This window comes from Candoia aspera, chromosome 5, assembly GCF_035149785.1.
Source record: "Candoia aspera isolate rCanAsp1 chromosome 5, rCanAsp1.hap2, whole genome shotgun sequence".
NCBI classification, from domain to species: Eukaryota; Metazoa; Chordata; class Lepidosauria; order Squamata; family Boidae; genus Candoia; species Candoia aspera.
In genome coordinates this window covers 63,476,364-63,581,995 of record NC_086157.1, presented here as the reverse complement: position 1 = coordinate 63,581,995, position 105,632 = coordinate 63,476,364, and the positions used below count along the sequence as shown (strand labels likewise).

General features: G+C 39.2%; 1 protein-coding gene across 3 annotated transcripts; it reads left to right on the top strand.

Moving 5' to 3' along the window:
• The first annotated feature begins 27,744 nt into the window (after positions 1-27,744).
• Positions 27,745-78,651, top strand: HUNK (hormonally up-regulated Neu-associated kinase). Of its 3 annotated transcripts, none has more exons than XM_063305438.1 (10): positions 27,745-28,502; positions 48,998-49,290; positions 52,255-52,310; positions 53,709-53,844; positions 55,403-55,530; positions 60,622-60,751; positions 68,890-69,058; positions 73,510-73,590; positions 76,415-76,592; positions 77,029-78,651. In XM_063305438.1, exons 1-10 carry the CDS (start codon positions 28,248-28,250, stop codon positions 77,655-77,657), a joined length of 2,055 nt encoding a protein of 684 aa, XP_063161508.1. In that variant the 5' UTR covers positions 27,745-28,247; the 3' UTR covers positions 77,658-78,651. The 3 variants fall into 3 exon arrangements, with proteins under 3 accessions (XP_063161508.1, XP_063161507.1, XP_063161506.1); XM_063305437.1 differs by having other exon boundaries at positions 77,026-78,651; XM_063305436.1 differs by having other exon boundaries at positions 76,993-78,651.
• Positions 78,652-105,632: the final 26,981 nt, after the last annotated feature.

Here is a 105,632-nt window from a genome sequence, read left to right as displayed (position 1 = left end):
GAACGAATGTTGTACAGTAATCCTGTGCACGCTTGGAAATGAGTGCATGGCTAGTGGGACCTAAGGTGCATCAGGGCTGAGGCTTTCTGGATCTGCCAGTCGGAAAAATTACACAGCTGCTCAATCACAGCCTCCTTAACCGGAGGTGTTTCCAGGTGGAGGGTTTTTAGTTCCACTATCAGACAAAACGGTGAGAAACTGATTTGTCTTTTCCTCGTTTCCGGGCTTTCTGTGGAGGAATACATGTGGAAGTACTAGCCGGTTGGCAATTACAAGTTAGTTAGGCCTGGAATTTTGTCCAAACATTGGTAATTGATTTATATACAGCCATTAGATTCAAACTGGAAATTTAAGAAGCCACTGTACAGTTTAATAGTACAAAATGTGAAAGATAGAAACAAACCAAATTGTAAAATCTGTCTTTAAAAGATACAGCTAAAAACGGTTTTATGGTTTTACTCTCTGCTTTTAAGAGGTTTATGACTTTATAAACCTTTTAAAAGCAGAAAGAGTAGGGACTAAACCATAACTCACAAGGGAATGCATCCTATATTTTTGGAATTGATGTAAGAGAAAACATTGCTTCATAAATGAGTCCCTAAAAGCAGGAACATTTTCAGGCCCTGTTCTGCACTTTTTAATATCCAGACAGCTTCATAACAGGTGAGGTAGTTCTTTAAATAGGCAAATTTAAGCATTTAAACATCAACATCAACACCTTCAATTGTGTATGAAAAATATGTTGCAATCAATGCAAAGCAGTATTGCACATGAGAAATTTTTTTTATGAGAAATTCCTTTTTTAAGCCAATGAATACAAATCTGTAAGTAAAAAAGGAATATATAGCCTAACTAAACTAGTTGGTTAATACTTGCTTATATCAAAGTCCAGCACATTTAGATTGCCAAAAGATTAGTTGAAAAGAGAGAATGAAAGCAACTAGGCTTCCTTTGAATTTTCCCAGGCAAACTTTTCTTTTTCCTTTTGAGCACAATCCTCACAGTTTTATATAATACTGAGGATAAGAGAAAGCTGCTCTGAGATATTATTCTTTGTTGTCATGCATGTAGCCAAGCAAATCAGAAAATTATCTACAAGCTGAACCACCTTTCTAACCATCCTGACTGGATGATATACACACTTTAGTTTCATCAGTTATGCCATTGTCCACAGAGAATTATATGGGAGATGCTTAACTGAAAATGAAAGATGTGTTATTTCTATTCAAGCCTCTCAGTTTGGTACCAATTTATTAGATGCTTTAGGGAGCATTGTTATGCTACACCCAAAACTAGGGGGTTGCTTGGTAGCATTTGGAGCCTTCGTTCTGGAAGCAACTCAGTGGCCTTTGCAGCAAAATCTTACATGTAGATACTCAGAAATTAGAGTACTTCCAGATAATGCTTTCATTATGCTACCATCCTTCCTTATTCATTAATTTTTACGAGGAGACTACATAGTAGTCTCCATTTACCATTATTCCCTCATTTTTCTTTCTAGAGAAAATTGAGGTGCTTCCAGACTAGAATTATAATGTCAAATCATCTTGTAATAAAAGGCAAATATCTTTATACAGTATACCTTGTTGTCTTCCATCTTGTCTCAGACAGCAGGCTCTTTATACTTTTGTTCATAAAAACAAGAAAAGTATAAGCCCTAGGAATATAGATTCTTCAGTACTGTTATTCTAATACAGTATAATATTACACATTATTTTAAATATCCTCTTTTCTTAAAAAAGAGACTGCTATGTGGGTGTAGCACTGAATTCCATGGTTCAAAATACATTCTGATGGCTCATCCACATAGCCTCTTTGTCCCAGCTCAAAGATGCCCCACTAGCCTTTTCCTGAGGAGGGTCCTCCATCTTGTAGCCAGCCTACTACTAAGGCAAGGTGAAGCTAGTTCCAGCTGTTCTGGCTTGAAAGTAGTTTTTCTCTGGACGAATGGAAGAAAATCTCCCATGTAGATATTCTAGGTTGCATGGTGGCATCATTTTTAAAGGTTGATGACCTGCTGGGCTCCAAATGATCTGCTGCAAGACTGGCCCCTCCCATGCAGCTGCTGAGGTCTGTGCCTCAATGGTCATTGTACTTAGCTGCCAGAGAGAACAAAACGTTGCCCAGCACCAATCTACATGTTTACTTTTAACCAGAGGAATATCAACCACAGGGAGGACCAGATGTAGGTCTCCCCCAGGTTAATATTTCCTTTGGTAAGTGGAAAATAAGAACTATGGGCAATTTGCTTGAAAGCTCCTCTTCCATCCTGTTTGTGACTAACAAACAAGACAACTGTAGCAGCCTTAGTTTCATTTGAGTTATTTATTCTCGGTAACAGAGGAAGATCTTCCATGTTCCTTCGTCAATTTCATTTTTTCCTCCTTCCAAGGAAAGAAATTGAACAGGAAGAACAGCAAAACTCACCAGGCTGGAAGGAGGAAGAAATCGCTCTTTGCCAACAGCAGCACTGATCACCTCATTGCTGGTGCACAGCATAGGTAGGCCATGGAGGCAGCAACTTTTGCACTGACACACTTTCCTCCCATCTCAAGGACAGGAGGAAAGTGCATGTGGAGGATCCCTAAATCTGTCAACTAGTTGGTTCAGCCTGCCATTAAATATATATTTCCTGGTTATCAAAGAGTTTAAAGTAAATTTTAAGCATAACTTTTCTTGTTTTCCTATTTTACAGTGTACTTACTTTGCTATATCAAATAATCTTTTACATTTTTTAAGCCTGGATCTGCTGTCCATTTAGTATTCTTCTGAGATATACTGACAGTATCCAATACTGTTGAGTCCAAGGATGGCCTCTTGAGAAAGGAGCGTAACTCTACCTCCTTCAAGGCAGGTGGCACTGCTCCCTCCCACAATGAGGCATTAATCACCACATTGACACAACCACATGCTACCTCCCAGGAGGCCTTCACCTACCAGGACAGACATGGGTCCAGAACACAGGTGGCAGAGCTCACAGCAGCAAGGACACTGTCCACCTCATCAGGATCAATCACTTCAAACATGATTTGGGTCCCATAACTTGAAGAAGTCATTTCTGCTATTATTGGAAATGTTCTTTAGTCTCTTCATGAGACCAGTCCCTTGCAGTATAAGTGTCTTGCAACAAGTTTCCAATTGTTTCTAGTCTGAATTCAGTGACCTCCCAAATGCTGCCTTGAACCTTTCTTCAGTGGTGGATTTCATGCCACAGCTATCTGATCTAGAGGTTGAGTTTGATGTGTTGGGGGTGGGAAGTAGTTTCATGCCTTCAATAGTTTTAAAGAAGCTATCCAATTTCTGTCATCTGAGTGGTTGTGTAACTTCATAAATCCAGATATCACAAGTTATTTCAGCTAGTTACATGACTAGATCAATTGTGTTTGTGTGGTCCTTTTCCTCAAGTTGAGAACTTTGATCTGTGAGGTGCTGGATACGGCTCAATATGCATTAAGTGGGTTGGTCTTCAGGATGCATTGTTGCCAAACTCATTCACTGAATGTGTGGGATATGCTAGAACCCCTATAGGGCATTCTCATCAATTGCACCAATGTCATACACAGGGCTAGAATCTAATGGTCTATTAACATGTATTCTGCTACCCTCTAGGTATGGTCCACCTTGCTCAGCTCCTTGAGTTGAAAATCTTGTTTTGTCTTATGGTTCTCTCTAGTTTCTCAGCAATCATTGTGGCATGGGCAGCCTCTTTGTCTTTCATCTCAGCTGGGGAAGTTTGCAGAGTTGTTTATATAACTCTCTCTGGAATTTCTATCAGTCTGAGAGCCAGCTCTTACATTATCCAAAGACTTGAGTGCTTGTTGGTTTTAGGTCATACACTTCTCTGGGTTAATTCAGCACCATTTCAGGTTGTTTGGTTAGACAAAGGAACTAGCTCGGCTATCTTTACACTTCATTAACATAGGAATAGTGGAGGTGGACAAATTGTTTCAGTTGGAAAAATTGCGTGTGACTCTTTACTGTCCTGTTCTCATGACACTGTAACTGATTCCCATTTAACAGGCAACTCAATTTAGTAGTGTTTCTCACAGTTCAAAGTAAGTTTATTGCTTCAATACAAGGTCAAGATGAAGGGAATTAACTGACATAACAGTAGAAATACAAATGAAGATTCTTTCTTTCATAACAAGTGTTGATTAAAAGGCATGAAGATGAATAATGAGAGGTAGTCAAAGCAGAAATGCAGAAAGAGTTGTGGTTTTCAACTGTTGATGCTCAGAGGTCACTTTTTTTTAATGGAGAATTTCTGGGATGGTTGGGATGTCCTCAGATCAGGTTGCTTCCAGGCTTGGCTAAGCAGCAGAGAATTTTAGGATTTAAACAGGTCTGAAGTATAGCCATTAAAATGAATGGAATAATTAATGCTTGGCATAGCACAATAGGTTAAAAACAAGCCAATTCTCAAATATTTCACAATATGTCAGATGTGCATTGCAGATACACTTCAGTGGTAATGTTTGTTGTAAGAATGTAAAAATATTTGAAGTAGTTAAATTGTGATTCTTAGCATATTTACTTTAAAATACTTTGCACAGAATCAAAGGGTTTTCTCTGAAATAAATCCATTTAGTATTAGAATGTAAAGTTCCAGTCCTGAGACCAATTTGTGTATATTTGGATAAAGATCTAGTTCATGCATTATTCTAAGCTGTAGTGTGGCTTGTTTGGCTTTGGCTTCATTAATTTTGCAAGTCCAGCCACTGCGATTGTATATGGTTTATGAGTTAGCAAGATGGGGAAACTAATCTGTGACTTCAGGACATCAAGTCTTTTAAGCCCAAGAAATCAAATATAGTTTTCCTTAGAAGCAACAAATTATTATCTCAGTTGCAGAGCCATCTAGAGCCAGTCTTGGCTAAATCAGTCATCACCTTTCAGAAACTGATTTCTCTTGCTGACCCTTTATTATATTTTAAATGGATTATAAACTGTTATAATGTTATAATGAAGTATTTGGAATGGCACAGAATAACAGTAGCAATAACATCAGTCAGCAAAAAAGAAATATGTGTTTGTTACCCGTAGCGTGTTCCGGCCCTCCGGTTTCAGACCCAGGCCCTGGTCAGCGGATTCTTGAGGGCCCTGGTCTCTGGCTGCTGTTCCTTAATGCCAGGTCAGTTAACAACAAGGCCCCCCTCATATGTGATTTAATCACAGAGGATGGGGCAGACCTGGCATGTATCACCGAGACCTGGCTGGGCCCAGAAGGGGGGGTAGCCCTTTCGGAAATGTGCCCGGCTGGGTTTCAGGTGTGGCACCAACCGAGACAACACGGCAGGGGAGGAGGGGTGGTGGTTGTCATCTGACAGTCTCTGGTAGCCTTCAGGGGCCCTGCTCCACAAGTGGCCAGTTGTGAGACCCTGTTCTTCAAGTTGGGCTCCGGAGAACAGTTGGGAGTGTTGCTGCTGTACCAACCTCCCTGCTGCATAGCAACCTCCCTGCCTGAGCTGCTGGAGACTGTCTCAGGGTTGGCAGTGGAGTTCCCCAGACTTATGGTTTTGGGGGACTTCAATCTGCGTTCCCTGGGGCAGACCTTGGAGGCAGCTCGGGAGTTCATGGCAGCCACGGGCCTGTCCCAGATTATTCGGGACCCAACTTGAGACAGTGGCCTCACTCTGGACTTGGTTTTCTTGTCAGAGCAGTGGCAATGTAATCAGAGGGGAGAACTGCATCTGTCCCCATTGTCATGGTCAGATCATGCCCTGGTGACCCTGAGATTCTCCTATGCTGCCCCCCTCCACAGGGAGGTAGGACCTATTCGGCTGGTCAGCCCCTGGCAACTGATGGACCCAGTGAGGTTTCAGAGGGAGCTGGTGGTTATACCTGAGGATCTGCTGCATGGTCCAGCGGAGGCCCTGGCCGCTAACTGGAATAGGGAGGCGGCCGGGGCCTTGGACAGGATTGAGCCTGTGTGGCCTCTCTTATCCCACCGAACCCAACACTCCCCGTGGTTCACGGAGGAGCTGAGGGTTCTGAAGAGGATTAAGAGATGCCTGGACGCCGCTGGAGGAAGACAAAGACCGAACCCAACCGGACACAAGCTAGAGCCGCTATTAAGGCCTACCTTGTGGCGGTAAGAGCAGAGAAATGCCAATATTTCTCCGCTCTTATTGCATCCTCAGAATGCCACCCTACGGCTCTGTTTAAGATCACACGTACCCTTTTGGGGAAGATGGGCCCAGTGACCCACCTACAGGGCCGTGCGGAAGAGTTTTCTGAGCATCTGCGGGATAAAATCGCCCGCATTCGCTCCAAGCTGGACTCCAAGTGTGAAGCAGGGTCTGTGGAGATGCCAAAGGAACGTTCTTGCCCAGTTATCTGGGAACAGTTTGATCCTGTTGGACCTGAGGAAGTGGACAGGATCCTCCGGATTGTGAATGCCACCACCTGTCATTTAGATCCATGCCCCTCCTGGCTGATGAAGGCAGCCCGGGAGGTAACATGTGGTTGGGTCCATGCAATGGTTAATACATCTTTGGGAGAGGGGGTGTTTCTGGCTGCCTATAAGGAGGCGCTGGTGCACCCCCTCCTCAAGAAGCCATCTCTGGACCCAACTGTGCTGGACAATTTTCGTCCAGTCTCCCACCTCCCCTTTTTAGGGAAGGTGGTTGAGAAGGTGGTGGCGTTGCAACTCCAGAGGATTCTGGATGAAACAGATTATCTGCACCCCTTTCAGTCAGGTTTCAGGCCAGGATATGGGACAGAAACTGCATTGGTCGCACTTATGGATGATCTCTGGCGGGAGCGGGATGGAAGTAGTGCATCCATCCTGGCTCTTCTTGACCTCTCAGCGGCTTTCGATACCATTGACCATGGTATCCTTTTGGGACAGCTCAGGGAGTTGGGGGTGGGTGGCATGGTTTTGCGTTGGTTCACCTCTTTCCTCCAGGGCCATTCCCAATTGGTGGTGATTGGGATTGAGAGATCCGACCCTCGGCCCCTCCACTGTGGGGTGCTGCAGGGTTCAGTTCTCTCCCCTCTCTTATTTAACATCTACATGAAACCACTGGTAAGATCATCCATCACCATGGGATGAGGTATCATCAGTATGCTGATGATACTCAACTGTATATCTCAATCCCGGGTGAGGTAAGTGATGCCGTGACTGCCCTGTGTCAGTGCCTGGGGGCTGTGGGGGCCTGGATGGGGAACAACAGGCTTCAGCTGGACCCTGGTAAGACGGAGTGGCTGTGGGTTGATGGCTCCTCGGTTTCCGGGAAATTGTCATCTTTAGTTCTGGATGGGGTGGCACTGCCCCAGACAGACCCGGTGCGTAATCTGGGGGTTCTTCTGGACTCACGACTCCTGCTCGCGGAGCAGGTGGCAGTCGTGGCGAGGAGGGCCTTTGCTCACCTTCAGGTTGTGCGCCAGTTACACCCGTTTCTGGAGCAAGCGGCCCTCCGAACAGTCACTCATGCCCTTGTCATCTCCCATATGGACTACTGCAATGCACTCTACATGGGGCTACCCTTGAAGAGTATCCAGAAGCTTCAGCTGGTCCAGAATGCAGCCATGCGGGTTATTTTTGGTGCCCCTAGATCGGCACATATAACACCTTTACTGCGTGAGCTGCACTGGGTGCCAGTTTGCTTCCGGGTCCAATTCAAGGTGTTGGTTATGACCTTTAAAGCCCTACATGGCATGGGGCCAGGTTACCTGAGGGACCGTCTCATCCCCATAATATCGACCCACCCCACTCGGTCAGGCAGAGAGGAATGTTGCGGACCATGTCGATAAGAGAATTCCATCTGGCAGGGTCCAGGAAGCGGGCCTTCTCTGCAGTTGCCCCCGCCCTTTGGAACATCTTACCCTCAGAGGTGAGGCAGGTGCCTTCACTTCTGACCTTCAGGAGGGCCCTGAAAACCTGATTTTGCCATCTTGCATGGGGCAGGCAGGTGGGCAACCATCCATGGGGTTGGCTTGCACCTTAGAGCCCCTCCCACCTGATCAGAATTTTTAACCTCTTGGATTGTATACTTACTTATATTGCATTTTATATTTGTCATTGTTTTTATAGATTTTAATTGTTATTATTATAATTTTAATTTTATTGTAAACCACCCAGACTCCCCCTTTTGGGGGAGATGGGCGGTAGCAAAATCTGAATAATAAATAAATAATAAATAAAATATGACTAATGTTTCTGTTTTAGTGATAAAACATTACTGAGCTTTTCTATTTTGGAAAAAAAATACAAAAGCTAATGTTAATAGGAAAACTTTATATCTGTATCCATAACGCTAAAAGAGAAGTAGATATTTTTTATAGGAGTACATGTTTTTCAGAGATCTTTACGCTGATTCCACTAAGCAGTTGTAACAATGCACACAAAGTCATATCTCTGAGGATCAGATCTAAATTGTTGCAGGTTTCACAATATTTTATCACCTTATTTACAAATATTTATCAGCAATTGTTATTTATTCTGCATTTTTAAAGTACAGGTTTGCCCAATCTGGCACTCCATCTGGCACCTCGTACTAGTACTGTTTTGCCATACAGCACCTGCTCTAAACTTGCACATTTTAGATACCCAGTAATTTTTTCCAACTAGTTACCTCATTTAACCTTCCTTTGTCCTTTACCCTATCTCAATATACCTCCTACTTTCAAAATCTGATGTGGGATATTCTTGCAAGCAAGTAGACTAGATGAGCAACATTAGTATCACAAAAAAAAAATTTTTTTCTAGTTGTTATGCATTATTTTTTCCTGAACCTGATATTTAAATTGCAACTTTAAAGAAGATGATTAGGATAGTTCTACAGATAATAAGACAGCTATTCTGATGGTTTGTCACTGACGCTATGACTTGTTGAAATGGTTTTATCAGAAAAAGTGAGATAAATTTGACTACTAGTTGTGATAGGATCGTCAGGTTGTCTCAGGATTAAACAATGTGGCCCACATTAAAACATTACGGCTTAATACATACGTTTTCATAAACGTACGTAGATGTCGACAACATTTTCTCAGTTGGGCATGCCAATACGTATCTATTTTTAAAATATTCTTTTTTTTTACAAATTTCTATTGTTGACGACCGACAGGAAGCTCTAGCGTGGGCTGGTCCATGAAGTCACGAAGAGTCGGAAGCGACTAAACGAATAAACAACAAAATATTAACATTATCTGCTTCTTTATTTTTAAGGTCATCATTCATCATATTTGAGAGCATTTTGGGCATTTACAGGCTAGATTGGGAAGTTGAAAGAAGCATTCCAAAAGAAAGCAATGACAAACCATTTCCATACTGTTGCCAGAAAAACCTGCATGGATGTGCCATGATATTACCAGGAGCTGAGCTTGACTCGAATCAGAATTTTAATTTTTGATACCTCTCTGAATTTTTTCATTGTTGCTGCAACAAAACAATGCTCGTGGCTATCTTGCCAAATCGATTTTTTAGAAAGGCCATGTATACTGGAGCCTTAGTGTACCACTAGATGGCACTTAACTACAGAATGACTGACTCATTGGAACCGCAATCAAGGACTCCACAGTCACTGTAACCTCTTTGTACAGTAATGATCTGTATGTGGGTGAGAGAATGCAGCATGTGTGGCCAGCATGTATCCTTGCAGAGCAATCCAGGGCTGACAAATTCTGCAACTGACTATTCATGTCACGGGCAGAATTGGAAGAATCATATTCATTGATCTGTTTTAAATACAAGGTTTATTTTTCATGTTGTTTCCTGAGCATCGTCCTGAGAATTTTTTGTTTACTTCTCAACTGTAAATAGAAAACCCAAAGCAAGGAAAGTCAAAGCAAACATTTTGAATCAGGACAAATTAAAAAAATAAGGGAATATGAATTCTACCTAAGCGCCATCTCCTCTTTTGAGGAACTTTGACCATTTTAGATTGGATGCTCTTATTTTTTCCTCAGAGTTTCTGGTTGCCTACAGATTCAAACTGAGGATAGATTATAACCATGGAAATAAACAGGAGTGCTTTTGCAGAGAGTGGTTTCTTCTCTCCAAACTTTCCAAAGGTTAAGGGACAATTAAACATTTTAAGTCAGCCACCAGATTTAGAGTGAAAGCAGCTAAAAACATAAGTTGGTCTTGATTTTATGTATTCTATATACTTTTCTATACAAACAGCTGAGGAAAAGTTCTAAAACAAAAAAATATTGAGTTACTTGTAAATTTTCTGTAAGCAGCATGGGCAGCCACAAAATGGAACATAGATCAGGAGGTTATCTCTTTCCTGCCAGCACTAATTGGCTTCAGCTCTCAGTTAAAAGAATCTGTAGAGAAATTCATGTCTGCACGGCCTAATAAGGGAAGAACTAGCTCTAGTTAAATATCTGAAGAGTATAGTAAAAATTAGTCATGCATCCAAAGTTAATCATAAAGTTCTGACAATTTTTACAAAAACAAATGTAGCTATTGGGAAACAGTTAGATATCAAACCCTGGGGATCAAGAATGTTTTCCTCAAATTCTAGGTGCCAAGCATCATCTATGCCTCTTTATTCGATGGTCAGAATTCCTAAACATACTTTTACTTCAGATATCCTATAGCTCCTATTCTAGGAGGAACTCAGAATGGGTTGTTCCTTCTCCAGAAGACACAAATCTGCTTTCCTGGCAAATCATATTCTGTAGTAAACATGCTATTTGTCCTCAGGAAATATGTTTGACAATTTATCAAAGAAAGGGGTGTAGTACAGTAGCTGAGCTCCTAGGGTAGAATGCTGGAGGTCAACACTCAGCTAGAAACCCTCAGGGCACTACCCCCTGCTTTGACATAAACAAATTGATAGTTCTGAATGCCACCACTATCTATCAATTCTCCTGGTGTTCTCCTTCTAATCCCAGTGTGTGAGAGAGACAAGGCAATCACATACCATGGTGACTTTCTGGAAATTAAAAGGAGGAAAAAAAGGGGGGAGAGAAATAATTTCTCTATCTGTGTGGCTTAGAGGTTTGTGGCTAGAGGATTTAGCCATTTGGAGGTAGACAAACCTCACAAAAAATAAACAAAACTTTATTAAAACAGAGGGATGCGGTGGCGCTGCGGGTTAAACCGCTGAGCTGCCGATTGGAAGGTCGGCGGTTCGAAACCGCGCGGCGGGGTGAGCTCCCGTTACTAGTCCCAGCTCCTGCTCACCTAGCAGTTCGAAAACATGCAAATGTGAGTAGATCAATAGGTACCGCTTCGGCGGGAAGGTAACGGCGTTCCGTGTCGTCATGCTGGCCACATGACCCGGAAGTGTCTCCGGACAACGCCGGCTCTAAGGCTTAGAAACGGAGATGAGCACCGCCCCCTACAGTTGGACACGACTGGATTTTACGTCAAGGGAAACCTTTACCTTTACCTTATTAAAACAAGAAACTATGAAATACAAAAATATGTTCAATTTTAAATATAAAAATGCAATACTCCAAAAGGACCACAAGATTCATTTATTATTATTTAATCAAATTTATCACCGCCCATCTCCCCCCAAGGAGGGACTCTGGGTGGTGATGGTCTGCCACAAAGTCTCCTGTAAGGTGTTTAGAATGGGATTCAGATTATCACACATATAATAAGAAGTTTCTAAACATAATTAATATCCTTGTACAAGTTTAAGGTTGAAAGTGGGTTGATTGAAAGTGGATTCAAAAGCCACATTCATAATTTGTACAGGAAAATAGAGACAATACATGTCATGTTCCCCGTTGCAAGGCATAAGTGCATCACAACGGGGAACATGCCCATCAGGAAAGAGGAAGGGATAACCATTATCCTTTAAACACACACATCATCCCTTAAGCACCCAAACTCCTAAAACAATCACCAGGACAATAGAAGCGCACCTCGGACAGGACATGGAAACCATTAACAGATCAGGGGAACTCCCACACATTACCCCGGGGGATGCACCTGCACCGGACGAAGGCAAAGAGACAAAGGAAACCATCGGAGATCACCCGAATCGCCCATCGTCAGACCCATACCAATTCAAATCACCCATCCGGACCCGGCTTGGGGAACAATGGGGGGTGGAGGAGGACAAGGTCTGCCACCAGGGTATAAACGGGGTACCCTGCTACCACACCCGCATTCCCGTCTTTTTCTCCGTATGCATTCTGCTTCAATAAACCCGGAAATCCTTAGACCCTCTAAGTGAGTCCGTGTCTTATTCAAAGTAAGGCTACCCTGACATAAAGACGGGAATCCAAAAAAATTTTTTTCCACTAGCACCAGTCCAGATCCAATCTGTGAGGGAACCAAGCTAGTGATGGAAGATTTCATCTCACGGCGAGGCGGCTACCCGGCGACCGGCAACAGAACTCCCATCCCCAAGAACGGCAGATGCCCGAGGCCCTGACGGCACGAGGTCCAGGAGAGCTCGGGATCGAGTTCGGAGGGGGAAGCAATGACAAACACCACCTGTGAGTCCCAAGGCACATGGGCCACCATCGACAAGACGGAGGGATCCTCACCCAGATCGCCCGGAACCCCGGAGGAACCGCGGGACATCCCATCATCCACGGCATCAGGAACCGAAGGAGAGAGAAGGGGCAACCGCACCAAGAAGGGCTCGCGAACGGCGGCAAGGGTGAACGCGGTTGAGGACAAGCTGGAGGCGATGCAGCAGCTGCTCCAGAGGTTAGCAGAGACGTATGAATCCCACAGCTGGGGCGTGGAGGGGCCAGGCACCAGAAGCCCGACACCCCTTACCCCCCCCCTCAGAGACGCACCAGCTGGAGAGACGGAGGAGAGGTCCAGAGGACGACACAGCGCCAGGCAGAGTCCACTTCCAAGAACCCGCCAGATGGGCTGCACCCCCCCTCCCACCCCGATGGCGAGACAGCTGGAACGAAGTGGGAGCCGGCAAGAGATGGTACCAATGCCAACCGAAGCCCGACGGAGGGAATCCCCACGTCTAGACCAAGGAGCCCCGACTGCCCGAAGCACACCTAGACACCCAGATGCAGCTTGGAGCCCACCGAGCGTGGCGATAAAGGACTTCGGCATTAAGTTCGATGGGGACCCCACAAAACTCTCCTTTTTCCTCACAAACGCGAGGAACTATATGGAGGAATGGGGTCCCTACTTCCGAATGGAAAAGGGCAAAGTAAATGCCATAGCAATAAAATTAAAAGGACGGGCCACTGACTGGCATGTCCAGTTATGCCAGGCAGGCGCCCCGGAACTGGAGGACTGCAATGAGTTCCTCTGGGCAGTAGAACTGCACTTCAGGGACCTCCTGGAAAGGGAGAGGGCGAAAAGAGCCCTGAAAACCCTCAAACAAGAACAGTGCTCCATGGCAGATTATGCCATGGAGTTCCAAGCCCTGGCCGGTAAGGTCGAAGTATGGTCCCAGTCCACCCTCATTGAGCGGTTCAAGGAGGGTTTAAACCTGAATGTACTCAGGTGGGCACTGTGCAGGAATAACCCCAACACTCTGGTGGAGTGGATCCGGCTGGCAGGAGAGGCAGAGGACGCCCAGGACACTTTCCTCCAAGCAAAGAGGGAAGCGCAGCATGCAGAGGCGGTGAGAGGACCCCGGACAGCAGCAGGACCAGCGAGGTCAAGACCCCAGCCCTGGAAGGAAGAAAGAGACCGACGGTTCACCAAGGGTCAGTGCCTTAGGTGCGGGAAGGAGGACCACAAGGCGGCAGCCTGCCCGAAAGCGAAGGCGAGGGACAGCTCGTGGAAGGCACCAACCAAGCCAACCCCAGCACCCAGGAAAATGCCAGTCACGACGGGTGAAACCGCAGCAAAGGACTTCCCTTACTTCACCGAAGAGGAAAGCGACAAAGACGAACCGGCAGGAAATGCCAGCCACCTGCCCTAAGGAGTGCCAGAGGACAGGTGGAAGAAAACAAGAGGCGTGACAACTTTGGGGTGAGTGAAAATTGTCCCACCCTATATGTGAAAGTCACCCTAACCCACAGTGGAGAGACGGAAAAAGTTTGGGCACTAATTGACTCTGGCTGCTCGAAGTGCCTTATGCACCCGGACCTGGCGGCCGCACTAAACCTCCACTGCTATCCACTTCAGCACCATATTGTTTTTACACAGTTGGATGGATCAGCAGCGGGAGGGGGCCCAGTCACCCAATACATGGACAAAGTTGCGCTGCAGCTCGGCAGCCACAAGGAAAGACTGCCGTTCATTGTGGCACTGGTGGGCCAACCCCTAATCATCCTAGGAATCCCGTGGCTAGTGCAACACAACCCACAAATAAACTGGACAACCAGGGAAATCACGTTTTCGGATGGGCGCTATCAAGCACCCACAGGGGATCGGGTTCCCCGTGCTGCAATGGGGAGGGCGGCGACTACCTCGATGCATCTGGAGGCAGCGACCCTGGAGGGCCTGCCAGCCAGATATGCAGAGTTTGCCGATGTGTTTGGCGAAAAGGAGGCTGACAAACTCCCACCCCATAGAAAAACAGACTGCACCATAGAACTGGTCCCTGGCGCACCCTTACCAAAGCCCAAAATCTATGTGATGACCCAGAAGGAGCTGGCAGCATTAAGGGAGTTCGTCGATAAAAATTTAGTGCGGGGCTTTATTGAGCCCGCAAACTCTCCAGTCGGAGCCCCAGTCCTCTTTCGGGAAAAAAAGAACGGGTCTCTTAGGTTATGTACCGACTACCACGGTTTGAATGCCGCATCCATCTCAAATAAATACCCCTTACCCATCATCAAGGACATTCTTGCCCACCTGGCAAAGGGCAAGATATTCTCAAAACTGGACCTGAGGGAAGCCTACTTCCGAATACGAATACGGGAGGGGGATGAATGGAAGACGGCTTTCAACTGCCCACTGGGGTCATTTCAATATAAAGTTTTACCATTTGGACGGGGGCACCAGGAGTGTTTATGCAGTTAATTAATGAGGTCTTGCACAACCACTTATTTAAGGGGGTGCTTGTCTATCTCGATGATGTTTTAATATATTCAGAGACTGAAGAAGAGCATGAACACTTAGTGAAGCAAGTACTCAGGAAACTCCGCAAGGCAGAGCTATTTGCCAAGCTCTCCAAGTGCGAGTTTCATAAAGAACAAATTGACTACCTGGGCTATAGGATCTCGGCGAGGGGAATCAAGATGGACCCAAGTAAGGTCCAAGCCATACTGGCGTGGGAGCACCCACGCACAAGGAGGCAACTCCAAAGTTTCCTCGGTTTCACGAATTTCTACAGGGGTTTTATCCAGGGGCTGGCGGAAATTGTGCTGCCTCTAACTAACCTACTCCGGACAAAGGGCCTGGGAGACACACGAAAATCATGGAACCTGGGGGCGCTCCTGAACTGGACTGCTGATTGTCAAAGGGCTTTTGATCACCTCAAAAGCCTCTTTACAGCAGAGCCAGTGCTGCAACACCCCGACCCCGCCAGACCCTTCATCGTACAAGTCGACGCATCCGACTTCTCCATTGGGGCACTCCTGCTTCAGTGGGATTTTGACAATCAGCTGAAGCCCTGCGCGTACCTTTCCCGCAAGTTCTCCAAAACGGAACGGAGATGGCACACGTGGGAAAAGGAGGCGTTCGCAGTCAAGGCAGCCCTAGAGACATGGAGGCACCTCCTGGAAGGGGCCTCCTGCCCCTTCGAGGTCTGGACAGACCACAAAAACCTAGAGGCTCTCAGCACTCCAAAACGCCTCAGCCCCAAGCAAGTACGCTGGGCGCAGTTCTTCAGCCGATTTAACTTTAAATTAAAGTTCATACCCGGGAGGAAGAACTTCCTAGCAGATGCTCTTTCCCGACGGCCTCAGGATGCCAGCCAGGCATCGGACATTGTGGGTACTGTGTGGACCAACACACAGCTGGGCTGCCCTGCTGTCATGCGCAGCCAAACAAGAACCCAACGTACCCCAGCACAAACACCCGTGAACGGAGGGAGACGCAGGTCAATTTCACCAAACTGGCAACAACGGCTCGTTCAAGCCCTCAAAACAGATACATGGTTGCAAACCAACCAACACAATGTATCTTTCACGAACGGTCTAGCCTGGAGACAAAAGAACCTGTACGTGCCAGAGACATTGCGAGCGGAAGTTTTAAACCGCTCCCACGATGACAAGACGGCCGGGCACTTTGGGTTTGTCAAAACACTACATTTAATCAGGCGACAATTCTGGTGGCCTACTCTCAGGAAGGACGTTAAAGAATATGTCGCTGCTTGCTCCACATGTGCCATGTCAAAACAAAAGGTGGGGAAGCCCCAAGGACTGTTGCAGCAAGTAGCAAGCCCCTCCCATCCCTGGGAGGAAATCTCCATGGACTTCATTGTAGACCTACCACCCAGCCAAAGAAAAACGGTCATCTGGGTGGTAAAAGACTATTTTTCCAAGCAGGCACACTTCATACCCTGCGCGTCCATCCCCTCCGCGCAACAGCTGGCACGCCTATTCCTTAATCAAATCTATAAACTCCACGGCGCCCCCTCCCGTTTGGTGACTGATAGGGGCACACAATTTACCTCCAGGTTCTGGAAAGAATTTTTAAAACTTATTGGTACCAAGCAGGCACTGTCCACGGCTTGGCACCCCCACACAGATGGCTCTACGGAGATTCTTAACTCCACCCTGGAGCAATTCCTATGATCATTCATAAACTATCAACAGGACAATTGGGTGGACCTGCTACCTTTTGCAGAGGTAGCCTACAACAATGCAGTGCACCAGAGCACAGGTCACATCCGATTCAAAGTGGTTTATGGCAGAGACTTTGTTCCAATCCCGGAACTGCCCCAACCAGACACCCCGCCCTGTTCCCCAGATGACTGGGCGGCACAACTGGCCACGGTTTGGCCCGTCATCCAGCTGGCTCTCATAGATGTGCAAGCTACATACAAAAAGTTCGCAGACAACCACAGGGCAGCGCAACCGAACTACAAAGTGGGAGATAGGGTCTACCTCTCCACTAAGTTCATAAAGTCCCCACAGCGCTCAAAGAAACTGGCACACAAATTCATTGGACCGTTCCCAATCATAGAAATTATCAACCCAGTGACTTTCAAGTTGGAGCTACCCCACAATTTGAGGCGCATACACCCAGTGTTCCACTGTGCCCTACTAAAACTGGCCACCCATTCAAAATGGCACAATGAAACCCCACCCCCCCACCCATCATGATAGATGGGCAATTAAGGAGGTACTAGACTCCAGGAGGCTAAGGGGCACCCTACAGTACCTCATCAAATGGAGACATTTTCCCCACCCGGAGTGGGTCCAAGCACAAAATGTTTCAGCAAAACAGCTGGTCAAAAGCTTCTACGAAGCATACCCAGACAAACCGGCACCTTAGAATTCTCTTAGGGGGGCAGCATGTCATGTTCCCCGTTGCAAGGCATAAGTGCATCACAACGGGGAACATGCCCATCAGGAAAGAGGAAGGGATAACCATTATCCTTTAAACACACACATCATCCCTTAAGCACCCAAACTCCTAAAACAATCACCAGGACAATAGAAGTGCACCTTGGACAGGACATGGAAACCATTAACAGATCAGGGGAACTCCCACACATTACCCCGGGGGATGCACCTGCACCAGATGAAGGCAAGAGACAAAGGAAACCATCGGAGATCACCCGAATCGCCCATCATCAGACCCATACCAATTCAAATCACCCATCCGGACCCGGCTTGGGGAACAATGGGGGGTGGAGGAGGACAAGGTCCGCCACCAGGATATAAACGGGGTACCCTGCCACCATGCCCGCATTCCCGTCTTTTTCTCCCTATGCATTCTGCTTCAATAAACCCGGAAATCCTTAGACCCTCTAAGTGAGTCCGTGTCTTATTCGAAGTAAGGCTACCCTGACAATACATCACACAGATAAAATGAAAGAAAAGAAAGAAAGAAACACAAACCTTTGGCTAGACTGGTAACCTATTCAAACATAAAGCTACTTGGAGCATCTGTTCCTCTGCTCCACATTCACTACAGAGAGCCAGAACAAACTGTATCTTTCAGGACAAAATATGTGCAAGTGGATACCTTAAAAGATATTCCTTACATATATGGACATCTAGTACTAGAAGATGCAGTTAAATCAACGTGTGGGTTATTGCCAAGTCAGAAGGCTACAGGAATTGATGGAATATCTACAGAAATATGGCAACCAACAGAAGAGTAATCATTAAAGGTTCTAACCAAGCTATGCCAACGAATCTGAGAGCAACACAGTGGCAAATAGATGGAAGAGTCAATCTGCATACTAATACCAAAGAAAGGAGAGAGTGTTCAAACTATCATACAATATCCTTAATTTCACACACAAGCAAAATGATAATCCAATGCAGATTAAAGTCCTACATGAAAAAGAGATACCAACGTTCAAACTGGCTTTAGAAAAAGCCAAGGAATACAAGACATTATTGCTGATGCATGCTAGATCATTGAGAAAGCCAAAAAACAAGAAAAAGTCAGTATGTGTTTTGTTGATTATAGAAAGGTTGTTGATTGTGTCAATCATTCAAGTTGTGGAATGTGTTTAGAAAAATGGGGATCCCAGAACATCTTATTATCCTCATGTGAAATCAATACACAGATAAGAAAGCCACAATATGGACAGAACATGGCAAAAGTACTGGCTCCAGGTTGATAAAGGAGTAAGATGAGGCTGTATACTCTCCCCTTGTTTATTCAACCTTCATGTTGAATACATACTTGGGGAAGCCAGATTCAAAGAAGATGGGTGTAGTTTTAAATTTGGAGGAAGAAACTTCAACAACCTGTGTTATGTTGATGACACTATTCTAATAACTGAAAATGCAAACAATTTGGAAGCTTTAGTAATGAAAGTCAAGGAACACACTGAAAAAAATGGACTAAGTTTAAATATAAAGAAGACCAAACTAATGATGACAGGCACGGCAACCAACCATGGAATTGACAATGAAGACATTGAAGTGGTAGATAACTTCTGCCTTTTAGGATCAACTATCAACAGTAAAGGAACCAGCAGTCAATAAATACGCCTCAGACTAGCACTTGGCAGAATAGCAGTGAAGGTCTTGGAGAAGATATTCAGATGCCATGATGTGTCTATATCTACAAAGATCAGAATTGTGCAGACAATGGTTTTCCTTGTCACACTCTATGGAAGCAAAAGTTGGGCTTCGAAGAAGCAGGATAGGAAGAACATTGATACTTTTGAACATTGGTGCTGAAGAAGACTCCTTAGAATATTATGGATAGCCAAGAAAACAAACAGATAGATCATCAAACAAATCAACACAGAGTTCTCACTTGAAGCAGAAATGACCAGACTCACATTATCCTACTTTGTACACATTTTGTGAAGACCTAGCTCTCTGGAGAAGTCTATAATGCTAGGAAAGGTGGAAGGAAAGAGAAGAAGAGGATGACCAGCAGCAAGGTGGACAGATTCAATTACACTGGCAATCGATGTACCTTTGGAAGACCTCAAGGACCAGGTTGGGGAGAGATCATCTTGGAGAAATCTATGTGGTTGCTAAGAGTCGACACCAGCTTGATGGCATACAGACAATAAAAAAGTAGGTACATTAATCCAGTTAACTTGCAGCCTGAGACAGGAGCAACATGTGTGGGAGTCATATGAATAAGTCTCTCTGATAAGTTTATTATAGCATGATTTGTAAGTACACTCCCATTGGGGGAAAAATAGCATCAAAAGACTCTCACAGTATTTTTTTGTTTTTTTCTTTCTTTCTGATCAACACCTTAAAATCATTTAGATCTAATATACAGTATTTCACCAATCACACTGTATAGGTTTTATTTCAGATTCAACATGTTAACTGTTGTATGGCAATATTTTGTTTTCAGTACTCACTGTATGGTTGCTAAGTAACTGCGCAGCAGCAGCAATCTGCACGGCTCTTTGTTTGGATTAACATACAGGCATTTGAGGTATCTGATGCTAGCAGCATAACCAGTGACAAACACATTTCTCTCGCACAGTGTGTGTATGTGTGTATCAATCAGCTTGTGAGCAAATGTTACATTAGTGCTGCTTACTTAGTGTTATATCTTTTTTGAAAAAGGTACTATATTCATAAACAAATGCTAATAAATTGTTTAAGGTATGATATGTGATATTAAGGCATATATTCACAAAATGGACATATACAAGCTTTGTTTGTAACATTCAAATAAATCTCAAGAAGGCAATTTAAAAGGTTTACTAAAGATATAGAATAAAGGAGAATCTATAATTTAGAGAATAAGAATAAGAATAGTAAGTTACAGTTTAATCTTGAACATCATATAAAAGAAGTTTTAAATTCTCAGTATCATGTATTTTTCAAAAAACAAATTAAAAAGAAATTCTGAAGTTTCCACTTTAGAGAAATAACCCTGCTTAAAAATCAGCCAGAGGAACCAAGATCATACTGTGCTCTGGTTTAAACATATTTGCAATCTCATAGCTTTCTAAACCACAGTATGTAAATTTAATAACATGTATTAAAAAGTTAAGATGAAGGTAAACCAAGAGCTGTGACTAAAATAGAACTATCAGGGAAGTATATATGTTGTCTGAAATGGGTATTAAGAATATAAAAGATGAGTAGTTGAATATGTGAAATGCCTGTTGAAATTTCAGAAGATCATAAATCAATAAATACTATATGTATATATTTATACACACACACACACACACACAGAGAGAAAATTTCCTATCATAGAAAATTATCAGATATAATAATACCATTGGAAAAATTCCAGAGGATAACAATTTTCATATGTTGCTGGTAAAAGAACAAAGGAAGCTAAAGCACTTTAAAAGCAAACAGATTTAATGTGACACAGCTTTCCACAGACTAGAGCTCTCTTCATTCTATGCTTGAATTATTATCCTCAGTGACAGATATACATGTGGTTAGGATGGCCATGTGTTTTCCTTTACAGAAAAGAGTCTTTTACTGGAAAATGTCCTTTAGTCAAAGTTTATATCACCCATATCCAGTCTAAATATCAGGAAATGTAAGAATGGAGAGCAGGAGCATTAAACCTGTCCATTAAGACCATTTGGACATCAGATAGAAGAAGCAGATGGACACCTAGATAAAAACTTCCATACTACAGTGTGATATACTGCATTGACATATAAATGGAAGGAGATAGGCAGTGACAAATTTGGTAAATAAATAAAATAAAATATATTAATTATTTCTAAAGTTGTCATCAGTATTTATAAATCAAAAGAGTAAAGTTCAGCTAGAGTTTTGGTGACCATGTGGACATATCCAGGCAGCTTGCTTAGTGAATAGCATTGAAGCAGTTTGCAGTTCCATTCTTCTGGGTGTGTGGGTGGGTGTATTACCCAGTTCTGTTTACAGTCCTAGGATTCTCTGACAGCCTCCTATCCAAATATTAACCAGGACTGATCCTGCTTACCTTCCAAGTCCTGACAACACTGGCCTGGCATTGTTAATTTAATGCAAATTTGCCTCCTTTTTTGTCCTCTTGTTTTTGTGATGCATTTCCACTGTTTTGGTAGTGTAAGTGGCCACACCAAAAGTAAAGTGTGATCTGTGGAGCTAAAACACTCTGAAACAGCAAGGCTGGCAGCGGTTCTGTGACTTTCAGTCCAAAAAATAAATATATTTAGTGGAGCCCAAGTCATGTCCCACCTCAGGTGAGGGAAGCAGCTGCTACCTCTTCCAGCTTTATACTTTGTGCCTTGTTCAGAGGGGCTCTTTCTCAGAGCAAGACATTGTGGGCGAAGTGTCCATGGAGACTGCTGGTACTGCCACAGCACAGATGGTCTCCATGGACACCATGCTCACAATGCTTCCCTCTAAGGAAGGACTCCTCAGAGCAAGCCATTGGGACTTGACAAGCACTGTGGAAAAGAGTAGTTGCTGTTTTCCTACGCTGTGGGTGAGCAAGCTTTGCTGATCATGGCTGTTATTTGTTTGTATATGAGTGTGCCAATGAGAGTTTGACATGGTTAATAGCTGAGGTTGCCATAGCCATTGATTTTCTGTATCAGAAAGGATATCAGATCTGGGCTGCAAAAATCCAGATGACCACAGGATAGCAGCACATTAACATTTTCTGTAACTTAGAGATTGTCTAGATTTGTGCAACCCAGATCTGGTAGCCTTACCGTCAATTATTCATCACTGCCTTTATATGGCCATTTTGGACTGAAAACAAAGTTATTCCAAGCTAAATAGCAATAATTATAAGACCCTTAGTATTCTCAGATTCTTCTTTGGCTTCTCACTGGCTTTTCACAATGCATAAATACCATTTGTTGGCAAAAAACCAAAATAATGAACAAACAAGTTTCTAAAAAAAAATCCTGGGAGGGATAATGCCCTTTAATTAATTGATTAATTAAATTTCTATGCACGATAATTAAGACTCAGCAGTAAAAGATAAACAAAAATAAAAAAACAACCAATACACAATCTAAAAATAGAGCAGTAGAGAAAAACATTCACAAAATGGCATAATCTTATCTAAGTTTAAAAAGCCATCTGGAGGAGCTTTATCTTAATCTTGTTCTGAAAGTCCATCAATGTTGGGACAAGTTTTAAACTTCAAGGGGAAGACTTTTCCAGAGCATGGAGGCCATGGCAGACAACATCAGGCAAAATAATAAAGTATATATGGATGAAACTAGTGTAATAATTAAGATGAAGACTAGGATTAGGGAGATCTGGATTCAAGTCACCTTCAGCTATGATAGGCTGACTTTGTCTCAGTCACTGTTATCCAACCTGCTTCACAGGGCTGTTATTGTGAAGAAAAACTTTAAAAAGTGTTTAGAGCTACTGGAGCAAAATGCAGTTATTAATAGTTCTTTCCCCATTTTGACTCAAAAACATTTATTTATTCATTCATTCATTCATTCATTCATTCATTCATTCTATTTATGTAGCCACTCATCTCACTTGCAGTGTATTTAGTCAGCAAACAGAGGGCTAAAACCAACACAAACACAATATAAAATAAATATCCAGTATAACATATGCATCTCATTTCTAATCCAAAGACTGGAACTGAAAAAAATCAGAGAACAGTATTTGCTTAACCTCCTGGCTCAAAGGCCAACAGAGTCAGAATCTCTTGGAGGATGCTGTTCTGTAGGACAGGCACTGCGACAGAGAAGGATGCTAGGTCCAACAAGACAACACTGTCAAATACATTGGCACCTGGAGCATGCCCACCCTGCCAGTTCGAGAGGGATATGCACAGACCGGTGGAGACAGGCCAGTCCTGCAAATAGGCCTTGTGCTTATATTGTCACCAACATAAGCCTTCTGTATGGATTTGTTCTTGGTTTATTTATTTATTTAATTTTTATCCCACCTTTATTATTTTTATAAATAACTCAAGGTGGCAAACATACCAAATATTCCTTTCTCCTTCTATTTTCCCCACAACAGCAACCCTGTGAGGTGAGTTGGGCTGAGAGAGAGTGACTGGCCCAAGGTCACCCAGCCGGCTTTCATGCCTAAGGCGGGACTAGAACTCTCGGTCTCCTGGTTTCTAGCCTGGTACCTTAACCACTAGACCACCATATCTTGAAAAATTATAGCAGTAGATGTAATGCTACAGATAGAATGAACCTGTCCACCAAAATTTCATCATTCATCTTCATAAATGTATGAACGTCAAGATATTTTGATACATATTTATTTTAGGATTCATTAACCTTTTGTCAAATTTTGTGTTCTAAATGCAAACTTTTTGACTCAAAGCTTCTCCAATTCTACCTGCATCCATTATGAAGGAAGTGTGAGAAGGAACAGGAGTACAAGTAAGCTGAGAAAATATAAGGAAGCCAGTGCCCTGTGGCTAAACCCAAGTTTGCTCATGATGTCTGAACTAGGCCTTTCTGAGATTTTACAGATTCTTAGCACAAAGATTAATGCTCTGGTTCTCTCCATTTACTACTGATAATGTTACCCCAGTAACAAATGCTCTATTTCTGAGTGGCCCTTTCTGCTACATAAGTGATTCTTGCCAGTTTCTGCTTAGCTTGCTAACTGCAACGTTGTTACATAAATGAAATATACTAAATGAACATGTATACAGTATAGTTAAATGAATCCATGCTCATTTGCATTGGATTCCATATATTAAATCTTCCTTTATAATGTTATTTAATTAACTAGCTTCAGTAAGATACTTTAAAGTATGCTAATTTCCTAGTACATGTAGCAATCTTGTGAAACACATTCTCCATAACTGAATTCTTCAACAGCTGATTTCTCTCATGTCTTCATTAGTGACAAGCACTGCACAGAAACACAACTGGAGCAAGTTAATTGTGTGAATTGTCACACAACTATTGCTAAATCTCATTTGCAAGTGTTGTCCTATACTAAAATCAGAAAAAAGTAATGTTTGCTATTTTAGGACACTAATTTCTTAGAAAAAGATGGTTTTAATGTCAAATGTTTTAATTTACTCAACATTTACTGTAGCTTCTACAACTTCTTAATTATTGCAACATAAATCTGTGAAAAACAAGCTAGGCAATTGCAATTCTAAGGGCATTATTTATTTGATTACTGTATTTGGTATGTTTATATTTTTTTTCTTTTTTCCAGAAGTTTTAAATGAAGGGGAGATTGTAAAATTTTGGATTATTTCCCAATCAGAAAAAAAAGATGTTAGATGAGATGAAGAAATGTGGAAAGTTACAAGTGAAATAAGACAACAACTCTACTCATCTGTAAAATGTTCCAAATGAAGCACAACATTGCAAAATGAAAGTCTCACTGAGAAATATCCAATTATTAGGACATTGACCACTGGGAAGGCACCACATGGCTGGGACTCCTTGTTGGGACTCAGATGTGGGTAAACAGCTGTTACTCTACAAGGTTCAGACTGGGAATTGAACTCATGGACTTCACACTTTAAATGACTACATACAGTGCATTAGCTTTAGGAGCTGTCCAGGTCCTAGTGGCCAGTGATGGCAGGCAGGTGGGCAGGGCAAGGCAGGGCAGGGCAGCACCAGAATGGTATATACAGTTCACCTTCCTGTAAGTTCTCCAAGCAGAGATACAGCTGTCATGTTGTGTCCCGTGTACAAGGTTTATACGACTTCCACCCCACTTGGTTGGAAGGGGGTTAGAAGCCATGTATATTTTAAATAGAGAAAGGAGGTTGGAATGCATGTAAACCCCTGTACATGGGGGTACAACATAATGTAACATCTGTATCTCTCTGCTCTGAGGCCTTAAAGGAACATGGACTGTATCATTTTGATAAAGCTTCCAATTATTAGGGAGTAAATCCTATTGAGTTCAGAGGAATATATTCTTCAGTGGATATACATAGTGTTCTGCTGTTAAAACATTTTCAGAAAGAATGTTTATTTTTGAAATATTTTACATTTGCTGAATGCTTCTGGTTTTATTTTAACAAGTGGCCTTTTCTTCAGTTATCTGACATTTGGCAGGCTTTGTATTCCAAAGGTCAAACTATTCCACCTTTTTCTCAGTGAACCAAAACTGTTTTAAGTTATTTCTTGATCTCCCCATTCTACACAGAAAAATGATTTATTCATATAACAGCCATCTTTAATCATGCCCTCTTAATTTTTCGGCACTTTGTTCCTTCTGAATCTCCAAAAAGTCTGTTGTAGATGAGATGGTGGGAACTACCCGATTTCTTCAAACTAATGTCTCAGCTGCTATTTCAAGAATACTGTATATAGTGAAGAAGTAATCCATAAATGTCAAAGCACACTAAGTATCATTTGCCCTAACATATAGCCTGCCTCCCTTCTGCATTTGCATCAACCATTAACTAGGATCAAATATGATTTCAGTGCATTTAGCCCAAGCAGAATTTCTTCTCACTTGAACCAAATGGCTACTGGGGCAAAGAAAATGGAAGAAGGAAGTTTTCAGCTGTAGGATAATGGCTTTTTCTGTAGAAAACTAGTATAACTCCAGTCCAGATCAGTTACACCTTCTGTTATTGAGCCAATTATACCTTCTACATTAGCTTTTCCTGACAATGAAAGTGGCTAAATAAAGGACATCTACAGCTTTCCTCAAAACCTGAAATTCCATATCCTAGATTAATGATTCTGAAGTCAAAACCCATATTCATTCAGCCAGAATTAATAACATTTTTCCAGTCAAATTACAAACCATGTTTTAGCAGTAAATTTCCTCTGCAAAACCTTGATGATCTTACCAAATTTTTGAAAATTTGAATCTTCCTTGGCATTCAACAGAATATAGTGATAGTTTTTTTTCAATATTCAAGAGTAAAATGAAATCAAGCATATGAAAACATCAGACCCCAACCAAGATATTCTCATCGGTAGAATGAATTTAAAGAGATTGATTCCATGCTATAAATTAGCTTATCATGAACTTTTTGAAACTGGATACTTTAGGAATATAGGAATGCTCATACTGAAATATTGTTGCTATCAGTTCAATCCATTCATTTGAACTTAGTTTAAATATTTAAAGGATTTGTAATTTTGTTGACTTTGAAATTATCATGAAATATAGTTATTACACATTCTTTCACCAAAGTCAATACTGAAGATCTTGAATGGTCCCATACTTAGAATGGACTCCCATTGAAATATACAGTATTTAATAACTCTTCCTTTTAAGATGATTAATTTCCTTATTCTAGTTACTATTTCAAAGGCTATATTTGTGGTAGCTTTTTCATGTTTCTACAGATTCTACTTGTTAACTCCAAAAAATCTTTTTTTCTTCTGGTTTGGCTCATGCTGAAAAAACGTTTACAAGCCCTCTTATAGGAGCTACCACATGTGAAAGTATTTCTAGCAGTCTGTGTGTGGCAGCTGTAATGTTTGATTCAATCTTTGGGATCACCCAACTGGGTGCAAATTTGTTGGACCCATGGATGTTCTTTATCAATTTGTCTGATATTAAATTGTTCTGACAGTTCCACATTTATCCATATTCCCTAGTTTTATTTCTATAGAAATATGATAGAACAGTGTACTCTAGAATGTTATACTTGCTATATCCACAATTTATAAAGCTGAGTTTGAGATAAAACAAGATGTTGATAATGGAGACTATTGCTCTAAATAAAAATAATATACTAGAAAAGGTGGAGCTTTTCTTTCAGCTGCCAGGGAAACTGCCATTTCAGCTCCAAATCTTTATCAACGGAAAGGCAGGTAGGAAGCATTATGCTTTTATTGGCAGAGATGTCACGATCTGAGCTCTGAAGCTCATTTCACCCTCAGAGAGTGCAAATGAAGTGAAGCGCTTTTGAGCCCAAAGGTGCCAAAAAGCAGCATAACAATATTGTCAGGGTAAGAATAAAAGGTCTTGAGAAAATAAACTCTTTGCTCAGAAAGGAGTCATACAGAGCGCCTAGGATACAGCTCGAGTGTCCTAATTATAGCAATATGCAGCATCTTCGTGCACTTAAGGTAGCTCGTGTTAACATTGTCTAGAAACGGAGCTTCCTCGTGATGTGGCGTGGCTTTAGTACTGGAGACAAACTGCACTAAATAAAGCGGGGGGGGGCAGGGAATAACGGGGAGGAGTCACTCGAACTTCAAGATCCCGGTCGTTGTCGAATTTCATTATTTCTAATCCTGCATCTGTCCCCAGCTGAGCGATCGGGTTACATTACAGCAAATTCAGCCTGAATGAAGTATTTTCTCCCCATTCCCCCTCCCCACCAGCTGGAGGGGAAAGGAGCCCCAGGCAGCGGTACCGGGGAGAGGGAGAGAGAGGCAGAGACCCAGGCACGGTACAAGAGGGAGGGGACAAGTGATCGACAGATCCAATGAGGAGAAGGCAGCCAACTGGCTTCCAAGGAGGCTGGAGACAATTGATCTGCGGGAGCTGGCTCGGCTCCCTCTTCAACGTGAGGAGGTATAGACTCAGCGTTGTAGCAGTGCTACTCGCCCCAGCTGAACCCGGAGCTTCGTCGTCGTCGCAGCTACCCTGGAATCTCGGCTAGCTCTCGGCAAAGCCAGACTGGCCGCCTGGGGAAGCGGGTTCCTTGCCGTTCTTTTTCGTCCTGCCTTTATTTTATTGACAAGAAGCAAGGTGCCCCAGTCCGTCATTCAGCCGCCGGCAGCTCCCCACGTGGACTCCCGGGTGCTGATCACATTGGCGAGCGGGTGCTGCAGACTTGAGGTCGGGAAGTAGCAGCAGCAGCGAGACCGCTTTGCAGAGGAGTTCCTCGTGGCCGCCGCGGTTTAGCGAGGGTGCAAGTTGCGGGAACGGGCCAAGGGGAGGGACGCAGCCCGCGCTTTGCACCGGGACGCAGCGGTTGCAGCAAGAGCAGGATGCCGGCAGCTGCTGGCGACGGGCTTTTAGGTGAGCCTACGGCGGCGAACTTCGGCGACGACGAACCTTCGACGCCCCCCCTCAGCCCGGAGGGGACCTTCCTGGCCGCCTGGGTCAACGCTTCGGCCTCCCGGGAGCGCCTCCGAGAATTCCAGCACACCAAGCGGGTCGGGAACTACCTGATCGGCAGGAAGTTGGGAGAAGGCTCCTTCGCCAAAGTGCGGGAAGGGTTGCATGTGGTGACCGGAGAAAAGGTAGCTCTGCCGCAGCATTTTCCATTCTTCGCCTGAGCAGTTTCCCGCCAGAGGACTCGAGGAAGGCTTTATTAGGCGCCCCCTCAACACATACATGATTAGCCTCTAGCGCGGCCGCCTCTACTCCTCCCATCTTGGGAGAGAGCTGGACCGGCCGTTGCGACTGCCTAGTTGGCTACCGCCCGGCTCCGGGGGTTTTGTAGCGCCGCCCCTCCCACGAACGAAGTTGGGTCTTTTTTTCAAAATAGCCCCCGTGAAGAGGCCCGTTTTCCTCGCCTTCTACACCGTTGCTTTCAGCCACCGCTGCCCAAATCCCGTTCCTAATCCGCCTGCAAGGGCCGCTGTTCGCTGCTCTCTCTCCCCAGAGGTCCCTGCTTTTAGTTTACAATTGTTTAGGTGCTTCCAGACGGAGGGTGCCTAGCGCTTCCAATCGAAAGACATTGCGCAGCTAGCTGTTCTGCCCATTGCTTCTTAACAAGGCTTTGGGGCAATCCCCAATTATGGAGTTATTGCCGTGCTCACACGATGTTTTCTAGTTTTAACCCTTGTGTCTTTTGCCATTCCTTCTTGACCTTTTTTTTTCAGTTAAGAAAGAAGAATAGTTGCTGCACAATGGTCGTTGATTTGTAGTATTGGAGATGCAATTCCGTGGGTCAGAGGAAGCCGTGGGAACAGGGACTGGTTGCAAGTGGAAGGCTATGTTTTCACACAGTACTTGCATTGTTCACGATATTTTACAGAAGGTCCAGATGCCATAATCTTTCGTTTGTAACCTCCCATGTTTCCCTACTACTTCTTTTTCTTTTTGGATTAAAAAATACATTTTTAAAAGTCTACATTTTAATTGGAAGAGCTAGAAACCTTCTGTCTTGAAGCACTTAAATTTCCCCATCACCACCAAGGAGTTGTCTGTTTGAGGCTGGGTAATTGCACAATCAAAGCTTTATTTGTAAACATCATCTGAAAAGGGAAAGGGCAACTTTTCCAGATCCCTGTAGCCAAATAGACAGTACCTCTCTTCACCCCCACCCGGCTCCCATGAAAGGAGATTCAACATTTTGAATGAAATAAGGACGTAAAGAGGGAGTGGATAAGTCAATATTAGGGAATAGTAAGAAGACAAAGGATGCCTCCACATATTTTCCACTGGTCCCAAGGAATAGGTACAGGGTAACTGTCCCATCTACTGATCCTTCTCCCATCCCTGCCTCATCATCTCCTCTTGCACCCCACCCCTAAATCTGGCAAATGAAGCAGTCTGAATTAACAAAAAACCTTGTCTTGGAAGCACCCAAAGTCATGCAAGATATATGTGGTATAATTCTAGGCCTGTGTACGTGGCAGTAAGACTTTGTGAATTTACTTGTGTTTATTGATAAAAAAAAAACGTGGAATAACCTAAGTTGTGCTAGGCTATTACAGCCTTCCTCAACTTGTTTCTTTGAGATTTATTGGATGGCAATATACATAACTTCCATCCTGTAGTAGTTGATGGGATTATTGTCCAATGCATTTCCAGAATACCTTGTTTGGGAAATCTAGTTTACTACAAATAGATTAATTAGGGGTGGTCCCAGAGAAGCTTTTATTTTGCTGTCTTCCTGCCCCATTCATATAATTTTTTGGCAGGGCAAAGTCGCTTATTTGTGATTGCTCCTGTGTTTTCCTGTTCTTTTAATTTTTAGGTACGGGGGGAGGGGGATGTCAGATAGAATAGTAGCACAGTGCATTTTCATTGGCAGCGTAAGGAGCCATTCACCTGAAAACATCCTCCTCTTCCTGTTCTAGATCACTGGAATAGTCACCCTAAGTCTGCAATTCAGAATAATAAAAATGTAATATTTAATAGTCTGAAACTATTCATTCTTTGCCTTTTGGCTATTGGAAACTCACTTGTGGTTTTACAACTTTTTGATCTTGTTAAATATGCAGATTACTGTGTAAATGAGGTTATTGAAGACACTCTTGATATAATAATGTGTCATTAGGACTATTCCAGACATCTCTGGGATAAGTGATTTGGTGATAACAACTGCAATACATTTTGTAAATTATTTGTGTTAGCTAATGTTGGCTAATTAGCTAATGCTAATATTAAACATTAATTAGCTAATGTTAGTTAATGTTGCCAGTTTGGTGTAGTGGTTAAGCCATCAGTCTAGAAACCGGGAAATCATGAGTTCTAGTACTGCCTTAGGCACGAAACCAGCTGGGTGACCTTGGGCCAGTCACTTTCTGTCAGCCCTAGGAAGGCAGCAATGCCAAACCACTTCTGAAAAACCTTGCCAAGAAAAATGCAGGAACTTGTCCAGGCAGTCTCTGAGAATCAGACACGATTGGACAGATTTTTAAAAAAGTTGGACGAGTAATAACTACTCTTAGAAGCTAATTACAATACTAAGGAATTGTGATGCATTATTCAGTATAGGTTTTTTGGCAGTAATCTGGAAGTGGTTTGCCACTGTCTTATTCTGCATGATTTTCAGCTTCTTGGTCTTGTTTGCAATTCTGGGATTAGGCTTAAGGGGGAAGTTGAAGAAAAAGTCAATAGCAAATAACTTTCTTGTCAGGTTAAATTTGAAGGGGACTTTTTTTTTTTTTACTCCCAAGTACCTATTTTAAGAATTCATTGCTAATGTTTTTCATAATTAATCCACTTTCTTTGAATTAACATTTAGGCCACAATCAATTGCATTATTAAGCCCAGGCTTTACATACAAGTACTTCCAATCTATGTCTGGAGAAAGTGGACAAGGCCTGCTTACATCCAATCAGGTTACTATAAAGCTGTAAACATTGCTTTGAACATCCATAGTGGGGGCCAGGTACTTTGATTATGTTATATCTGTTTTGTGCCACTTGCTTTAAGTGTTTACTTTTAGGCTCTAAAGTAGCAGTCTTGAACACTGAAACCTTAAATCAGGATGGTGTAGTTCTGATATATTCCTGAAGTAATAAAAAGTCTGTCTGCATATATTTTGGCACAACAATGGTTTGATGATTCTAGAAGACAGTATTAGTGCGGAAATTACCTAAGTCACGCCTACCGAGTAAATCTGCAGAATCTGCTATTTTTCTATTTTCTATTTAATATGGATATAATAATAGTTACTTGGTGGATACTGTTTTTCTTACAGCTGCTCTAAAGAAACCTGATCCTGTGCATATTTTCCAAAAAGTCCACTGTGATCAATGGAGCTTATTCTAAACTAACTGCATAAGATTATAGAGTTGGAAGGGGCCATTTGGGGCATTCAGTTCCGTGCTCAGTGTGAGAATTCAAAGTAAAGGATCCCCAACAGCTGCTTAGCATCTGTTTGAATAGATCCAGTGAAGAGAAGCCTACTATTGATTGCAATGTTGAACCGATCTTACAGAAAGGTTTTTCAGTTGGAATTTTGCTTTTGTATAACTTATACATTATTCCACGTTGTTACTCAGGTATCATAGCAAGCTGGTCTTGTTCTTCTGCTTGAATTTCTTTGAGGTATTTGAAGGGTATTATATTCTCTCTCTGTCTTCTGTGGGCTAAGCACCTTCATCTCTTTCTGTCTCTTTTTATAAGAACTTAGTTTCTAGCCCCTGTTCATCCTTATTACTCTTTTTGAACCTATTCAAATCCTTCATAGAGTCTAGTGCCCAGAACTGGACAAAATCCTTGGGGTCTGACTAAAAAATGATAAAGTGGACTGACTTCTTTCCATGATTTGGTAAAGTACCTCTCTTGATACTGTCTACAATTGCATTTCCATATCACACTGCTGGCTTACGCTCAGTTTTTATCAACTGCTATTCCAAGATAATTTTGTTTTTGTTTTCTGGAGTATTTGTTATTCCACCTAATTTTGTGTCATCTGCAGATTAGAGAAACATTGTATCTCTTCTTCATCCACCAACATTGGTTTTGTGCTTCCAAAATACTGGATCATGACATTTGTTATCAGGAGTGTTGTGAAAAGTAAATTAAACAAACGGATGAAAGCAATGTCTTGGGCATTAGAAAGGAATACAGATATAACTGAACATTGTTAAACTTAGTTGTTGCCATTAATGTTTGATACTTGTGCTGTAGTGTTACCTGAGATTTCTTTAGATTAATCAGTTTAAAACATTGATTAAAAAGATGTTCCAATTAATTATTAGGAAATATCTTTATAGCATGATATGGAAATAGAATGCTGGTTAGAACTTCTCTAATTGATGCTACCATTGTGCAAAGTATGCCATCCAGTGGTTGTTCAGATTTGTGCAGCCAGGTCTGGTAGCCCTAGTTCTGTCATGCTTCACTTATACAGGTATCCAAACCTAACATGTATATGTTGGGACCAAGATAAGCTGCCCACTACTCTTTATTTTTTCTTAGTTCTTCAGGGACCAGTTCACATTTGTAATTGTGCAAAAGGAATTATGCAAAATCTGGACAGCAGCAAAGAGATTCAGAGGCTGAATTTTTGTAACCCTAATGTACTAGCGCTAATTATATTTGAGATAATTAACTGAGGGCTAGGTTTGTAAACTTTTCCAGATTCAGTCCTGTATCATGAACTTCTTCCTGTTATGCAGCTGATAAAGACATTTTAGTTTCTGCCAGTACAGAGATGCAGTGAATGGAAACTAAACCTGTTGAATTATTGTTATATAGCTGCTAACGAGTTGGGAAAAGTATGCAGAGGATGGCTTCTGGATTTTTTCCACAATCCTAGGACCAGCAGTTGCTGTGGAAAGAATCTACATTTTCTTTTGTGTATTGAAATAATGTGTTATATCTCTGCATTATTGCTCTCCTCATCTTGCATCCATATTTTATGTCTCTATTCCCCACTAGTGTTGCACTTTTGTGTTTGTGTGTACCAAGAAGCACAGGATGGGTTGTATGCATTTCTCTCTGGGGCCCATGACCAAGATGGAGGAGGGCTTAGAATGGAATTGTCAGCAGTGTTTCAAGCTGCTGCCCCACTGTCTCTCCCATAGGGATCCACTGAGGTGACTTTTTCCTGGATTTCTTTCTCCACAGCCCCCAGCTTGATGTGGTCAATTTTCAATTCATATTTCTTCTGCCATCTTCTCCTACACCAAATTTAGTCCTGTTCTCTTCTGTTTTCAGAGAAGTATCCTGCTGCCAGACAGACTGATGGACAGAGTCCAAAGCCCCTTTACACAATTTCTTTCCAAATTATACTGAGTTGGAAAAAAAAACAAGCTAGAGAAACCTTATAAAACATAGCTTCTAGAATTCTTCCCCTCCCCCCTTACAATAGGTCTACTCTAGATACATGACTGGGGAGGAGAAGAAAGGGGTGCTTAGAATGGAACAGTTGGCAGTATTCCAAACTGCCCCTCTCCTAAGGATTCACTGGATTTTTTTCTGGAATTTTTCCTTCTCTGCAGCCCTTGTCTGGATCTGGCCTTTTTTTTTTTTTTTTGTGCGTTCTCTGACAAAGTTTGGTCCTGTTGTGTTGTGTTTTGGGAGAGTTATTCTGCTGCCAGAGAGACAGATGGATGAGTTCCAAGCATTTTCACATAGTTTTTTTCTAATATCCCAGGGGCTGAAAATAACAAAAACGGGTGTTAGTCCTACTTTAGAATCTGAGAAAAGTCAAGGTAGATTTAATTGGGCTTTTCAAAGGCTACTAGATAATCCAAAGTGGAATGGATGGAACTTCTGAATGAGTGTTCAGCATCTTTGTTTTGTGCATATGGATTAGTGGCTAATCATAAATTAATGTGACTGCCAAACTTAGTACTTAACTAAATATTGTTAATATTTTAATTTGTGTCCCTGAAATATATCAGATCCTTCATTCATCTTCCTGCAAATCTTAACAATGAATTTTACAATTAAGATTAGTAGTATTTCAATTTAGTAATTGTAAATAAAAGTTTAACTAAAATCATCTAGTTTTTTAATCTTTTCCAACTGTATGTCTAGTTTTTTCTAAAACAACTCTTTCACATTTCTTTAATATTGTCACATATATAATTGTTTCCCTTGACTAAGGTGAAAAGATTTCTTTAACAACTATTTTAAAATAATGTAAGTTTAAAAAAAACAATTTTCCTTCCCAGGACTGTCTGTGGAGGGTGTTGAAAAAGTCAAGATGGTGGCCATGATTGTGCAGTCAAAGCCCTCCCTCTTTTCATGTGAGTTGCATATGTAATGCACATCAAGAGACGCAAGGCTTCAGTCCCAGCCGTCATTTTGACTTTTTTGATATAGGTATTATTTATGAAATTTGTATACCACCTGAATCCAGTAGTTGAAGGACAATGACAAAATCCCATTGTTGCATGACAAAATGAGTAGAATGGCTTGCTGTTTGTAGGATTAGATCCTGAAATTAAAGGATGTTTTTGCCAAACCTATACATTTCAGCCAAAACTTTGGATACCTTGATTTCAGCTATTGAAAGATATATTTATACATTTCATTAATGCTACTGCAAATTTTAAAAAATTCAATTTTTGCTCTTTTGGATGAAATCAGCTTTTGTATTTCCCTACTTGGTAGCTGCTAAAGATAGCCAAGTTATGTGAATAACTAATATGAGAAGGATCTTTTTATAGAAAGGTTTTTTTTAGATTATTAGAAAAATAATCTAACAAAAGACCTTTCTAGAAAAAGATCCTTCTAATGTTAGTTATTCCGTCTTTATGGCTTAACACAAATTGTTGCTATGCTCTGTATTTTAGAATCTTTGAAATGCAGGGGTGGCTTATGTAGGAATAACAAGCACTGCTGAAAGCTGGAAATTCTTGTTAATCTTCATTAACAAAATTCATAATGAAAGAAGCAACAGCTTTCTAAAAACAGCTGGGTGGTAGATCTCTTTGAATTTGTCAGTGTTAGATCATTTTCCATAGACGTTTTAAAAACTGCATACTACCATAACAGGTATATTTCTTTCGAACATTAATGTCTTGCTTTATCTTTTGACTATTTATGAATGTTGTATGCAAAGAGTAATACAGTTCCAGGTCTTCTTTGCATGTGTAGAGTTATCAGCTATGTTTATGTCTTTCAGCGGACTTCATACATTTCAGTCCTATAAATTATTTTAGATTAAATTGTATGGTTTAAGTATAGGATTAACAACTATTTACATTTACATAGTGTTTACAAGAAATGTTGCAAGATTGCATATGCAGGAAAATGAACTTAATCTTTTCTCATTTGCTTGAAGTTACCATGGTAAAAAGGCAGCCAAAAATGTAATCTTCACCACATCTGCTACTACATTCTGCTACATTTATCATTTCAGAGGTATTTATAATGTGTTTTACTTAATGTGTGGCTTGTTTCTATGACAATGTAATATCATGTGTAACCAAGTTAAAGTAGTTGCAATAAATTACCATATTACTGATAATCTCTTTACTAGCTAACACAAATTGGGTCTAAATTTCCTGTTAGGTCCCCATTCAGAAATAGTGGCTATACTTTAAAATGCTTCAAGTCAATAGCAGAGACTGCAGCTTTTGCACTTTTTACCCCAGTAATCCCTTTACTGGTTAATAGGGCTGTAGTTTGCAAAACAGCAAATGGGAGAAGAAAACAGGTCAAGAACAAATGGAGAAGCAGAAGCTGTATTTACATATACGCATTCGGTATATAAATGGAGACCTGGCAACCCTATTTTATACTCGATTTTTCTCTTGCTCAATTAGTACACTGTCCAACCTTACTGGGGATAATTAAGCCAAACAGAAATATTGGGTTCATGTTTGTGCTAAGCTATGGTTTGTTGAACAAGATATAGAAGCCTGATTTACATATCATGCTAATCCAAAACCAAACAGACTACAGTATAACTTTGTTTAAACTCTGTTTTGAAGGTACAGTTGTTTTGGTTGTAATACAGATTTTTAAACAGAAATTTCTTAGTTTAAGTGAGTAATTCTGCAAATGATCATATTGCATCTTTGCTTCCTAGTTTGCATCAAATAAGAATTATTTCTTCTTCTTCTTCTTTTTTTTGGTAGCTTCCTGTACATAACTACTTTTCAGTCAATGTTAGTGTCTTTGCGATGGTCTTAAAATGCAAATTTTACATATCATTAAAGAAAAAATGGTCAGAATGTTTCCTCCAGACCCTGTTTAATGCAGGTGGGCAGTTTGGTCACCAGGCTAAATTTCTTCCTTCAGATGATGAATGAGGTGCTTATTTTCATATCAGTCAGAAATCCATTCTGTAACTAAGCTCTCAGATGGGCTCAAATGTGGTTGTTTCTTCCCTTAAATTGAAAATCAAATGTCTAGCTCAGGATCTACGTATTTAGTCTTTCCTTGAGATCCATTAAGAATGAAAAGTTACTCATTAATCCAAAGCTTATAGCTACTTGGGTTAAGAAAAATAATATCCCCATAGTGTTAGACTTTGCAGTAAAGTTCCAAAGAGCAACATCTGCAGGCCCAAGCATTCTGCATTTGAAACAGTAGTACTCTTGTTCCTCTGTTTTTTAAAGGAGGAGATTTCTACTGAAGCAGAACATTCTTAATTTTAGGTTCAACTTATCCAGCAGTTCTATAGTTCTCATCAGAAGCAGAGTTCTTACAAACCTTTGGTGTATTTAAAACAATTCCCTGCTTAACTCTACATGTAACCAGAGAATGTAGGAAAGTATAATTCTGAAGAATAAGTACATAAATATTTTTCTACCCTGCCTGCCCACTCTCACACTCTGTTAGTAGTTTCTGTCACAATGATGGTGAATGGGGAACAAAATATACAGAGGCTTATTCATCTGCTGTTGATTTTTTATTATTCTCCCCATTAATTAAATATGATTAGCTGAAAACTTGAGTGTTGAATATGAGAAAGACAGAACCTTTTTAGCAAATGCGGGGAGGGGTAAGTGGAATATGTGTGAAATACTTATTTGAGTTTTTAAAATAATGTTGTGTTAAATTTCTGAAAAATGTAATATTTCAAGAGCATGTCCTATAAATATACAAAAAAGAATAAGAGCTTTGTTAGCATAGCATGAGGTAATGCATGCCAGAGAATTTTACAAGATTGAATATTTTGGATAAGCCCAGTGCTGCTAATGCAGAATCACCTGTACCTTCTTTGTTAAGAAATCATTTGTTTCCTTGGAAGACTTGTATGGACCAAGCCTATTTTAAATAGTTCTATCCCTCCCAAACCTGATGGCATTCTACATTGTAAATGTTGAGCAAGAAAAATGTTCTTTAATTTTTTTAAGAGATCAATTGATTGTTACTTTAGACTAAATTCTACAAAACTCATATGATTTTTTTAACTGAAATTTTCTATGTGTTCTGCATTAGATTGAGTTGATAAACACATTGCAGCTACCTAATCCTCTTTAGAAAATCTACTTTTAGGTTTACAGGTTTGGAGGTGTTTGACGCATTGCACATCAGTGGAGAGCTCTGCTGTTATATCTTAATGTTTTCTCTCTTTCCCCTTGTAGATTGCTTCTCCCCATAGAGGGCCAATGGTGGAAATATTACAAAGTTAGGTTAAATTGATGCCAGGTGAGATCTTACATGAAAATAACATCTGGTTTCTTGTGTGTGGTTGATTTCTAACAGTTTTATGATGTGCAGGGTTATATACCTGGTCATCATTTATATAGAAATGTCTTTTTAATAAAGCATGCTCTGCACAACATTTTGATTATGGCAAAAGCTCTTTGGAAGGTAGTGGTGTTACACTAGCTGACAGGTTCACTTATTTACTAATCAATCATGAACTGTTGCTAATAATCCTCATAAAATATTTATACTGAGTAAGCTGTTTGTATTATGTTAGGGGAGGAAAAGAACCTTCTTTTATCTTCCTTTCTATAGCTCATGTGGACAAAAGGTACATGAAGGAATTTAGAATCACTTAATGTGCTTAGAATAGACTTTAACATTCAATGACTTAGGATTCACCTGCTTGCCAACTCTCTTTTTCCAATTTACTTAGCCTCAGAGAGGTGCAGTATATGAAGGGAAGATTCCATGGCCTTCCTAGAAATGTGCCTGAATGAGAAGTGGAAGACTATGCAAGCATAGGATCATGCACTTCTTTTTTTTTTTAAGACCAAGAGAGTGTACAATAGAGGGAAAGCAAAATAAGTTTCTTTGACACAAACATTTGTCTCCCCTTTTCCCCTTTTATATTTCTGAGTTACTTTCAGTTCAGAAGGGAAATGATAGAGATAAGCAAGGAAAATAACTCATTTATATGCCTTTCCTATCTCTCAACACTGTCCTTTTTCCTAAACCTGTAGAATGGGGAAAAGGATGACCTCCGGCTGAGCTGGCCAGATGCAACACACATGGCCTGTATGCATTGTCCATCAGATATCTCCTTTACATACCCTCGTCATTTTGGATATGCTTCCTTCACAGCTCTGCAGACAGCTTGATGCCAGAGAACGGTTCTGTAGCAAAGCCATAACATAACAGCTAATAATATCAAAAACTGAAATCTCATTATACACATTATACAATATTTCTCTCATTTATTCTCTCACATGTATTTTTTTCCACCCATAGCTTTTTTCTCTTCATTCCACCAAGCACCCTTTTCATACTAACCATTAGTGAAACTCCACATATTTCCGTGGCCTCTTTCTACATTTTTTTTTCATTCTGTTCCAATCAGTATCCTAATTTTATTTTTGGTCTACTATTCATACCTTCTGTTGAAAGATTAATCTATTTTCTAATACTTTTTCACGTACTACTTTCTCTTCCTTTGGTTATTCTGCATTCACTTGTGGTTCTTTCACTTCCTTTTCTTCCATGTCCATTTTTTTTTCTTAAGATCCACCCTTGACACTACTAAATAATGGTCTGTCCCTCTCATCTACGCATCCTTCAATAATTCTCCTAGTCTTTCTTCATAACCAAATCAGTCATGCTTTTAGATAATTTGTAATTCCAATAGTCCTTCTTCTAAGTGGATACTCACCGAACAACCACCAGTCACAAAACAATCACCTTTCATGGATCACCAGATGACCCAACCTTTCTTCTGTACTTTTGTCTCAGTCCCATCCATCTATTTGTGTTACCCAGCAGATTTTTTTTTCCTAGGTTGCTTTCATTTGGATTGTTGCATATTTTTTCTCAAAACTCGTCCCTTGTTCTTCCATTAATCACTATTCAGTGGAGCATTATGTGAAGCTTTCATTGACCTCTGAATTCCTGTTGTCATATACACAGATACTTAATGATATTTTAGTCCTTTCATTTATAATTAAACTTAGACTTTTAAGTTCCTTCTCTGCATATGTTTTACCAATTCTCTTCCTTCTCTGCATATGTTTTACCAATTCTCTTCCAAAAAATCAGACCATCTTTATTCAGTTCCATACATCCTTCCTCTTTTTCTTAGTTTGACAAATAACATTTATATTTTCTTTCAATTGATTAATTCGTGCCTTTTGCTCTTCTGTAACATTCTAAGTCACAAATGTCCATGTGCCATTGTAGTCACCAGATGGGCCCATAGATATTGACCTCATATGCAGGGTTGTTTTTTACAGATTCAGGATAAGAAAATGGTAAATGTGGATAGTACAGTTGTTTGGACATCCTTTCAGTCAATAGTTTGTAGCACCACATTTGGCAGACAGAACAGCTCCTAATCATTTCTTGTAGCCAGTTAAGAGAGCTTCTATTCATTCTTCATATATTTGTTCTATACACTGCTGTACATTCTTTTTTTCCTCTGTTTAAATTGTTAGATCTTTTTGGAAGAATATAAGAAATAGATAGTACAAACAAAATAATCAAATACAGGTAATGAAATATAGGTGGATAACCAACAAATCTGAAGTAGCATAAAACTGTGTATTCTAATACATCATTAAAAGCTAATGATATTATAAAATATTTCATATCTGTTTTCTAATCAAAACTCACATGTCCCTGAAACTTTAAGCTAAAAGTACTTGGTTAATACTGTTTAAGTAGTTTAAAAAGGACTGTAAATAGTAAGCAATTCATTAGATCAATATAGTACTGTAGATTATACATCAAATTAAGATTCTAAAACCGAATTTTGGATGTGGGACAATTCTGTATATAAAATTGTAGTCCAACAATGCATTCCAATTAAAATTAAATTCTACTTCAGGGTTACTTTTTAAATACGAATTTTTAAATATTGTAGACATCAAGACATAACAATTCTCTCTGAATATAGTATTTGAAGTAAATGTTATATTCTTCCATTGAAATCCCCACTGCTGCATCTCTATGACTGTGTTCAAATTCTGCATCCATTTAATCGTACAGTCTTTTACCTGTTTGCATTCTGAGTCATACTTCATTAGTAATTTATAAATTATGCCTATCAAATATTCAGCATTATGTGTTATAAGATTGTCAAATTCAAACTTCTCATTATTCCCCCTTGTTTCTATAATTCTTTATTTGAAGATACTGGAACCAACTAAGTGTGGAAGAGATCTTATATTTGTCCTGTTTACAATAAAATCTTGCAATCTAAACAAGTTGTCTTTCCACTGAGCAAATCATCTTTGAAAAAGTGGTTATTTGATAAGATAAGAGGGGAGAAATGTGAACTTATTTTTCCTCTATTTATCCCAGACATTCAGTAGATTATTTAATACTGCATGGTCTCTTATAAATCATTTGTTTTGGTATCAACCCAGATATATTTGTGCAACCCTTTTGGGAGACCTACCCCTTCCGTGGAGATAATAAAACTATAGGAAGATACAATCCATCCTGAAAATGATTAAACAGATAACATACAGCCTGAAATCCAGAGTGCTAGATTACCTCATTCTCTTGAATCTTGCAAGTTCTTTAATTTAATCTAGCTTTTTATTGAACCATGTACAATTCATTACTTGTCTGTGCCAGTCATTTAATACCTTATTCTCAATAAAAATGAATCATTTGAAAGAGAAAGTTAGTCTTGGTAAGATGTTCATTTCAACAGCTGCAGTTCTTCCTAACCATGATAGGTTTAATTTTTCCCATCTAGAAATACGTTATATTTTTCTAAGTTGTAGATAATTACAGGTAATCCTCAGTTAACTGCTGCATTTGGGACCAGCAACACTGTCACTAAGCGACACAGTTGTTAATTGAAACGTGACCGCATTGGACTTATGACATCAGTTCTGCTGCAGTTGTTAAGCACAACATCACGTGATCGCAACTTGCAACTTACTGCCAGTTTCTCCATTGACTTTGTTTGTCAGAAGCCGGCTGTGAAGCTCACAAATGGCAATCACATAACTGCGGGATGCTGCATCTGTTGTAAATGTGCCCCAGATGCGAAGTGCCCAAATGGTGATCACATGACCGTGGAGACATTGCAGCAGTTGTAAGTTTGAAGACCTGTCGCAAAGCTACTTTTTCAATGTTGTTGTAAGTTTGAACGGTCTCTAAACAGGGCAGTCGTTAACCAAGGACTACCTGTATTTTTAAATAGATCCTTATTGTTTTTTCTCAAGAAAATTCCTAGATATTTAACCTTAACAGGCAGTATTAAAGCCTGTTATCTGGTACACAAATTGCTTTTCATCCTGTGCCAAATTCCTTGTGAACATTCGAGTTTTCTCTTTATTAATTCAGTAACCCAAAGCCAAACCATATTTTTGTATGTTCCATCAGCGCTGTTGGTGGAGTCTCAAGGCTGAGCAACTGTAAGTACAATATCATCGGCAAATAATTTCAACTTATGTTTTTGTGCAGTTAATTTGGCTCCTAAAATTCCATTTTTTGACATATTTGAATTGCCAGTGGGGCTAGGGCTAATAAAAATAAAAAGCAATAAAGGGGACACCCTTATCTTGTTCCCTTCAGTACAGTACATTGCTGTGAAATATTATAATTGACTACAATTTTTAAAAATAAATGTTCTGTATCCTTAAGAAAAAGTTAGGGCCATGGCCCATTTCTTTCAGAACTGCAAGCATAAAAGCCCATTCTAAATTGTCAAAAGCTTTTTCAGTGTCAAGAAGAATCATGGCCAGTTTTTGTTTCCTTCTGTAAGCAATGCCATTTGTAGGACCCTGCAAATGTCGTCTCTGTTGCAGTGCCTGCCCTCTAGAATGAGATTCCCTCAAGATCTAAACAGTCCCCACCTTGCTGGTATTTCAAAGGGCCTTGAAGACCTAGCTCTTTGCCCAGGCATTTGGTGAGGATAATTGAAGCTTCCTTTTAGCCCAATTGAAGCTTCTGGCAGCCCCATGTACTCTACACATTGTAGTAATTAAGCCATGAGGTGACCAGGGCATGAGTCTTTCCCTTCCAATCAATACCAATGGGAACCAACCTCAGAGAAAACCACTGTAAAATGGTGCCCCCAGTCCTCAACCCATGGAGCCAGCTTAGAAGGATGCCATGTTCAATGGTATTGAAAACTGCTTAAGATCAAGGAGCATAAGGATGGATGTACTGCCACCATTCCAGCTCCACCACAGGTCATACAAGCATGACCAAAGCTTTCTCATTACTAAATCCTAGCCTGAAACCTGACTGAAATGGGGCTTAATAATTTGTTTCCTCCAGGGTTCTCATCAGCTGCAGACTGACCACCTCCTTAGTAATCTTCCCCAAAAAGGGAAGATTGGAGACTGATCGGTAGTTGCCAAAAACTTTTGGGTCAAAGGACGGCCCCTTAAGGAGTACACCACCATCTCTTTCAAGGGCGGAGACACCACTTCTCTGTCAAGGAGGTCAATACCACAACATGGACTCAAACACATGTCACCACCTTGGCCACTTTCATGACCCAGGGAGAGGCCAGATCCAGTAAATAGGTGGGTCAATCTGACATTACAGACAGCCATGTCTACTTTCTTAGGAGTCACCAGCTCAAACTCATCCCAGTTTGTACCACCAGACCATGCCCCAGGCACCTCAGCCTGCTTTGTCCGATCAGTCCAAGGCGAAGCAGGTCTGAGTAACTTTATCTGCCAGATAGCCTGAATAATCTTCACAGTGGCTCAAGAGATATTCCAAAGAGTCCTCCCTACCCAATAGGAACCGGGTGACCCTTAACAGCTGGATGGCTATCAGCAGACAAATACTGGCATTTTGCCACCCTTATCGCCACAAGGTAATCCCTAATATGGGCTCTTACCCATGTCTGGTCATTTCTGCCAATGGTGTACAAGCTCTTAAAGCTGTCATGAAAGAACTCCATGCTTTTTCTCTTCAACCAGATTCTGATAGTCCTTTCAAACTAGTAGTTGCTCATTTGAGTCAGATGGCCATAGTGGAGGTAAAGATGCATTATCATCTTTACCACCACTGAAGACAAATTCAGATAATAACCTTTTTACCAAGCCTGTAAATATTTCAGGGATCAGTTGTGATATTGACTGCAGGGGCAGAGAGGGGAGGGGAGAAAAAGAGACCAGTATCCTGGGAAAATGCTTTGAAATGGATTTCTATGAAAAAAAAATATGGAGGAAGAGGTGGAATTGAGGGATGTACCTGGGATGAGTACACAAGAGGAAGGGGTAGTCTAGAAGGGGAAATGGGGATTGCAGCTAGGCGGCTTCTTGAGTGGATAATCTAGGTCCCATCATGGAGAAACTCAAAAATGTTTATGGAAAGTTATTCTCAAGCTGACAAAATTATTTCAATTATTTCAAATGGCAATTACAGGTAATCCTTGACTTAGAACAGCAATTGGGATGGGAATTTCTGTCGCTAAGTGATGCAGTCGTAAAGCGTGACTGAATCACTTAGTGACAGTAGTCACTGCAGTTCCATTTGCCATTGTTAACCAAATCCCATGGTCATTAGGCAAGGCAACTTCTTGCCAGCTTCCCACAGCCAAGTCTGTGGGGAAGCCAGCAGGAAGTTGCAAGTCCCAGGTGGCTTGCAAGCAGGTAAGTGGCTGCTGCCAGGTGGAGGAGGGCACAAGGAGATGCACAAGGGTGTGAGAAAAGCATGGCAAGGCTCAGGGAGGGTGCACAAGGGTGAGTGAGACACAGCGAGTCTTGGGAAGGGTGAATGGGGGTGTGAGGGTGTGAAGAAGGCACAGTTAGAGTTGGCAAAGGAGGCATGGCAAGGCTTGGGAAGTGTGCACGAAGATGCAAGAGGCGTGAGGGTCAGGGAAGGTGTGAGGGAGGTGTGCTGAGGGTTGGGGTGGGTGCATGGGTGGGTGAGACTTTCCCCACGACTTGCGACCTTCCCTGCCAGCTTCTCCATTTGACTTTCTGGGGAAGCCAGCAGGGAAGGTCGTAAATGGCTATCAGGTGATCGCAGGGCGCTGCAACTAGTAGTAAGTGTGAGCTGGTTACCAAGTGCCCAGATCATGATCACATGACTGCAGGGGTGTTGGGAGAGCTGAAACTCTGGGGACCAGTTGTAACCGTTCAGTGCTGTTGTAACTTCAGTTGCTGAATGAATGGTCGCAAGTTGAGGACTATCTGTATATTGATTTACCTTCCTGTCAGACATACTTCCGTATCCTTGTCTCATCTAGCCAGCGTTGAAGCATTCCCATGGATGAGCCAGATGTTGGTATGAGTAATAAGTTACATTGCTTTTTTAAGTCAATTTCAAACAAGTGGCAGGAAAGCAGTAACTGCTGTCTTCCAGGCCAGGGCTACGTGTTCCTCCACCTGCTTTTTCCTATTGAGTATGATTCTCTTCCTTTCATTGCCTTACTTGTGATAATTCCCATAACTGAAGAGAGATACAGGCTTTTAGATTTACAGGTTTGGAGCCCAACACGCATGAGAAATGTTTTGGCACCATTCCTCTGAAAAATTGTTTCTGGGACTCACTAGTTTTCTTCAGACCATGGAGAGACTCCGTTACGTTTCATGCTGTTCCATACTTAGAGCGACATTAAAGCATTTCCCCCATAAATGCTATCCACGCTTGAATCTTGGTCAAGGGTTCCAATATGCACTGCTGGGCATGACAGTAGCAAGCCAGTCTTCTGTAATCCTCCAGCTTCAAATTGTCCACACTGGGAAACAATATGTTGTATTTATAAAAGGAGTTGCTTTTTATTCATGCATATTAAAATATACTTTAACAAGAAGGTTATTAAGACTTTTTCAGGATAAGTTTTAAATATACTTTTAGACTCATACAGAACTTTGTGCTTTTTATAAAATGACCTGTTTTCAGTAATTTGTATGTCAGTGTAATTTGCAGTGAACTTGTGCCTGCTTTTTAAAGTCCTTTCTCAGTGTAATTACAGAAACCAGTGTTTTGTTTCTCACCAGCAAGCTATTTTACAAACACCATGACTTGAGTTTTTTATTGGAACTAAAAATAAGTTAGGGATAATGAATGTAAGGAAAAGACAGTTCTGACAGTATAAGGAACAAGAACAACACTCCAAATAAGACAAGCTCTTTCATTTCAGGATTGGTTTTCCCCTACCCACTTGAACTTTATTACAAATGGTGAGCAAATTAATTAGCTGTATGCATTCCTCCTTAGTAACAAAAGTGCTACTTTTAACTTCTGTTGTTTGATACCGAAGAAAGAAGCAATTGTGCATACGTAGCAGTTGATAGTTATGGTCAAAATATAGTAATAAGACATGACCACATGTTTGAAAGCTCCATTTCTATTGAAGTGGAGATATTAAATTGGACATCTAGAAAAACCATCTAAGTACCATTTATAAAACTTGAAAGGGGAAAAACATGCCTACATTCTGAACTAACCATATTCAAGCATAGATTTGCTTCCATATATATATATATATACGCGCACACACACACACACACATACATATATCTTTGACTTTCATTACAACTGAGATATTTAATAATTTTATTTTGTAGCCATTTTAGTTCAAAGAATTGTCATCTGTTTAAAGAAAAGGGGGAAATGATGTATTTATCTGAAAGAAACATGGATCCTTAGTTTAAGACAATCCTGCAAAACAAGAGTAGACAAAAAATTCACCAGTTTCTATTACCATATTCACACCCAACTAAGATGACACCAGGTTGAAGAAGGCAGTTTTCTAAATTTGCAGTCTGAATAATTTAATAAAGTGGAGACTATTAAGTTTGGAGGAGACATGATTCACAAAACTTTTCAAATAATATTTGTTTTTCTTCCTGTGGTGTTTCCCATGACTGAAAGACAATGTACTCTTTCTGGTTCCTCCTACAAATCTACTTCTTCCTCCTGACAACAAAGAACAGCCAGTATGCATAAATTAATTTACTTTCAGCAGATTAAACCCTAAGAATAGTTTCTTTAAATGTGTGATGCTCATCTTCAAAAGCATATGCAGGGCCAATTTCTTTGGTTGAGGTACGGTAGAGTCACATGATAGTTAACCATGCGGAACTGCTTCAAACTCTTTTTGTGGTAGAGCTACTGCATGTTTAAATAGCCACCTTGAGGTTTAATATTATCAGTTATCTGGACCATCTTCTGTTTAATACATGCATAGAAGTTCTGATTTTCTATAATTTTGTAGAATTATAAAAATTCAGCTTGTTGAAACAATGTTAATGCACTAGCATGTTGCCTGATTACATCATGGAACAACTTTATGTGCATTACTTTGATTTTTTCATTAAAAGTGAAGCTATTTGCTGTATTGCTCATTCTTTAGGTCTTGTCAGAGAACCAACTTGTTGCCGCTTGCCTAGTACTGTTCCCCCTCCCCGCCATCCCATCCAGGCAACTTTTCATTCTGGATCTGCAGAGATATATCATTCATTCCCAAGCACAGGACACTGGTTGGAAGATGAGTTCAGGCTGCACTGGTATCAACAACTCTTATACTTTATCCCAGAAGCAGTTTCCAAGAACTATTTTCTGGTGTAGATTAATACTTACTTTCATTACTTTGGCAAGTTGTTTCTTAGAGGTAATCAGAATGTTAGTCACTGGTAGAAGCAATTCATAGAAGAGACAACAATGGACTTCTTGCCAGGTTGTGAAAGTGAAAGGTCCCCTGTGCAAGCACCGAGTCATGTCTGATCCTTTGGAGGGATGCTGCTTTCACAATGTTTTCTTGGCAGACTATAGCGGGGTTGTTTGCCATTGCCTTCCCCAGTCGTCACCTTCCCCAGCAAGCTGGGTACTCGTTTTCCCCAGCAAGCTGGGTACTCGACCTCGGAAGGATGGAAGGCTGAGTCGACCTGAGCTGGCTACTCGAGAGAGAATCCAGCTTCCACTGGGATCGAACTGGGGACATGGGAAGAGTTTCAGTTGCAATACTGCCGCCTACCACTCTGCGCCACACGAGGCTTTGTTATTGCCAGGTTACATTTATGTAAATAAGATTACTGCTATTGAAGTTAAAGATAGTTTAAATTCTGTCCTCTGTCCTGCCGCTTTATCACTTCCCTGCCTCAGATTGTTCTAACAGAGTTTGTATATCCCATGAAGGTTTACAATTTAGAGTGCTTCTTACTCTGCTTTGGACCTGGATGCTTAAGTGGTGGCTGTAGCTAGAAGTGCCCTTATGCTGTATAATCTGGTACATCAGTTGTGCCATAGGTATTCAAGATGTCCATAACAATAGAGATCTTGGCAATGCTATGTTAGTTTATTGCAGTTTATGCTACATGAGCTTTGAAGACCCTTCAGATATTGCCATTTTCCCAAAGAGTAGCAGTGAGAATCCTGGTATACTCTTGCTTGTGATACGTATTATACATACAGTATAATAATATACATATTATACATATGATAAATTATTAGTTGGTTTCTAGGAACAATTTGAAATGTTATTGATGATCTTTTTAAAATCTGACTTAGGTCCAGGATGTTTTACTGACCACTTACTCTCATAAACTTTTAAACACCATTGTATCTGTGACCTGATTTCTGGCAGACAGGCATTGGTCTCTGACCTGTGTATACTGGAAGGTTGGTTAATGGGGTGAGAAAAAGCTTTCTCCGTGCCTGTACCTAAATTGTGGAACACTTTGCTCTGAAAGATTTAGTTGAACACCCCTCTTTTTCTGATCCTCTAAATGAGAACAGTCTTTCTGTTCAGACAAGTGTTTTTTTTATTGAAAGGGATTAAAAGAATCATGTTTTGAGTGTACTATATTTTTGTTATTGTTGACAATCTGATTCTTTTCAGTAGTTATTTATCTAATAATACCATTTCTGACTTGTACATAAATGATGACCATTTATGGTATACATTTTTATATAAGCAAACATGTTTTTCATAAACCAATTGGTTTTTGCTAAACAAATTACTATATATTTTGTATAAACAGTTATCTCTCAGTAATACTTAGATGAGTATTACAGGATGGGATAATTTGCAATAGATACAAATCTGTGGGTGCTTTCCAGGGAAAAAAGAAAATGGAGTTTGTATCTAGAAGCAGGTAAAATGCATCATTCAAAAACTAGTACTTTTGTCCTATAGTTTTAGTTCTTTCATGACGTGAGGATGGGATGAACATTAGAATTAAATAATTAAATTGAAATACAATGTTTTCCCCTGTATTTTTCTATTGTTAATTAAGAAAATGCCATAATTTAAAACTGTTTTAAAAAACGATGTCAATTTTTTGTTTCTTACTAGGTGGCAGTGAAGGTTATTGATAAGAAAAGAGCCAAAAAAGACACCTATGTCACCAAGAATCTGAGGCGGGAAGGCCAGATCCAGCAAATGATTCGTCATCCTAACATTGCTCAGCTGCTGGATATCTTGGAAACTGAAAATAGTTACTACCTTGTCATGGAACTATGCCCAGGAGGCAACTTAATGCACAAAATATATGAGAAGAAGAGGTTGGAAGAGCATGAAGCACGCAAATATATCCGGCAGCTTATATTAGCAGTTGAACATCTACATCGGGCAGGGGTTGTTCACAGGTAAGGTACTTTTAAGATCATCGCATGCTGATACCCTCCAGATGTATTGGGATTGCAACTCTCAGAATTCCAACCCAGCATGGCTATTTTTTACCGCTCTTCATCGTATTTGTTTCAGGTCCTATTGTTGATGACCATGGTAAAACTCAATGAGATGAGAAAATATTTGTAATGAAAAATAAGGTATTGTATAAATCAAACAAAAGGAATCCTGCAAGCTATTTTCTTTTCTTCTTTTGTTCTAGAAAATTTTGTTTTCGTTTTTTTTAATCTGATTTATCTACACATATGAATAGTATGCCTTGCACCCACTTGAGGGTTTTTAAAAAAAAAACTTAATTCTAGGAATTAAGAAGATATTCCAATTTGAACTGCAGATTTTAATTTTTCTTTCTCAGCAAGGCCTTGGCTGCTGCCTCCTACTACGCTGTGTCCATGAATAGAAAAAAGCTCCCATTGTTACCAATGTCTCCAAAATGAAATCTCAGTCTGCAAGCTACCACAGTTGAAGGCTGTGGCTGCCTGATAGCCAACTTCACCAGAATCCCACAGTCTTCTGGAGGTGGAAGGGGCAGGATCAGTATTTCAGAGCTGTGGTGCAGTGGGCTAAATTATTCATGTCAGCAAGTCATAATGAAAATTGTTTATGGTATAGCATGCTTACCATGTTTCTGTTAGATAGCATATAACATTAAATTATAGTTTAGTGTTGAGTGCAAACCAGAGTAACATGAATTAGCCTTTCTATGAAATGACACAGACTTAGAATTCCAGTGGAGCTGAAGCTTCACGTAGGTTTCAAGGATATGTTGTTTCCAAGCACTATGGTAGGAAAGGGCATTATTACTCAGGTGTTGTTGGACTCCTAACTCCAATCAGATATTGTCACAGGTTACCAGGTAAATAGTGACAGATGATGAGAGTTTGAATCACACTGTAGGGGCACAAGATGTTTGCCTGAATTAGCAGTAGTTAAATTAAGCACACAAATGCAGTTGTGTGTAATTTAACCCCTATTTGCCTAAGCAATTTGTCAGAGGGACATTTTGAAATCGAATTGCCAGTTCACAGATTACACTGAAAATGCTACCAATCTGTATGTATTTGTGTTGCCCTAATGGGAAGCATGTAGACCTTGATTTCATGAAATATTTCATGAAATACTCAGACAGATTCTGAGAATCTCTGCTTAAAGTGCATACTTTATTGACAAAGACTGTTACAAAGGCTCTGCCTATAAAGCTTTGGAATGTGATTGAGCACTAGCAAAAAGTGCAGATTCAAGTTTGATCGAATTTATTTTCTCTGTCTCTGGCAGAAGAAAACAATCCTGAAATATCTTTTCAGAAGGTATTTCAACAAACCTTCATATTGTAAAAATCAGGATGAATATTTTAAGTTTCTAAAGGAAATATGAACAACAAAGATAACAAAGCTGAAGTCTTGATGTAGCATCTCACAGGAAATTCGCAAGAACTTTTAAAGTAATTTTAAAACTAATTCAATCATATTCAGTGCATTACTGTCAGAATGTCAAGGAAAGGAATTTAATAATGTTCCAGTAGCAAAGACTGCTTCCTGTGTATGTTTTCCACTGTTTCTTTAATTGAGGAGTTAGATACATATTATCTTCTCAGACTTAATTATTCAGATTACTACCAGAGTTTTGAGAAATAGGACAATGTACAAGGAGTTCAGTCTTTTGCTTGTTGAGACTTGAGTTGGATATGGGGCATAAAATTTAGTACTGTTCATGAAATGACTTTAGGATCTCTGGCAGTAGCATTTTAAGTACAGGTAGTCCTCACTTGCCAACCACTCATTCAGCGACAGTTCAAAGTTAAGATGGTGCTGAAAAAGATTTATGACTGTTCCTTGAAGTTGCAGCCATCGCAGCATCCCCACAGTCACAGATTGGGATTTGGGTGCTTGGTAGCTGGCGCGCATTTATGGCTGTCACAGTGTGCAGTCACATGGTTGCCATTCGTGACCTTCACAGCTGGCTTCTGACAAGCAAAGTCAGTGGGGAATCCGGAAGAAAGCTGCAAGTTGAGGTCATGTGCATTGCGCTTAACAACGATCATGGCATCCATTTCTTATTTCTTGAAGTAATTTAGAGCAATACGACTGCTAGAATCACATTCATATCAGAAGTCTTGAAGAATAACTTTTAAAAAAAAATCCGAAGTTAGCTTTGCTTCTGGTTATTAATATTTGGATCCACTAACTTTTGAGGTCACACATAACCTAAACTTTCAGTCTGAAGCCAATTAGCCTCTTCGTTCACACTTTTTCATTTATATTATGGCAGTACATGAATTCAAGTAAAAGCAGGTATTGGTCATCTTTTTCTAGCATTTCTGGGGAGAATAAAACATACAGTGAGGAGGTAGCAGTGCAAATTAATGGAATATGCCTCTAACATAGGGACGGAGCCTAGAGGCCCTGGAAGGTATAGAAAACATGCTTTGGGGGACAGCATGGAACCCTGGGTCTCAGATTGACCACTCTCAATAGAGAGATACAATAAACAGGATATTTGATTCATAATTGATCTTTTGAATGGTTTATGTTAAGGCTGAAATATTTTTTTCTTTATAAAAATTTTATGGGGATGCATTCTTTGTTAAGATACTGTACATGTTTGTTTTTATGACATTAGCATGACTTCATAACAGTACAGGGTAGGTCAAATGAAGTGGAAGAACAGCCTGATGAATTGTGCTGCAAGTCCTGTTTTAGACATGTGCTTGAGCTGCTCAATTTCAAAATAACAGATCATACTTTATGATCTATTTTTGCATTTTTATGAAAATATTTCCAAATGTATTTTTATTTCATATTTATATAAAAACAAAGATTATACCAATTTGAACAAAAAGATAATCACTATTGTTAATGAAATTTGAAAATATTGAAAGCTCAATTGTTTAAAGTCTCATTTTATATCTTTGTATATTGCAGAGATCTGAAGATAGAAAATCTTTTGCTAGATGAAGACAACAATATCAAGCTTATTGGTATGAAAGTCTTGTAATAATTATAGTCCTCAGTCACTAATCAGCATTTTTGTCATAAATTAATGCAGCACCTGGGTTTTAAAGAAATTAAACTTTTACTATTTGATTATGCGTAATTCAATCTTTCTTCACATACAGAAAAACAATAAATAAGAAAAATCTTTTGTGAAACCAGTCAGACCCTTCTTCTAAAGCATGCTGAATGTTTTGAGAAGTAGAATAAACATCTACCTTTGCCAGCTGGCTTCCTATTTTGAGAGATTTCAGTGGCTTAGAGGGTCTTTTTGATGCTGCAATCAAATGGGGTCCTTGTTCACATAGTATGAGGCAAAAGTTAGTGCACAATCAATGTTTGTCTGCAAAATTAGACAAGTGGGTTGAGAGAACACAATGGTTTATTGATTGTACCTCTGTCTCTAAACTGCAGTGTTTGCACTGATCATCCACATTCTACAGAAATCATAGATGAGTCATTTTCTATTTCTATCTATCTATCTATCTATCTATCTATCTATCTATCTATTTTCTGTCTGTGTAAAACTCCCATTAATGCTAGTTGTGGGTATTGAAATATTCCCCTTATAAGAGCATATGCTTATGGATTTAATTCTGCTGAGCCTGCTCATTTTGTAGCAACAGTGAATGTGAATGCAAAGATAAAACAGAGGCATTACTACCTCTTATTAGGCCAGAAAATCTATCTGTGGAACATAGCTTTGTCTGACATGGCTTAAGGGCACTTATGAGATGACAGTTCGGCTAAATAGCTTTGGGAAAAGGACATCAATTTGGGAAAGACCTATTTGACGTTTGTATGTAAGAAGTAGCGTTTAAGAGTGCATTGAAAAATACATCTATCATCATCAGCCAACCAGCAACTTAGTGTAAAGGCTAGGTGAGAGCAGAAGTATTTTAAAGTTGTATTAATAACATCTCATAGCTTTTGTTCTTGTAATTGGTTTTGATTACTTTATTCTAGCAGAATAGAGTGCACTGCTACTGTTTCACAGATGCAAGGAAACCAGAATTATACCCTGGGAAGGTATTCTAGGAAGTTATGCTCAGGAAACCCCTTGTGCTTTTGGAACTTTATTTCCATTTCTTGTATAATTTAAGAAAGCAGCATTCAGATCACAACCCCTGCAACACACCTTTACATCTAACCAGGTGCTCTATAGATACAATGGACTACAAAAGCCATGCTAGCTAGGAATGATGGTAATTGCAATCGATCATATCTTAAAAGGGCCAGTTGAAAAAAGTGTCTGCTTTAACTAAAACCAGATTTTTAAAAAGAAAAATAAAATCATGTGATGGTAGTAAATGATAAAATATTTAGAGACCAGTCTTTCCAGTGCAGAGTTACTGTATTTGTCTGTTCTTTGTTTTTCCTCACAGACTTTGGCTTGAGCAATTGTGCAAGCATCCTGGGTTACACTGATCCATTCAGCACACAATGTGGCAGTCCAGCTTATGCAGCACCAGAGCTTCTTGCAAGGAAGAAATATGGTCCCAAAATAGATGTTTGGTCTATGTGAGTCAATGTAATTTAAAAGCAGCATATTCTGTCTCCGTGTCGTGTTTGTCTTTTATGCTAGCAAGAATAAAAAAGTTCTTTTTAGAGTTGGACATTTTTACAAAATACCCCACTTTGAAGATGGATAACTGATTTTGTTAGCGTTGGCATAGTTTTGCTTGTTCTGAGAGTCATCTAAACATAGGATACTGTAGTCCATCTCTTAAGTCAGAGTTCGATAAACTGAAGTTCCAAGGGAGTCCACTATCCCTTTGGCCCTTGAGCTCCAGCCACTCTTGCCAAAAGCCAGCACTCTTTCCCACCATTTTGAGATGGAAAACATATAAAAGCTGTAGTATAAGTCCTCAAATAGGCCTAATATAATTTTAAAAACAAAGAAGAAAGCTCCCTTCCAAATCTAAAGCAAAAAGAAAAAACACAAAAAGTCTTGGTCCCTAGACACATGCCTGATATGGCACTGTTGTTGTCCCATCTCTTATGGCCCTTGCCATTCCCCCCCCACACCCAATATTAAAGTTCTCTACCTGTATCTTAATTTACTTAATGTATGTACCTAATGTCCAGCCGATCAAAAAGCCAGGGCTCTATGTTCAAGGCACTGTTTCAGAAGCAAGAAAAGTATTTACTAAAGAAACGTAGAGAAAAGTGATTTATTTTTATGGAAAGTGAGATAAAGTCTTCAGTTTCCAAAGTATGAAAATTATAGAATCCAGCATCCAAGAGAATAACAATAGGTTAGTGAATGTATTTCAGGAAACTTTGTTCCTGTTTTGTCTGTATATATGAATTTCAGTAATGTCAAAGCATTTATTGCTGTTACCACTAGCAATCACCCCTGTCCCTTTTCTCTGACCAGAAAAAGCATTATAAATGATCAGGGTCTGAATTGCTGCTGGTGGTTGCATTGTAAGATTGTTCCTAAAGCAGCTGAGGGAGTATGTGTGCAGACTGATTCACCCATCAATTACGCTGTGGTTTATTTTTATTGTGGTTTCTAAACAATTCAGAATGACTTAGTTCACACATAATATTAAGCCAGGAAGTAGGTTTTACAGACTTCACTAAGTGTTCCCATCAGTCAAAGCAACATACCGATTTAATGGGCAGGGTGAATCCAACCAAAAAGAAGGCCTCAGATGCAATTGCCATGTGAAAAGAAATTGCACAAGTGATATGGCCACCTAGCAGTTTCATTTTTGCAATCCAGGTGAAAGCAATGTTACAGTTCCTGTTGGAAGAGATCATAAAGCAGGACTGAGCATCTACTTTGCATATATATATGTTTCCAGGGTCAGTCACTGATGTTTCCACTTAGTAGGATCTCAAGAGGTAGGACAGGGAAAGACCCCTGTCTGTGATGACTTTAAGAGTTACTGCCAATCACAGGAGATCATGGTAGGTTAAATAGACCAAGAATGTCTTAATATGTTATTTTATATTCCATAAGTAATAGCTGCTTGCTGCTAAACCTAATCTCTTCTTTGCATCCTTTGTCCAATTTCCAGTAGAACAATTTGCTTGTCTAATTGTTTTCTCCACCACTTTAATTTTGCAGTGGTGTGAATATGTATGCAATGCTGACTGGGACACTGCCATTTACTGTTGAGCCATTTAGTCTGAGAGCTTTGTACCAGAAGATGGTAGACAAAGAAATGAATCCATATCCTACTCAGCTTTCCACAGGTAAATGTATTTAAGTGCTGCTGAATTTTTTTAGCTCCTATTACTGTACTCTCATAATTAAGGGTAGGCACTGCACTGTTAATTGCTTGTGTACAAGGGTTTGGACAGAATTCTAGTGGATTTGCTAAAGAACTTGCTCCAGTGCAACTGAGCACTTCAGGTTTTATTTTTTATCACGTATTAAAGGACCTTACTGTTTTTCCATAGAACAGGGCTGCCCAAGAGTAAATTCTACTGATTTTAGTGGGACTTATTCCAGCCTCATATCTAAAAATCACTCATGCCAAACCACCATAGAAGTATAAAAATATTATTTTATCTTTTTCTGTGGTAGACCAAGCCTTGTGGAAATTTCCTTTCTTTAGTTTTCACATACATTTAGAGGTAATAAATAGAAATAATATATCTGTGATTAAACTCTGTTTGCACATTCCTAAATATTTGTTTTTTTATGATGTTGAGCTTTAGATGTATCTCATCTGCAGCAGGAAAATGAAGTAAGGATTGGAAATGTCTCTGAAAGGTTGTTAGGCCACCAGAGTTTAGTTTTACTATATTTCCACCTTCTTTTTGGAGCTTGCTTCCTTCTTGTTTGAAATTGCTAGAACTGAAGATGCATCTACCATAGATTCATTCTTACAAAGTAGCTACTTGTATCCTATTGAAAAGGAACAGTAATATATAAGTGTATATGGCTCATAAGCCTACTTCACAATTCACATAATTGTTGGCATTTGCAAGCATTGATTATATATAACAAATATTTGTACATAATTTTCCAGAATTGTAATGCATCTTACAGAATGCTAGATACAAATAGAAGGGGTATTAACAAGTTAGATCATTGTTAAAATTAGGTCATTTTCTCAGCAGTGATTTTTAGCATCTTACAATATCATCCAGCTATTGTGGCTTGATATAACAGTAATTAAGACAAGATTTATAGTCATAACAATGGCTGGGTGATACTAGAAGACACTATAAATCATTCATTAGGAAATGCACAGTCCTACTGTCTGAGAAGGAGATGGGAGAAAAAAATAAAGCAGCAACATGAGATTCAAGGTTTGGTGGAAGGAATAACTTCTACATGCTGTGAGGTAGTGAGTCCCCAAGAAAAGAATGAGCAAGAAGAGGAAAGAATAACTTTGTTAGTAGGCTGTTGATACTTTTCTGCTTAATGTCCGGTTTATCCAACTATATCCATATTCTTCCTGTGTCACCAACTCAATCTTGGATTGCAGAGGTAAATTTATAAGTGCTTTAGTTGCCATATGTTAGAAAAATTGCTTAGTGTTGACCAACATGACTACAAGTGATTTGTAAGGTCAGTAAGCTCCAGGTGGCTTGATTATGGACTGCCAATATAAGATCAGGCCCCAGCTGATTCACTTGAGATTGCAGCTGTGAGCTAAAGGACAGCTTTTGTTCAACTTCCTGGTATCATGAGCCTCCAGAATGTTGGTGTGGGGAATGAAGTGCTGTTGGAGGTTCTGGTTTGAAAGCTCTGATGCTTCATAGGTGGAAAAGCATCAGAAGAATTCTTAAAATTCGTACACACCAAATACACAGTTCTTTATGTAAATATCCTTGTGCATCATATGTGACACAAACTGGATAATATCCAGGTCAGCAGAAATAAAGATTCCTGCAGGATGTTCAGAACAGATGTAATATTGCACAGATAGTATCTAATCCTGATTTATTGGACAGTGTCCTTGTTTCTTCTTGTCCTTGATCTATTGTGGAACATGAACACATATTTCCTTTTCCTGATTTCATGTGGAAAATCTTTGACATCATTGTCTGGCATGATAGTGATTAAGAGAGTCCACTTGCACAGTTGTGAGAGAATGGGGTGACCATATGGCTATAAATGATATCTTTTTAAAGACAAATTTCATCCTTTTTTGTTACAGATAGAGAACAAAATTCTGCAGATTGTTGCACCTTATTCATACATGTAAAATGCAGAAATACAGTAGATACAGTTCTGTCCCTTTTAGTTGGATTGGTATTCTTAAGAGCAGAATACTGTTGTCATGTTTTCCAAGCATTTACCATGGAGCTTATCCAGTATTATTTTGGCACTGAATTCAGACGTTTTCTCTAGTCATCAGTGAATGGACCAGATGGGCCACTTACACAATTGCAAGTGGTGGCTCTTCTGATAAAAGATACATGAAGTAGAAATTAATTATAATGCCAAGTGCAGTGCCTCATTAATTTATTGCTGAGTATCTGTTTAAATTATTAGGATTGTACAGACAACAGATTTATCTCCCTGGATTTGGAGATCTCAGTCTTAGAATTTGTGCTGCTGAGTAGATACTGAGTAGATTTTTTAAAAAAAAATTAAAGAGATACATGGTCCTTTCAAGACTGGCTTTCCTGACTCTCTAAATCATTAAAAAGAGAACTATATCACTGATTTTAAGTTTTAAAGAGCAATAAAATAACATTTTTATTTTTTTTAAAGGAGCCAATGTGAAACAATGTTTAAGGTGATGGACTAGGACCTGGGAGACCCAAGTTTAAATCCACCCTTAACTGTGGAAACTCATTGGGTACTTTGGAAAAATGGTCCAATCTATCTCAAGGAGAGGGAGGGATATGTGTGCTGCCTTGAGTGGTGTTTTGAAATTCCAAAGGAAAGGTGAGGGATAAAACTAACAATAAATCAAAGTTGTTAATTTCCTGACAATATAAAAAGTTCACATAAACAAAGAATCATTATTTTTAAAAAAGCTTTTTTTATTAACTAAATACAAAAAGCTACAGAAAAAGAACACAAAATTATAAAAGAAGGAAAAAACAAACATACAAAACATATTTACAGACATATCAATAAATTGAAGCCATAATTCATTGCTGTCATCCATGGTGAATCTATATTAATGCTGAATAGTTGAAGGCATATGTTTGTGTTTCTGATGCTGAACAATACGTCTTTTGATTGTGAGTTCATTTTCTCTGTCCAGAAGACAACTCCCATGTGACTGAGTTAGAATATAAACACCTAAGAAAAAATAATTCTCAAAGTTGAGTTAATATATTTGCTTCATACTGTACCTAAATGGAACAATATATTTAAATAAAGTGTTAGTTTAACTGCATCTCCAACAACATAAATGCAATAAGGTCATTTCTAAAAGGATTGTCATTATCAATCATACTGATACTTTTACAGTATTCTTATTTATTAAAAATACTGAATTTAGTATTTCAGCTTTAAATTCATATTTAAAACCTTAAAATAGCATAAAAAGTGGATAATTAGGCACTGATACAGCAATCGGAGTCCAAATCCTTTCATGGCAATATTTATTAACTAGACTAAGGTGCAAGACTTGAGTTGATACGTTATACTGAACAATAAAGTGATTTGTTTGGCTTTGCCTTAATGTATTGTGTGAATCTAGCACTGTCTTTTATAAACCATGGATTAAAATTGGGTGTGAACTTAGCCACTCTGGTATATTCAATAAAACATGAATAAAAGTAATCACTGTCTAATACAGTCTGGAATCTAGCCATTGTAGTCTATAACTCATGGCTTACGGCTTTATATTAAGCATGAATGCAACCATTGTAGCTTGTTGAACAAATTATAGTTATGAAAAACCATGCCAGTGCAATATGTGAACTCAGTTTTTTGGCCTTATTTTCCATAAAGGAAATACTCTATCTACTTTACAGAATTTAAGAAAACCTGGTTAAAATGGTTATTTATAATACAACTTTTATAAAGAATGAATTATCAATCTTACCTTGGGATGTTATTTTCTCAACTACTGAAGTTATCTTTTTTTCTACTGTATAAGGAACTTCCTTAGTTTAACATAGTACGCAAGATGCTTACTTTTTTAATATGTAAAAGCAGTGTGTAGATGCAGTAACTATATTGTATTCCATATTTTGGGAGAAAAACTATAACTCTAGAATATCTTTAGTATCTCTAGGGCATTAAAAACGAAGTGAATTTAGTTGTTTTAAATCTTCTGATACTTGTCCTTTTTATAGGCTAAGAGAATGCATGGGTGGAGGAGAAGGGAACAGCCCTACTGCTATATGTTAAAACAGAAAGTAAAGTGTATAACCGTTTTGAACTGAATACACTTAACAACGTCCATAGTATTTGGAATCAATTCTAAGTCTCACAAAGAATAGGAATCTCATTCCAATACACTTGTTTCAGTTTTTGTCAACCTTGGTGAGGCTGGTAGTAACACCACTGGGGTGGAGTCTGATCTCCCTATTTTCTCTTCCTGAAAGGGCTACACACTGTTCTTTCTCTGGATTATATTCCTTTATCCTCGGTCACACTATTTATAAGGTCAGGTTACATGTAGATGTAGTAGCCCCTTCCCACAATAGCTCCATTTATTTCAGTGAGAGTATGTGCAAAAGGGATGGGAGGGACGCGGTGGCGCTGCGGGTTAAACCGCTGAGCTGTCGATCGGAAGGTCGGCGGTTCGAAACCGCGCGGCGGGGTGAGCTCCCGTTGCTAGTCCCAGCTCCTGCTCACCTAGCAGTTCGAAAACATGCAAATGTGAGTAGATCAATAGGTACCGCTTCGGCGGGAAGGTAACGGCGTTCCGAGTCGTCATGCTGGCCACATGACCCGGAAGTGTCTATGACAACGCCGGCTCCAAGGCTTAGAAACGGAGATGAGCACCGCCCCCTAGAGTCGGATTCGACTGGACTTTACGTCAAGGGAAACCTTTACCTTTACCTATGTGCAAAAGAGTGGGAAGGGCCATAGCCCTTTCTCTGTAGCATTTCCAATTAAAACGATCAGGTGGCAGATAAGGAAAAAGGACCAGTGCCAGCTAGTTTAATCAGTACCAACCAAAGTAAGTCAAGGGCATATAAGAAATAATCATAAAGCTATCTGCTGCACTTATGTGAAAGGGTAGGCCATACTTTAGATTTCCAGAGCTTGTGGGCTGTCCAGTAAGCATCCTTGGAGTAGTTATTGATAGGTTTTTTGAAAATTACTTGTTTGTAATTATTCAGCTTCAAAATAATAAATATAGTTGCAAATAATATGATACTTTCCCCCTTCCTTCATTTTCATTGTCTTTGCAGCAGCTGTAAACTTCTTAAGAATTCTGCTAGAACCAGATCCTGCAAAAAGACCAAACATCCAACAAGCATTAGCAAATCGCTGGCTTAGCGAGAATGGGAAAGCACTGAATAATGTCACATATCCGAACAGGTAATGCGCAAAGGACAGAATGTGCTGGGTATTTGCCAACATGATAAAACTCCACTGAAGACATTGAGGTGGCTTAGATCAAAAGGCTGGATTGGAGCTGTGTTTCTTCTTTAATTTCTCTGCAAGAATCCAGAAGTGGCATAAGACCGCATGATGACCACATTCCTCTGCACTCATTTCTTAATTCCTTTGGTATTTACAAGCTTGAGAATTCTCGGGGGGGGGGGAACATTGCAGCGGTGAGGAGGAAGAACAAAGCTACAAAATAATAGATTTTTCAGCTATTTATATCAAGTTGTTCAAGTAATCAAAATGCTCTCCTACTATTATCTCACATTTAAGAGAAAGAAAGTGTGAAGGCGGAGAGCATAATACCTTGGTAAGACAATCCTCTGGGTTGATAGCTGCAGGGAGAGTTGACCTGGAGATGCTTCTGATTTTCCTCTCTACTTCAACTTAGCTGCTTTGCTATTCCTACTCTTGGTTTTCATTCTCACAGGTTCCTTAGGTTGACCAAGTATGATGTGATGATTAGCATTCTGTGATCTGTCTTAGGCTTGCTCAGATCAGTTCCAAAAGCCCTGATGGAACCTTGGGCTTGCAACATTGCTTTTTCATAGCTTTGCTGTGGTGGTTGAGTCTTCCCAATCTAAATAAAAAGGTTTTTTTAGGATAAAAACCTTTAATAGTTGTGAAATGCTAGTTACTATGGTAATAAGGGTTACATAACACATGGGTGGATATTAATACAGCAGGGAGGCTGGTACCTTTCTAAATGTCTAGTTTAGATTTTATATGATGGATATAAACATTACATTTATATTCTGCTGCCTGGCTGCTGCTAGGCAGCAAGAATGAGCAAAATTTACAACAGTAAATGAACTGCAAGAAAAAAATGACTTTTTTCGAAATGATTGTTGTAGCAGAAAATGAAATAAATCATTATCAGAGCTTGAACTAATCTGCCACTGATTTCTGAAGCACTTCAAGATGTTACACATTTTCTGTGCAAAAGCATATCTTGCAGATGGACAAAGAAAGTGAGAAACTTGCTTGGAGTGTTACACATGTTGATCATATATACTTTCTTAAAATTACATCAGTATCCCAAATGTGATCCACACATTTGGTTGTTCGGGTTTTCCAGTTAGAAAAATTGCAGTGTTTTAGGCAAGCCATTGAATGGGCAGGGCATAATTTCATCAAAATCACATTGTATAAACTCATAAATGTGAATCAGTTCTGAGAATTATTATTCAGTTATTTTTTAAAAAAGAATATTGTAAAAGCTGCTTGTTTGTTCAGATCAAGGGTAGAGTACAATCTGTAGAACATTTCAGTAGCAGCCATGAAAACGAAGAAGTGAAACAAAAGAAAATCCTGAAACACAAACCTGAGTTAGTAAAACCTAAAGGCTTGTCTAACTAGATTTTAAACTGGAGCTGATAAAGTCAGCGCAAGTGCCAGCTTATCTCTGATGAAGGGCATTTCTTAACTGCAGGCAAAGTATGTGAACTGGTTAAGTTAAAAAGCAGTCAGTTTTCTGAATATAAGAAAGAATGTGCCAGATTAGACCAACGTAGTTACATGTAAGTTTACTCAGAAGTAAATACAGTTGAATAGGGTAATGCATAGTCCCATAAAAGTTTATGTAGAATTGCAGTCTGAAACTCCATCATGTTCAGAACCATATTTCCAGTAGTAGCCAACCAGCCAACCAAATCCTTACAGTGTGTTCTAATCAGTTCATGAATACAAAAGCTCTCCCTTATGTTTTTCTTCAGAAATCAATGGCCAGGGATGCTGGCTGAGCATGCCAGTGTGAATTTTCATTTCTTCGAACACAAAAAATACAACAGAACAAATTAGTTTTCACCAGGCTCACAGGTAGGGAGGAAATGAATAATCTTTCCCTCCTTACCTGCTGTAATTTCTATAATTATCAGCTGTTTGCATTTTTTAAATGTCCATATTAAATGCAAAGATTTGTTTAATATAGCCTCATAGTCTGATGCCAAATCTGAACAAATCAAGGATCAATTTTCAGTGAGGTTGAAACAGTCACCAAGATGGTCTTGGTACTATGCCATGCCATTTCCTTGGAACTTAATATCAAATGTGCTACTTTTGCTTATAATTTTTTTTATTTTGTAGAACCTTAGGATATGGGTCAGAGACTGCTTTTAATATTTGGATAGATCATCTACAACAGCAGTTGGAGAAAGCGCATGTCCTTGTTGGTTCTGCTTTACCTTGCAGTGACTGCTGGTCATGGCAACCTTTTGAATTGCCTGGTTGGGATAGGATTGGATTCCTCTGGTTGTTCTAGTCCTTCTTGAATGGGCTATTTCAAAAGATGATGCAGGGGGTCTCTTCTTTGACCCTATGACCAGTGGTTTGTGGTATCCCTCAGGATTTCATCTTCCACTTGATGGAGTTAGCTTATACATGAAACCACTTGAGAGTTTATAAGAGCCAGCTCTGACTACTTTTCATTGAGGTCCAGGGAATCTGTTCAACTTCCAAATCCATTTCTGATGCCAGTAATGGACTAGAGCAGTGGTTCTTAAACTGTTTGACTCAATCACTCCTTTTCATGGTCTCAACAGCAGTAGTCCCAAACTGGATCCTCACTCACAAATTGTTAATTATCCCCAGGATATGCCCAGATTACCCCCTTCAGGGTAATTACTCCCTACTTAAGAACCACTGGACTAGAGGGTAAACGAATGGAAAGTGGTGCTCCCAATCGAAAGGTAGATAAGGAAATAAGTAAATTTATACTCCCAGGAAGACTCAAAGCAAAAGCCAATGGTTGAAGGAGTCATTGGCAAGGAAAGGCTAGTATACCATAGTGACTCACACTTTAGTTGCATCCTGTTTGGACTAATGTAGCATTCTTCATGTGAAACTGTCTTTGAAAAGTGTTTAGAAGTTTCTATTAATTCAGGTTGCCTCCGCCAGAATGTTGACTCTGGCTGGTTATAGTGAGCAAGTGGCTCTCTTGTTAATTATCTTTATTAACTATGAATCTGATTCTTTTTTTATAAGAACTTTATTGATTTTCAAAATATAAGTAAAATACAAAATATAGAATATAGAAAAGCTAGAATATAGAACTAAAGGGGAAAAAAACTATAAAAGCAAAATAGGAAACAAAAACAGAAAGTGACTTCCAACTTCCTTCAATACAGATATGAATAAGTTTACAAATATAATCTCTTACTTTTAGTTAAACCTTAGTAATATTCTTTCTATCAAAACAAACCATCTAATCACTAAAACCCAAAATCAAAGCTTCATTTTTTTCTGACACAAGCAAGTAGTCTAAAAGTGGTTGCCAAGTAAAAATAAATCCAGAAACAGTATTTTCTCTTATTAACGGTGTTAACTTAGCCATTTGGGCCAGTTCCATCAGTTTGATAATCCAGACCTCCAGTGTAGGTATTTGTGGATCTTTCCATCTCTGTGCATATAAAAGTCTTGCTGCTGTAATCATGTATAAAAGCAAAGCCCCTTGTTGTTTCTCTAGCTGTTTCTCCATCAAACCCAAAAGGAACAGTTCTGGGTTTTTTTGTAAGTCCATTTGAAGAATATTTTGAATATTAACACACATTTGATCCCAAAATTTTTTTGCCTTCTCACAAGTCCACCAAAGTTTATAAAAAGTTCCTTCACCAAGAAAACATTTCCATCAAACATTCGTTACTCCATTATACATTTTTGACAACTTATCAGAAGTTAAATACTAGCCGCACATCATTTTATAAAAAATTTAAGTTATAATTGGAAGTAAATTTCAAACCTTTGTTCCACATGTTCTCCCATTGCTCCAACATAATATTGTATCCAAAATTCTTAGCCCATTTAATCATACATTCTTTAACATATTCATCTTCTAAATTCATCTGTAATGACAGTTTGTACATCTTTGTAATGACATGTTCATCGTTTGTACAGAGTTCCATTTCAAATTGAGTTGTTTCATTAACAAATTTAAAGTTCTTTTTATCCACTTTAAAACATTCCAACAGCAGCACATAAGTTAAACCAATGACATGTAAAACCTTCCAACTCTAACATTTCCCTTGTTTTAAGCTTCGGTTCACCCTCTTCGAAGTTTAACAAATCTTTATAATTTAACCAACTTGTTCCTCCCACATTTTCTCTTCTAACAAATGCTTCATGAGGTGACAACCATAATGGTACATTAGGAGACAATCTCGTTTTATATTTATTCCAAACCCTCATTATGGCATTCCTAACAAAATGATTTTTAAAATCTTTATTAACTTTAACTTCATCGTACCACAAATAGGTGTGCCACTCAAATCTCAATTCATGTCCTTCAAGTTGCAATAACTTCCTGTTCTTCAGAGTTATCCATTCCTTCATCCAAAACAAACAACAGGCATCAAAATACAATTTTAAATCAGGTAAACCCGAACCTCCTTGTTTTTTGGCATCTTGTAGCAATTTATATTTAATTCTTGGTTTTTTGCCTTGTCAAATGAACCTAGAAATATTTCTCTGCCATTGTTTAAATGGTGAATCTGTTGTCAAAATCTGTATAGTCTGAAAAAGAAGCATCCTAGGCAAAACATTCATCTTAATCATAGATATTCTTACCATAAGAGACAATTGTAATTTTTCCCATCTTAACATCTTTTTTCACATTTTTCCAAATTTTAACATAATTATTCTGAAACAACATAACTATTCTTAGTTGATAAAATCACCCCCAAATATCTGACCATTTTTGCAATCTTAAAACCAGTGTTACCCATTAACAGTTCTTGATTGGATGAGGTCATATTTTTGATCAACATTTTGGTTTTTTGTTTATTTACTTTAAGACCCACCAATGACCCAAATTCTTTCAGTTTCTTCATCAGATTTTCCACAGTATCCAAAGGGTCCTGTAATATCAAAACTAAATCATCAGCAAAGGCCCTCAGTTTAAAGACCTCTTTTTTAATCTTTAAGCCCTTTATTTGTTTGTCTCTTCTAATATCTCTATTAAAAACTTCCAACACCAAAATAAAGAGCAAAGGCCACAAAGGACATCCTTGTCTTGTTCCTTTTTGTATATATTTATGAATCTGATTCTTGACCCAATTTAAAGTGCTGGCTATTATCTGTCAACCACATATAGCTTGGGACCAGGCTACCTGACATGCAGGATGGCCATGCTCTGGGTCCCGTCAGCCAAGGAGTGTCAGCTGGCAGGGACCAGGAGACATGCCTTTTCTGCCGTGGCACCTGCCCTCTGAAACATCCCTCCTGAGATTAGGATGGCCCGACCCTGTTGGCTTTTCAGAAGGACTTGAAGACCTGGTTATGTGCCCAGGCCTGGGACCCGGAGTGTTTGAAGGGCCCCGTTTCATAGTTGTGCTGACACTGACAGATTTTAATATCTCTTGGCTGTATTTATATTTAATTTTCTGTATTGTTTTAATTGAGTGTTTTTATTATTGTTAGCTGCCCAAAGTCACTGGTCTCAGATGGACAGCTCTATAAATTGAATAAATAAATAAATAATATTCAGGCTTATAACAGCAACCTTGTTTTTAATCCAGCCAACATCAGGAACATACTTGATGAGATTATGAAAACCTCCTTGGTGGCTCCTTGCAGGCTTTGGAATTCCCTGCCACAAAGTTTTTTTCCCCCCTTTAATTGAGGCAGGCTTTTGACATGAGTCTAGGTAGAATGCTGTCAGTTTTTAATTATATTCAGTTATATTTAATTATGTTTTCAGTTATCTTTTATTTTTATAGCCACCTTGAACACTGTTTCTGGCAGAAAACAGGGCATAAATTCAATGTAAATTACTGCTTGGGGAATTTTATTAGTTTTGCTAGTAATCAGTACAGAGATAACAGTAGAAAGTATAAATGGCATATATTTTTTCATGAATAAGTTCCACATAGCTTTTAATAAGTTGTTATTACTAAGTACACTTCTGAAAATAAATAATTACTGATCTTTACTGGGATGCTTCAAAAAAAAAACAATTGCCTTTATTTTTAAGACAGAATAAAATACAGACATAACAAGTTGCAATGACCATGGACATTTTTCATCACCATCTGTATATTTGGAAGCAGTGGTAATAAGAATGAGAAATCTTTTGTACTCAAAATTTACACATGTAGGCCTTGATTAAGCCAAAGTCAAGCACATTTAATTAGCTTGATTTTAATAGGAGAATTTAGGAAGTGCTTAATTTCTTGTTGCTGAATTGACATTCAGATTTAAAGCTTCAAAGAAGTAATCTGGGCTGCTTTGAATATTTATATAGAAGTCACATGTAACTTGTCTACTACTTGTCTACTACCTATTGAGAATAATGTTGCAGAAATCATCTGAAATGGAAACTAGACACTTTTAAGAGCATGGTGCTGGATGGTGGTGATGAATGAACTGAAAATCTCTTAATTGAATGCAGTTACAAGGATATTTTCAAGAGCTCTGTTTGCTATTTTAAGAGTTTTGTTGCATTCATTTACAACTGTTTGTTTAGCAGTAGCTCTGTTCTAGCCTTTCACAACTGCACTCTCTGGACTAGCACTTCTGGAATTCCTAGGCAGATGGTAATGCTGACTGAGAGTTCCGGGGATGGCAGTGCACATCAAGAAGACACCATATTTTAGAAGGGCATGTAATCAGTTCTGTTCTCTCCCATACCATTGTTTATTATTAGTTAAGAGTTTCTTGAGGTGGATAGCAAGGCTATGTCCATTGGCTTCATTTCACTATCCCTCCATTAGAGGACACGCTTGTGGAGAAGACCCTGTTCTATACATGAAGAGTTTGACCATGATCTGGAAACCTGTACGCTCAAAATTGTACAATAGAGGTGGAACTTACATACATGATTAATGGTCCTGTTCTCCCTCTCATGTAATTGCTTATCATTGAGAGGGGACAGGGAAGTTGAGAATGGATGTTATTTAGTGATAAATGAATGAATGAATATTTCTTTAAAAATGGAGATAACAGGGAAACTGAGGATGGATGATATTCAGTGGTATATGCACCCAATAAATAAATACATAAATCTTTAAAATGTAGACAACCCTCCCCAAATAGGGTTGTGAATATCTATCACATACATACATTTTTAAAGATACAATTGTTTTATTAAAAAAAAATCTACATATTAATAACTTTCAGCTTTCTCTTGAGGATGGATGTTATTTAGTGGTATATAAATCCAATGAATGAATATTTCTTTAAGAACGGAGACGACAGGGAAACAGGATAGATGATATTCAGTGGTATATAAACCCAATAAATAAATAAATCTTTAAAATGTAGACAACCCTCCCCAAATAGAGTTTATGAATATCTATCACATACATACATTTTTAAAACTACAAACTTTTCCTTTAAAAAATCTACATATTAATAACTTTCAGTTTTCTCTGTAGTGTTCTGCAATACCTTGCTGTAAAATCAAAAGCTGCAAAAAATGCAAAGGGAAATCCTTTTCAATAGTTCTTGCTGGCTTAACTTAAAGGACTTCCTGGGTGAGCCATTATCTTGGGACTTCTGGTGGCAACATAGCGGACTGAACATCTGTGCCTGTGGGCTCAGCAGGCAGAGATGACAATGCAGCAGTATTTTTGGGCTCAGGCAGGTTTTCCTGAAGCCCAGGAGTGTTTTCCGGAAAAAGGAAAACACCAGGAATCACCCCCTCTGCCCTCCGGATGGCTGCTTATAGCCAGAAAATCACAAACAGCATTTCTCATTCTGGTAAGAGCTTAGCTGAGAGGTGGGGGCATCGCCATTTTCCAAGCCACGCTGTAGCCTTAAAGGGACACTAAGACCGGCCACTCCATTTCTAAATCACCCAATTTGTATTTATTTTAAGTACATGTACCCTAAGAGAGGCTTTCTACAGCAACATACATACATTTTTAAAGATAAAAACTTTTTCTTTAAAAAATCTACATATGAATAACTTCCAGCTTTCTCTTTTCAACAAAGCCTGAACAAAATTATCAGCTCAATCATACCTTTTTGTCATATTAGCTAATACTGTCATTTTCAAGAATGCCATAGCCTTTAGGATTGCCACCCTCCTCTTGAGAACCTTGGAAGATAGCCTATTATCATTTTTCTTTTTGCAGAATTCATCTAGAAGACATAAGCCAAAGTGTGCTGCTGTACATGACAGAAAAGCTTGGCTATAAGAATAGTGATGTGATCAACACTATTCTCTCAAACAGAGCTTGCCACATGCTTGCCATCTACGTCCTCCTTAATAAAAAGCTAGAGCGCTATACAGCAGGCGTAAAAGTAAGTATAGCTTTGAATGATTGTTGAACATGACGAAGTTGAATAGGGTGACAGTGGATAAAATGGGGCTATTGAGAAATAAGTGCGCATGGGGAAACGCTTCAGCTTTGCAAAAATAGAAAGAAAATCTGAAATACTAAAAAATACATTTTCACTGACCACAGAATGCTGAGCATCTCTTGGAAGGAAACTGAAAATTAGGAAATGGAATATCTGGAAAAAAGGCATGGCTGATTTGAATCATTAAACAAGAACATCCCTTGGGTAAAAAAGTAAACTTCAAATTTAGTCACTGCCCATCTCGCTCAGGGAGCAACTCTGGGTGATTTACAATAAAAACAGGAATAAGTAATCATTAAAATACAGTAAAACAATATTCTTACATAAAAGTACAATCCAAGACCACTTTTATTTCAAGGCCACTCAAGAAAGCTTTCTCTGCACATAAAATGCTTTTTCCTGGGGTCTGTCCCACTTTGCCAACATTTTATTGCTGTTTATTATGACAAAAAAATTTTTACCTTAAAAAGGGTTGGTTTGTTTTTTCAAGTTTAGGGAACAATGTTAACAAGCTGTAATCTACCAGGCTAAACTAGTAGACTTTAACTGAAATAGAGCCATTTTGATGCTACTTGCTTATCACGTGTACATTTTCAAACAATTCAGTCAGTAAATAAATAGGTTTGAGCGGCATATCAATTAATCAGTAACTTACTAGACTGTAAGGAACATAGCTATTTTTTCTCAGTATACCATACTTTTTGTGATTTTCTGAGGCAAAAATAATTTAATTATGTAATACAAAAAGAAAAAAAAAGGTAAGATGAAAAGTATCACTTTCTATAATTTTAACCAATTTTCTTAAAAACAAATACATTTTGTACAGTCATAATGTGTTTATTTGGAAATCCTGTTTATTTTAATGTCATTGTTGATTTGTCTAGTAATGACTTAGGCATTAGATGATTTGAGATAAATCTTCTGTATGAGAAAAGAATATTCGTATATTTCAAATAACTATACAAATTTCTGAATTAAAAATAAGTCAGAATAAACTTTTTTCAAAGTCCAGTCCTGGGGTGGTTTAATTAGGGAAAAGTTCCAATGAGTTTAGTGCCTTTTAAACCCACATAAGTATATATTGTATAGATTTATAATCTTCAGAATTCAAAAACAAAATCTGCCATTTTGTTTTAGTAAAAGCATTAAAATAGTGGGACCTGTCCTTGGAAAAGGCTGGACGAACTTATTTATGTTTAACGTATTTAGTATTTTTAAATGGCATTGAAAAATAGAAATGTACAGCAGTTCATGGCCCTTTTAGTCCATAGTCTAATCTATTTAAACAAAACAGTTCTCACCTCTGACCTTATGCAATAAATTTTTCTCATTTGTCCTCCATTAGCACAGGTACAGTATCTGTTCCATTCTTTACATTCCCTTTCTCTATCATTATTGGGGAAGTTCTATAGTGTGACAAATACTTGATTTACTGCGTTGAAAACTTGCTCTAACAATAAAGTGCAGTAGTTGGAATTTTTCTTGCAGCTTATTACAGTGCATCTCTATCACCTCTATCACAAATGCTTTCTGACTGATCTCTTCCAGGATATTTCAGTCCCGGTTCATCTCCCTTTCTGCCTCTCTTTTCATGGCTACTTCTCCAGAGAATGTGCCATTTTAATCCTTTTGGGTTTATTAGTAGTAGTAGTAGTAGTAAAAACAAACAAAATTCCTGCCATGTGTACTAACTCCCATTGTCATTTGATTTTATTTCTGTTAGAACTCACCATTTGACTTCAGTGTTAGGAGGAACAGTACTTGTCATTCAGGGCTATTGTCCTACAAAATAAAATCAATGTGTATCTTACATTTGAATAAATTTCCATTGCAATAAATCAATAACAATATCCATATTTTATTCTTAAATGATACATCTCTATGTTACAGCGGATACCTTATTGGTATGTGATTGATTGATTGATTGACTGATGCCCTCAGGTCGATGTCAACTCTTAGCAATCACATAGGTAAATTTTCTCCAGGATAATAACATGTACCACATTCTATTAAGTACCCAGACAAGTACTTTAAAAAAAAATCAGTCATTCAGGTTTTGTTGTTCGTTTGTTTTTTAAATAATCATCAATATGCTGATGATACTCAGTTATACATCTCCATCCTGGGGGAAGTAAGTGATGCTGTGACTGCCTTCTCCAGGTGCCCGGGGGCTGTGGGGGCCTGGATGGGGAACAATAGGCTTCAGCTGTACCCTGGTAAGATGGAGTGGCTGTGGGTTAACGGCCCCTCTGCTCCTAGGAATTTGCCATCTTTAGTCTTGGATGGGGTTGCACTGCCCCAGACAGACCCAGTGCGTAACTTGGGGGTCCTCTTGGACTCATGACTCCTGCTCAAGAGCAGGTGGCAGTCGTGGCCAGAAGGGCCTTTGCGCAACTTTGTGTTGTGCACCAGTTATGCCCCTTCCTGGAGCGAGAGGCCCTTCAAACGGTCACTCGTGCCCTGGTCATCTCCCATATAGACTACTGTAATGCTCTGTACATGGGGCTACCCTTGAAGAGTATCTGGAAGCTACAGCTGGTCCAAAATTCAGCTGTGTGGGCGATCTTGGGTGCTTCAAGATCAGCACATATTACCCCTTTGCTGCACAAGCTGCATTGGGTTCCAGTCTGCTTCTGGGTCCAATTCAAGGTGTTGGTTATCACCTTTAAAGCCCTACATGGCATGGGGCCAGGTTACCTAAGGGACCGTTTCATCCCGGTTACATCAACCCATCCCACCTGCTCATGCAGAGAGGGCATGCTGCGGACCCCGTCTGCAAGAGAATTCCATCTGGCGGGGTCCAGGAGGCCGGCCTTCTCTGTAGCAGCTTCCGCCCTTTGGAACACTCTTCCCCAGGAAGTGAGGCTAGCCTCCTCTCTTTTGGACTTCAGGAAATGATTGAAGACCTGGTTTTGTTACCATGCCTGGAGTGGGGAGAGGAAGAGCCACTCTTGGGTTTGGTTGGCTCCCTAGTCCTGCTGAGGCCAGTTTTGTTCCCCTTTGGGTGGTATTAGAAATGCCATTACTTGGATCTCATTACATTTTATATGGTATTATTTATGATTTTATTGAATTTTAAACTGTTTATTGTGAACCACCCAGAGTCCCCCATATGAGGGAGATGGGTGGTGATAAAAATCTGATCAGTTAATAAAATAAATAATGGGGGACACCTTTTTAGTCTACCAAAAATGTTTAAATGATTCATCTAGTCAATTAGTTAGAGAAATACTGCCATCTTCTTGGCCTTTGAATTGGCTTTTATTAGATTCTTTTTTGACAGTTTTCTTCCTTGAAGAAATCCACAGAAATACCTCTCTTCTTCTTCTGCATAACTTCATGCCAAAAAGATGGGCACCAATTCCTGAAATTAATTTTATATATCAAAAGCTGGCTTATAGTGAAGAACATTTTATCTTAATCATATATCATGAACTGCAGCTGCTTAGCGAACCTGTTTTGCTAAGAGTATAGAAAGTTGCTTAGCATATCACAGACTCACACACGGCAATCTTGGTGAATCATTCAGTTGCTGGCCATGTTACTGGAAACCACAATATTTCTGAGGCAGTCAGAATTAAATAACGGACTGCAAGCTGTCTTTGACATAGTTCTAAAATGTTCAGTTGTGCTTTTTTGAACAATGAAAAAGAATTCTTCATTGTTTTTCCCTTCATTAGAAGGTCTAAACTCCCAGCATTGCTACCTTGAAGTTAAATAAATACTAACTTGTACATCTCATCAGTAGCCTGTCCTTTGGGTTCACATTATAGATTCCTCTTTTTTGAAACATGGGAAATGTGACCATTAATAAGGAAATTTATTGTAACCACAGTGCTCTTGGGACAATTCCTGTTAATCATATTAAGATGATTTAGAGGTTTTTTAATTTAAATATCAAGGAAATTGGCTGAACTTAGAATTTATTTATTCTGTAGTTTTATATTGCATTGTTTTAATTGTGTCTTATTGTAAACTGCCCAGAGTCCCTCCTTGGGGGGAGATGGGCGGTGATAAATTTGATAAATAAACAAACAAACAAACTTAGCTTTGAAATACTATGTTGTACTTGCTTTCCAACTTAATTGCATTACACTGATGTCTAGTTTACATGAATGGGGAAAATAATAAATTTATGTATTTATTTATTCCTCACATTTCTTCACCACCCATCTCACCAAATGACTCTAAATGTTACCTGTTTACTCATATGGTAATATATTTTGTTAGTTGTCACAATTTCTGAATTAAAAAAACTAATATTTGTTGAGCTAATTTGAGAAAGTTATGTGTAGAATGGAAGTAATACATATTAATCTTTTAAGTATTTTTTTCCAATTTTATGTCCTAATTTGCAGTTTATCTTTGTCTTCTTCTTTTCATCTTTCCAGAAGACTGAAACTTCTGATAATATGTGCACAAACCAATTGTGTCGGTTAGAAAAATACAAATCAAATAAGGATTCCTATGAGGTAAATCTTTTGTTTTAGTCATTTGGAACCAGACAGAATTTGGACTTTCCACTGATTATTACTATAAACCAACAGACTTTTGATTTAATAAAGAATGCAAAAATAAATCCATTCCCAGACATTTCTGACTTTGTAAAAGTTGTTTGGAATTGATAGGCGTATAAATATTGTTGTAAACCGCCCAGAGTCCCCCGATGGGAGGAGATAGGAGGGGACAAATTAGAGAGAGAGAGAGAGAGAGATAGAATGAGTTTTATAAAATGTCTTGCTCCAAAAACATGTCCTGGTTTATTCTTCTCCTTGGCCAAAGAATTCTGAGAAATTAGTATCACTCAACATTCACTCAATATCCACTTTTTCTTCCAGTTTGGGCGGTGAGAAACAGAATATTGGTGTGGGATATTATCAAGATTTACAGATGTATAAAATGTTTTAAAGGGGGAGAACTGATGGGGGGAACCCCACTCATTCCAAAATGTCCCTCTTCTCCTAGATCTTTCTCTGCTATCTTAATCTGGCAATCAGCACTAAAATATAGCTCCCAGCACTTGCAGAGAGAATAGATTTCAGATTGGTGCAATAAATCTAATATTGTGAGGTTGCTGAAATTGTTTTAAATACCAAAACAATTAGATATTGTTGCTTTATCTTGCTCTGCACATATTTGCTCTTGCCATAAAAAAGTAGTATAGCCCAGCACAGCCTAGATATTGAAATAAATCGCAGTTAATAGAAAGAACAACGTAATGAAATAGAAAAATACTTTGTTCATAAAAAGATTCAATCCTTGTACCTGAAAGAACGTTTTCATTCTATGTCATATCCTGCTTCAGTGCCAATTTTATTATTAGTGCATGCTAACAAGTGGCTTTCAGGGCCCCAAGGTTCTTCCATTTGTTGTGAAAAGACAGACATTTCAGTATTCTTCAGCCATTATCCACAAAATGTCCCTTTCAGTTTAACTTGCAGTTATAGACATCCTTTTGTCTATAACTTCATGAACAGCTATTCTGAATGTAAGAGATGCTTGAAAGTGCATTTGTGTATTACCATGGAGATGGAGGCAGACCCCATGTAGGGTTCTGCAATACCTTGCTATAAAATCAAAAGCTGCAAAAAATGCAAAGGGAAATCCTTTTCAGTAGTTCTTGCTGGCTTAACTTAAAGGACTTCCTAGGTCAGCTATTATCTCCTTTCCTGTATGTGCAAGGAATAAAGACCCATATCGCAAGTTGATCATGAGGATGGATTGGATAAAGATTATAAAGTACACCATGCTATTGAAAAGTGCACCATAAAATACGATTAATGACACAGTTGATAATCTACTACTTTCAACATTATTTTTGAAAAATGCTCTCTGTGGGGCAGCTTTCAAAAAGTATTTGAAATTAACAGTTTGTCCGGAATGTAGCAGCTCCTTTATTACGTAATTATGTGATCATGTGACTGCACTGCAGTAGCAGCTGCACGGATTCACCCGATTCAGAGCCCTATTGTCTGCTTTTAAAATTCTGTGTTTGGGACCAAAGTATTTAGGCATCCATTTCCCACTCAAAATATTCTGCTTATTGAGAAAGACTCCTCATATGTGCATGTGTGGTATGTAAAAGAACCCCAAGAGAAGACATTAATAGCAGTCTACAAATACTTTAAAGATTATGACATGCAAGAGGTGATGAATCTATTCCTTGTTGAAACTGAAGGTAGGACAGGGACAAAATAATTGATATTAAAAGGCTAAATATTAGGCAGAATTTCCTGATGGTTAGAGCTATTACGTAGGAGAACAATCCTCTTAGATCTGGAATGGACTTCCTTCGCTGGAGTTTTTCCAACAGGCTGGAAGGCCACCTGTCTAGGCTGGTTTAGTAGATTCATGCACAAGCAGGGATTTGGCCTGGATCACCTATAAACATGGTGATCATATTTTCTTGACAAACCTGAAAAAGGGGCAAATCTGAAAGATGCTCATAAGGATAAAAAAAAAAGTTTATAACTGCTTTACAAAGGAAAATTCAAGAGCAAAACCAAGAAAAACTTTACAAAAATGCATATTCTAATAAAAATATCTAAAGTCAAACACTGAATTGAAAAGACAATTCAGTTTCCATATTTTTCACATGAATATGAAAGACTGTGCATTAAGTGGTACCATTTGTATGGTAAAAGTTAAATGACCAAAATAAAGGACAAAAGTGAGTTTTTGAAAAATAAATCTAAAAGACAGCTTTCTGAAATAAAGGACTGTTCTTTATCATAAAGGACGTGTGGTCATTGTACCTATAACCTTCCCTTCTGGCCATATATTCTATGGTTCTAACTCCTGAGCTTGGTTGGGTTGGGATTGGGGAAAGATTTATTTGTTGGCTACCGTAGACCTTGGAGCTCCCCTCCAAGGAAAGCTTGTTTTTTTTCCCTCTGAACAAATTTATAGAAAGCCTTCCTTTATTTTAGGAGGATCTTCAGTTAAGTATATTTACTTGCTGTTCTAATTAGTTATGGTTTCACTGTTTGATTTTTGTTTTGTTAGATTTTGCCACTCTCATTTGTTATGGGCCTCAGAAATACTTGTAGATAGCTTTAAAATATTTTAAAAGAAATATAGTCAATTCTAGCAAATGAAAGAAGTTCTTTTTAGTTGGGGCTTTGAAAAGGTTCCTAAAATCATTTTGATGTAATCAAGAAAATTACAGTCATGATATATTTATCTCCATTGATGTGTTGCTTTTCAAACTCTGGATGTTGCTTTTAAAAAAAAAGTTTTTAAAACCTTTTGAAATGCTTCTGGCAAGCCAATTTTGTGTGTGCTTTAAATCTGAAGGACAAAAAAAACAAGGAACAAGAAACAAAAGATGACCCTTCTCACCCATTTCTGAAGAAATCTGAGAAAAATCCCCCAACATACAAAGAACCTTCGTCCTGCCTTACCACACAGATGCAAAACAAAAAATCCCTGCTAAGTGATCGAAGGGCTAGTCATGGAGGAATGCCTGAAAAAGGTATGTGGAAGTGTTACTTCCGCTGTGCTGATTTGTTGGTTGTAGCATTTCACAGACTAATGGGGCTTCACTATTTGGACAGTAGCTACTGACACTCTATTCAAAGTTCAGGTGTGCCCTCAGTCCCAAAATAGTTACACCCTTATCATTGGGGAGTCAGAAGTGTGCACAAATGAGTAGTAGCACATTGTAAATTAAACATTTGTTTGCAGTATTATCTCAATTATATTTTCAAATTCAGGATATGGGTTTTAATATTGCACAGCCCAAAATCCTTCCATAAAGTTTGTTTCTGACCCTTGTTAAGCAAGTTCTCACTTAATTAAAGCTTGCATTCTCTTTTGGGGGGGGGTGTAAAAAAACCAATCTTCCCTAGTTGTTTTTCTGTATTATATCAAAGATTCTCCTAGTAATTTGAATCATTTCCATGAAGCAGCAACAGGCAAGGCGGGCTGTGTCACTTCCTATTCTCTGGAATACCTTGAAATTCAGCAACCAGTTCCAAGGACCCCAAGACTCAGGAAACGGCAAGATTCACCTCAACAAGAGCCCTCAAGTCCTGGCAGTCAGAATTTGGATTCTCCTTTGATTCTGAACATTGTACATTCTTTTGAAACCGGTGATCGAGAGGATCAGATAGACCAAGTCTCTCCATCTCATCAGTATCGGATGCTTAGCTCACCAGTAAATTTTGGTCGAAGAAGTTCCAGCGAAAGAACATTGTCTCCACTCTTCCAGCCTGGGGGCACTTCTCCCAGTCCCACTAAAAGTCCAGTGCACCCCACTCAACTTTCATTTACATATGATGAAAAAAGCAGCTCTTTCAAAGAGGAAGCTGTCTCTCCAACACAGCTGAATGTCTCGAATCCTTTGGGGAGCCCTAATTGTGTGAAAAGTAGAGGCCGATTCCCCATGATGGGCATTGGACAGATGATGAGGAAAAGGAATCAGTCAGTAGGATCGCCCACAGAGAAGTCTCTAGAAGCAAGAATGCCTCAGTTGCAACAAATGAGCCCCACACAAATTTCATTCAATATCACAGATCCTATAAATGGCCAGTGCTGAGCCATTGTAAACACCTAAAATTGTTTTGTGCTGGTTTTGGGAACTCTTCCATTGAAACTTAACAATCACTTTTTTTCTGTACAGCTTGTCATTGTATCTAATAAGAAAACCAAAAGCCCAACTATTGTGGCATTTGCTCATGCAGTTGACAAAAAGATAAGTATGTCAAGTGATGTAAAGTGGTTTTTAAAACCTACATAATCTCACGTAGGTAGCGTTTGGCTATGTCCTTATATTACCTATAAATGTATGTAAACCAGAACACTCCAGGTTAACAGCTTGACTAAATGGTGAAATATTAATTGGTTAGAATGCTACTCTTACTTCTGAAGCTATGATTCTGAACTTGTGTTTTTCTGACACCAGTATTATTCATATCACTTAAAGAGGGAGAAAAAATAGACCTTTTTCTCCTGTTTCTCAAACAAATTTGTCCTCTTAGTTCATATATAGGAGGGAAAAAAAGGAAAAATATAGCAGAAAGAACTTGGAATAAAAGCACAAAAGCCTGACATTCAGAATGAAACATAGAAAAAAGCAATTTTTACTGTTTCATTCTACATTACTTAAAAGCTGTCTCTTTTTTCTAAAGAAAAGGTTGATTGCGAAGAGATGCTATTGAACAGGGATACGATCATCTTAAAATAAGGAAATCTGTGTTCAATTTTTTTTTTCATCATGAGACTAGCCATGCTTTTTAAAAGGCTTATCTTTTTTGTATTGTTGTATTATTTCTGTGAAACTGTCCATAGAAAAGCTATATAATCTCCATTTTAGTAAAACTGTGTTAAATATACTTGAAAGTGTTGCTGGAAGACTTTGCACTGTATTAAGAGGATGTTAACCATAAACATATCTGCTAGCCATTTACAAAAGTAATGACTGGTAATTTAGTTGAGTATAAAAAAAATCAACAGTATCATAAAGCAGAAAGATTAACTTTTGTAAAAAAACAATTATCTTCTGTACTCTGCAGTTCTTTTTATTTCACAGTTTTAAAAAAATGTCAGCATAAGAAATAGGCTTATTTTGTGCAAATATTTGGCTGAATTGTTAATCATAATAAAATTAGCCTGGCACAACAGCAGATTATCACTAATAATGTGTGCTTTCCCTTTTTTAGCATACACAATATGTGGATGTTAATACCTTCTTAGAAGACAAACCAGAATTAAGTACTTATTTTGATACTTGATCATTCTGACATGTTAAAAAAGGCCAACACCCTCCATACACAGATGCTCTTCTAGAGCCACAGTACTCCTTTTAAATCAGTGAGGCTGTGCTCATGGATGAGCACATTCAGATGAAAGCACTCTGACCCATTTTTTATTCCAAAGGTGGTGTTACTTTAATCCAGCAGCAAGAACATACACTCTTGTACATGAAGATCTCCAAAATTCCATTTACCGCGGAGACTATGGTGGCTGTACCTGGTCACTGGGATTAGGTTCCTTAAATGGCGGATGAAATGTCATTATGCCTGTATTTGGAGTATACTACTGGCCACATAAGGAAACTGAGATGACTAGATGTTCCTCTGTATGAAGAAAAATCCCTACAAAGAGCAAATAGAAGGTGAGAATTTAAGCTTAGTCTTGTCCCTGATTGGCAAGCTTTCTGAGCACTAGAATATTTTTCCCCAATGAAGATGCTTTCATTCTACCTTTGGGGCCCACACATGCAGTCTGAAACCCAGCCACAGTTTTACTACCAAATCTTCTTTTCATGTTCTGAAGAAGCAACAGGATGAAAGCAGGTTGTGCTTCAGTGAACTACTTTTGGTCTGGATGAGGGTTGGAAACTTTTCAGTGAGAAAGAATCACATTTTCCAACACCCATCATGTGTAGACAAGTTCAGAAGAGCTAGGTAACAAAATAAGAGAAATTCCAACATTCTTACCTTTCATCACCTAGTTGCACTTGTCTGAGATTTTTATAGCCCTGTTAAACTTGAGTTTGTCCACTTAAGGGATGTTCAGATCCCAGACTCAGACTTGGTGATCTCCAGAAGATGGATCCCTTATTCGTACCTTTTCCTAGTTTTATTTAGTATACTTTTGTCTGTACAGGCCCTCTCCATCAACAATGCATACTGCATTTCCAATTTTTAAAGCAGATTACAGTTCATCCGATCAAGAATGTAAACAAAGAAGCACCCTCTTGCAATGGGATTATGGCAGGTCTTGTGTTTCTCAAATTTTTAATAGCCCTTCAATATTTTAGTACTGTTTCAAAAACATTCAGTTGGTGTATCAGAATCTAGACACCAATGAACTTTTTGGATGATACTTACCAACACCAGAAAACTGGTAAGATTGTAATATTCTGCATGGCATCTTCTATGTGCATCAGACTTGTGTACTTGAATTGCAAATATTAAATTGAATTACCAACTAAGATTTATTCAGAACTCAATGTGAAATATTGGGGGGAAGCAAAAAAACTGTATATTTTTGTGAACACGTTATAAATACATGTAATATTGGAATGAAACAAGTGTTGCTGGACCTTTTTATTAACTCTACTGTATACACAATTTAGCTTACCAGTTGCTTCCTAAGAATTGTTTCATGTTTGCCAACAAAACACAAATAATGCAGTAAGCACTGTCTTGATATTCATAAGTTAGTACAGTCTTGTGAAATGTAATTCTTGCAAAATGACACGAATGTATGACAGTTATTAATTGATATATTTAGGTGACTTATATAAGTCACCTAAATATATGACATATTCAACTATTTTACATCAATGTACGAAGTTATCCATAAAAATGTATACATAACATGAAATCTATGCCAAAGGGAATGCCCTAGCTAGCATTTCTTCAAACCAGCTAGAGGAAAAGGTGTAGAATGCATTTTTTCTGGCATGCAAATTTCACAGTGTTCTTCCATGCCACACTTGGGAAAAATTCACAGGACTCAGAAGAATTCTGCCTTCACATTTTTAACTCAACCAGATTGATCTCACATAATAGTGAACAGAAGGAATTTGAGACTTTTTCACGCATTTGTTATTAATTTCAAAAATCAATCTTCCCGTGCAACCACTCCATAGCAGCCTACTGTAAGGAATGTTTTGCAAGTTGCTAGACAAATATAATCAGTTCCATGTGGACAAATGCATAGACTCTGGGGGAGGAGAGTCGTAGAACCTTACTTGCTTTTCATGAAGAAAGAGTTAAGGCCTGTACTTCATAGAGCACTGGTAGCTGAAGGACACGTAGCAGGTGGGCAATTTGAAACAAAGTGAGCTGGAATTCTGCCTTCACCTATGGGCTTGCTTGGAGTGAGCAATGATTAGCTGAAAGTCTTCTCTGTGAGCTCCAGGTCACAAGCATCTAGGCAACATCATGCTAAAAGCATTTGAGTTACGCAGTTGGTGAGAACAATGTATAGTGACGGAATGTTTAGTAATAATAGATTAGTTTACTAGTGTAATTGGAATTATTAGCAAATGAAAAGGCTAATGATACAGCAGAGCTCTATGACCAAATCTAAACATTATATATCAGAATTCATTCTGGGAGTTACATTTGCAAAACATTCAGAGATGCCAGGATAAAAAGGCTACTCTATATGGTATTTTCTTTAACTCCTATTTTTCTCTACTATTTCATAACGAACTCCCCTTGTACTTTTTGCTCCAATATGAAGGGTTTTGTTCGCTTGGTTTACAGTGGCACTCGGCCACATGTGTGATCATTTAGCAACTGGCAATATGATCACTTTGAGTCAGCTCCTCCTGGCAAGTCATCTAAAGCTTCTCTCCTGACTCCTGCAGTTCAGTTTAATTCATGCTATTAAACTTTCAGAGTTAAGATTGCTGAAATGGATTGCGTCACAAAGCTAGCCACTTCAAACAATCAGCTTGCTACATGTAACAGCCACTGTGCTGTTGTGATTAAGATGGCCACTAACATGGAAGGACATACGTATTAACTGGGCAAATTGGCGATGTGGTTAAATAAAATCTGTTCTTGCTAATTCTCTAGCAAAGAGAGAAATGTGATAAATACTAACAGAGAATAAGCTGGTGCCCAGTCCTGACATTCAAGAATTTTTTCTATCGTGAACTAATTGGTTGTTGTTGGTTAATATAGCCTTCTCCAACATGGTTCCTCCCAAAGGCCTTATGGGAATTGTAATCTGAAGGCAGTCAAAGTAAGGCTGCTTTAGAAACTTACTGATATTTTGATGGTTTAGGGGGAAAATACTGTCCTATTTGTTATTTGATGTCTGTGTTTCTAGCCTCATAAAGGCTCTGGAACTTTGTAGCTTGGGAAAGCACCTTTTGAGGACACCCAGGTTTCAGGAAGCCAACCTCAGGGAGGGGAACAGCAACTGTTAAAAGAACATGAACAGATCTCTATTAGACCAGAACAAAGGGCTCTAGTCCAGCACTGTTTTCCACAAAGATAGGCTCACAAGGGAAGTACAAAGAAAATAGAAGTCTCTGCAGATGTTCCCTAACCAGTCGCATTCAGAGGTATGGAGGGAAAAAATAATTCTGACTAGAAACTGTTGATTGCCTTACTCTGTGTGAAGGTTTTTAATCCCATTTTCAGGGTTACTAGAATCCCAACATTCTTCTAGTAATATCTTCTAGTAACAAATACCGCAGTTTAATTATGCATTGACACCAGGAGGGCTTTGTTTTATCTAGTCTGAATCTCCCACCAGTTAGCATTTTGAAAGAAAAATGGATATGCATTGTACATAATTTTATATACCTTTATTGTGGCTTTTCTACACTTAAAAGCCAAAATACTGTAATCTCGACTCTTCAAAAATTGCTGTGGCCTCTTTATGACTATTGCTTGTTTCTGTACTTTTTCTTGGTAATAACCTTTCAACCAAAACTATTCTTAATAATCATAAAGCCACTGATGCTTTTTTTACCCCTGGCATTATGATTAAACAGTGCCTAATAGAAAGACTTATGAATTTCTCCCACCTTTGAAATAATTTCCTATCCCTGACCCTTTCTTCTCCCACCTTCCTGCTTTACTGATAAAATGGTGTACCACCACCCATCCCAAAGCCACTCTCTTTTTCTTGTAAGGCTAAATATAGTTGGGAAAGAAAAATTCTTTTTCCCCTTCAAATCAGTCTTCTCATTATGTGGCCAAAGTATTTCCGTTTCGCCTTTAATATCATTCCCTCAAGTGAGCAGTCTGGCTTGATTTCCTGGAGGATGGACTGGTTTGATCTTCTTGCAGTCCAAGGCACTCTCAGAGTTTTCCTCCAACACCACAGTTCAAAAGCATCTATCTTCCTTCTCTCAGCCTTATGGTCCTGCTCTCACAGCCATATGTTACTATGGGGAATACAATTGCTTTAACTATGCAGACCTTTGTTGTCAGTTTGATGTCTCTGCTCTTAACTATTGAGATTTGTCATTGCTCTCCTCCCAAGGATTAAACGTCTTCTGATTTCCTGGCTGCAGTCAGCATCTGCAGTAATCTTTGTGCCTAAAAATACAAAGTCTGTCACTGCTTCTACGTTTTCTCCCTCTATTTGCCAGTTATCAATCAAGCTGGTTGCCATAATCTTGGTTTTTTTGAGGTTTAGCTGCAAGCCAGCTTTTGCACTTTCTTCTTTCACCTTCATCATAAGGCTCCTCAGTTCCTCTTCGCTTTCAGCCATCGAAGTGGTATCATCTGCATATCTGAGATTGTTAATGTTTCTTCCAGCGATTTTAACTCCAGCCTTGGATTCCTCAAGCCCAGCACATCGCATGATGTGTTCTGCATACAAGTTGAATAGGTAGGGTGAGAGTATACAACCCTGCCGTACTCCTTAAACCAGTCCGTTGTTTCATGGTCTGTTCTTACCGTTGCTACTTTGTTGTTATACAGATTCCTCAGGAGGCAGACAAGATGAGTTGGTATCCCCATACCGCGAAGAACTTGCCACAATTTGTTGTGGTCCACACAGTCAAAGGCTTTAGAATAGTCAATAAAACAGAAATAGATGTTTTTCTGAAACTCCCTGGCTTTTTCCATTATGCAGTGGATATTGGCAATTTGGTCCCTAGTTCCTCTGCCTTTTCATTTTTAACTATTGTGGTTCACTGATTTCTGCTCCTGTGAAATCACTACAGGTTGGTGCCGTTCAGTGCAAATGAAGCATAGACAAACTACTTTTAATACAAATAATACTTTAATACAAAATGTAATTAATATTTTACTAATTATAATCATTTATAATAACTTTATTAGTAATTTATAATTGGCTTAAACATTGCAAGAAACCTGATAATGATTGTCATATTATCTTGGTAATGCCTTTTAGTTCCCTGTTTTCTGGGGTGCAGTTCAGAGAAAAATGACTGCATGTAATGCAACAAATTCAACTAATGTTCTGAAAAGCCAAACAGTGGCTTTGATCATCTTGCCACCACTTTAGAAAGTGAACCTCCCAGTACAGTAAATAGTGCCTAATTTTAATCCTTCTACAGGCATGAGCAATGCTAAAGCAAAAAAAGATGAACAGTTAAAGATGAGGTTAGAGTATTTTGGCAGGTGTATTCAAAGGATGGTACCTTTTCAGATACGAGTTTCTACAATAATGGTATTCTAGAAATAAACTATTCTGGAATACCAGAATTCTGGAATAGCAATACTCTAGGATAGGTCTATTTTGGAACAGTGCTAAACCTATATCCAAATAAGCCTGACCATCAGCTGAAGGAACCCAACTGTCAGCTCTGAATGCACCAGCATAAAACACTTCTGCAAAACCCAAGCAGGTTTTGAGAGATGGCTAAATCTGCCCAAATTTACCTGCTCTCCAACCACAGCCCATGGTGATAGGTGGATAATTTGCTCACAGCTGGTGATGTTTGATGGGAGAGCAAATGACATCTGGAAATTTACCAACTGCTTTCATTAACTTCTTCAGCATTAAAAACAGTAAGGACAGTACCCAGCACCATGTCCTGGCAGAATAGGGCCCAGCAATGAGGTCAATGCAGATTATGCCAGCATACTTTTCTGCTACCTCATGGACTGGAGGAAAGCCCTTTAATATAGGAAGGAAGAGTCCAAAAATACACTTAATAATATCTAGGGCCATCAGATCTGGGCTTCAAAAATCTCAGTAACAAGTAGATGACAGAACAGATATAGATAAAACTCCACTAAATCTCTGCTGCCATCTAGTAGTCATCCAGGTTTTTTTTCCCCAATCTGATCTCATAGCTCTAATGATATCAAAAGGTTATTTACATCTAGCTTGAAATCATCATCATCATCATCTTACATGAACTGGTATAATAGCTAGGATAGCCAGCTGGATATGATGGCCAAGAGAAAAGCAGATCTTGCAAGCAGAGTCTAGCGGTCTTTCCTTACTTTGCTTTCCAGGATCTGACACCTTGCCTGGAAGGACTGGGCTCAGAATTATTATAGAAACATAGGAAACTGCATCATACCAAATTGGTCCATCTAGTTCAATTTCTCTACTTCGCAGCAATTCTCCGGTGTTTCAGACTGGCATTTTTTCCAGATCTATCTACAGATGCCAGTGACTGAGCTTGGGACCTTCAGTATGCAAAGCATATGCTTTATCATTGAGCCATGGCTGCTGGCATCAAAGAGGAATACAGTGTTGGGACAAGGGTGCAAAATACCTGGGAGGAGAGAAGAAGGTGGCTGTTGTAGCTGAGTTTGCACTTTTTCTGGCACTAAGACCTTAACTAAGGGCTACCAGATCTGGCTGCATGACTAGATGGGATCTGTCTAGAATAACAGAAGGTACATGGGAGTCAATGTTGTGTGGTAGTCTATGATTTGGACTAGAACTGGAGAAAGTCAGGTTCAAGCCCACCATCAGCCATGGAAGCTCACTAGGTAACCTTGGGCCACTCTTCTTTCAGCTCAGCCTACGTCGCAGGGTTATAGTTGGAAGAATTTAATCTCTTGAGCTCATAGAAAAAAAGTAAGCTATAAAGCTAACAATAGAAAGCTGTCATCAGGAATGGCAAAAAGAATCAGTGGTGTTACAACTATTACCATTAAAACATGCAGAAACACAAATGTAAGCCAAAACAATCATTTGATTGGAACAGATAAATAATGAACTCAAATGTTTTATAGTGAAAATTAATGGAGGAACTAAATGAAACAAAAACTATACCTTCACCCATTCATTTCAGTGGCTGAGGATGGGAAGTCACCATCCTTCCTAACTATGTATGTAAATATATTGTATCCTAAGCTTTGTTCTTTAAAGGATCACTCCCTATGAGCATCTAGGACATTTTCTCTCCCAAGGGGTTTTAGGTAGGGAATTGAGCATTTGAAATTCTGAGAACAAAAACCACCCAGCTGCTGATTCTTACCATATGTGAAAAAGAAGTCCTGATCAAATCTTCAGCACAAACAAGGGACGTCTTCCTGGTTTATTCCTCATTTGCATCTGCTAATCTGTTGTTTAATACCAGTCAGCCTCCCAAATAGACCAGACAGGAAACATGACAAGATGAACTAGTTCTACTTTATTGTAAGGCTACGTTAACAGAAACTCGCAACTTTGAAAGTAGAAATCTTCCACTGTCTCTTTTTACTGCCTGCCAAGTTAGGGCAGATCCTTTCTAAGTTTCTTTCTCTGCCCGTTACTCAGTTGTGGGCTCCTCCCGCTTTTATCTGATTGTTCCCTAGGCAACATCTCCCACCACCACCATCTTCCAAGATCATTCTCACATTCCATTACAATGCCAGATCACAGAAGTGGGCAACTCAGGTCTCAACCGGTGAATTCCCCAAATCACCCAAGATTCTCCTGACAGAAATTGGCACATTTGGTGCATTTAAAAAAAGAGTTTAGAGGGAGATAAGAAGGCCAGTCTGGTATAGTGGTGAAAGGCACCAGGCTAGAAACCAGGAAAATATGAGTTCTAGTCCCACCTTAGGCAAATTAAAGCCAGCTGGCCTGAGGGAGAGTGACTTAGGCCAGTCACTCTCCCTCAGCCCTAGGAAGCAGGCAATGGCAAGTCATTTCTGAAATCTAGCCAAGTAAACTGCAGGGACTTGTGCAGGCAGTCACCAGGAGTCAAGACTGACCTGAAGGCACACACACACACACACCCAGAGGGAGACATAAAGTGACATAATGCAAAAGTAATTAACAGATAAAAGAGACAGTAAAGGAAATCTCAGTCCTGGGAAAGAAGCTTAAGAAAGAGACTCAAAATAATCCCACCTGAATCCAAGGATGGAGTTAAAATCTCTGGAAGAAACATTAACAATCTCAGATATGCAGATGATACCACTTCGATGGCTGAAAGTGAAGAGGAACTGAGGAGCCTTATGATGAAGGTGAAAGAAGAAAGTGCAAAAGCTGGTTTGCAGCTAAACCTCAAAAAAACCAAGATTATGGCAACCAGCTTGATTGATAACTGGCAAATAGAGGGAGAAAATGTAGAAGCAGTGAAAGACTTTGTATTTCTAGGCGCGAAGATTACTGCAGATGCTGAGTGCAGTCAGGAAATCAGAAGACGCTTAATCCTTGGCAGAAGAACAATGACAAATCTCGATAAAATAGTTAAGAGCAGAGACATCACACTGACAACAAAGGTGTGCATAGTAAAAGCAATGGTGTTCCCTGTAGTAACATATGGCTGCGAGAGCTGGACCATAAGGAAGGCTGAGAGAAGGAAGATCGATGCTTTTGAACTGTGGTGTTGGAGGAAAATTCTGAGAGTGCCTTGGACTGCAAGAAGATCAAACCAGTCCATCCTCCAGGAAATAAAGCCAGACTGCTCACTTGAGGGAATGATATTAAAGGCAAAACTGAAATACTTTGGCCACATAATGAGAAGACAGGACACCCTGGAGAAGATGCTGATGCTAGGGAGAGTGGAGGGCAAAAGGAAGAGGGGCCGACCAAGGGCAAGATGGATGGATGATATTCTAGAGGTGACGGACTCATCCCTGGGGGTGGTGGGGTTGTTGACGACCGACAGGAAGCTCTGGCGTGGGCTGGTCCATGAAGTCATGCAGAGTTGGAAGTGACTAAACGAATAAACAACAACATGAGAGGACAGAGGGAAACTGGCAGACTTTCAACTTTAAAGTACAGGTCCAATCGTCCTAGCAGTATCTTGTTTGTTTATTTATTTATATAGATTTATATGGCCGCCCATCTCACCAATGTCATTCTGGGCAGGTAAAAAGGATTAAAATGCAATATAAATACAATATATTACATTTTATTAAAATGTATTATAATTGTATATATTGTATATACTGTACGTATTGTAATAAAAAGTATTATAATGTAATATATTAATGATTTCTGACTTAAAGGGCTGAAAAATACCAATACAGGTAAATTCAGCTTCCAGTCGGCTTAATTTTCTTGACCTCAAGAATCCCGCCCTCAATAGCAAACTAAAAAGGGGTGAACAAGCTACTGCGACCCTCCAAGGCCACCTAACCAAGCCAGGGCCTGAATTTAGTCAGAAGATTAGTAAAGCACACACCTTAATAAAGTATTATAGAGTTTTCAGAATAATTTAAAATCCTTATTACATGACCAGTAATGGCATTGCATATTGCTGGGATCTGCTGAAACTCTTTAACAAAATTACAGAAATTATGTGTTTGTTTTTCATGAATCATCTTAGTGAAAAGTAAAAATGAGGGGTGGGGGGAGAGGTAGTGCTATTGTTATTGTCACTCAGCATGACACAAACTGCTATATTAATACACAGAATCAGCATTCATATTCATTACTGCAATGAGAAAACAACCCATAACCTAGCAACAGGGCTATTTAATGTCTTACATATCAGTAAATAGCATGTGCCTCCACTTTGATTGGATGTGGGCTACAGTATGGTGATTTGCAAGGTAGTGTCCAGATTAGAGATCCTGTCTTGAATAGAATAGAATGAGAATTGGGATTTGTTTGCAACTTGCAGCATATTGATTAAAATATGACAAAACCAACCAGTTCAGTATTGTACTTACTTTGGGCAGGGCATGTTGCATGTAGCACAGGTATGACTAAGGCTGATAGCATTCTTTACAACGTTTCTGCCTTCTGAAAAGCATTATGTAAAAGCCTGTATAGGCCAAAGCGATGTTGGGTGATATCAATATCTATAGATCCATCTGGAGACAATCATGGCATATGGAAGATTGAAATTTGGAATGTAAAAGGAGTAAATGATATAGAGTATAAATTAACAAGCATGGAATATAGAAGGAGTCAATGTAAGGAACATCAATTAGCTAGATAAATTAAAAAAAACTTGATACATGTCTGTGAAACTAGGCAAAAGAGGAACAATGTAACAAAACTGAATGAAGGTGGTGAATGAATAAATGAATGAATGGTGAGCATTTGCTTAGAAAACATTCTATATTTTTTAAATAGATGGTGTGAACATAAGTCTGTTCATTCATATACCTGGCAAAGGAAGGAAAGTAAGTCCAAACATGTTCGGTTTATTGTTTATGATGAAAGACTGAGAGAGTTAATGAAAGATACAAAGATGACAAGAGATTCTGATTGCAGGACAGACCATTATTTTATAGTGTCAAGAATCTTGGAGAGAAAATAAAGGAAATTTTTAAAAAGATGCAGAAGAAACTAGGGTGAAAATAGAATGACCGCAAGAAGAGAAAATACAACAGGAGGTTGTTAAGAAATTCCTATACCACATATATATCCCATATTGGAAGCTAATTGGAATTTCAATAGGTAAGTAATCACCCATGATGCATCAACATGATGCATCAACAACATCAATCATTTTGAGATTAAGCTGCCTAAATTGTCCCATCCTCCTACTTGTTTACATCTTCAAGAGGTAATCATAATGCTGAAATGAAAGAAACAGAGAAAATACCTCTAACAAGCTGAAGTCCTGGGTAGGGATCACATAGGCAATAAGAGATTTGTTATCTCTGGTATGCAAAAAGGAGTATGTTTCCCTTCAAATTACATAATGGCTCTTGAATGATCTGAGATACGCCCGTCTGGAATTTCTTATCCTCCAAGACTGGCGTTGATGCAATCTTGTATCAAACCCTTTTATCATTTAGAAGTATACTGTTACTTATGTGGCCTACGTCATAAGAGTCAACAGGGCAGTTTATTTTAGTGATCTGAGAGTTAAACAGGAAAAAAAAAAATCACAAATGAGACCGGCTGGAATGTGTGCTCCATTCAAGAGGAGTGACAGGAAAGGAAATAAAGCTGTTTCCCAAGTTTGCAAAGCAACATGGACTGTTTTGCTATGTGTAAAGTACCAGTGTTGGTTTGCAGCCAACACTATGTGATTGACAGAAGTGTATCTAGTTGTTGTTTATTCGTTTAGTCGCTTCCGACTCTGCGTGACTTCATGGACCAGCCCACGCCAGAGCTTCCTGTCGGTCGCCAACACCCCCAGCTCCCCCAGGGACGAGTCTGTCAGCTCTATAATATCATCCATCCATCTTGCCCTTGGTCGGCCCCTCTTCCTTTTGCCTTCCACTCTCCCTAGCATCAGCATCTTCTCCAGGGTGTCCTGTCTTCTCATTATGTGGCCAAAGTAGTTCAGTTTTGCCTTTAATATCATTCCCTCAAGTGAGCAGTCTGGCTTTATTTCTTGGAGTATGGACTGGTTTGATCCTCTTGCAGTCCACGGCACTCTCAGAATTTTCCTCCAACACCACAGTTCAAAAGCATCGATCTTCCTTCTCTCAGCCTTCCTTATGGTCCAGCTCTCGCAGCCATATGTTACTACGGGGAACACCATTGCTTTAACTATGCGGACCTTTGTTGTCAGTGTGATGTCTCTGCTCTTAACTATTTTATCGAGATTTGTCATTGCTCTTCTCCCAAGAATTAAGCGTCTTCTGATTTCCTGACTGCAGTCAGCATCTGCAGTAATCTTCGCACCTAGAAATACAAAGTCTTTCACTGCTTCTACATTTTCTCCCTCTATTTGCCAGTTATCAATCAAGCTGGTTGCCATAATCTTGGTTTTTTTGAGGTTTAGCTGCAAGCCAGCTTTTGCACTTTCTTCTTTCACCTTCATCATAAGGCTCCTCAGTTCCTCTTCGCTTTCAGCCATCAAAGTGGTATCATCTGCATATCTGAGATTGTTAATGTTTCTTCCAGAGATTTTAACTCCAGCCTTGGATTCCTCAAGTCCAGCATGTTGCATGATGTGTTCTGCGTACAAGTTGAATAGGTAGGGTGAGAGTATACAGCCCTGCCATACTCCTTTCCCAATCTTGAACCAGTCCGTTGTTCCGTGGTCTGTTCTTACTGTTGCTACTTGGTCGTTATACAGATTCTTCAGGAGGCATACAAGATGACTTGGTATCCCCATACCGCTAAGAACTTGCCACAATTTGTTATGGTCCACACAGTCAAAGGCTTTAGAATAGTCAATAAAACAAAAATAGATGTTTTTCTGAAACTCCCTAGTTTTTTCCATTATCCAGCGGATATTGGCAATTTGGTCTCTAGTTCCTCTGCCTTTTCTAAACCCAGCTTGTACATCTGGCAATTCTCGCTCCATGAACTGCTGAAGTCTACCTTGCAGGATCTTGAGCATTACCTTACTGGCATGTGAAATGAGTGCCACTGTTTGATAGTTTGTGCCACATTCTTTAGTGTTCCCCTTTTTTGGTATGTTGATTTTTTCCAATCTGATGGCCATTCTTGTATTTTCCAAATTTGCTGGCATATAGCATGCATTACCTTGACAGCATCATCTTGCAAGATTTTGAACAGTTCAGCTGGGATGCCATCGTCTCCTGCTGCCTTGTTATTAACAATGCTTCTTAAGGCCCACTCAACCTCACTCTTCAGGATGTCTGGCTCTAGCTCCCTGACCACACCGTCAAAGCTATCCCCGATATTGTTATCCTTCCTATACAGGTCTTCCATATATTCTTGCCACCTCTTCTTGATCTCTTCTTCTGTTAGGTCCTTGCCATCTTTGTTTTTGATCATACCCATTTTTGCCTGGAATTTACCTCCAATGTTTCTAATTTTCTGGAAGAGGTCTCTTGTCCTTCCTATTCTATTGTCTTCTTCCACTTCCGCGCATTGCTTGTTTAAAAATAATTCCTTATCTCTTCTGGCTAACCTCTGGAATTTTGCACTTAATTGGGCATATCTCCCCCTATCGCTGTTGCCTTTTGCTTTCCTTCTTTCTTGGGCTACTTCTAGTGTCTCAGCAGACAGCCATTTTGCCTTCTTGGTTTTCTCTTTCTTTGGGATGTATTTTGTTGCCGCCTCCTGAACAATGCTGCCAACTTCTGTCCAGAGTTCTTCCGGGACCCTATCTACTAAGTCCAGTCCCTTAAATCGATTCTTCACCTTCACTGCATATTCCTTAGGAATATTAGTGAGCTCATATCTAGCTGATCTGTGGGTCTTCCCTAATCTCTTTAGTCTGATCCTAAATTGTGCAAGAAGAAATTCGTGATCGGAACTACAGTCAGCTCCAGGTCTTGTTTTTACCGACTGTATAGATGTCCGCCACCTTTGGCTGCAAAGGATGTAATCAATCTGATTTCGGTGTTGTCCATCTGGGGAAGTCCATGTATAAAGCCATCTCTTAGGTTGTTGGAAGAGAGTGTTTGTTATGCAAAGTGAGTTGTCTTGGCAAAATTCTATCAGCCTATGTCCTGCTTCGTTTTGTTCTCCCAGGCTATGCTTACCTGTAATTCCAGGTGTCATTTGACTGCCCACCTTAGCATTCCAGTCTCCTGTGATGAAAATAACATCTCTTTTAGGCGTGTTGTCCAGTAGGTGCTGCAGATCCTCATAGAACTGCTCTACTTCAGCTTCTTCAGCATCTGTGGTTGGGGCGTATATTTGGATCACTGTGATGTTAGATGGCTTGCCCTGAATTCGAATTGAGATCATTCTGTCATTGTTTGGATTGTATCCAAGCACTGCTTTAGCCACTTTACTATTAATTATGAAGGCTACTCCATTTCTTCTGTGGTCCTCTTGTCCACAGTAGTAGATCTGGTGGTCATTTGATGTGAAGTGGCCCATTCCAGTCCATTTCAGTTCACTGACGCCCAAAATGTCTATCTTTAATCTTGACATCTCACCAATAACCCCATCCAATTTGCCCTGGCTCATAGATCTTCCATTCCAGGTTCCAATGGTGTGTTGATCCTTAGAACATCGGATTCGCCATTCACCACCAGCACCGTCGGCCACTAGCCGTCCTTTCGGCTTTGAGCTAGCTGTGTCATCACGTCTGGGGCTAGTTGAACTCATCCTCTGTTCCTCCCCAGTAGCATTTTGACCATCTTCTGACCTGGGGGTCTCATCTTCCGATGGTATACCGACATATCTCTGGTTGTACTGATCCATTTAGTTTTCACGGCAAGAATACTGGGGTGGGTTGCCATTACCTTCCCCAGGGATCACATTTAGTCTGACCTCTCTGTCATGACCTTCCCATCTTGGGTGGCCCTTCACGGTTTAGCTCATGGCATCATTGAGGTGCTCAAGCTCCAGCACCATGACAAGGTAACGATCCTTTGCTGAAGAGTGTATCTAGTAGCAGATGCACAAAAAAAAAAAATGCAAAACTTTGGAATTATGTCCATGATATGAAGTATGGAGAATCCTCCAACCTTGATGCTAAGCATTCTGGATGTCGTCTTATATAAACAAAAAAGGACACACACACACACAATTTGTTATGCAGACAAACTTCATTGCACATCTTTTCTCCAACTCCCTTATGACATAAAGATCAGATTTTTTTCCTCATCTAGGAGATCCAGAAATACATAAAACCAATCCTGACCATTGCCTTAATAATTAGGCTTGGGTTTTTATAATGTATATTCCTCTTGTTTATATCCTGCAGATTTTCCTGATGCAGAATCTGAATTAACTTCATTCAGAAATTGAAGTTTCCCAAAGTTGGCATGATTTGGTGAAAGCTTATCCCCATTATGAACCTGTGGCCAATCTCTGGAGCCACCTGGATTTGCTCTTCTTCTCTTCATAAATGTTGATGTCTGTTCATTGAACAACTCTGAGTAGGCAGCAGGGAGAAACAGCAGCTGTTCGGAGTGTACTGTGGATTAGGCTCAGGGGGAGAATCAAGTGAATAGCAGCGAGGAAAGCAATGAGGAAGAAACAGTCTGTTCAAGGAAAGGGGCCCACTGAAAGCATCTTTCTCATAAGTAGTCCTCCAAAACCTGGAAACTGTGTCTTATTTAGTTTACTTCCAAGCACACACAAGTATTCTTAACTATACCTTGATCAACACTATTGGAAAAAAAGTTAAATAAGATTTTTCAGCTTAACCTCTCTCTTATACACACATACTATTCTTTGTCTCCAGATGCATAGCATATGGTTAGTACTATCAGATTTCTTTTAGTCCGGTTCAAAAGGTCATTCAGTTCCTCCTCCATAACTTCCTAATCCATTTCTGAATTAACAGTGTCTCCAAATGTGGTGTCATCTGCAAATTTAATCAACCCATGCCTACTTCCTTTCCGAAGTCATTAAAAGAAAACCTGTTTGAAACAGATCTTAGAGCTAATCTTTGAGTTCTTTCACTGGTTATTTCTTCCCAAGCCATAGAATTTACACACATGTGCACATACACAAAATATTTTCTCTCTTTCTTGCCACATTAACCTGATCCAGAATAGAATGCTTTCATGCTGGGCAATTTCCCCATTACTTCCCTTGAAATGCACTCAGGCACTGAAGTACACAAAAAGGATACATGTGAGCTGTGAAAATGTTATCTCTATTAAAATAAAGAGGAAAACTCTTTCCAAAGAAAACAATATTTCCTCAGCTGCATCAGGAATATACGGGCTAATGAAGTCCAAGAAATCTGGTTTGGGCAGCCTCTTTGGAACCTAAGGCTCACATTCCTGAACACCTATTGTGGGCTTGTTTGACAGGCATCTCAGGGAAACAGCAGCACTTGGCCCTGCTACTTCCCACAATAAACAATGAGGGTCCAGCTCATTCAATATCATACAGTGGGGGGTTTTAAAAAGAAAATCTGCACGTTGGCATATGGCTGTCATGCATGCCTACAGCACACACCTTGCACGTGTACGTTCTTGGTTGCTTAGATACTCATCCCAAGACATTTAGAAGTTTACACAGCATTGCAGCAAATCCTTGGCACCGAGACTCACAACGCAATGCCAAAGAGCCTTATATTTAAACTTTCGTTGGAGTGAGGGATATAAACAAAAAAATAAGAACCAGAAGAAAGACATGCATACCCAGAGAGCACTCTCCATTAGGAATAGCTTACTGCATAATTTCTGGCATCAGCACCCTTATCATAAATATTAAAAACATTATATAAGTTGCCAGAAAAGAGATTCCCATGTGCTAGAAATTTTTCCTTTATCTGAGAAACACTGGTGAACCCTTGGGGCAGGAGCACAGGGGAGTGCATTTTGCAAGGAATAAAAATGGGTGAGTCTGGAGTTCAGGAGGGTGACTCACTTTACTTTTCACAATTTATTTGCCACTTTTTAAAATATGACAACCTACTCCACATTTTCAGGACTTGGATTCTGAACTTCACAAATGTTTTTGTAGAATTGCATGTTATTTTTTCCACAACTGCTGATTCCTCTGCAATTTGCACGTTTTAAAAAAGCATTGCTATATAGGGCCTGGATATCCCAGTTAAGAAACAGTGCTTCCCACCTTACAGTTTCTAAATAAGGCTTTTGTAAATGTAAGTTTGGTAGATAGCAATGCTTCAATATACAGTATTCCCTTTGCTACAGAGGGCCAGAATGCTGCTAATATAAGATCAAAGGAAGTCCACACAGTATCAAGCATGAAAACATGCATCCATATTAGAATAGTACGACATCTCATGCTTTAGCATCAAATTTCTTAAAGCATCAATGTAAGTACTTTCTCAAAGCTACCAAAGTGACGGGAGGGCCCAGAAATTATTTCTGGATATAGAATGTGTGCATGGCAAGAGAAAATGCTTAATGTATATTTCTTGATATCCTAAATGTCACAACACACAGTAGCCTTTTGTATACATTTAGAAATGCATCTCCAAAAGGGTACAAGACATTAAAGGCATTTTACAGTTTTCTTTTTTCATCAGATAATTTTTTGCCAAACTACGGTTTAATACAATCAACATTACATCTGTTTTAATAAAGAGATAATATTTTTTTCTTCCAAAACTAAATCATGAGTTGAGAATTATGGGTACAGGCCTGGAAGAGACTCAGCAAAATCATCCTTCAGCCTATGAATAAGTTTAGACATTAAGCTCAGCTGAAGTTCTTTGCAACCTCAAGGCTCTGCAGTTTAGAAGCCCTCAAGTTATGTGCTCTTCGTTCCTATCTTTCTCAGTATCATTCCCACTAGCATGAAACATTTGGCATCCCATGTCCCACACAGCTCAAAATGGTTGCCCACATGCTTTCTGTATAAAAACATAACAATATTTGAAGCATTTCTACAGTTTGCTTAAATGCATTTCTTTGCTCCATTCAGTGACCCAGACCGAAGTTGACAGATGGATTATGTAATGCTGCTGGCTTTTACTTGAGTTTACTAGCACTGTAATTTGAGTCATTGTGAACAATCGGACAACAAGGGGCAGAGAACAGTCAAAGCCCTCTCACCACCTTGTAAGAAGGCAAGCAAGCATTTGCCATTTATCTGGTTGGGTTCTGCATCCAATTCTGTCCATGGCCATATTAGGACATTCATTCTTGAAAGGCAACTCAGTGAGGCCCACATAAGGCTATTTGTGGTGTTCACAGTCACAGCAAGGGAAACACATTGTTTTCTATAAATGAAATATATTAGGACTACTGAATCACTTTTAGCCAGAGAAAATAAAGATAATCTTCTGAGACAAAAGCACCTAATTAAGAAAAAAGGGCTACAGCCATTAACTAAATTTCACAGCTTCAAGTGAAATGTCCATATTAATCAGAATGTTAAGATTGGAAATGATTTAGTTTAAATGTATGTGGTTATATTTTATTTTATATCCCGCCTTTATAATTTTTAAAAATAACTCAAGGCAGCAAACATACCTAATACTCCTTCCTCTTTTCCCCACAACAACAACCCTGTGAGGTGAGTTGGGCTGAGTGTGACTGGCCCAATGTCACCCAGCTGGCTTTCATGCCTAAGGCGGGACTAGAACTCACAGACTCCTGGCTTCTATCCTGTTGCCTTAACCACTAGACCAAGTTAACTAAGTTTGTATTTAATAATTAAGAAGGTATTGCAACAATTCCTAATTTGAAGTCTTCTAGATGTGTTGAGCTACAATTTCCAGAACTCTAGTCAGTCAAAAGGGAAGTGTAGTTCCAATACATCCATTTGGAGAATGTTAATTTTTTCCATGTTTGGAAGAATTACTATAAATGCCTCTAGCTGTGGAACAAACTATTGGGATCCTCTTATTCTCCGTGACTGGCTAATAAAGGCACACATACAGTACACATAGCAATAATATTTCCCATGTCACATGTGTCACCTCCACATCACCTCTCTCAGATGCTAGATAACTGGGCTACTTATCACAATAGGGAAGGTGCCAGGGCCAATGAAAACCCAAGATTTCTGAAGAACTCTCTATTTGGAACCCTCTTAATCCAGGGCTGGGCAATGTTCCTGTCCATGGGGCAGCACTTCCTCCTTTTTTCTTCTGCCTTTCTTAGAAGGGGCTCAGGGGCCATGGCCAAGAAGTGTTAGAACATCATTAGAGTAGCTTGACCATTTCCAATTCTCCCCTCTTTTTTTTCTGCTTTTGAAGGAGTTAAGAGGCAAAATGACTGCCACAAGAATTGAAGAACTTTTAGAAGCATCTAGTTTGCTCCTCATATCAAAAAGGGAGAAAAATAAACCTTTTTTCTTTTAGATTTTCAGAATTCTAGTTCCCCAATCTCCCCAAAAGATCCAAAGGAGCTTTGACGGAGGGGGAGTAAGGACCACAAAGGGTAGGTTGGCCACCCTTCTCTAGATCAGGGTGCACAACTCTCTTCAGATTGAAGGATGGGTTAAGGACAAGAGGGGGGATTGGGCCAGGAAGAAAAAAACTAAATTTGCTTTTAATCAAAATTAAATTAAATGCAATGAATATTATTCTCCATTATATTTAATCATTTCTCTCTTTTATCACATTAAAATTTAGATTTTGCTGAAGATAGAGCTCAGAGAGACACATCCAAGCTTGCAGAGGCCTCAGGTTGTTCACTTTACAGTAACTGGTCATGGTCTCAGGCATGAAAGCAATTGTGCCTCTGCTTTTTCCCCATATTGCAACCTCTTTCCCCTCACCTGGTATAAGTGAATGGAGTGAAGATTCTCTGCCCTCCAAAGAGGAGAAAAAAACAATGCGTAGGGTAAAGGAAGGGACCCAAGTCCCTGTAGGTTAACTCCACTTCCCATTCATGAGGGCATCATCAGAAAAAGTTTTACACACCCATGGATATAATAGTCCTCCATATGGAGAAGCAATTTATTTTGCTGCCATAGTTATCAAAATAAGAAGTGAGATGTTTGCTTGAACATCTTTGCCAGATGTGGCACAAGCTCATTTCAAATCCTTCCCCCTGGAAACAGTTACATCATCCCATTGTTTTATGATTTTACTTCACACGATCTGGCTAGAAAAAATTCCTAGACAGAAATGAAATGTAAGGTAGGATGAGGAGTGTCTGGATAGGCTCATTCTGAAAGTGCTAATTCTCAAACGTTGTCCAAATGAGGCTTCAATCTGATGCACAGTTTCTTGCAATTAAGTCTCACTGAATACTGGGAAATTTGTTTCTAAGTAAACATACCAATTAGTGTGCTGTAATCTGTGAAATATTTCACAAGAAATATTTAAATCTCCCAAATATTTTTATATTGGTTCTATGCCCACATTTGGTATCTTCCATGGTATATGGAAGACTGAATACACTATAAGTGGAGTATGTGTAAAGAGCATGAATTAACTAATGAAATAAAAGAGAGAAAAATAATTATGTTGTGTGTTTAGGAACTAAGAAAAAGGGGGAAAATGTAATAGCTCAAATGGCCTGATATTGTGGAATGAGACTGATAAATACATGTTGGGAAGTGTGAGTTTAACTGTGAACAAAGAAGGGTTAAAATGCATGTTAGAAAATATTAATTGGTGTCATTTACTGTATATTGTTCTGGGTGCATATAAAAATAAAAAAAATCCATGAGTTTGTGATAGTTGTATATGTTATGCTCCAATGAATGGAAGTAATGGAAGAACCAGAATAAGCAAATGATGTTGCTGTAAGCTAGATTTAGTTTGATTTCCTTTTCTTTTGTCACATCCCCTGCCTTTAACTTCTTTTGCACAACACTGGTCCTTTTCTGCACTATGCGTTATCTTGACAAGGAATAGTATGATGTGTGTGTGTGAGTGTGTGTAGTTAGTATAGTAGATTAAGTAGCTTCAAAGGATCACATCTGTAATGGCACTCCTAATCTTCTCTGACATTACATAGCAAAGTTATAGAAGTATAGAATCTCTGTGCAGCATTCCATCTGTATCCCATATGTGCCTTCGTGAAATGTTGAGGTCAATAGGAAAGGCTTTTTTTTTAACATGGCACCAAGTTGGGTGTGCAGTGAATGGGCTGACTATTGTTAGGATTTGCTGACATGTTGTTGTGGGTGTGTGGATGTTGGAGGTGTCTTTCACCAGGCTTATGGTCCTGGGGGACTTCAGTCTGCCTTCTTTGGGCCTGAGGTTGGAGGTGGCTCAGGAGTTTGTGGCTACCATGACAACCCTGGACCTGATCCAACTTATTCAGGGCCTGACCCACAGTGGAGGTCACATATTAGAACTGGTCTTTGTCTTGCGGAAGTGGCACTGTGAATTGGGTTTGGGGGATGTTAACATTGCCATGGACAGATCCTGCTGTCTTGGTTCTGAGCTCTCCATTCCAACCCCCCACCACGGGGAGGTGGGGCCTGTTGAATCGGCCTGCCCCAGATGACTGATGGACCTAGTGGGGTTTCAGAAGGAGCTTGGGGTTTCCCTGAAGCTCTGGTGCACGGTTCAGCTGGTGCCTTGGTCACCACTTGGAATGAGCACGCAACAAAAGCCCTGGATCAGATTGCACCAATGTGGACCCTCTATGAACGTGGATTCTGTAAAACTCCTTGATTTACCAAGGAGATGAAGGAGATGAAATGACACAAGAGATGCCTAGAGTACCATTGGCGAAAGATGAAGAGCAAAGCCAACCGAGTACAGGCCTTTATTAGTACTTACTTTGTGGCAATAAGAGTGGCGAAGCATGCTTGCTACTTATTAGGCAGCACACCTTCTCAGTAGTGGCCCTTTGGAACACCCTTTGTCATGAGTAAGGATGGCAAGCAGGGGGCTCCCATCCAGGCTGTAAAGCGCATGCGTAGCACTGAGGAATTAGGTAGCCATTCAAAGAGACACAGATCGGGACCGCCTTAACCTTTGGGGTTTATATGGCTGGGGTTTTCCCACGCTTCTTCAGTTTGTTAGGATTCCTGTTATGTACAAGCAATAAAACATTAGAGACCAGTTCCTTGTCTCAGCGTGTTTCCTGGCAGTTAGGACACCCTTTTTCTTGAGATTGCCCTGCTGGCCTTCCAAAAAGCTGTGAAGACCTGGCTTGTCCCAAAAGCCTTGGGCTAGTATGAGGCTGGGGTCCAGTGAAGCTCTAAAGTTTTTTCTGGATGTGTGGAGATGTATTGTGTTTGGGGGCACTGGGAATTTCTTTATTGGCTTTTATGTTTTTTGCTGCTTTTATTGTTTTGCTATTGCTTATGAGCCACCCAGGGTTATGCTGCATAAGATGGGTGGCCTATACAAATCTAATAAATAAGCAAATTGTTGTTGTTTATTCATTTAGTTGCTTCCGACTCTTCGTGACTTCGTGGACCAGCCCACGCCGGAGCTTCCTGTTGGTCGTCACCACCCCCAGGTCCCCCAGGGGTGAGTCCATCACCTCTAGAATATCATCCATCCACCTTGCCCTTGGTCGGCCCCTCTTCCTTTTGCCCTCCACTCTCCCTAGCATCAGCATCTTCTCCAGGGTGTTCTGTCTTCTCATTATGTGGCCAAAGTATTTCAGTTTTGCCTTTAATATCATTCCCTCAAGTGAGCAGTCTGGCTTTATTTCTTGGAGTATGGACTGGTTTGATCCTCTTGCAGTCCAAGGCACTCTCAGAATTTTCCTCCAACACCACAGTTCAAAAGCATCTATCTTCCTTCTCTCAGCCTTCCTTATGGTCCAGCTCTCGCAGCCATATGTTACTACAGGGAACACCATTGCTTTAACTATGCGGACCTTTGTTGTCAGTGTGATGTCTCTGCTCTTAACTATTTTATCGAGATTTGTCATTGCTCTTCTCCCAAGAATTAAGCGTCTTCTGATTTCCTGACTGCAGTCAGCATCTGCAGTAATCTTTGCACCTAGAAATACAAAGTCTTTCACTGCTTCTACATTTTCTCCCTCTATTTGCCAGTTATCAATCAAGCTGGTTGCCATAATCAGGTTTAGCTGCAGCCAGCTTTTGCACTTTCTTCTTTCACCTTCATCATAAGGCTCCTCAGTTCCTCTTCGCTTTCAGCCATCAAAGTGGTATCATCTGCATATCTGAGATTGTTCATGTTTCCTCCAGAGATTTTAACTCCAGCCTTGGATTCCTCAAGCCCAGCATGTTGCATGATGTGTTCTGCGTACAAGTTGAATAGGTAGGGTGAGAGTATACAGCCCTGCCGTACTCCTTTCCCAATCTTAAACCAGTCCGTTGTTCCGTGGTCTGTTCTTACTGTTGCTACTTGGTCGTTATACAGATTCTTCAGGAGGCATACAAGATGACTTGGTATCCCCATACCGCTAAGAACTTGCCACAATTTGTTATGGTCCACACAGTCAAAGGCTTTAGAATAGTCAATAAAAGAGAAATAGATGTTTTTCTGAAACTCCCTGGCTTTTTCCATTATCTAGCGGATATTGGCAATTTGGTCCCTAGTTCCTCTGCCTTTTCTAAACCCAGCTTGTACATCTGGCAATTCTCGCTCCATAAATTGCTGAAGTCTACCTTGCAGGATCTTGAGCATTACCTTACTGGCATGTGAAATGAGTGCCACTGTTCGATAGTTTGAACGTCCTTTAGTGTTTCCCTTTTTTGGTATGGGGATATAAATTGATTTTTTTCAATCTGATGGCCATTCTTGTGTTTTCCAAATTTGCTGGCATATAGCATGCATTACCTTGACAGCATCATCTTGATGTAGGATTCTGGGGCTGAACTTAGCTCAGTTCTTAAGTACAAGATCCCACATTTTTTATCACCACTAAACCTGTGCCAAAATTTGTAGAAATTTTGAACTAGTGTTTATTACAAACCCTGAGTTTTATATGGTAGGCTCTGAGTGTACGGTTGACACACTGAGGGTAGTTTGGGGCTCTTTGGGGTTGAAAACTTTGTTCCATGATGCAGACCGCATGTGAAATTGACAAACCAGTATTTTATGTCTTGTCTTGATACTGGATGTTGGGTTAAAATGAAGCATTTTAAAATGTAGACAGGCAAATGCTATTAGCAAAAGCACCAATCCTGTGGACTCCAGGGCTTAAATTAGAGCTTCACTGGTCTCTACAGAAATCTTATGAAATGCCAGATTGCCACATATATTTTTTCAGGCACAGATGAACATTCTATTATAAACTACACATTGCCTCTACTACTGAAAACCCTGACATGTCTTTCTCTGGATCAAGATGCACCAGATGAATGTAGCCAGGTCCCATGATCTCTGCACAGAAGGTCCTGAACCTTTCAAATGTTTGTGTAACCCTGAGCAGAATGCAGTCAAGGCAAATACACACCTGGAGTTCCATGACTTGAGACAGGAACAATACCAGTGAACTGATATAAAACAGAACACAAAACAGCTTAACTAGAGACACCTCTTGGCATTGAACCAAAATGTCTGGAAAACTAATAGCTTTTAAATGTAATTAACATCACAAAAATGTTTAGGATCTGGAGAGCTTCCAGAGCACACTGCTTTAAAAGCCCACAACCTTTCTGACAAAAACACAGACTAGATATGGAACTAGGAATTAATTCTTAGCCTAGATCTTTCATAGATAGCTATAGCTATAGCTATAATGTTTAATATTAAGTACAATCCCTTTGAGGATTGTTCACATGCCAGAAAGTAATATGCCAAGTTAAAAAATTAAACACCAAGTTAAAATGCAAAAAGAGGGCTGATATACTGAATTTCTTTTTGTTGTACAGTATTTTTATCATGAAATGAGATGTGGAATCACATAATGACAAACCATTAGTAAGCTATTATTTAAAAGCCTAGGAGCTGCCATTCTTTTCATCAAAAGGAGACAAATTTGAGATAATGTGAGTATAGAGGAAACAGATCTAATGCTTTTTACGTCTACAGCATTTATGGCAGTGTCTGGTTTAACAGCTGGAAAACGTGTTTTATCATACTTTAGACTGGGCTGTGTATTGCTATTCTGTAAACTGCTACAATCTGGATTGCTAAATCTTCACCCAAAGATAGCGCCTCTCCCTTTGAAAACATGGAGTCGGCTACTGCACTGACCCTTCCCCTGATCTGTCCATTCTGCTTGCTACTGTGAGTGGAAGGCATTCACAGAACAGCAGGATGTAAATCATAGCAAATGCACGGTCCACTAGTTCTAGGGCTTTTGAAGGAAGTGAGCATGAGTCTGATTCAAGAAAATGTGTGGCCTAAAATGTGTGGCAAATTCGAGGTGAACACATGCACATCATCAATCATTATAATCAATCATTCATTATAATCAATCAATCAATTTACTGAAGTCAACTAAGCCAAAACTGTCGAGCATCTTTGAAACAGGCAGGTAGCTTCCACTCTACCTGACAGCAGCAGGGGAAGGCTTAATGGCAGGACCAGTGTTGCAGGCACCACTTTCTTTAAAATACAAACTTTATTGTTTTCAAAAACTAAAAAAAAAGAAAGAAAGGAAAGGAAAAAACAACAAGCAAACAAAATTTTTTTACATACAAATCATTCAACACAATAATAACCAACATCAGTAACACATACCACAAACATAAGAAAACCTAAAAATTAAAAAGGAGGTTTTCAAGGGCCTTTGCTGACGATTTAGTTTTACTAATACCGGACCCAGTGGAATTGGCTGAATATTTAATGAAAAAATTAGAAGAGTCTGGATCCCCGGCAGGATTTAAAGTGAATAAACAAAAAATGAAAATATTAACTAAGAATATGACACTTAATAATCAAGAATTGTTGATTGGAAAAAACAGGGTTTAAGATTGAGAAAAAGACGAAATATTTAGGAGTAGTTCTGACTACTAAAAATATTGAATAGTTTCAAAATAACTATAATAAAATTTGGAACAAAGTGAAAAAAGATTTTACAAGATGGAAGAATTTACATTTATCCCTCTTGGGGATGGTTTCTGTAATTAAAATGAATGTACTACCTAGAATGCTGTTTCTTTTCCATACAATACCAATTATTTCTGTAGACGTAATATTCGAACAATGGCAAAAGGATATCTCAAATTTTATTTGGCAGGGTAAAAAACCTAGAATTAAAGTTAAATTACTACAGGATGCAAACGAATGAGGGGGTTTGGGGCTACCAGACCTAAAATTATATTTTGAGGCATGCTGTTTTATGTGAATTAAAGATTGGATAATGCTTGAAAATAAAAAAAATGTTACAATTGGAGGGGTATGAGTTGAGATTCGGATGGCATGCATACTTATGGTGCGATAAAGCTAAGGTAAATAAGGAATTTAAAAATCATTATATTAGAAAGGCATTATTAAGGATCTGGGATAAATATAAATCTAGATTGATACCCAAAGTTCCTATGTGGTTATCTCCTCAAGAGGCATTTGCAAGGCAAGAGCGTGTGGGAGAAGGAAAATGGCTATGGTATAAAGATCTAGTAATTTTTGAGGGGGGAATACCAGTATTGAAAACAAGAGAAAAACTGGAGACAGAGGGATATGTATGTCACTGGTTTAGCTATAGGCAACTGTTTGAATGCTTTAAACTAGACAAAAAGAACTTTAGATTTGTAAATGAAATATCAACTCTGAAGAAACAATTATGTATGAACAATCAACACATGATCACTAAAATGTATAAGCTATTATTACAAATGAACCAGGAAGATAAACAAGTTAAGGAGTGCATGGTAAAATGGGCCAGAAATTTTGGTTATAATATTAAATTGGATCAATGGGAAACAATGTGGTCAAAAGGATTAAAATTTACATTAAGTTATAATTTAAAGGAAAATTTCTATAAAATAATGTTCCTTTGGTATTTAACACCCGATAAACTGTCAAAAAATCTTCAAAAATGTACCAAATCTTTGTTGGAAATGTTCTCAAGGAGTAGGAACATTTTACCATCTTTGGTGGACCTGTGGGAAAGTAAAAAATTTTGGAATCAGATTCATATTTTAATTCAGAAAATATTAAATATTAGGATAGCAAAGAAACCAGAACTGTTCCTATTAGGTATTATGAATGAAGAATTGGAGAAGAATCATGGAAATCTGCTGCTATATATGACTACGGCCACCAGAATGTTGTATGTTCAATGTTGGAAAGACCCACGGATACAATCAGCAGAGGACTGGATAATTAAGCTATTGGACTTAGCCCTAATGGCTAAATTAATGGACTTGATAAGAGACAAAAATACTGTTAGTTTTATAGAAACATGGCAACCATTTGTGGACTATTTGTTAGAGACTGAAAAAGATGAAGTAATGATAATGGTTTTTTTGTAATAAGAATATTATGGAGTAGAAATAATGGAGATTTATAAATATAATCAGTAGCAAGAGAATAATGTATTATAATTTAGATATTTCTATAACTCGGTTAGGCAGAAGTCATTCTTTCTTCTTTTTATATGTATAAATGTAT

Bases quoted from the DNA above. Each gene is read 5' to 3' on its own strand.
- HUNK (XM_063305436.1), top strand. From the start codon at position 28,248: ATGCCGGCAGCTGCTGGCGACGGGCTTTTAGGTGAGCCTACGGCGGCG. The intron at 49,291-52,254 runs GTAAGGTACTTT...TGTATATTGCAG, and splicing joins CGGGCAGGGGTTGTTCACAG to AGATCTGAAGATAGAAAATC. The intron at 69,059-73,509 runs GTAAGTATAGCT...TCATCTTTCCAG, and splicing joins GCTATACAGCAGGCGTAAAA to AAGACTGAAACTTCTGATAA.